General features: G+C 42.2%; 1 protein-coding gene across 1 annotated transcript; it reads left to right on the forward strand.

Moving 5' to 3' along the window:
- Positions 1–31,075: 31,075 nt before the first annotated feature.
- On the forward strand, positions 31,076–111,645 carry znf281a (zinc finger protein 281a). The gene is made up of 7 exons (XM_060902044.1): positions 31,076–31,187; positions 64,830–65,322; positions 79,020–79,121; positions 91,137–91,260; positions 100,774–100,857; positions 100,948–101,066; positions 105,548–111,645. Exons 2-7 carry the CDS (start codon positions 64,903–64,905, stop codon positions 107,111–107,113), a joined length of 2,415 nt encoding a protein of 804 aa, XP_060758027.1. The 5' UTR covers positions 31,076–31,187; positions 64,830–64,902; the 3' UTR covers positions 107,114–111,645.
- The last annotated feature ends 32,534 nt before the right edge of the window (positions 111,646–144,179 follow it).

Raw genomic sequence — 144,179 nt, forward strand, 5'->3', positions numbered from 1 at the left:
ATTCTCTTTGAGTCAGTATTCTCTCTCTCAGCATTCTCTCTGTGTCAGCATTCTCTCTCTCTCTCCTTTCTCCCCCTCTTTCTCTCTCTCAACATTCTCTCTCTCTCCCCCCCTTAGCTTTTTCTCAGGTTTCTGTCTCTCATCTTTCTCTCTTCTGAGCTTTGTTTCTGAGCCTTTTCTCTCTTTTTCCTCTCTCACCTCTCTCTTTTATCTCTCTGTCTCAGCTTTCTGTCTTTCTGAGCTCTCTTTCTCTCTCTTGTTCTCTCTCTCAGTGTTCTCTCTGTCTTAGCATTCTCTCTCTCAGCTCTCTCTCTCTCTCTGAGCAGATGAATGAGCGCCATCTACCGGATGGGACTCGCAAGCGCACTTTTTTATGAGCCTCTGTGTTTCTGAGTTCTCATCTCATCTCATTATCTCATCTCATCTCATCTCATTATCTCTAGCCGCTTTATCCTGTTCTACAGGGTCGCAGGCAAGCTGGAGCCTATCCCAGCTGACTACGGGCGAAAGGCGGGGTACACCCTGGACAAGTCGCCAGGTCATCACAGGGCTGACACATAGACACAGACAACCATTCACACTCACATTCACACCTACAGTCAATTTAGAGTCACCAGTTAACCTAACCTGCATGTCTTTGGACTGTGGGGGAAACCGGAGCACCCGGAGGAAACCCACGCGGACACGGGGAGAACATGCAAACTCCGCACAGAAAGGCCCTCGCCGGCCCCGGGGCTCGAACCCGGACCTTCTTGCTGTGAGGCGACAGCGCTAACCACTACACCACCGTGCCGCCCCTGAGTTGATTATTATTATTATTATTATTATTATTATTATTATTATTATTTTCCCCACCAGTTCAAACACACACTAAACTGCAGAAGGTTCAGCCTTGCTTTTGAAGCTCATTATTCCACGCACTGCTGCTGAAGCTCCCTTTATTGTTGAGATCTTGCTATAAACTCAGTTGTGGTTGTCGGCTGTGTCTCAAATCAGCCCTGTATGTAGTGCCTGTGTCCTGAGTAGGTCATAAAGGGAACTTGATATATGAACTCTGTGACACTCAATGATTTTATGATTTTAGTAGCAGAGCTATTTTCAAGGAATAGTTTAGATACATTCAGAATACACTTTCATATGGGTTTCAAGTGAAATATGTTTTTCATAACAGCAAATAAAAATGTCGTTATGTGAGGTTCATATTAGAAACCAATTCTGTTGGTTTTTTTCTTTTGAAGAAGAGGAAGCCTTTATTTGTGACATATTACTGTACTGTGAAATTATTATTATTAGTAGTAATAGAAGTAGTAGTAGTAGTATAGCATTTGTTTGTTTTCCATTTTGAAATTTTTACTATTAAGAATAATATCTCATCTCATCTCATTATCTCTAGCCGCTTTATCCTGTTCTACAGGGTCACAGGCAAGCTGGAGCCTATCCCAGCTGACTACGGGCGAAAGGCGGGGTACACCCTGGACAAGTCGCCAGGTCATCACAGGGCTGACACACAGACAACCATTCACATTCACACCTACGGTCAATTTAGAGTCACCAGTTAACCTAACCTGCATGTCTTTGGACTGTGGGGGAAACCGGAGCACCCGGAGGAAACCCACGCGGACACGGGGAGAACATGCAAACTCCGCACAGAAAGGCCCTCGCCGGCCACGGGGCTCGAACCCAGAACCTTCTTGCTGTGAGGCGACAGCGCTAACCACTACACCACCGTGCCGCCCAAGAATAATATCATGAAAGATATTATCAGAGAAATTTTATAGTCTATTAAGTTGTAATTGGGGCGGCACGGTGGTGTAGTGGTTAGCGCTGTCGCCTCACAGCAAGAAGGTCCTGGGTTCGAGCCCCAGGGCCGGCGAGGGCCTTTCTGTGCGGAGTTTGCATGTTCTCCTCGTGTCCGCGTGGGTTTTCTCCGGGTGCTCCGGTTTCCCCCACAGTCCAAAGACATGCAGGTTAGGTTAACTGGTGACTCTAAATTGACCGTAGGTGTGAATGTGAGTGTGAATGGTTGTCTGTGTCTATGTATCAGCCGTGTGATGACCTGGCGACTTGTCCAGGGTGTACCCCGCCTTTCGCCCATAGTCAGCTGGGATAGGCTCCAGCTTGCCTGCGACCCTGTAGAAGGATAAAGCGGCTAGAGATAATGAGATGAGATTAAGTTGTAATTACTAATTGAGATGGACAAAATAGGCATAATGGTATTACCCTGTTATTTATTTTTCAATGCTAATTGCTATTTGGTTTGATTAAAACTTTTTATCATTATGCAAAAAAGGGGGCAAAAAATCTTAGCATAGATAGATAGATAGAGGGCGGCATGGTGGTGTAGTGGTTAGCGCTGTCGCTTCACAGCAAGAAGGTCCTGGGTTCGAGCCCCGGGGCCGGCGAGGGCCTTTCTGTGTGGAGTTTGCATGTTCTCCCCGTGTCCGCATGGGTTTCCTCCGGGTGCTCCGGTTTCCCCCACAGTCCAAAGACATGCAGGTTAGGTTAACTGGTGACTCTAAATTGACCGTAGGTGTGAATGTGAGTGTGAATGGTTGTCTGTGTCTATGTGTCAGCCCTGTGATGACCTGGCGACTTGTCCAGGGTGTACCCCGCCTTTCGCCCGTAGTCAGCTGGGATAGGCTCCAGCTTGTCTGCGACCCTGTAGAACAGGATAAAGCGGCTAGAGATAATGGATAGATAGTCAAGTTCACTAGCATCTAGACACTTAGGCTAATTAAATATTATTGAGCCACCAGAGGGCGCTCCAGCTTATGGCTGTGTTATAATAGTTTACTACACACCGTCACAGCTACTACTCTATTTACCACACAGTGTGTCATAATAAACACTTATTTTTGCACATTTATACAGAAACAACTTGCTGAAACCTCATGTCACTGGACTGAAACAGAACAACCGCAAGTGAATGGAAAGAGCTCATTTTAAAACCTGAAATGTCTGAGTTTAAATTTGTGTCTCTCATTTGTATCTATTAGAAATGTTTTGTTAGCGAAGGAGCCGACTCTTTGAACCGAGTCTTTTAGGTGAACCGACTCACATTTCTAAAGACAAGTTGTGATGTTGGGTTGTTTTTGCTGACTTCCTTTTATTTAATTTTTTTTAAACCAAAATTAAAACTTTTGTATGACCTTGCTGATTTAATCAGTCATTGAAACAAACTGTAGGTTTAATTGTGTAAAATATTCCAAAACAATACAAAGTAATTATTCTTTTGAAGGTAAGTTTTTCATGAGATGTTTTCATCCATAGTTAGATAAAGAAGGATAATCTGTCTGAAAATCACAAATTTGGTCTGTTTGAGAACAAAAAAAAATTACAGTGAGTTATTTGGAACTGAAGTAGGTGAGCCAAGCCAAATAATCTGACTCACTGAAAAGTGCAGACATTCCCATTACTCATCCGTGGAGTTTGACCTTTTAGCCAAATATGAACCACAGCATTCTTCTTTGGTTACGGAGAACAGGCTGTGGCAGCTGAATGCAAACAGTGTTTTTGGTAGACTCAATACATCAACCAGTATCAGCTCATTACAGCCTTCTAAATTTCCCAGTGTGAGCACACGACTCACATTAGGACACAAAGAAGCATATGTGGAGTAGAATTTATACTAAATAGTACACCATTTGGGACACAGCAATAATGAATAGTGCACCACTGTGTATACACTATGGTGAACAGTGCACTATTAGAGCCATTATGTATCGTACATAGTGAGTATTGCTCCATTTGGGACACAGCTACTGACATATGGTGTAATATATAGTGAAGAGTGTTCCATTTAAGACACAGCTACATATAGTTTATAGTATACAACAAATAGTGCTCCATTTGGGACAAGGCTACATATGGTGTATAGTACAACCCCGATTCCAAAAAAGTTGGGACAAAGTACAAATTGTAAATAAAAACGGAATGCAATGATGTGGAAGTTTCAAAATTCCATATTTTATTCAGAATAGAACATAGATGACATATCAAATGTTTAAACTGAGAAAATGTATCATTTAAAGAGAAAAATTAGGTGATTTAAAATTTCATGACAACAACACATCTCAAAAAAGTTGGGACAAGTCCATGTTTACCACTGTGAGACATCCCCTTTTCTCTTTACAACAGTCTGTAAACGTCTGGGGACTGAGGAGACAAGTTGCTCAAGTTTAGGGATAGGAATGTTAACCCATTCTTGTCTAATGTAGGATTCTAGTTGTTCAACTGTCTTAGGTCTTTTTTGTCGTATCTTCTGTTTTATGATGCGCCAAATGTTTTCTATGGGTGAAAGGTCTGGACTGCAGGCTGGCCAGTTCAGTACCCGGACCCTTCTTCTACGCAGCCATGATGCTGTAATTGATGCAGTATGTGGTTTGGCATTGTCATGTTGGAAAATGCAAGGTCTTCCCTGAAAGAGATGTCGTCTGGATGGGAGCACATGTTGCTCTAGAACCTGGATATACCTTTCAGCATTGATGGTGTCTTTCCAGATGTGTCAGCTGCCCATGCCACACGCACTAATGCAACCCCATACCATCAGAGATGCAGGCTTCTGAACTGAGCACTGATAACAACTTGGGTCATCCTTCTCCTCTTTAGTCCGAATGACACGGCGTCACTGATTTCCATAAAGAACTTCAAATTTTGATTCGTCTGACCACAGAACAGTTTTCCACTTTGCCACAGTCCATTTTAAATGAGCCTTGGCCCAGAGAAGACGTCTGCGCTTCTGGATCATGTTTAGATACGGCTTCTTCTTTGAACTATAGAGTTTTAGCTGGCAACGGCAGATGGCACAGTGAATTGTGTTCACAGATAATGTTCTCTGGAAATATTCCTGAGCCCATTTTGTGATTTCCAATAGAGAAGCATGCCTGTATGTGATGCAGTGCCGTCTAAGGGCCCGAAGATCACGGGCACCCAGTATGGTTTTTCGGCCTTGACCCTTACGCACAGAGATTCTTCCAGATTCTCTGAATCTTTTGATGATATTATGCATTGTAGATGATGATATGTTCAAACTCTTTGCAGTTTTACACTGTCAAACTCCTTTCTGATATTGCTCCACTATTTGTCGGTGCAGAATTAGGGGGATTGGTGATCCTCTTCCCATCTTTACTTCTGAGAGCTGCTGCCACTCCAAGATGCTTTTTTTATACCCAGTCATGTTAATGACCTATTGCCAATTGACCTAATGAGTTGCAATTTGGTCCTCCAGCTGTTCCTTTTTTGTACCTTTAACTTTTCCAGCCTCTTATTGCCCCTGTCCCAACTTTTTTGAGATGTGTTGCTGTCATTAAATTTCAAATGAGCCAATATTTGGCATGAAATTTCAAAATGTCTCACTTTCAACATTTGATATGTTGTCTGTGTTCTATTGTGAATACAATATCAGTTTTTGAGATTTGTAAATTATTGCATTCCGTTTTTATTTACAATTTGTACTTTGTCCCAACTTTTTTGGAATCGGGGTTGTACAGTATATAGTGAATAGTGCTCCATTTGGGACAAGGCTACATATGGTGTGTAGTATATAGTGAATAGTGCTCCATTTGGGACACAGTTAGGGTGTTTTCACACTTGGTCCCTTTCAGCCATCTAACCGAACTCAGATCGATGACTCAGCATTTTTTGCGCATATGTGAACACTCCAACCGTACCCAGACCCCTGTAAAATGAACCGAACTGAGACCACCTCAGGAGGTGGTCTCAGTACGGTTCGCTAAAAATCAACGGTACGGTTCGCCTAATCTACGCATTGTGAACAAAAAGCGCACCGGGTTCACTTCGCCTTTTTCACTGTAGTTTAACCTTCTTCGTTTGCCGTAGTTGGTCACGTGACTGTAGCAGGGAAACTCAACTTCCTTTTGGAACTTACCACAGCCGCTGGAATAAATTTATTTTCCTTAATCTGCACTATTTTGATCAAAGAATACAGCAGGGCAAGCATGGCAGCAGACATTTTGATTCAAGAGAAAATTACCCAGAATTCCGTGCACTGGGGGTCTGAGGGCTCTAGAGGAGCTGGTGTGAACAGAAAGAGGACTGAGGCCCCATCAAAGCTTAACTGGACCAGAAAGAGAACCCAGTCCTCTTTGTAATAAATTCACAGTGTGAACACAAAAAGAACTGAGTTCTTTTTCTGTTGGTCCACTTTTTGGTCCACTTAAAGAGGACTGAGTCTGGTTCCTTTAAAGGGGACCAGGTGTGAAAACACCCTTATAGTGTACAGTATACAGTTTTAGGTCCCTTGTTGTATCTTCTTTACACTTCACCATTGGGTGATATCCTGCGTAAACACAACTTTAAGTATTGAAAGGCAAACCGCCTTTCCCATCTCTGGTCTTAAGTGTTGAAGTCATCTCTCCATTAATCTCAGTGAAGAATATTGGTGCCATCTTGGACAGAACTATGTCAGTGTTGTTACAGATCAATACTGTGTGCAAGGGTGTTTTCTTCCATCTACGAAATGTTGCATGTATCAGGAAGTTTTTGTCGTTCAATACAGCAGAGATCCTTATTCATGCCTTCGTGACATTAAAGGTTGACTCATACAATGCGCTTCTTTTTGGGTTGCCAAAGTATGAACTTCTGAAGCTTCAATGTGTTCTTAATGCCGCTGCTCAGCTTCTGACCGATACACATAAACTTGACCATATCAGAGGTGGGTTATCCAAAAGCTTCTTAACGCTAAGAGTATCTTAACGAGGAGAGAGAGTGCTCATTGTGCTCCTTGCTCTACCATTTAATGATGATCTTTGTCCTATGATGCTTTTGGGAAACTCACACCAGTCCAGTACTTAAGCAGCTTCATTGGTTATCAGTAGAGAAACATATCCACTTCAAGATTCTACTTCTGGCCTACAAAGGGTTGCATGGTCTTGCGCCTTGTTCTATTAATGATGCTATACAGCTCTATGTCTTGACAAGAACACTTAGATCTTCAAATGCTGTTCTTTTAAAGCCAATGGCTGACTACCTCAAGACATATGGCTATCGTTCTTTTGCTGTAGCTGCAACTCACTTCTGGAACACATTACCCGTAGACATTAGATCTAGGGCTGGGTATCACAGTCAATTTCCTAGATCGATTCGATTTTGATTCTTCTCATCTCATCTCATTATCTCTAGCCGCTTTATCCTTCTACAGGGTCGCAGGCAAGCTGGAGCCTATCCCAGCTGACTACGGGCGAAAGGCGGGGTACACCCTGGACAAGTCGCCAGGTCATCACAGGGCTGACACATAGACACAGACAACCATTCACACTCACATTCACACCTACGGTCAATTTAGAGTCACCAGTTAACCTAACCTGCATGTCTTTGGACTGTGGGGGAAACCGGAGCACCCGGAGGAAACCCACGCAGACACGGGGAGAACATGCAAACTCCGCACAGAAAGGCCCTCGCCAGCCCCGGGGCTCGAACCCAGGACCTTCTTGCTGTGAGGCGACAGCGCTAACCACTACACCACCGTGCCGCCGATTTTGATTCTTAGGGTTTTAAATTGATTAATCACGATTCGATTCGATTCAAGCTGAATCAATTCAATCTGCTCTTAAATAATGAAAATATCTCCATACAATACGTTGCAAAATACACGTCTTTATTTTGTAAATTTGACAGTTCACACGTAACTGAGCTCTGCTTGGCATAGCTTGCAAACTACCTTGGTTTTATCAAGCTCTTCGTCCTTTGTCGTTTTAAATTTGAAATGATTCCACACGTCAGATTTCATTTGAGACGGCTTGCCGAGCGGTGTTTTCCCTGCCTCAGCCATGGCTCTGGCCTCAGCCATTTTGTGTGCGTGCTTGAACATCACGACGTACGACTGCGCAGCTGCGTCATCACGCACGAGACGGCTGAGGGAGGAAAATCACACAACACACAAGATTGTGTTGTGGAAAAAAAAAAAAACTCGATCTCATGCCCTGTGAATCGATAGTGCGAAATTTAAATGAAATCGATCCAAAATTGATTAAATTGATTTTTTTACCCAGCCCTAATTAGATCTTGTGACTCCCTCTGTTTTTTCAAGTCAGAACTTAAGATTCATCTATTTAGACCTTCATATGAGTATCACTTATTGGCCGTTCTTATGTGTTTATGTATTGTATATTTAGCGCTCAGAACTCATTTGCTCTTTCGCACTCTATAAGTATTTTTGTTGTTGCTGTCATACAGTATATAGTGAATAGTGCACCTATTCGCTATAGGTGCACTATAGTGAATAGGCAGTGGGCGGTGGTGTAAGTTAGCACTTACACCACCGCCCACGGTGGTGTCGTGGTTAGCATGGTCACCTCACAGCAAGAAGGTTCTGGGTTTGAGCCCAGCAGCCGACGAGGGCTTTTCTGTGTGGAGTTTGCATGTTCTCCTCATGTCTGTGTGGGTTTCCTCCGGGTGCTCCGGTTTCCCTCACAGTTCAAAGACATGCGGTTAGGTTAATATGGGACGGCCTTGGGCTGAGGTGCCCTTGAGCGAGGCACCTAACTCCCAACTGCTCCCCGGGCGCTGTTAGCATGGCTGCCCACTACTCTGGGTATGTGTGTGTGCTCATTGCTCATGTGTGTGTACATGTGTGTGTTCACTGCTTCAGATGGGTTAAATGCAGCGTGTGATGAATAAAGCTGTTCTTCTTCTAGAGATGCAGCTAGAGTCTTCATTACCTTTACTGCCTAGTCTTTTAAACTATTTAAAACTTTCTCAAATTCGCCAGTCTGTTTTCGCCTCTGCTTATTGCATTTCTTGTTTACCTGAAGGTGAGTACTGTATTTTGTCTTCTCTGTAAAGTTCTGATTCTCAGCTGCTGACTCACTCCTAGTTTACTTTTAGGTTACGACCCTTGGTTGCTTGTCTGATGATAAAAATGTCCAGGAAAAAACAGTCTCTGCACCTGATGGTGAACTTTGACAATTCTTCTGAAGTTGGCCACCAAATAATGAAGCACATACATCCTGCCTCCTCCCTGTTGTTTCACCTCTTCTCAATCTTTATGGATTTTTGTTTTATTAAACTGTAGTTGTACCTAGCGACTGGTAAACATATCTGAGTGATTTCATTTCCTTTCCCTTAGAGGCTTTGCTGAATTATGGGCAAATCACATAAATACAATGAAGTATATTTACGGTTGAAAGAGCTTTGTTCAGGACCATTTAAAGTTAAATTGCATGTATCCATCAGGAGAAACAGCCGTAAGGGATTAATGAAATGATCAAATGTTGAGCAGTGAGGGATTCTTATAGTTGCTGTGTGTGTGTATGTGTAATGAAGCTGAGATGAAAACCAATCGAGGCACCTAAAGTCTTATATGATGTTTGTTTATCATCCGTTACATTGCATATGCAAAGATTGAACAATTCTTAACAATTGCTTTCCTGAGCTTTTTAATGAATCCTTGCTTTCTGATTAAAACTGTTATGAGTGTCGTAATCAAATTCTCCACTTAACACAGCTATGCGGTTTAACTTAAAGCAGTATATATGATGACAGTGAGGGAGGGGGATATCACTCTGACCAGAAAAGACATACAAGACGTTTGTCACACTTGGTGAAATAAATAGCTAGTTACCGGAAAAGTGACATTGTTTTGAAAATAGCTCAGCCTCTGCCTTGCTACTATCCATTATCTAAACCGTTTATCCGTGACGGCCATGGGTGAGGTGTAGCCAATCCCAGCTGGTAAGAGATTGGGTACACCATGAGCAGGTCACCAATCTATTGCAGGCCTAACATCTCATCTCATCTCATTATCTCTAGCCGCTTTATCCTGTTCTACAGGGTCGCAGGCAAGCTGGAGCCTATCCCAGCTGACTACGGGCGAAAGGCGGGGTACACCCTGGACAAGTCGCCAGGTCATCACAGGGCTGACACATAGACACAGACAACCATTCACACTCACATTCACACCTACGGTCAATTTAGAGTCACCAGTTAACCTAACCTGCATGTCTTTGGACTGTGGGGGAAACCGGAGCACCCGGAGGAAACCCACACGGACACGGGAAGAACATGCAAACTCCGCACAGAAAGGCCCTCGTCGGCCACGGGGCTCGAACCCAGACCTTCTTGCTGTGAGGCGACAGCGCTAACCACTACACCACCGTGCCGCCCCAGGCCTAACATAGAGAGGGATATTCACATTAGAATACACAGTTGCCCTAACCAACATGTCTTTGGAACATGGGAGGAAACCAGAGCACCCAGCAGAAACAAGGAGAACATGTAAACTTTGCACAGAAAGGCCCCAGTGGGCTGTGAGGTTCGAACCTAGAACCTTCTTGCCATGAGGCAACAGTGCTAACCATTGCACTATGCCACCTTTCCTTGCTACTAAAATTGTAATTTCCTTCTCTCTGTCCATGAAACTGCACATTTCTATAATCATCTGTGAGTTTTTCCTGGCTTTGTGTTCTCGATCTTCACTGCTCAACACCATAAACATTAGTGTTTTATGACTTAAGCTACAGTATTAGCTGTCATAGTCATAATTGTTTATTACCTCGCCCGCGACAGAGTAAGCAGGGTGAGGTATTGTTTTCAGTCAGGTTTCTTTGTTTGTTTGTTAGTTAGTTTGTTAGCAACATTACAGGAAAATGGCTGGACCAATCTTCATGAAACTTTCAGGATAGATGGCCATTGGTGTCAAATAGAACCTCCAACATTTTGAGGGTCATCCGGCCAAGGTCAAGGTCACCAAAAAGGTCAAAATCTTTTCTTTTCTTTTTTTAACGATATCTTCCTTCATATTCATCATATTTACTTCAAACCAATTCCAACATGTTCATCCTTCAATTCTGCTTCCATTGATGTGCTACATGATGGGGTATATCTCATAATTTTCCTAGTGGTTGGGAGTCAAATGTCAGGGGGGTCAAGGTCATTGCTCAAATTTGCATATTTTCCATTATAACTTGAAAACAGTTAGAAATTGAGAAATGTTTATCCTTATCAACATATAGGAAGTCATATATGGACTTTCATTTGGCACCATGACCTTTGACTTTGTTTGTTTGTGTGTCTGACTGTTAACAATCTAGTGTCTATATCATTGCACTGATTGACTTCAAATTTTCTGGGTAGGTGGGCAATGGTCCGTAGATTACCTGATTAAATTTTGGGGGTAATCGGGTCAAGGTGAAGATCATGGTCACCGGAAAGGTCAACCTTTCGGTCAAAATAACATATTTTCCATGATAACTCAAAAACTGCTGCCGATAGACAGATGGTTAGACCAATTTGGCCCCAGTGCGCTGCGAGGTTAATCACCGCATAATTAAAACCAGCATTATGAGCATATAGTAACTCCCATATGGCCTTTCATTTGGCACCATGATCTTTGACCTTGAGTGACCTTGAAAGGTCAAACTGAAGGTCAAGGATTTTCGGAAGGCTATAACTTGAAAACAGTTGATGGTTGACAGATATTTACCATTATCAACTTATAGGAAGTGGCATATGGGCTTTCATTTGGCACCATGACCTTTGACCTCAAATGACTTTGAAATGTCAAACTCAAGGTCATGGTTTTTCATAGGACTATAACCTGAGAGCTGATGGTTGAGAAAGATTACCATTATTAACATATAGGTATAAAATATGTGCTGCCGGGCGAGGTTTGTTTTGCCTGGGAACACTTGTTATAAACTGATGCACAAAATGAGCAGCGTATTTCTTACTCTTTTTTTTTTAATGTAAATTACATCTGAATTTTCACCAAGCTGTGAATCTTTCTCTCACAGTGGAGGGATAAAGATGAAGGGATGACAGACCCCCTCCCCCCAGATGGATTCATCTATAAAAGAATCCGAATTGAAGTATCATTCTCCTTCTCTGTCTTCTCACAGCATGAACACCAGCATTTACAAATACACACCATGGGTCCTGATAATCACTGAGATTTGTTCACAACAGCCTCAGCAACCATTGTTGGGGTGGTAGATTTGATGAAGATGATCCTAATCCATATTAAAGCACTCTGTCTATGGGAGCAATTTGAAGGACATGACTGTTGGGTGTGTGTCCGTGTTCTTCCTGCTGCTGCGGAAAAAAGGATGGGAGTCTGATGCTTGCAAAAAGAGCACAGCACAAAGAGGAGAGCAGTGAAGATCAAAACCCAACTTACAGCGCATGCCCAGCAGGCATCGCATAATTAAAACCAGCTTCTCTGTGTCTTTTCATACCCCCCTTTAGCCTGAATTAATTGCATCATTATTCGGGCAATTAAGAAAAGCCAACCACATCTGAAAGACGGGAGTATTTCTTTTTAGAGTAGATCTACAAAGGTAGCCTACTATTCGTAATGTATCCATAACAGATATTTGAAATTGATGTAGTCCAAATGATTTTACTGTCATATTCTTGTTTTCTAATTAAAAATTAGAAAATAAATGCTGCTGAATCGCCAATATAATGAATAGTGTGTACAGTGGTGCTTGAAAGTTTGTGAACCCTTTAGAATTTTCTATATTTCTACATAAATATGACCTAAAACATCATGAGATTTTCACACAAGTCCTAAAAGTAGATAAAGAGAACCCAGTTAAACAAATGAGACAAAAATATTATACTTGGTCATTTATTTACTGAGGAAAATGATCCAATATTACATATCTGTGAGTGGCAAAAGTATGTGAACCTCTAGGATTAGCAGTTAATTTGAAGGTGAAATTAGAGTCAGGTGTTTTTAATCAATGGGATGACAATCAGGTGTGAGTGGGCAGCCTGTTTTATTTAAAGAACAGGGATCTATCAAAGTCTGATCTTCACAGCACGTTTGTGGAAGTGTATCATGGCACGAACAAAGGAGATTCCTGAGGACCTCAGAAAAAGCATTGTTGATGCTCATCAGGCTGGAAAAGGTTACAAAAGCATCTCTAAAGAGTTTGGACTCCACCAATCCACAGTCAGACAGATTGTGTACAAATGGAGGAAATTCAAGACCATTGTTACCCTCCCCAGGAGTGGTCAACCAACAAAGATCACTCCAAAAGCAAGGCGTGTAATAGTCGGCAAGGTCACAAAGGACCCCAGGGTAACTTCTAAGCAACTGAAGGCCTCTCTCACATTGGCTAATGCTAATGTTCATGAGTCTACCATCAGGAGAACACTGAACAACAATGGTGTGCATGGAAGGGTTGCAAGGAGAAAGCCACTGCTCTCCAAAAAGAACATTGCTGCTCATCTGCAGTTTGCTAAGATCACATGGACAAGCCAGAAGGCTATTGGAAAAATGTTTTGTGGATGGATGAGACCAAAATAGAACTTTTTGGTTTAAATGAGAAGTGTTATGTTTGGAGAAAGGAAAACACTGCATTCCAGCATAAGAACCTTATACCATCTGTGAAACATGGTGGTAGTAGTATCATGGTTTGGGCCTGTTTTGCTGCATCTGGGCCAGGATGGCTTGCCATCATTGATGGAACAATGGATTCTGAATTATACCAGCGAATTCTAAAGGGAAATGTCAGGACATCTGTCCATGAACTGAATCTCAAGAGAAGGTGGGTCATGCAGCAACACAACGACCCTAAGCACACAAGTCGTTCTACCAAAAAATGTTTAAAGAAGAATAAAGTTAATGTTTTGGAATGGCCAAGTCAAAGTCCTGACCTTAATCCAATGGAAATGTTGTGGAAGGACCTGAAGTGAGCAGTTCATGTGAGGAAACCCACCAACATCCCAGAGTTGAAGCTGTTCTGTATGGAGGAACGGGCTAAAATTCCTCCAAGCCGGTGTGCAGGACTGATCAACAGTTACCGCAAACGTTTAGTTGCAGTTATTGCTGTACAAGGGGGTCACACCAGATACTGAAAGCAAAGGTTCACATACTTTTGCCACTCACAGATATGTAATATTGGATCATTTTCCTCAGTAAATAAATGACCAAGTATAATGTTTTTGTCTCATTTGTTTAACTGGGTTCTCTTTATCTACTTTTAGGACTTGTGTGAAAATCTGATGATGTTTTAGGTCATATTTATGCAAAAATATAGAAAATTCTAAAGGGTTCACAAACTTTCAAGCACCACTGTATATCAGGTTTGTTTTTGGATGATTAATATTTCTAGATTTCTAATGGGCTTCTAATTCCATATTTTTCAGACTTCCAGGTGGTTTCCTTTGGAACTTCTGGAATACCCCCATGCTTGTGATGTCATTTCTTCTTCTTCCTCTTCTTTTTCTGGCTGCTCCCATTAGGGGTCACCACCGCAGATCATATTTGATTTGACATAGGTTTTACACCGGATTCCCTTCCTGATGCAACCCTCCCCAATTTACCTGGGCTTGGGACTGGCACTAAGTATGCACTGGCTTGTGCAACCCCAGTGACTAGGTATTTCATGCTTGGTGTGTCACACTTGTGCTAATTTTGCTTTTATTACATTTACACCTCCAAATGCATGTGCACTGATGTGACTTATAAGTACTACTCTTCCTATGGCTGACTGTGCCTTTTCTATGGCATAGACAGTTGGGCTTTGCTTAGCCTTGCCATATTTGCAGTACAATGCTGATAATGATGCATGAAGTTTGCAGGTTATGTGGATGCTGGTGACTATTCATTATCCTTCCTCTTACACAGAGTAAAGCGAACAGCAGACACAGTTGTGGAAGAATAAAGTAAGCTCCCTTGCTGCACTGTTGCTGCAGGAAAAAATCTGCCAGAGGTTTGGCTGTTCAGTCCCCTGCAATGGAACAACTAAGTACCAATACTGTGTTGGAATTAAAAGAATTTGGGCTAAATACACCATGATGAAGTGCAGAATTTTGAGGAGCCCTCTATAGAGGACTTTCACAGACATCATAGATTTTTTTTCACACAGCATCCACCATATTGTCAGGCAAACAAAGAAACAGCCAAAACACTTAATAATGAAAATCGAGATGACTGCAGTCAGTACAATCTCTCTGAAATGATTAAAAATTTATTTTATACCAGCAGATCGAATTACATCCAAAAGCTGAAACATGCAGGCATCACAGATCCATATAATTTACCCACAAACATATTTATCTATTATTTATTCTGCACACTGCTCTCTATCTCTGTGTGTGTGTGTGTGTGTGTGTGTGTGTGTGTGTGTGTGTGTGTGTGCGCACGCATTCACTGCTTCAGATGGATTAAATGCAGAGGAGGAATTTTGCTGTGTTTGAGTGTACATGCGACAAAAATAAAGGCTTCTTCTTCTTAATTTACTCACAAATGTATTTATTCCACTTGAAAAGTGTTTAGCAAACCAGCTACTAGATTTGGGACAATACGACATCCTTTGGGACTTCTAAATACACTGGAGATGCTAAAGGCAGACAAAAGTACAGATGACTACCGATATTTTGAGGCAGGTTTTGTGCCGGAATGTTATGGGAAATTCCTGACAAAGAAAAATACCTTATTATGACAAAGGTAAGCTCAAATGTGGACTTCTAATAGTAATAAACAAGCCAGAGCCTAGATCTAGCATATTTTATGGTGTTTAGCCTCATCTACATTATCAGTACATAACAAGCATGCTGCTAGTCGAGCCAAGCATTAGGTCTAATAAAATATATTGCGTCCAAAGCCCACATCCAGATCTACATTTTAATGTTGCACAGAGCTTTCACACTAACCTGATATTAAATGTTCTCCACACACGCGGGGATGTTTTTATCATCCAATCTGCCTGTTTAACTGTAGCTCGCCATTTTTCTCGTCTTTCTGGGTTCATCGGGAAGCAGTGAAAAGTTAAACCAGGCTTATCTCTACGTCTGTTATTACATCCCAAAGCACTACAGGTCTCTGGCATTGTTCTTTTTTTCTACAAGTTTATCTGTAGATGTACTGAATTGGGCTTACAATTACTCGCATGCACTTGTGCCGGTCATTGTCCAACACAAAGCTTGCCTGGCAACATGGCCATGTAAACAAATCCGCAGTTGTGCTGACGTTATGTGAAAGTCCTCCATAGTCACCTTGCATACGACCCTGATGTACTCTCAGTGACTGTGCCTTATTCTTTAAACTTAATGAGCCCACCATGTTAGTGCACAAAAACATTAGCTGTTTCCAACCGCTGGAAACCAAGGCAATTGTAGGCTTATTTATTCTAAGAACCTTTTAAGTCAGAGAGTAAGTGCGTTTCTGCAATCCAGGAATTAATGAGGTGAAGCTTCACATAATATCCTTTTAATGCAACATGATGGTGAAAATAGGTGCTATGGTTTCCTCCCACCTTCCAGAAAAAAATCACCTGTAGGTAGGTTGCTCGGTTATGCTAACTTGCTGACATATTTGCTGATGAAGAAGTCTAACCTGAAGCTAATATATTAGCAAAAGTGTTATCCGTGATGCTTAGCAAGTTTTGGAATGTGACACTTATGTATAGCTTGCTCGATTTTCACAAATACTTCCAAGTGGCTAATCCACAACAAGATGTATATCCTCATCAAACCGGATCGGACTAATGGTTTAGTCTGGTGCTTTGAGTATGGGAAGAAAACTATTGTTTCTGGATGGATTAAGTAATTTGTTTTACCTGAAAAACATTCCAGACTTTCCATGACTAGAGACCAATCAACATACAAATTATTACAATACAACACAACATACAATAAATGCTTTTAGTTAGGTATTAATTTTTTTTACCTATACTGTAGATACACCGTCAGAAATAGGGGTACAGTAGGAGTCTATTTCTGTCCCCCAAGGTACAGTCAACACGAATGTACCCCCTTGGGCACATTATTAGACTTCAAGGTAATTGTGTGTAGCTTTTTTGGGTCAAAAAGGTGCATATGTTCCCAATCAGTATATACAGTGGGGCAAAAAAGTATTTAGTCAGCCACCAATTGTGCAAGTTCTCCCACTTAAAAAGATGAGAGAGGCCTGTAATTTTCATCATAGGTACACTTCAACTATGAGAGATAGAATGGGGGGAAAGAATCCAGGAAATCACACTGTAGGATTTTTTATGAATTAATTGGTAAATTCCTCTGTAAAATAGGTATTTGGTCACCTACAAACAAGCAAGATTTCTGGCTCTCACAGACCTGTAACGTCTTCTTTAAGAGGCTCCTCTGTCCTCCACTCGTTACCTGTATTAATGGCACCTGTTTGAACTCGTTATCAGTATAAAAGACACCTGTCCACAACCTCAGACAGTCACACTCCAAACTCTACTATGGCCAAGACCAAAGAGCTGTCAAAGGACACCAGAAACAAAATTGTAGACCTGCGCCAGGCTGGGAAGACTGAATCTGCAATAGGTAAGCAGCTTGGTGTGAAGAAATCAACTGTGGGAGCAATTATTAGAAAATGGAAGACATACAAGACCACTGATAATCTCCCTCGATCTGGGGCTCCACGCAAGATCTCACCCCGTGGGGCCAAAATGATCACAAGAATGGTGAGCAAAAATCCCAGAACCACACGGGGGGACCTAGTGAATGACCTGCAGAGAGCTGGGACCAAAGTAACAAAGGCTACTATCAGTAACACGCTACGCTGCCAGGGACTCAAATCCTACAGTGCCAGACGTGTCCCCCTGCTTAAGCCAGTACATGTCCAGGCCCGTCTGAAGTTTGCTAGAGAGCATTTGGATGATCCAGAAGAGGATTGGGAGAATGTCATATGGTCAGATGAAACCAAAATAGAACTTTTTGGTAAAAACTCAACTTGTCGTGTTTGGAGGAGAAAGAATGCTGAGTTGCATCCAAAGAACACCATACCTACTGTGAAGCATGGGGGTGGAAACATCATGCTTTGGGGCTGTTTTTCTGCAAAGGGACCAGGATGACTGATCCGTGTAAAGGAAAGAATGAATGGGGCCATGTATCATGAGATTTTGAGTGAAAACCTCCTTCCATCAGCAAGGGCATTGAAGATGAAACGTGGCTGGGTCTTTCAGCATGACAATGATCCCAAGCACACCGCCCGGGCAATGAAGGAGTGGCTTCGTAAGAAGCATTTCAAGGTCCTAGAGTGGCCTAGCCAGTCTCCAGATCTCAACCCCATAGAAAATCTTTGGAGGGAGTTGAAAGTCCATGTTGCCCAGCGACAGCCCCAAAACATCACTGCTCTAGAGGAGATCTGCATGGAGGAATGGGCCAAAATACCAGCAACAGTGTGTGAAAACCTTGTGAAGACTTACAGAAAACGTTTGACCTCTGTCATTGCCAACAAAGGGTATATAACAAAGTATTGAGATGAACTTTTGTTATTGACCAAATACTTATTTTCCACCATAATTTGCAAATAAATTCTTTAAAAATCAGACAATGTGATTTTCTGGATTTTTTTTCTCATTTTGTCTCTCATAGTTGAGGTGTACCTATGATGAAAATTACAGGCCTCTCTCATCTTTTTAAGTGGGAGAACTTGCACAATTGGTGACTGACTAAATACTTTTTTGCCCCACTGTAAATGGTACAAAAAAGTACCATAGAGGGTCCTGTCCCAGTGACAAGCTGTTGTACCATTAATGGTAGAATGATGTACTTTGTTTTCTGAGAGTATCTCATTCATTTATTCATATTTAGTAAGTCAAGGCAAGTTTATTTGTAAAGCGCTTTTAACAACAGACACTGTCGCAAAGCAGCTTTATAGAAAACTAAAAGCTTTAAACATGAACTAATTTTCTCCCTAATTTATCCCTGATGAGCAAGCCTGTGGCAACGGTGGCAAGGAAAAACTCCCTCAGACGACATGAGGAAGAAACCTCGAGAGGAACAAGATTCTAAAGGGAACCCATCCTCATCTGGGTGATAACAGATAGCATGATTATAAATAACTTGCATCTATAACTGTGTCCTATATAGTCATAAAATGCAACTGTGTAACCAGAAAATTCATTAAAGTTTTAACATGAAGTCTGTTTTGTTGAAGTTATAAACTGTTTATTGATGGACAACTGCAGTCCTAAAGTTATCATGTCAACTGTAGCCTCAGCCATAATAGCAAAACTGTAAATGTCCAGATCCAACTTCCAAGTGTGACTTTCAACTGTCCATATGGAGCTGTCTTTCACAGGAGCTATGTGATAAGACTCCAGCCAAAATTAGGGCACCAGGATGGATCAGGCAGGTCTGAGGAGCAGGAAGCATCACTGGTGTCTCAGGATCGATATGTGATTCGACAGAGAGAGACAGACAGAGGGAAGAGATGGGGGTTGGAGAGAGAGAGAGAGAGAGAGAGAGAGTAAGCAAGTGCCTTATCCTGGTCAGAGTTATGATGGATCAGAAAACTGGGAATACAGCAGCAAATGCACCCTGGATAGGACACAAGTCCATTACAGGGAGCGATCCACATACACATATTCTCAACTAGAGGTAATTTAGCGCAGATTATTTACCTACTGACAGGTTTTTGGGAGGGAGATGGGAGAAAACCAGGGAATGTTTCCTCCCATTTCCTCCCCAATGTTTCAGGGCGATACGGTAGTGTAGTTAGCACTGTTGCCTCACAGGAAGAAGGTTCTGGGTTCGAGCTCAGCAGCTGACCAGGGCCTTTCTGTGTGGAGTTTGTATGTTCTCCCTGTGCCTGCATGGGTTTCCTCCAGGTGCTCCGGTTTCCCCAGCAGTTCAAAGACATGCGGTTAGGTTAACATGGTGTGGCCTCAGGTTGGGGTGCCCTTGAGCAAGGCACCTAACCCTCAACTGCTCCCCGGGCGCTGTAGCATGGCTGCCCACTGATCTGGGTATGTGTGTGTTCACTGCTTCACATGGGTTAAATGCAGAGAGGAATTTCACAAGTGTACTTGTGATGAATAAAGTTCTTCTTCTTCTTGTTCTTCTTGTTCTTCTTCTTCTTCTTCTTCTTCTTCTTCTAATGTGGAGGGAACACACAGAGATACAAGGAACATTTGAAACTCCATCCATCCATCCATTATCTGTAGCCACTTATCCTGTTCTACAGGGTCGCACTAACCAAGCAATATATCCCATCATGCATTGCGGTCACACTGAAAGAAATGAAATTAAAAGTCTCAAATTTGATTTAATAAAAGGCAGCAGCAAAGAAGAAAGTATTCAGCCTTGATTTACATATCAATCCTGAGATCGAGATGCTGATCTCTTCTGCTCCTCGGACCTGCTTGATCCATCCTGATGCCCTATGTCTGGTCGGAGTCTCATCACATCGCTCCTGTGGAGGACGGCCCCATATGTACAGTTGAAAGTCACACTTGGAAGATGCTTTGGACTCTTACAGTAATGCTTTTATGGCTGACTACAGTTGTCATGAACAGTTTTGCACTCAAGTTTCCATCAATGAAGAGTTATAACATCAGCGAAACAGACTTCATGTTAAAACTCTTAATGTTATAGTCATGTTGTCTTTTCTTGCCCAAATGAGGATGGGTTCCCTTTTGAGTCTGGTTCCTCTCAAGGTTTCTTCCTCATGTCGTCTGAGGGAGTTTTTCCTTGCCACTGTTGCCACAGGCTTGTTCACTGGAGATAGAGTAGGGATAAAATTAGCTCATGTTTAAAGTCATTCAAATTCTGTAAAGCTGCTTTGCAACAATGTCCGTTGTTAAAAGTGCTATAGAAATAAACTTGATTTGACTTGACTTGATTTAAAAAAAACCTGAAAGATGCAAGTACTTTGTATTGATTAATGTGGGAAATACGCTCAGTATAATATATATTTATCACAAAAATAAATATATGTTATTTACCAGCTGGGAGGTCCGTATCGTGAAATACCATGACCGAGGTCTTGAAAGTACTGAGCGAGGCCCTCTGGGCCGAGGTCAGTATTCAAGGCCGAGGTCACGGTATTTCACCATATGGATCGACCTTAAGCTGGTAAATAATATATTTATTTTTTTCTTTACCAAATTCTAACAGAAAATGAGAGCGCCCGAAAGGGAAACCATATTTAGGACAAACCTGCTACTTGACTTTCTCCTGAAATATTTTCTTTTATTTCATCTTCATCAGGGTAGTAAAACTTGCTTTCGCTGTGAACACTGTCGTTATCGCTATCCATGCTGTAAAATTAATGCTGAGAAATGCAAAAATAAATGTTGACAAAAAATTGCTACTATGTTTGTTGTTGTTTCTGTGAACGAGCGAGTTGCCAAAGGTCCATAACCTGGGTCCGGATAGTAGGATTCTGGACCACTCGCGAGCCAATCAGAGCGCATGATTTGGTAGAAACCGGACCGCGAGCAAAAAAAAAAAAATGCATGTATTTATTATTTTGAAAACCCACCAGCCGGCTGATCTGGCATGTTTTAATTGTGTGATAGTAATGATGCAAATACCGGCGCGACGGACTAATATCTGAAAGCGTTTTTTTTTTTTCATTTTACCAATGAACTCACTATATAGTCCTCTATATAGTAATTCCCTATATAGGGAGTAGGGAGTAGTGAACGAGTGAGCGATTTCAGACACAGGGCATGTTTATCCATCCATCCATCTTCTACCGCTTATCCAGATCCGGGTCGCGGGGGTAGCAGCCTAAGCAGAGCAGCCCAGACTCCCCTCTCCTCAGCCACCTCCACCAGCTCTTCCGGCGGAATACCGAGGAGTTCCCAGGCCAGCCGAGAGATGTAATCTCTCCAGCGTGTGTTGGGTCTGTCCCGGGGTCTCATCCTGGTGGGGCATGTCCAGAAAACCTCCCTTGGGAGGCGTCCAGGGGGCATCCTAACAAGGTGCCCGAACCACCTCAACTGACTCCTTTCGATGTACAGGAGCAGCGGTTCTACTCCGAGTCTCTCCCAAATGACCAAGCTTCTCACCCTGTCTCTAAGGGAAAGCCCAGCCACCCTGCGGAGAAAACTCATTTCTACCGCTTGTATCTGCGATCTCATTCTTTTGGTCACTACCCATAGCTCGTGACCATAGGTGAGAGTGGGAACGGAGATGGACCAGTAAATTGAGAGCTTTGCCTTTTGGCTCAGCTCTCTCTTTACCACAACAGACCGGTTTAGCGTCTGCATCACTGCTGACGCTGCCCCGATCCTTCTGTCCAACTCCCGCTCCCCCTTACCCTCACTCGTGAACAAAACCCCGAGATACTTAAACTCCTCCACTTTAGGTAGCATGTTTAGTATTAACATCTTGTCTTGTTTTTCCTTTGGGGTGAAACGGAAACTGGTGGAACTGACCTTTTTTCCGATAATTGATTATGGTGATGTGTTATATATGAATGCCTCTGCTCAATGCCTCCACGTGCTGGATAGTGTGTATCATGGCACTCTGAGGTTTATCATAAACTGTGGAGCTCTAACTCATCACTGTGTCTTATACACTAAAGTAAATTGGCCAGCTTTATATGCTCTGCCATTGGTATGTCTTTATCTACAAGGCTATCCTTGTTAGGGTTTTGCTGGGATTCGAACCTGGTTCGTTGGTGTGATAATCCAGCAAACCCCCACTAGGCCACCAGGGGGATGACTCAAATGCAGAGGCGTGAGGCGGAAGTAGAAAAAGAATCAAAAGGTTTATTTAAACTATATACACTATATACAGGGCAAAACAAAAGACAAAAAAAAACCAAAGAGTATAATCCAAAAGAAAAGCAAAGTGCAAAAATACAAAAGCTAAGAAGATCAAAAAACACAGTACAAAGGAAACTGGAGATAAACATAACAGCACAAAGACTCCGTGACAAGAGGACTGAACTCAGGGGTATAAATAGACAAACTAATTAAGGACACAGGTGAAGATAATTAGGCAATTAACACAAACTCAAAACACAGGAACAGTGGCGGCCTCTAGAGGCCAAAATGAACACGACATGAAAAGGAAATAACAGCGGCCTCTAGAGGCCAAAACAGTCCTAGTCCTAACAGGACCCCCCCCCTAGGAGCGTCTCCTGACGTTCCCAGGGCGATCCGGATGGGCCGAATGGAAGTCCCGACATAGTTCTTTATCAAGGACATCCCGAGCAGGAACCCAGCAGCGCTCCTCAGGACCATAGCCCTCCCAGTCCACCAGATATTGCAACCCGCCGCGGACCCGGCGGGAGTCAAGCAGGCGATTCACAGTGAACACAGTCTGCCCCTGGAAGATGCGGGGGGGTGGGGGGTTCCTAGGGGCAGGGGCATACGTAGACGTCAGTACGGGCCGTAACAGGGAAACATGGAAAGTGGGGTTGATCCTCAGAGTCCGGGGCAACTGGAGCCGGTAGGAGACAGGGTTCACCCTGCGCACCACCTTGAAGGGGCCAATGTAGCGAGGAGCAAGCTTGCGGTTCTCCACCCGCAGTGGAAGGTCCTTAGTGGACAGCCAAACACGCTGCCCAGGGCGGAAAGCGTGTGCAGGTCTTCTATGGCGGTTGGCCTGAGTCTGGTTGGTTCTGGAGGTCTGTATGAGGGTCTTCCTGACCTTGCTCCAGGTCTTGCGACACCGTCTCACATATTGGTTGACCGAGGGCACCCCCGCGTCCTCCTCCTGGTCCGGGAACAGAGGTGGCTGGAACCCGAATTGGCACTGGAATGGCGACAGCTTGGTGGCCGATGACTGCAGGGTGTTGTGGGCGTACTCCGCCCATGGCAGCCAGGTGCTCCACGATGTCGGGTTATCCATAGCCAGGCCTCGCAGGGTGGTTTCCAGGTCCTGGTTGAGCCTCTCCGTCTGACCATTGGACTGTGGGTGAAACCCAGAGGAGAGGCTGGCAGTGGCTCCGATGACCTTGCAGAACCCGTGCCACACTCGGGAGGAGAACTGGGGCCCTCGGTCTGAGACGATGTCCTGTGGAAGACCAAAGACTCGGAAGACATGATTAAACAAAAGTTTCGCAGTTTCAAGAGCAGAGGGGAGTTTGCACAGTGGTATGAAGCGGCAGGCCTTGGAGAATCTGTCAACTAAGACCAAAATGACCGTGTTACCTTGTGACTCAGGGAGACCCGTGATAAAGTCGACTGCTACGTGGGACCAGGGACGCCGGGGAATGGTCAGAGGATGCAGGAGACCCTGGGGACGCTGTCGTGGGTTCTTGGTTCTGGTGCAAACCTCACAGGACAGGACAAATGACCTTACTTCCTTCTCCATGTTAGGCCACCAGAAGCGTCTTTTCAGGAAGTCCAGGGTCCTCCGAGCTCCCGGGTGGGCGGTGAGAGGGGAAGAGTGACCCCACTGGAGAACCTTGGCCCGGGCTTGATGTGGGACGTACAAGAGGCCTGGTGGCCCCGTCCCAGGACCGGGGTCCTGGCGTTGGGCTCGTCGGACAGCCTCCTCAATACCCCAGCGGACAGGGGCCACAATCCGGGACACAGGGATAATAGGCCCGACTTCATTCTCCCTGTTAGTGGCAGAGAACAGTCTGGACAGTGCGTCAGGTTTGGTGTTCTTGGAGCCGGGGCGGTATGAGAGGGTGAAGTCAAACCGACTGAAAAACAGGGCCCACCTAGCCTGTCGAGGGTTCAGTCTCTTGGCTTGCTGGAGGTACTCCAGGTTCTTGTGGTCAGTCCAAACCAGGAATGGATGTTGTGCTCCCTCCAGCCAGTGCCTCCACTCCTCAAGGGCCAGTTTGACCGCTAGCAGTTCTCGATCCCCCACATCGTACCGGGACTCAGCAGGACTCAGGCGGTGGGAGAAGTAAGCGCAGGGGTGCAGCTTTCCTTCCGAACGTTGAGAGAGCACCGCGCCGACACCACTGTCCGAGGCGTCCACCTCCACGATGAATGGTTGGGAGGTGTCCGGGAGAACCAGAATGGGTGCTGTGCAGAAGCGGTCCTTGAGGTCTTTGAACGCCTTTTCTGCCTGAGGAGACCAGCCATAAGATCCACCTGTCCCTTTGGTGAGGTCTGACATGGGTGCTGCCACAGAACTGAAGTTCCTGATGAACTTGCGGTAGAAGTTAGCGAATCCTAAGAACCGCTGAACCTCCTTAACGGACTTGGGAGTAGGCCAATCCCGGACGGCCAGGGTCTTGGCAGGGTCCATTTGGAGTTGGCCTGTCCGTACAATAAATCCCAGAAAGGAGACCTCGGGAACATGAAATTCGCATTTCTGGGCCTTGGCGAACAGATTGTTCTGTAGCAGCCTCTGGAGAACCTGGCGGACATGGTGGCGGTGCTCCTGCACGGTCTTGGAAAAGATAAGGATGTCGTCGAGGTAGACAAAAACGTATAGGTTAATCATGTCCCTTAAGACGTCGTTGATTAGGGCCTGAAAAACAGCTGGTGCGTTGGTGAGTCCGAAGGGCATCACCTGGTATTCGTAGTGCCCAGACGGGGTGTTAAAGGCAGTCTTCCACTCGTCTCCCTGTCGGATACGGATGAGGTGGTATGCGTTCCGTAGGTCCAACTTGGTGAAGACGGTGGCGCCTTGGAGCAGGTCGAAAGCTGTGGACATCAGCGGAAGGGGATATCGGTTGCGCACAGTGATCTTATTCAGGCCCCTGTAATCAATACATGGTCGGAGCCCCCCATCCTTCTTGCCGACAAAGAAGAAGCCGGCTCCAGCAGGTGAAGTGGAGGGTCGAATAAACCCAGAGACCAGGGCATCTTTGAGGTATTCCTCCATGGCCTTGCGTTCTGGCTGAGAGAGTGAAAACAGTCTGCCACGAGGAGGGGTAGTCCCAGGGAGCAAGTCGATGGCACAGTCGTAGGCCCGGTGCGGAGGAAGAACGGCGGCCCTGCTCTTGCTGAATACCTCCTTGAGATCCCAGTACTCTGTGGGAACTTGAGATAACTCGGTGAGATCAGGGGGCTCGGCAGGAGACACAGGAGAGCTAGAGAGCAGACAAGAGGCATGGCATGCAGGGCCCCATTCCACAACCTGGCTTGTTACCCAGTCTATGCGAGGGTTGTGGCGAGTAAGCCAAGGAAGGCCTAGAATAACTGGGAACTCAGGTGAAGGAATCAGGTGCAGGGATATTTCTTCCTTGTGACCTTGAGACTGGAGGAAAACTGGAGAAGTAACTTGGGTGACTCTTCCATCACCTAACGCTTGGCCATCGAGGGCAGACACAGACAGAGGGACTTCAAGAGGTGCAGTAGGTATATTGATGCTTTGGGCGAAGTGAATATCCATAAAGTTCCCAGCCGCCCCTGAGTCTATCAAAGCTTGACAAGAGTGGACAGACTCACCCCAGGAGATGGAGACCGGGATGTAGATTCCTTGGCCAGGGAGTCCGGGAGAGAGGGTAGGCCCCGTCACAACCCTCCCTCGGCTGGACGGGGCGGTCCTTTTCCCAAGAGTTCGGGACATGATGCTCGGAAGTGACCAGGCTTGCCACAGTAGATGCAGCACTTGTCCCTCCTTCTGCGCTCCCTCTCAGATGCGGAGAGGCGAGTACGACCCACTTGCATGGGTTCTGGACAGTCACTGAAGGAGGTAGACGGTCTCCAGGTAGAGGTAGGGAGGCTGGGGGGGCTCAAGGCTTGGTGGCGTTCTCTCATCCTGTTGTCCAGACGAATAGCATGTGAGATGAGGGTTTCGAGGTCACTTGGGCATCCAATAGAGGCCAGACCGTCCTTGATGGGGTCAGACAGACCATGGTGGAAGGCTGACACCAGGGCAGTCTCGTTCCATCCACTTACTGCTGCGAGTGTTCGGAACGAGATGGCGTAATCTGCGACGCTTCCTCCTTGCCGGATGGACATGAGCTTTCGGGCTGCGTCGGTACTGATGTCTGCCTGATCGAAGACCCGAAGCATCTCTTCAGAAAACAGCTGGAAATCAAAGCACTCAGGTCCCTGTCTTTGCCAGATAGCAGTAGCCCAGGCTCGCGCCTTACCAGCTAATAAGGTGATCACAAAGGCAATCTTGCGGCGATCCGTAGTGTAGGTGGTAGGCTGAAGCTCAAAGGTGAGTTGACACTGGGTAAGGAGCTCTCGGCACTCACTGTGCTTGCCGTCATACCTCTGTGGTGCAGGAAGGCTGGGTTCGCGAGGTGAAGAAGGCAGCATTGCAGGAGGCACTGGAGCAGGAGTGGGAGCTGGATCAGGAGCAGGAACTGGATCAGGGGCAGGAGATGCAGGCAGAGATGTCAGCTGTGCCAGGGTTTTCCCAATTTGCTGAAGCAGTTCCTCGTGGCGAGCGAGGGCCTCACGTTGGCTGGTGAGCGTACGTCCATGAGCGTCCATGGTCGCTCCGAAGCGTGTCAAAGCTGCCATAATTCCCTGAAGGTTGGCCGGGTAGACAGTTGAAGCAGCCTCTGCTGAGTCGGTCATGACGGAGTCTTTCTGTTAGGGTTTTGCTGGGATTCGAACCTGGTTCGTTGGTGTGATAATCCAGCAAACCCCCACTAGGCCACCAGGGGGATGACTCAAATGCAGAGGCGTGAGGCGGAAGTAGAAAAAGAATCAAAAGGTTTATTTAAACTATATACACTATATACAGGGCAAAACAAAAGACAAAAAAAAACCAAAGAGTATAATCCAAAAGAAAAGCAAAGTGCAAAAATACAAAAGCTAAGAAGATCAAAAAACACAGTACAAAGGAAACTGGAGATAAACATAACAGCACAAAGACTCCGTGACAAGAGGACTGAACTCAGGGGTATAAATAGACAAACTAATTAAGGACACAGGTGAAGATAATTAGGCAATTAACACAAACTCAAAACACAGGAACAGTGGCGGCCTCTAGAGGCCAAAATGAACACGACATGAAAAGGAAATAACAGCGGCCTCTAGAGGCCAAAACAGTCCTAGTCCTAACAATCCTTGAGATGATTCCATCTTATTTATCATCTCTTTTAATCCTGAATAATAGAGCCTACAGTCTTTGTTCTCTGGACTTTTTACATTTTACTGTTCCTAGGGTTAGAACAGAAATGGGAAAGAAAGCTTTTACGGCGGCACGGTGGTGTAGTGGTTAGCGCTGTCGCCTCACAGCAAGAAGGTCTGGGTTCGAGCCCCGTGGCCGGCGAGGGCCTTTCTGTGCGGAGTTTGCATGTTCTCCCCGTGTCCGCGTAGGTTTCTTCCGGGTGCTCTGGTTTCCCCCACAGTCCAAAGACATGTAGGTTAGGTTAACTGGTGACTCTAAATTGACCGTAGGTGTGAATGGTTGTCTGTGTGTCAGCCCTGTGATGACCTGGGTGTACCCCACCTTTCGCCCGTAGTCAGCTGGGATAGGCTCCAGCTTGCCTGCGACCCTGTAGAACAGGATAAAGCGGCTAGAGATGATGAGATGAGATAAATCCCATTGTTTCGAGGCTTCATGAGTACAAATGTTTTATTTGATCTTGACCTGATTTTGTAAATTCAATTGTTTATGTGTATTTTTATGTCTATGTCTAATGTGACAATGTGTTGAAACTGTTGTTTTTTGCTGCCATTCTTGCCCAGGTCTCTCTTGTAAAAGAGATCTTCAATCTCAATGGGACAAACCTGGTTAAATAAAGGTTATCTCATCTCATTATCTCTAGCCGCTTTATCCTGTTCTACAGGGTCGCAGGCAAGCTGGAGCCTATCCCAGCTGACTACGGGCGAAAGGCGGGGTACACCCTGGACAAGTCGCCAGGTCATCACAGGGCCGACACATAGACCCAGACAACCATTCACACTCACATTCACACCTACGGTCAATTTAGAGTCACCAGTTAACCTAACCTGCATGTCTTTGGACTGTGGGGGAAACCGGTAGCCTGGGCCCGCCCATCCTAAGTGTGATGCAACACGAGGGCTTGTTGCGAGCTTCGTCTGGCAAGGCAAGCTATCTCCAGCTCTTCCAAGCTCCCGAAAAATCGGAAGCCAATCAACTTTGAGCATCTCCAACGGCCCTGGGTAGAGGCGTGTTCAAGGCAGTGACGTAGTAGAACTGCAACCAGAAGCCATAGATTGTTTACAGAATCTATGCCGGAAGTGCTTCATTCACTAGAAACATTATGAACATGGAGCAGCGGCAAGCCTTTGACACAATGGTAGATGCTGTATTGAAAGCATTCAACGGGAAGTTCTCATTGAAAACGGAGCAAAGAGCAGCCCTGGAGGTATTTATCTTCTTCCTGTTACTCAAGCAGTTTCCGTCGCGTCACATACGTCAGAGGAAAGAGTGATGTGATTGGTTTAAGCTTCGTCACAGCCTTTTCTGACTTGACAATTAGCAAACTGAGGCATTTCAGGGAGGCGGGTCAACCACGCACTTTGGGAAACGATTGGGCTTAATATCTTTGCCAGACCAAATGCTCGCAGAGCTTTGAAGTCGCGTTAGCCAGACTAGGAAACCGGAGCACCCGGAGGAAACCCACATGGACACGGGGAGAACATGCAAACTCCGCACAGAAAGGCCCTCGCCGGCCACGGGGCTCGAACCCGGACCTTCTTGCTGTGAGGCAACAGTGCTAACCACTACACCACCGTGCTGCCTAAATAAAGGTTATAATAATAATAATAATAATAATAATAATAATAATCAGGGCTTTGAACTGGTTCAAGGAACGAAAACGAAAACCGGGAACTTTTTCTGTTTCACATGGAACAGAAACGAAACCAGAAACTTTATTATTTTTTTATGTTCCGGAACAGAAACGCTTATTAAAAATAATGGTAACCGGTTAATACCGGTTTTTATTTCTTTCCTCAAAGTTTCCGTAGCCTACAAATAAAAAAGTCATTCTTCTCCTGCGCAAGTTTCTATGACCCGCTGGGGTTCACTTCCTGTGTGACGTTCGCTGACTGAATGGAGAGAGCGGGAGGGTGGACTACTATCACGTCTCCACATCTTAAATAAGAGGTAAATATTGCAGTCTATCGTTATTCGAAAACGTCAATTTCAAACACGATATCAATATATTTGTCCACGTTAATGAGAGGCTCGCGAACATTAAATGACGTTAACCTCTGTTAGCCTATCAATGCATAGGGCCTGACTAGCCTTTGGTAACACACTAAACGAATTATCTTTCATTTTTTGGCACTTTTTCTGTTTGTGTAGATGGGAAGACATACTGAGAATCCAAATCGCCAACATTTGAAATAATTGTTTTGAATTATTTCTTGTCTTATTTAATGAAGGTTGTAATAGAATTAGCCTACATTTGGCTTAAGCTGGATGAGACAGAGACATAATTTATAGCCATTTGTTAAACAGCTGACAGGGAACGTAATTAACCGTTTCGGGAACGAAAATTTTTTGTTCTAACCGGTTCGGGACCGTCTATTTAATGGTGGAACCCAAAACCGGAAATGTTAAAATTCCGTTTCTGTTCGGAACGAACCAATAGGAAAAAAATTCTGGTTCAAAGCCCTGATAATAATTAATGGGTAAGGTAAAAGGGGAACGCTATCTATCTGTCTATCTATTGGCCCTGTCACACTATAGCGTTTTGTTCGACGTTTGGTTGCGTTTTTAAAAATTTGAGAAACGCCGGGGAATGTCGACGTTCTTCAAATTAAGTTTCTAGGTCAACGATGTTGTAATGTTCTTGTAACGCTTGGGTAACGCTCAGCCAACGTTCCCTCAGCGTCAGGCGACGTTTGTGGTCGAAAATAGCAGCAAAACCTAGCGTTCTCATAGCGTCCACAGCGCTTTGATAGCGTTCTCATAGCGTTTGGGTAGCGTCTGCCTTGCGTCCAGGGAACGTCCTGACTTTCGAGTAACGTTCGAGTAAGGCCCGCAAACTTTCGTGTAACGTTCCTCTAACGTGTAAGTAGCGTTTTGATAGAACGTCCTGAATTTTTGTGCACACCCAAAACTGTTTTTCACCCTCAGCGTTCGCCGACGTCCCTCGACGTTCCCCAACGTTTGCCGACGCTCGTCTAACTTTCTTGTAACTTTTTTCTAACGTTCGCGACGTTCCTCTGCGTTTTGCAACACGTTACTCGAACGCTGGTGAGAACGTCGTAGTGTGACAGGGCAGTTTCTTGCTAGCTAGCTAAAGAAAGAAAGAAAGAAAGAAAGAAAGAAAGAAAGAAAGAAAGAAAGGAACTCCAGAATTGTGTCTGGTTATGAATGAATAATTAATTGTAACTTTCTGAGAGACTTTAATTAAAAAAAATACACATTTTAATTCAATAAACGTGTAATTACAGCATATTAAGTTTACAGTCACAGCAGCACGTAGCCACGCCTCAGCTCTCACTATGGCAACGCGCGTGGAAGTCACGCACGTGCCTGTTTCCTCGCGGGACCCGTCCAGCCCTCCCTTTCTTTTTACCCACAATGCCCTGCGCCGAGTCAAGATGGAGGAGCGCAGCGGCCGCGGGAGAACAATGTTTAGACGCTGAAGATAGAAACAAACGACCGCGCTGGGAGGTGAAATAAGCACGGCCAGAGCGAGCGGTGGTCATGAACTGGTAAGCGAAAAGGAAGAAAAGCGAGTCTTGTGTGGGAGTTTTTATTTTATTTTGGTTTAAAAGGCAGGAGGAGGGAAAAAGCGGTCCGGGGCTCAGACAACAAAAGCGGCTCTGCTCGGGCTATGCTATGCTAGGTTAGCTTAGCTTAGCTTAGCATAGCATAGCAGCAGCTTAGCATGCGCTCGGAGCATCAATTGTTCAGAGAGAGACAGACAGACAGACAGACGCGTGGGCCGGTTTATTATGAGCAGCTTAAATAATACAAGGTTTGGATTATTAATTTAAAACAATTGCTTTTTTTTGTTCCAAGTGTACGCGCATGAATTACTTGTGTGTTGTTTACAGACAGTGAGATTTGTTTTTGTTTATTTCGGCGCCAGACTTGAACTCTAATTACGCCATTATGGTGGGATATTAATAGTAATAATAATAATAATAATAATAATAATAACCACCAGAGGCTCTATTATGGCCTATTAAAGGCCTTTATTTTTTCTTGAGCCCGGATTTAACTGGGTTTCTATTGCTTTTGGAGTTAAACTCCACTCGTGACTTTGCTGTGTGATTTTTTTTATTTATTTATTTTTTAATTCTGTGATTGTTCGCCATATTCCCATCATCATGCAGTTAACACGACCATGAACCCACCTTTCAAACCTTCTTTCAACTCTAGCTTCCTCAGCACGAGTTTAAACACCTTTCTAGCTTTAAATTGTACCTTCCCTTGTTATTATTCCCCTCTTAACAAAAGAGATATGGTCCATACCTTGATAGTAATTCTTTATGAACACTAAATGCACCAGAGCTAAAGATGCACAGGAAAGAAACTTTTTTTTTTTTTTTTTTAATTTTTTTTACTTTTACTGAGTACTGTGTTTGTTTTTCCATCGAGATACTTTTCAGGGGTGCCAAAAGATATGTCACAGCCATGGTTTGATGTATATAATGATATTCGGGTTTTCAAGATTTAGTCATAGAAGGCTTGGAAAGCTGTTAAAAATGTACAGGAATAAGTTGAGGGTTTAAAAAAAGTGTATTGAGTTGATCTGCAATCTTCTTGGAAAAGTATTTGCGTTGTGTGTTATGGTATAACGTTGTTTTTGTCGTCTTCGTTAGTAATATTTTAAGGTGCGTCCTGTATTAGTGGTTTGCTTTCTTCGTTCGTCACCTTGTGTCACTATTGAGTGAGGAGAAATGTTGCATTGTGGTTGTGGTCATTATGCAGGTCCTTTCAGCCCACGTTTGCACATGTTCCTTCCTGCTTTGGATCTTATTTTTAATCTTGGTGTTTGGTCGATTTTTAGAGTTTAAGACGAAGTGTGCGCGCATGTTGTTTTAGCATAAGATATATTTTCTCATAAAACCCTTTGAGTTTGCTTTTAATAAAAGGCCCGGTTCCCAGTCGGAGTGTAAGTCGGATGGCACAGCTGAGCTCCCAGACGTGCGCCTGGTTAAATTTGCATAGGTGAAAGTACTGTGCCCGGCCGTTGTAGTAAACAAAGCATGCCGAATCTGCGTGCAGCCGCATGAATAATTAAAGCCGCATTGAGAAAAGCCCAATCCTGCACACATTAAGCCACCATTCATCTCACTGATGCATGTGACTCCATTAGGTTTCTCACACATCATGTTGGCTTGTGTGATCAGTTTGTGAGAACAGTAGCATTTTACACATTTGATGAATTGCTTAAACAGGACACGGCACATTTGAAGTGGGATAAACATATTTGTTTGTGTTGATAATACCTGCTCAATAGTTGGAGGTCAGACCTAGAGTCTGTAGGGGAAAAATAACACTGACCAGTTTTTCATCATACTCGGGGTTCAACATTAATGGTAGTCCGACTGTCCGGGACAACCACGTGTTTGGTCCAGGCAAGTCAAATCTGCATCTGCTTGTCTGATGAGACAAAGTGAATATTTATTGAAAATCATCATTTTTTTATAGAAATTATTCAAGAGAGACATCCAGGGCTCAACATTAACTTTTAAACCCATTTGCCCTGGGAGGCAAGTGGGGGTAAATTTCCACTTTCCCCCTATTTTGTGAGTACCACCTTTTTTTTTTTTTTTTAGGAAAACCATTGAATAGTTGTGAATTGCAACATAAAATGAAGATCACACATTGAGTTGAAGTTTGGTTATTGATTAAGTTTATTATTAAGTTTGGTTATCTGTTACTTTTTACTTGTAACAGACTAACAATTTTATCCAAAATAGTTTTTCCTGCCTTAGTCGATTTATTTCCATTTCACATGCATGCAGCTGTTGTAAAGTTCAGTGTGTTTGTGTAGAACTCTCTGACTGTATGTTCGTTACTCGATAATGTAGAAATCATAAAATGGAAATCTATAACAAAATTTGTATGAAGAAAATAGGGTGCCAAGACTTTTGAACAGTACTGTGTTTAAGAATATTTATATTATCCACTTCTAGGCTTAAAGAAAAAAATCCCTATGCTGCGTCATGACAAACAGGATAATGTTTGAGTTTAAAATTATTGTTTAGTGTGTAGTTCTGGGTGTTTTATACAGACCTGGCAACCTGTAACTGAATCAGTGCAGCCGTCTCATGATAGAGGGCGTTTTTTTTTTTTTTTTAATATATAAACCTAGAGGCGGATGATGTATAAAAGATGCATAAACATTTTGCACAGGATTGTGTTCCTCTGATCACAGAAACAAAGCTCCAGCTCTCTCTGCTCTTAAAGTGCATATCACGGGCAAATTCAGGAGCAAGATCAATGTAATTCTCCTATTTTATATTAAACTTTGATCAAATATGTCACGTTTTTGCATTTTGTGCAATTTTTTTTTTTTTTACCTTGTGCAATACCAGAAAAATTCAGTTGAAATCAAGCCATTTGAGGCGAATTGGTCCACCTCTGCAAAAACTTGGCATTTGGATTTCCCGGCAAACACTGATTTTCGTGACGCCACGTGCGGGATGCCTCCCTCTGAATCCTACGTCAGTGCTGGTTTGTTTATGAGAAAAAGACCTGGTGGTGTTCTGCAAATTTCTTCAACGTTATCGCGTAATTATTAAAATGGTTAACAGATGTATCGTAGGAGGGTGTAGCAACACCAATCTTGATGTGATTTAATACTCATCGTTTTCCAAAAAAACGGTCAATGAGAGAGAAATGGGAGCGCTTCGTGCGAGGCACACTGAAAAATTGGCTACATGCTACAGACTACAGCATTATTTGCAAGGCCCGACGACTTTGAGAACTATTTGCAGTGGGAAATGGGTTTCGTGAGGCAACTTGATCTGAAAAAAGACGCAGTTCCATCCGTTAGAATGCCCAAAGCAACACCGTCTCCATCTGTGTCAGCGTCACCAAAGGAGCCAGCCGTGTTCGTCTCCCCTGACAGAAGGCGAGATGCCGCATCCACTGAGGCCCTCGAACCCGAGGACCAAGCAGAGCCGAGAAAAAGACCAAGAAAATCGGCAGTTCACAAGTTGACTGTTGCCAGGGTAAGAAATAATTCTGACACCTCATTATATTCTTCATCCAAAGGTGAAGTAACCTTGTGCTCAGGTGACAGTTCTGTATTTCAATGCAAAATCGCTAGCTGCTCAACTTGGTCTACACAGGCTGTGCACTGAAACCGTGCAAGCTCTCTCAGCCTGCTGGCGGCTCTGCAGGTAACGTCACGAATCTGGCTCCAGACTCCCTTGGGATTTTTCCAGACGCGTTTTGCTATTTTATTTCTTTCTGCTGTAGACAGATGGCCTTGTGCAAGATTACCCTTCTGGATGAGTGTGTAAAGGGACAGACTTTCATATAAACCTCCCCCGAAATTGGTCCAGGATATGCACTTTAATCTGTTCTGTTCTTTCAGGATTTATCACACATGTCACTCCTTGTTGAGGTTTTTTTTTTTTTTTATATGCCTGAGTTGTTTGAAACCAATCTGGGTTTTCTGTGTCGAATAAGGAAGCAGCTTCACCTGTAAGAAAATCAAACACTTTCATGAAGGAGCCGACTTGAATGCGAGCAGGAAAAACTTAATTCATTAGTTTGGGTTTGCAGAAAGATTGTCTTTATAAACACTCTCACGAAGTGAAGTTGTCCAAAGGCGTCAAATATAGCATTATTTCAAATAATAAGCATTTTTGGCAGTGTGATGTCACTGTGAGCCTTTAACAAAAGAATATTCCAGAGCCGCCTTTTGTTAAATGGATCCCAGTGACATCACACTGCCAAAAATGCTTATTATTTGAAATGATGCTATATTTGACACCTTTGGACAACTTCACTTCGTGAGAGTGTTTATAAGGACATAATCTTTCTGCAAACCCAAACTAATGAATTAAGTTTTCTGCTCCTTTAAAGCAGATTAATTCTCCTTGGCGTTTGCTTGGCCCAACGTTAGGCAGCCCTCTCATAGTCCATCTCGCTGTCATCCATGCTGATGTGGATCAAATTGTCCAGCGAGTGCTTTTTGAGCCAGTCGCTATGATCAAAATTGACGACGTTTTCGTTGTCGTGACAGTTGTCTGGTTTTGTGCGCCGTCACTCACGTGGGTTTGTTGACGTTTAGTCAACCAATCTTTGATCGAAGCCATAATGATAATAGACGAGGTCAAACTTTTGTGATTAAAATCAGTCAGCTTTGTCTGTCTGGTGGGGGACAACATCGGCAGCCAATGAGATCGCTTATAATGAATCGGAAATTTCCGGGATGTCTGACGTTTTCTTTCGATATTTTTATTATAACACGTGATCTTGACATAGCTAATAGATTAGTTTGTTTACATCATAGCACGCGGACATTACTTTGACAGAATCAACACAAAACATTGGAAAAAAGGCGGCTTGTTTAACACAAATATCAATCAATTTGTAAATTGATCTGTTATTTGCTCTCCGATGTATCTAGTTACTTGTGGGTAGGAAATTTAACGTATCGGTATAAATCTAAGCGTATCGGATTTTAACTAAAGTGACTATTGGCCCTTTTCCACTACCCTTTTTCAGCTCACTTCAGCCCGACACGGCTCGCGTTTCGACTACCTCAGAGCGGCGCGACTCAGCTCGCTTCAGCCCTGCTCAGCACCCAAAACTCGCACGGTTTTGGAGTAGGGCTGAAGCGAGCCAAACCGAGCCGAGTGGGGCTAGGGGCGTGAGGAGACACTCCCCTGTGCACTGATTGGTGAGGAGGAGTGTCCTCACATGCCCACACACGCCCTGCGAGCACGCTGGGATCTGTAAACACCGTAAACCCGGAAGAATTACGAATTACGAGAATTTCTGAAGCCTTATGCGCCTCGCCTCATCTATACGCTCTTGCCAGTATCTGTTGGCGTTGTCGGTGACAACAAGCCACAGCACCAAGACCAGCAACACTAACGACTCCATGTCCTCCATGTTTATTGTTTACTATCCGGGTCGTGAGACTACCGCTTAAAAGGTCACTGATGTCACTGTTTGCGCCGCCTAACGACATCACGTGACGTCCACCCACTTTCGTTAAGTCCACCCACTTCCAGCCAGCACGGTTCAGCGCGGTTGTAGTCGAAATGCAACTCCAACAGCCCCACTCAGCCCGACTCAGCACGGCTCAGCCCAACTCAGCCGCGTTGGTAGTGGAAAAGCGGCATAAGCGTATCGGCAGGCAGAGGAAGCGTATCGGGACCGATACGCTAAAATGCTTTGGGGAAAACCATGTGAATGCATGTTTCACTTGCCCCGGGCAATCGGGCAGTCCTTAATGTTGAGCTCCGACATCAATAAAACTAGTTCAATCCCCTCAGTGATTTGGCTGTGTTATTGTTTACGAAATTCCCAGGAAGCCAAGTACAGCAGGTGTGTGTGTGTGTGTGTAAAAATAACCATGTCGTAATATCTAATTATAGATTATTAGCCTTTGAATTTGTCGAAATCAGAGAATTGGTGCTCAAATACCTCAAAAAAATATGTGTGGCGAATCTTTTTCATTTGGATGTTAGTTGTATTTTTCTTGTCTTTGGTCCACATTAATAATCACAAATGTCGTAAAATATTTCACGGGAATTTTCCAACGGTGCCGCACTCACTTAGGGTTTGTTTTCATTCACGATGTGATCGTCACCCTTGTCATGTCCAACTGGTTTTCTTTAAATCAATTTATACTTCAGGTTTTACTGAATCAACTTTTGTTTCCTCCAGAAGCTTTGAATCTGGGTGAGTCCGACTCTTAAAACTGCAGATCAGGTAATGGGTTAGAACAACACACACACACCGTAATGGGGCTCTGGATAGTTTTTGTTTATTGTTATGGTCAAAGTTTGGTTTTATAGAAAAATTTTATAAATTACGAAAGCATAATGGTTATCATGACTATAGCTGCTTTTTGATAAACTTTGTTAATCACTTTCCTTTCATTTAACTAGTAAATACATAGTAATAATAATAAGGTTATGGTCATGACGAGTGAGAAATCTTGCTGCTTGTCCAAAACTGGACGAGTGGATTAGAGAGTTGATATCGAGTCCCGAGTCTTTAGTCCATGGACTTTCTCTGTTTTAAGCTTTTGACGTTTATACCACTTAGACTTAAATGATGTTCGATTCTGGTTGCTCGGATGATGTTGATTTAATTTTCTATAACAGCAGCTATGAGGGGAGAAAAAAAAAGTCTGATTGTTTGGATGAATCTTTCTGCAAGTAAATGTTTACTTAGTTCCTTGTAACAGTCTGTTCTTTTTTTTCTCTTCTCTTTCCTCTCTCTCTCCATGGGAACATCTTCAGCGTGAAGGACTTTGTGCTTTCCAGTTTGGCTTATTAACTTTTGAACACGGACACAATGAAGTTTGTCGTCACTGAATTGGAAGGAGTTCGTGGTATCACTTCTTCTGTAAAAGTTATTCAAGAGTTTTAAGACAGTTGATGTTCATTGCTCAAAAGTGCGAGAGTAGTCTGGCTCCTGAGATCCTTCCTTCATCTTCACTAAGGCCAAAAAAAAAAAAGTGTGTTTCCGGTTACGTAGATTTCAAAACTAGGGTCGGTAGGCAGGCTTTTTTTTTTTCAAGATGGCTGCCATAACCTATATTTAGACAGGAATAATTTCACAAAATATAATGAATTTCTTTGCAGGTCACCTGAGTTACCACCTTCTGATGAATCTGATGCAGCATGAGACACCTTTTAACATGAATTTTTCTGTAAATATAACAGCTCAATACACCATGAGAGAGAGAGCAGCCCCGTCCTTCTCTGCTCCCTGAGTGGAGCTCGTCGCCTTGGTAACGGTGCAGGGAAAAGGCACAATATAACAAGCAAAGAGCGCTTTTTCTCAGAGTTCCCTCTCCTCGAACAACGCTGATTTACACGGAAACGAAAGGAGCTATTCACAAAATTCTTTCACATTGAGTGCTACAAGGCTCCCATGAACACACAAATGTAATTTTTTTTTTTTTTTTGTCCCGAGTGTAAAAAACGTGGACACTAGAGCGAGTTAAAAACAAGTGACTTTTCTGATTTTGCAGTAAAAGCGCTGCCAGGTTTATAATGGGAGTCTATGGGAGAGCGCGGCTGTCCTCTCCTTTAGGGTATTAGGCAGAAAAAGAAATTTACCAGTCAAAAATAATATTTTATATAATCCTGATAAGCGCCGCAGGTGCGAAGACGAGCGCCGCAGGCGTGAAGTCTCTCTAGGGGGGTCTGGGGGCATGCCCCCCCAGAAAATTTTTGAAATTTAGACTTCATTTCCTGCATTCTAGGACATTTTCAGGGTGAAATGGCGTGTAATTTTTGATCAGAAATATTGCATATTTTTACTATGTATTTTTTTCAGTTTCACTCCTGAATGTATCAGATGTATGTATGGTGTTTGATTTGGTAACAAAAGTGAAAAGAAAATAAACAACAATGAATTGTATATAATCTTTTGATCTAGTTACAGTATTTAATAAAAAAAAAACCAACAGTATTCTATTTTACCATACCCCAATGAAACCCCCTTGTTAATCAATGTATCACACATACCTTTTCTGTCTTTTTGTGGAAAAACGAATCAGTTTTTGTCACATTCAATTTGGGGCGTTTGTTGGGATTCATCTTGATCCAGAAGAGTGAGTCAGCAAAAAAAAATGCGGTTCTCCCGCCAAGAAAGAGGAAACTACAACGCAGGGTGTTTGGCAATTTTCGACCAATCAGAATTCGCGATTTATTCAGTCCGCATGTTACAAGATTCAGTGCGGGCCAAAATGGCGGAAACGATGAAATATTCTGATTTTTCATTTCAAGTTTTCAGTATTTTTCGTATTAAACTGTGTTTCTTACGATTTGTAAATGATGGCGGAACCACACACGGACTGGCCATCGGGAGTAGCGGGAGTTTTCCCAGTGGGCCGGTGGTTCAGTGTGGGCCAGCGGAGAAAAAAAAAAAAACAGTTGCGCGCTGGCCTTTAATATGATAAGCAATGTTAACAGTTTCTTTAACAAACTGTTAACATTGCTTATCATATTAAAGGCCAGCGCGCAACTGTAATAAGCAATGTTAACAGTTTGTTAAAGAAACTGTTAACATTGCTTATCATATTAAAGGCCAGCGCGCAACTGTTTTTTTTTTTTTTTTTTTCTCCGCCGGCCCACGCTGAACCACCAGCCCACCGGGAAAACTCCCGCTACTCCCGATGGCCAGTCCGTGTGTGGGCGGAACATAACTGGATTTATCGGATGACATGTGGGAGTATTCATGTGCGAAAATTTTCGGCATTATCGTCCGTTTCAGTATCCGTCTGTGTGTATACTTGCCCGTTGAAATCGGCAATCGCCCGTCAAATTTACGGGTGGACGGGTCTCTGCCTAATACCTTACTCTCCTTACTTTCAGGCTTCTCATTCAAAAACTGTAAATCCTATCGCTCAGTGAGACACTTGTCTTGATTCACACAATGTGTGACTACAACTTTTGAGAAAATTGTGTGTGTAGAGTGAAAATTGTGGCTGAGAAAACAGTTTAAATGAGAAAGTTAGAGCTTTTTTTTTTTTTTTTTCCAAGCTGCCTACACTCTAAACTCCTGAGCGCCACTGGTGTGTAACGCAATAGACACCCATTATAAAGCCTGAATTTCTCCAGATGTGCTCATGGTGTTTGATCTGTGACTGATCAAAAAGTATAGACCCTAGCAAAAAAGTTGAATGCCAGATCCACACAGGAGAATTTTGTCTCCGTTTTAAAGTTTGAATCATGTCTCTAGGTGAAAGACAAAATAAGCGTTATCTCTGCTTCTGTTCCCTCCGACGGCCCCGACACACTACTGCCTCCGCCGAGTGCGCGCGCACGCACCGCGTGTCGGGGCCGCGGATGAGTTACTCTCCCCTGATCAACGAAGTCTGCGGGGAATTTGTGGTTATTATCGGTACAAACAGCACGAATCACAACTTAAGCTTAAATGAGTGCAGTTCAGTTTGACATTATTGTCAGTCCGTTAGATAAACATTTAATTTTATTAAAATCGAAAATTAATATTTAGAGCCTGTGGGCTACAAAAATAAGTCATTAAAGTAGCCGGCTGGACTTAATTGTGTAGTCGGCTGTATGGCTGGCAGCCGGCGCTTGTGGAAAGCCCTGATTTTCCCAGTGAGTGACAAAAACTTCCGGTTCACGCGGTTGGGTTATATGTAAAAGTTGCGACTGGGAAAAAAACGAAAAAAAAGTTTAGGGTCGGGCGGTACGGATTAGGGTCAGTCGGGTAACCGGAAACACACTTTTTTTTTTTTTTTGGCCTAACTGCTTTATTGTGGTCAGGATGGATCCGGAGCATATCCCAGAAACACTGTCTGGAAGATGGAAGGTTTGACTCCAGATCTGATGCCTTCTCAGGATTTCGGATCTCCTCCATTAGAGTGTAGTAACATGGAGCGTGTCGTAAGTTTCGAACAAACCGTAGACCTGGTGGTTGTTTTTGTTGCTCGGATGATTTGAATGAAGTTTGACAGAAAGGTTAGAGTGGTTAGCTGTAGCCAGGCTGCGAAAGGTCACTCTCCACAAATACACACCTACAAAGTGCACACATGCACTATTTTGGGTTCAGTTGCTCTTAGACTGCATCAATTTGATCTGTAAGCATCCAGAATTATTGGCACCCTTGTTTAAAAATGAGCAGCGTGACAGCAATGAGCGTTCTCCTGTAATGTGTGAGAAGATTGGAGAACACATGACCTTTCTGCACCGTCCAGGATCCTGGGTCTGACCCTCTTCATTTCACACCCCAGGTTGTGGGCTTCAGGTCACAGGACTTGGACGACCCAGGGCTCGATATTAAAGTGCATATCACGGGTAAATTCAGGAGCAAGATCAATGTAATTCTCCTATTTTATATTAAACTTCGGTCAAATATCTGAGACATTTTGTGCAATTTTTTTTTTTACCTTGCTCAATACCAGAAAAATTCAGTTGAAATCAAGCCATTTGAGGCGAATTGGTCCGCCTCTGAAAAAACTTGCCATTTGGATTTCCTGGCAAACATTGATTTTCGTAACGTTGCGTGCGGGACACCTCCCTCTGAATCCTACGTCAGCGCTGGTTTGTTTATGAGAAAACGACCTGGTGGTTTTCTGCAAATTTCTTCAACGTTATCACGTAATTATTAAAATGGTTAACAGATGTATCGTAGGAGGGTGTAGCAACACCAATCTTGATGGGATTAGTACTCCTCGTTTTCCAAAAGACCAGACAATGAGAGAGAAATGGGAGCGCTTGGTCTACACAGGCTGTGCACTGAAACCGTGCAAGGTCTCACAACGAATCTGGCTCCAGACTCCCTTGGGATTTTTCCAGACGCATTTTATGTTGTTTTTTTTCTGCTGTAGACAGATGGCCTTGTGCAAAATTGCCCTTCTGGATGAGTGTATAAAGGGACATACTTTCATAAAAAAAAAGAAAAGAAATTGGTCAAGAATATGCACTTTAAGGACTGCCCGATTGCCTGGGACAAGTGAAAGATGTGTTTGGGCAAGTGGGATATGTCCCTGATGTTTCCAACTGGGCAAGTTAGAATGAGCATATATTATGAACTAGCACCACAAAAATTAGGCTTTCTGATCTTTTATTTCAGTTCCTAAACGCGTCCTTCACTACGTATCCGCCATTGTGTCTTGATGGTTTTTTTAGTCTTGGTTTCATTTACTGCTTTGCAAGTTACTTTATATCCCCCCGCTGTTGTAGTATGATACATGTACTGTTTACAGACCCCTTGCGTGACGTCATGCACATCACGTGATAATTACAGCTGGGGTCAGACAGACACCGTCTTTCATGCAAGCAAGGCATCATCTGTCTTCAGTATGGTTAAATTTTGCGCTGTTTTTGCTTGTTCAAACAGAGAAATAGATAAAGGGCATTACCATCTCCCCGCTATCAAGAAAAATGTTAACAAATAGAAGCAAATGCTTCAAGAACAACGAGGAAATGAGTGGTTAAAGAATACGAAGAGAGTTGTTAAACCTGAAAACTCCAGAGAAATTCAAAAATATATTTTACAAAAACAAAGTTGGAAGTGAGGATGGAAGAGTTTGCTTAAGAATCTTGTTTTATTTTTTTTCCTGCTCGCATTCAAGTCGGCTCCTTCATGAAAGTGTTTGATTTTCTTACAGGTGAAGCTGCTTCCTTATTTGACATAGAAAACCCAGATTGGTTTCAAGCAACTCGGGCATAAAAAAAAAAAAAAAACTCAACAAGGAGTGACATGCGCGATAAATCCTGAAAGAACAGATTAAGAACAGAGAGCTGGAGCTTTGATTCTGTTATCAGAGGAACACAGTCCTGTGCAAAATAAAAATAAATTATATATATATTTTTATATATGTGGATTTTGGAGATATTTTCGGATCGTTGTCTTGCTGGAAGATTCCACCACGATCCAGTTGTAACCTCTTGGCAGAGGCAGCCAGATTGTCTTTTAAAATCCATTGACATTTATTCATTTAGCAGACACTTTTATCCAAAGCGACTTACAAAAAGAAAATTAACAATCAAGATACATGAAGTCTTAAAAGAAATATCACTAAAGGGAGCTTTAGAGTGTGAGTACAAAAATGGAATCAAGTGCAAGATGAGTGCAGTAGAGAGGAGGGGAGGTGTAAAGTCTAAGGCCAAGTTTACATTAGACCGTATCTGTCTCGTTTTCTTCGCGGATGCACTGTCCGTTTACATTAACACGCCGGGAAACGGGAATCCGCCAGCGTCCACGTATTCAATCCAGATCGTGTCTGGTCCGGTGCTGTGTAAACATTGAGAATACGCGGATACGCTGTGCTGAGCTCTAGCTGGCGTCGTCATTGGACAACGTCACTGTGACATCCACCTTCCTGATTCGCTGGCGTCGGTCATGTGACGCGACTGCTGAAAAACGGCGCGGACTTCCGCCTTGTATCACCTTTCATTAAAGAGTATAAAAGTATGAAAATACTGCAAATACTGATGCAAATACTGCCCATTGTGTAGTTATGATTGTCTTTAGGCTTGCCATCCTTCCACTTGCAAGTGGTAAGTGATATGCGCTGAGATCACACACACAGCGGCTCAGTCCCGAATCACTGCTCGTGCACTTCACTCGCGCGCTGTGTGAGCTGCGCAGGGCCGGAGTGCGCACCCTCCAGAGGGCACTCGCTGTTCAGGGTGGAGTGATTTGGAGCGCAGGATGCCTGCAGAGCCGAGCGTATCCGTGTATTGGTGTTGCTGTGTGCACGCGAATCGTGTATTGGTGTTTGCTGTGTGCACGCTAATCGTTTTAAAAACGTTAATCTGATGATCCGCTGATACAGTCTAATGTAAACCCCACCTTAGTGCAGGACAGGAGGTGTTCTCTGAAGAGCTGAGTCTTCAAGAGTTTCTTGAAGACAGACAGGGATGCCCCTGCTCTGGTAGCGCTCGGTAGATCATTCCACCAGCGTGGGACGACACATGAAAACCAGTAGTTCATTAAGGCCTGTATTGGACCCAGGTTTCTGGAGGCAAAGCCGCTGCATCACAGATCCTACGCCATACTTGCACAATGCTCAGTTCTGTTTTGGTTTTAGCCTCTGTTACCCCTTTTCCACCAAATCAGTTCCAGGGCTGGTTCACAACTCCGTTCAACTTGCGAACCAGCTGAGAACCAGTTTGCTTTTCCATAGCTTGGGGTGCTAAGGGGAGCCACGTCATTACGTCACTGTATATGTCAGTTACGTCGCTGCGTTTGCATAAACCTTGGCGCGAACATCAAAGCAACAACAACACGGAGAAGAAGCAGCAGCAGCAGCAACAATAATAATAATGGATGACTGCTGCTTTACTGCATCCATGATATCTCGTCGCTTATTTAAAAATGGCGCCCTCTCGCGGTCTTGCTATTGTTGTTGGTCTTAACAACCAACAACCCTGCCCCGCCCCCGCTGACGTAAGCAGTTCTTTCCTCTAGCCCAGCAAAGAGCTGGTGCTATCCTGGAACCGGTTTTTCTGGCCCAGAGCCAGTTCTTTGTCAGTGGAAACGGAGAACCCAGTTCCAAACTAAGCACTGGCCCCAAGCCAGCCCTGAAACTGATTTGGTGGAAAAGGGGTATGTTAGATCAGCCCTGCCGATGTTGTTCAGCTGTGCTCGTCTCCTCTCCATACTAAGCCTCAGAGTTTCCTCGCCCTCTTTCTGAATCACAGCCAGAATGCTAAAAAATCGGAACCTGCCACGGTCACGATTACTGTTGTGACCACAACCATATACAGCACAAAGATATGGCATAGCTATAAGAACGCTTTGTTGCGCACATGTGACTGTTTTGTATGGAATGTCGCTTGACCCCCGCATTTGTATCTCCACCAACATGGCTGACATCCGGGTTTCTATTTTGCTTTGACGTCACTTGCAAGTCAAGGATACCTGTGACGTGTACACTACCCTTCAAAAGTTTGGGGTCACCCAGACAATTTTGTGTTTTCCATGAAAAGTCACACTTTTATTTACCACCATAAGTTGCAAAATGAATAGAAAATATAGTCAAGATATTTTTCTGGCCATTTTGAGCATTTAATCGACCCCACAAATGTGATGCTCCAGAAACTCAGGCTACATCCACACGGCAACGAGATGTTATTAAAAAAATATCGCGTCCACCTGGGCAACGGATCAGTAAAATATCAGGTACATATGGCAACGCAACGCTTGCTGAAAACGATGCAATACACATGCCACACCTCTAGGGGTGCTGTAAGACGGTCCCTTCGGAGACACCAGAACAATAGAAGTAAGGACGCATGCGCATAAACTATTATGCGCGAGACTTCATATTAGCCACAAAGTCAGAAAAATCTGTTCGTAAAATTGTTATAATGACCAAATACAATGAAAAGTACTTTTCCAGTCTCACCTGTGAAAGGTAATCCCATGTGATCTCGTTTGGACGGCAAACCTGTTGGTACAGTTAAACGCAGCACATGAATGAGGCATCTTTATTCTCCGCTTTGACCCATCCAATATGGCGGCGAGGATGATGTATGATTCTACGCGGAAGGCGGCGTCTTTAATGGTCCGGAATAAATTGAATGCTACACATTGATGGATTAATTTGTTCTTCTACGCCCTTTTTGAGGAATGTATTGTAGGACTTAAACCAACATCTGAAGAGGTGAGATCGCTCCTTTTTTTTTTTTCCCTATTTTTGCTGGTGGGATTGACTCCCTCTCTCTCTCTCTCTCTCTCTCTCTCTCTCTCTCTCTCTCTCTCACTTTGCACCATTACACAATAAATATTCACAGTGAAAAATATTTTGTAAGCGCGTTTCATGAACCAAGTTGTAGGATTTGTTGACAACTCGCATCGAGTTCGTTACACTTCTACCCGGCGTGAAGCACATGTCATCCAGACGACTTTGCAACGGCGCCGTTGCCAGATCTTTCCACTCTGGAACCCGTTCTCAAAAGATTTTGTTTTGGGGCACCCAAAACGCCGGTGCCGTGTGGACGCCAGGCCGAAACGATAAACAATTTTATCGGATTCACCTGAATCCGTTGCCATGTGGACAGGGCCTCAATCTGCTCAAAGGAAGGTCAGTTTTATAGCTTCTCTAAAGAGCTAAACTGTTTTCAGCTGTGCTAACATGATTGTACAAGGGTTTTCTAATCATCCATTAGCCTTCTGAGGCAATGAGCAAACACATTGTACCATTAGAACACTGGAGTGAGAGTTGCTGGAAATGGGCCTCTATACACCTATGGAGATATTGCACCAAAAACCAGACATTTGCAGCTAGAATAGTCATTTACCACATTAGCAATGTATAGAGTGGATTTCTGATTAGTTTAAAGTGATCTTCATTGAAAAGAACAGTGCTTTTCTTTCAAAAATAAGGACATTTCAAAGTGACCCCAAACTTTTGAACGGTAGTGTACTCTTGTTAAAATATCGGAGTTGTATGATTTGAAGTTGAATTTTTTTCCCCCTTGAATTGATATGCTTCTGGTTTATCTTTTATGTTCAGTTTGAGATGAAGCAAATTCACCCAAACACAATTTTTCCATGTTTTCTTGACCCAATTTTGATCAAGGGTGGTGATGATTCTGGCGCTGGCTGTATGTTCATATTTTATCATGCGAGATTAACCAATAGACATTTTCTTTTTTTTTTTTTTTTAAGCCCAGGGTGCAAATAATTCTGGAGCTGATTATATATTCAGTGAGCTAATGCTGGTGTAACCAGTTTGTACACTTCAGAGAGCAAGGAATTTGCATCTTTTCTGTATAAACTGATTTATTGTGGAAGGTTCTGCTCGGTTCCTGACTGGCCTTTGAAGCCTCTGCAATATTACGTTAACGATTTGAATGGTATAGTAACTTTACTATAGCTGTGTATTGGTTTGTTCAGGCTGTAATGTGTCTCACAATAGTGTTGTAAAGCAGAAGTGTGTGTTTTTAAGATCAGATGAAGCGAGCGAGAGCTTGTGAACAGACTCCCTCTTTCTCTGTCCGGCCCGTCAGATGGTGTGATTAATGCAGCTAAGTACTTAATGGCTGGATCAAAGAGCTCACGCCTGTCGTCTCTGAGGAGCAGCACGGCCCTGTCATGCAATCTGTTCTCTCTCTCTCTCTCTCTCTCTCTCTCTCACACACACCATTTTTTTATATTCTTTATAATTTTTCGGCTCCGTAATTAAATTCACACGTCTTTTAAAACCTTTCAAAGCCCAATTATAGTAGAGTACTTCGGTTTACGACTGTTTGCCAAATAGAACGTTAATGAAGCATCATGTCGAATTGGGATAGGATCTTCTATTTTGATACTTGCATTATATAAATGTCGCCAAAGGTGAAGTGAATATTGGTGAATTAAAAACAGATTCACACGTTCACTGAGCCTGGGTATTGTTTTAGTATACTCTAAAAAATAAACACTGGTGATTTATTTAAAAAAAATCGTATTAAAAAAATTTTTCAATCTTCAAAAGTGACATACAAATGTAATAAAGGTGCGGTGCAGACTTGCCACTTCTCTACGCTGAGTCACGTAAAATACTTTTGTTTTGAAATCGATAAGTTAATCACAATTCCAACATTGCCTTTGAATAGTTTTAGACCAAACTTCGGAGCATCTTTAGTGCTTTTCGGAACGGCTTTTTTTTTTTCCTCTTCCTCCCCCCATCATTTTGTAGTTCTTTCTCACTTATGGTGACCAAGCGGTTGGCCGCCATTTTGCAGAGTCGCTTGAGTTGATTATCGAGAAATAGTCCGAATATCTCGACCAGTCAGTGCATGTGATTTTTTTTTTTAAATTTATTTATCCCCCCCTTTAATAATCACCTCCATATTTATACTACACGGATATTACAGTTGTGCGAAGATATGACGTTTCGTATGATCTTCGAGTGGTGAATGTGTGTGATCAAGATATAAAATGTTTAGCACAAGAAGATGAACTCCATATCTTCGCACCATTGTGTAAGGTTTTTTAGCTCATATAGAAGCATCCACAGAAATACGTAAGTTAATCAAAAACAATTTTAATTTTGAACCAATTCACCATTTTGACAACGCGCGTCTAGTCAGCGGGAAAACGCTGGAGTGACGTCATCGGAGTGAAATATCGGGAATTAGTATACATACGGGCCACTTTTTCCATGGAATAAAAACATGTACTCTGTTCCCTTCTAGTGGGTTTATTAATGGCATGAAATATCATATCGCTTATCCTCCACGTATTACGCCACTCTCCTCAACGGAGAATGAGCGTGCAATATTATTATATTGCACGTTGTCAAGACGACACAACGTCACACTTCTGCGCTCATGCAAAGATCCAGTGACAACTTTTCTGCTCTGCATGCGCACAGTCATTTGTTTGTCGGCCAGGTAAGAGAGAAGATGGGGCTAATCCAGTGCTAGATTTAAGCACTAAATAAACTGGAAACTGAAGACGTGTTGAACATCCAAAAGGCCAGGGCTCGAAATTAACTTTTTTTCTTTGTGTCCCCCAGTGGTCCCGAATTCTGTGTTGTATTGTCCCGAATGGAAGCAATAGTGTCCCCATTTTTTTCCTCTCTGAAATAACCAGTGGTTAATATTATCATATGAAGTTACTATTATATTTGTAACTATGCGATTTTGAACCCTTTATATCATTTTTACAATAAGTCACAAGACACAAGTGACACATGTCCTATACATCATCTACTTCAAAATTACAGTTATTGCATTTTCAGTTTATTAAACTTTGGCGATCTCACTGTATGAATAGATACCCGTTTATTTAAAGGGGCCAACTAGCTCATTCAGAAAATGTTTCAACTCCCTACATCTGCAGTACACTTTAGTTGAAAATAAGACCCCTTTTATGTTCATTTCATCTACTTATACCTTGAATATCTGTTGGCACTTATAAGGCCAACTTATAATTTTCACCATTACCGTTATCCATAGCCCTGTGATGACTTGTCCAGGGTGTACCCTGCCTTTCGCCCGTAGTCAGCTGGGATAGGCTCCAGCTTGCCTGCGACCCTGTAGAACAGGATAAAGCGGCTACAGATAATGAGATGAGATGAGACCGTTATCCATTTTTATGAACTTTCCGTTATCCATTTTTATGAACTTTCGCTGCCGAAACGTGGGTGCAAATGTTAGCAACATCAACACAGTGCCAGGTCCGAGCCTAGTTGTGCTGCTGACTGACTAAACTTTCTGAACGAGAAAGACACCAAGAAAACTCACTTATTCTGTTGAACGGTATCTTCCGTCAATATCATCCACATCATTCCTGTTGTATTTTATAACGTGTCTAACAGTGTTCATTAAGTTCATTCAGTTGCTAGCATTGCCTGCAGACCAGGCGATGACACTTTGGATCCTGAAGGTCCCGGAGACGTTATGTCTGGGCTTTCAGTTTCTTCCCCGCGGTCGGTCCGCTTCAACCACTTAAGCATTTTTGTTCTGGCAAGAGTCGGCGCAGCGTGTGCGGTAGCAATTCCATTCCAAGTCCATATAATGCGGACTCCGGCCGAAGATTCTAGAACAGAATGCGCCGCTCTGTAGCCTACGGATGCAGGTGCATCGAAAGTGTAGCTACTATGTATTTTTCGCTGTTAACGTTTTAAAATTAAAATTGACAAATTAAGTGAATGTCTACGTATGTGTTACGGCTTTGTAAATAATATTAATGTAGAACTTTTTTTCTAGATCTATTTTTTTCCATTGTCCCGGGATTGTCCCAGATATGATAATTTTGTGTCCCGATGACATTTTTTATGGTCCCCGGGACGTCGGGACACCGTTAGTTTCGAGCGCTGCAAAAGGCTACCAAAACTTGATTATATATTCTTCATGCATATTTACAAGAGAAAAACATACCAACGGACATCAAAAAACTGGAAAAGAGACCTGTCGGAGATGTAAAACTTCTGTGACAGTTTGTACAAAAAAATGGCGGCGAGGTTTGCTTCATTAAAAGGCAAAGCTTTAAAGAGAGACGCGCTGAACACCTGAAAGGCTACCAAAACTTCACTGGATATTCTTTACGCATATTTACAAGAGAAAAACATACCAACAGGCACCGAAAAACTGGAAAAGGGAGCAATAGTGGAAATATTGTCAAAGTTCTATTTGGAGGTGAGGAAAAGGGACGGAGACTTTTACAAGAGGACGTCACTCGTGGACTTCACTCAGCAAAGCTCTTTTGTTTTGAACAACTGCAGTGTAACAATTAACTCTGACCAAAAGTAACTGTGAACTTGAACAGTCAACCTGGATATAGTTTGTATACAAGTTGGGTTGTTGTTCAGGCTTTTTGGACTTGTACCATTTTTATTGTTAGAACTTTGACTTTGTACACTGACAGAACATTGAATTACATTCGATCAGAATCAGCGTTCAGTATTGCCAAGTTACTGCCCTGTTCTTAACTTTTTGTAAAATCTATAATTGTTCCATTGAATGTGTAGGTATAATAATACTGCCCCCCCCCCCCCCCCCCCCCCCCCCGTGGTCTATCAGATATATTCCATTCATTTTCTTGTCTTTGACTCGTTCAGTATCATGCTAGCTGAATGGAATATACCTGATAGACCACTCAAAGCCAGCCAATATTATTTAAATATGTCACTCAAATCCGCCACATATTTCCTGTGAAAAATGAGATTTTCAACATGAAGATAAACTTCATATGTTTAAGCCAAAGTGTGATTTTCTTTTTATTATATCGACACATTCACAAACAAAGTCCCCAAATAATTTATTAAAACAATTCATCAGTTTCCTCACAAGTGACACATAGTGAGGCCCTCTGGGCCGAGGTCAGTATTCAAGGCCGAGGTCACGGTATTTCACCATACAGACCGACCTTAAGCTGGTAAATATATTTATTTTTTTCTTTACCAAATTCTAACAGAAAACGAGAGCGCCCGAAAGGGAAACCCGAGCCGAGCCGCCATTTTGACTCCTCATTCACGGCTGTAATGCAAATGGCTTCCTCCTCGGTATAGATAGTTTTCACTTACGTCACGGCATTCCGGGGAACGCCCCCCAGCCGTCATCTTGCAGGGCAAACAAAACGGACCATCGCCATTACCGGCTACGTTATCTCAGACGAATTTATGAAGTTATATAGTCAGTTTTCTAAAATAAAGATCAATGTCGGTAAAATCAAGCAAACGGAAGTATGTGGATACATTGGACAACATCTCACGACAACGGTATGCAGCCAAACTGGCCTTGATTGGGGGAATTGACCCCTACGAAGTGGACAAAGATGCATTTTCCAGTGACTATGCAGGGCTGCCATCCATATCGTACCCTGATATTGTAAACTATTTCGTGAATACTAAAAGCGCCTACGCACTTGACGACCTCAAAGCATACAAGTCGCTGGAGTCATACAATTATTTTGTCTGTGGCTGGGTCCGTGAAGTCCACCAAAAACAAGTGAGAGCCATGTCCTAATTACAGCCAAGGTATGTACACATTGGAGTTTTAGAGCTCTCAACACTGCATATAAATGTGTGTGTGTGTGTGTATAATATCGAGTTGATTTAAGACAAATTTTACATCCATTAGTGGTATTACAGTACCATGTCAGTATAAACTTTGTAATATAATTAACTGGTATGTAGGCTTGTTATACAATTGATTGTTTATTTAAACAACTTGCCACTTATAAAATGATCGGAGCAGACTTTGCTGTGTTTGGAAGGCTGATAATCCTTGCGGCTGATTCTTGCAAGCCATAGATTTCTCCTTTGTATGCTGAGTTTCTTTGTTTGCTCGCCTTCGTGCTCCCGTACAGTGGGAATTCCATAAAAGCTCCGCTTGACGTCATCATCTGACCTATTACGACAGCCGTGAATACAACAGGTGTGCACCATTGCTAGCTTTAAATAGTAATAATGTAACTATAAATGTAAATAATATATAAATAAATGTAACTTGTGCGTTACAATGTGTGCTCAGTGACCCGTACGGTAAGCTTGCCCTACAAGATGGCCACCACCAGGGAATCCCCGACTCTGTGACGTCATGTGAAAACTATCTATACAAGTGCACTTCCATGGCAGGAAAAAAACTACATTTTGCCGCCTATGTAGTCCCCTATTTATACAAAATTGAGTCATTCAGGATTCAGCCATGTTTTTGCTCGGCGTTAGCAACAGTTAGAGGTTTTAGCTTTCTCCTGAAATGTTTTCTTTTATTTCTTCTTCCTCAGGGTAGTAAAACTCGCTTTCGCTGTGAACACTGTCGTTATCGCTATCCATGCTGTAAAATTAATGCTATTCTCCTGAGAAATGCAAAAATAAATGTTGACGCAAATTGCTACGATGTTTGTTGTTGTGAATGAGCGAGTCGCCAGAGGTCCGTAACCGGGGTCCGTATCGTAGGATATGGACCCGCTCGCCAGCCAGTCAGAGCGCAGGATTTGATGGAAACCGGACCGTGAAAAAAAGTGTGGTTATGGATTTTAATACGGAAACTGGACCACGAAAAAAATAGTTTTATGAATGTTTGACTCGGCACGTGCATTAAGTGCCTGAGGAAATCCCTCATTCTGGTACGGAATACTAGTTTCTGTTTAAGCGGGAAGTATATTTCAGCGGATATGGTCCGGATATGGTGTGCATGACGCAAATCTGGTCATCAGTACAGTCTGTGTGTTGACTGCCCTTGTGTGAAACTGAGTGTGTAGTAATATGCTGATCCAGTAGGTGGGAGGAGCTGCAGATGGCGACTGGGTAAAGCAAGTGTGAAATGCAGAAGGACGTTGATGTTCTTCCAACATCAGCATTAAACATGGGAGCTGCTGTTCTCTCGAGGTCGCCATGTTGCAGACCGCCATGCTTGCCTTTTCTGTTCTTGTTTTTATCTTCTGGAGATTGTCCTACTTTCAGACCACACCCTTTACCACCCTTGTTGGGTCACGTGAGGTGTCACTCACTACGTTTACATGCACATAGAGAGAATCGAATTTCTGCCGTTGCTCGACTGAAATCGAAGTTCAAAATGCCATGTATACACCTTAATTCGGCTGAAATTGAACCGAACTTGATTTCTCGGAATCGAGCTACACGACCTAGTTTATGCGATTTCTGCCGAGCTACTTTGTGCATGTAAACCCTATTGAGCTAGTTGTCGAGCTACTTCCGGAAGTGACGAGTGACGAGACCACAAGCAGGAAACACAACAGCCTCGGTCGGCATGACAACGAATCATGACAACGGCATGAATCTTTTCTTTTTGTGGCATTGTTTGCACTGTTAAAATTTAGCTCACTTACTGTATCACCAAATACATCTGTACAGCTGTTGCATAGCTGTGAATTGTGTACATAAACAAGTCATTGTATTTGTGTGTGTGTGTGTGTGTGTGTGTATATATATATATATATGTATGTGTGTGTGTGTGTATATATATATATATATGTGTGTATATGTATCTATATATGTGTGTGTATATGTGTATGTATGTGTGTGTGTATATATATATATATATATATATATATATATATATATATATATATATAGTGTGTGTGTGTCCTACATCTGAAGAATGTCAATAAAAACAAAACAATTGAACTTTTTGTGTGTTTATTAAGACATAAGTTAAATTGTAAGCAAAAAAAAATATTTTTTTGTAAGCAAAAAATGGACTTTAGAAAAATATTATTGTGCAAAATAAGTTGTCTTACAAAACAGTGGTCTGCGCCGGACAGTTTGTAGCCATAGTCTGTTAGAGCAAGCCTAACAGCTTGAACACGGAACTGCTAGTGTTGCCAGATTGGGGTTTTTAAGTGCATTTTAGCGGATTTGAACATGTTTTGGGCTGGAAAACGTCAGCAGTATCTGGCAACACTGTAGCTCTTCTTCATGACGACAACCAGAAGTGTACCAACACGATGGGGCGTGTAGCGCCACGTGTGGCTCGGGTGCACAATGCACCTTGCACAATAGCCCGATTTCACTTGTGCATGTAGGATTGGATTTCTCTGGCACCCCTGCTGGGACCCTTTGCTCGATTACCAACAGCAGCTCGATTTGGACGTGCATGTAAACGTACCGACTGTAAATTCCCCCCCTTTGCAGGTTGTAGACGATGCTGGAGGTAGAGTTTTGTCAACATGTTTATGAATGGGGGGGGTGCACGGGCTCCAGGAGTTTAAAAAAAAAAAATTCAAATGTCGATTTGACCTCTTTAACTGCTGGAGACCTAATCATGAAAACATTTGACTCGTCTTATTCACACCTAATGAAACTTAAAGGAGATACGCAGAACCTTAATTTTTAAATAAATTTCTGAGTGGATAGTATCTCCATCCTTGACTCTTGTATGCTGCATAAATAGGAATAAAAATAAAAATATTTTCGAGAGATAAAATCGACCGCAAAGTTGGCATTCGAGCTGCCCCGCTGAGCCAGCCAGCCCTGAGCGCGTGATGTCACTGCAGTACCCGGTTTTAAGGCCGAGGCCTTTTACAGCTACAGACCAAAGTCATATAAATAAAAATTTATGCTGAAAGTAAGGAATCCCGTTACCGACTTGTTCAACTAAGACTGATTTGACTTCGTTGATTGTAGGTTGACTCTCATTAAAACAGGAGAGGTGTTATAACTTATGCAACAGACATGTACATGCATGCATTTTCACTGATAAAACGTAAAAGGCTAATTAAATAATCAGATGAACTGAGACAATCGAATTCTGAAGCAAATTAAATAATCTTAAACACACAATACAAGTTACATGTATTAATCTAAATGCAGGGAAACAACGTATTTTTGTTTTATATCCAAATGAGAGTCGGAGCTTACCCGTCTGCGTTCTCGCTTCTTGAAGGCTGAGCTTGTGGCTGATTGTTTTGAAACAATCTGACTTTCAGTTGTTCGTTCAGTTCTCTGTTTATTCGCTGCTTCCGTGTAAGGGCGAGATGGCAGCGATATCCAGTGGAGAAATCAGACGGCTGGTTCACTCATTCTCCAGTTTCTCCATACTGAGTACTCCACCGTTACTGCTCGGCTCAGGCGATTACTAAAACGCGGGACGGGACCGGTTTTAGCTAGTCTGGCTAACGCGACTTCAAAGCTCTACAAGCTATTGGTCTGGCCAAGATATTCAGCCCAACCGTTTCCCAGAGCCCGTGGTTGACCCGCCTCCCTGAAATGCCTCAGTTTGCTACTGGTCGAAGCCAGAAAAGGCTGAGACGAAGCTTAAATCAATCACATCACTCTTTCCTCTGACGTATGTGACGCCACGATAGGATTCTCGCTGAGCCCCATTGATTTGGCTACCAGCGGGGCTAACTGGTAGATTAAACTCTTACCGAAGCCGGTTGGGAGCAAGGCGAAAACGTCCTTCCTTTCAATAAATACCTCCAGGGCTGCTCTTTGCTCCGTTTTCAATGAGAACTTCCCGTTGAATGCTTTCAATACAGCATGATTCTGTAAACAATCTATGGCTTCCGGTCGCAGTTCTACTACGTCACTGCCTTGAACACGCCTCTACCCAGGGCCGTTGGAGATGCTCAAAGTTGATTGGCTCCCGATTTTTCCGGAGCTTGGAAGAGCTGGAGATGGCTTGCCTGGCCAGACTTAAGGCCTCTGCATGCTCTTGCGACAAGGCTTTCGCAGATAGCTTTTCGCAGACAGTTGTAATTTATTGTTGAGCGGGGAGTAAAGGCGTGCGCGATGTTATTCACCGGCACAACGCAAGGGAGCGCGAAGTCGCTAGGAGTAGTTGGTGGGTGTGGTTAGTGGAGTGTTTATCCTCCGGTTACTTATAATGATTAGAACTTTTTTTTTTTATAATGACTAGAACTGGAGTCGTATAGATGTACGTACTTCCTCAATCAACCGCTCTTCATGCTGCTCCATCTTCGCTCGTGTTTTTAAAAATGCCGGTCGTGAAACCAAACCAAACCAGGAAAGTAGGGAAGCGGAAGTGCGTGTACAGCGGATGTAGAGTGGACCAATCAGAGCCCTCTTGTCTGTGAGGCTTCTGCGGTGGTCACAATTTTTGGGAGGTGCGCGCAGAGTGTCTGCGAAGGTGGGGGGGCTACGCAGACACCGTCTGCGACGCTGTCTGCGAGGACTGGGTTGTCAGCATAAATTGGCCTTAAGCTCGCAACAGGCCCTCGTGTTGCGTCACGCTTAGGATGGGCGGGCCCAGGCTAGGTTTTAGCAACAACCGTGGGGAGGTCACTGCCCGAGCGATAATACGTCACGTTCTGTCCCGTCCCGGGTTTTACTAACAACCCTCGGCTCATGCTCTGGGAGTACTGGTGCAACTGAACTGAACTTTCCTTTTTAAAAAAAAACAACTTTCCTTTTCTTGTAGTTTTCTTTTCCTTTAATTGTTAGTACTGCACCCTCTTTCAATACAGGACCTGCCAGCAACACATCTACACGGCATGGCGATTAAATTGGCTCAAAATGGAGGATCGGAGTTGCAGTCAGCTCTGTGTTTTACACGGATGTGAAATCTCCGCGTTTCCGCGGAAATCCGCGTTTTTCAAATTGCCTTTCCGCGTAAAAAAATAGTTTTCCGCGTTTTCTAAAATTTAAAAAAAATATATATATATATATATATATATATATATATATATATTCGGTAAAGTCTGGCGCGAAACTTTTCCGGATTTTACTAAGCGGAAGTGACGAAAGCTCCTTACAGCGATCTGATCATTATCGCTGTGTGGAGAGGAGTCGCTATTGTACATGCACTGCTACGAGCAGACCTGCCAACCTTTACGCATTTTGCGTAGCAGATACGCATTTAGACATCAAACTACGCTGCTACGATTTAACACTTCAAAATACGCAAAAAGCCATTGATGGCTTTGAGTTCAAAGTAGAGCTCTGCACTCCCGCGGGACCCGACGCAAAGCAGTGCGGCGCGCGGCAAATTTTGAAAGCTCATTTCGGGCGGGAGGGGGAGGTGATAAGCTGCAGTCCCGCTAACTAAAAACGTGTTTAAAATAAAATTTATAAATTATTAATTTATGTCTATCATATATAATTTGTGCTGGATATTTTATTTGGCATTAATAAAAACATTTTAAGATGCCTAAATTTGCGGATGTGGTCTAATCTCGCGTACGTTTCCGATTCCTTTCCGCTCTTCCGTGTTTGAGATCTCCGATCGTGGCAGAAGAGCAGAGCTCCTCTAGTGAAGCTCGCAGTGCTTCAGAAGTGCTGCTTTAAAAAGAAAGTGGGAGTGCGAGTGCGCAAAGTGAGAGCTGTCAATCAAAGTGAGAGCTGTCAATCATGAGCGCATGCAGCGCTCAACTTGGAATGTGTCAGCAGAATGTCAGAGTCTAAACAATAAACTTACAATAAACCTAACAATGCCACCTATAAATACACAACATGTAGATCTACATAACGTTATCTGTGCCATCTCACAGCAGTTTGCTTAGCTATTTTTAATCAGGGCAAATAGCCTTATAGCCAAAACTAGTATATGATGCTTTAATTTATGGAGATGCCTTTTGTTTACACGTGATTTCCAAATGAGGGGTATTGCAATTTTATATTAGTCTAAATGAACATCTACACCAAGTTGCAAGCATCAGGGGAAGATTATGGACGCACCAAATTTGGCTTAACGGTCATTTAATGGTGAAATGCCGCTCGCACTGTCAGCCAACTTCGGGTTGTTTCTCTGAATTCCGACAATAAACGAGACCATCCGAACACATCTGAAAACATCGTGGTCTGAACTGTGTTGGTTCAAATCAACTTGGTTCAGACCAAGTTGGTACTACAGCTTTGGGAAACAGTCGTTTTTTGGATGTTAGTTAGTTCCAACTTGCATCGTACCGTACTGGTTTAATGCTAACTTGGTTGGTTGTTTGGGAAACGCACCCCTGAACGCGAGCTGTAGATATTTATGCTCAAATCCACTCAAAGTAGGGGGCGGGGCACCATCACGCTGTGTCTTTAAATTATATTCATTTCTTATAGGCCTACTTGTATTTCCTAGAATGTAAATGTGAGGAGTGACATATAAGCTATGTACAATATTCTTAATATCCACTGTAGATGTTGGTAGGTGTGTTGGGTATCTCTGTAAAGCCTCAGCTGCGCATGCCGCCTGGCAACGCGCACCCTCGCTATGTGCGCTAGGTGAAGGATCGGTCAGTGGAGAGCTCAGATAAGCTCAGCATGTTTAATTCCCCAAGCCAATGACAAGAACTTTCGTGAGAAATAACGCGAACGTCTGCATCATGCGGGATTTGGGAGCGGGACAAAATATGGCAGGTGGGAGCGGGACTGAAAATCATCATTCTTTGCGGGAGCGGGACTGAAAATTCTATCCCACGCAGACCTCTAGAAAGATCTTTAATATTCCGGTTCAACTGTCTGTGCATTCGCGCACTAGGCAACTCGTCTGTGGGTGTAACCGCATTGACCAGCAACCTGTAGAGAAAAGAAGACTTCGACCAATCACAGCGCTAGTTTTAAACTCTTCAAATAGGCCTAGGCTATGAGGCTAAGCGGAGAGCCGAGGAGCCGTCAAAACGAAAGTAACGACATTGATTTTCATCCCTCTCGGTCGATCTTCATACTGTGACTGGTTTTACAAGGGAGGACGGTGCTAAACACCGTTTTGAAGGTAAATGGGCAGGGCAAGGGCATTGTGAATAAAGCAAGGACAACCCACAGTGTTCTGCCTTATCTGAAGGAAATATTTGTTCCAGCTTGTTTTGATATTTGACCCAGGCTTCTCAATCCAAAAAATATTGCATAGCCTAAAGTGAAAATGTAGTAGCCTACTGACGTTTCCATCCAGTCAACCGACAGACGCGTTAAAATCTTCTGAACTAGGCTACTCGTGCATGTGAGATTCAATGAGCAGCGCACGAAGTGTTTTCACGTAAGTGCGTGTAGTGGATGATGTGTGTTTTGTGTATGTGTGTGCCTTGCAGTTAATAATACACATGACGTCAGATGAGGATACTGACAGAGAGAGGTTAGCAAATCTAAAAAGAAGGGAGTCTATGCCCCTCAGAAGTTCCTAACGAAGTATCAAGATCAATGGCCATGCCTCCGCCCCCTAAACTGCCTAATCATGCGTTTTGCACAGTGTGCAATTATGATTTTGACATTAGCCATCAAGGAAATACAGGTAATAATATTGCTAACATAGAAATGCTTGCATTTATATACATAGGCCATTATTTTTTTCCAAATTAGGCCAGGTCAGTGAATATTATAAAGGCTATGTTATTGGATAGGCCAGAGTAGCCTATAATTTATTTTCAGTAAGTTTTTCTGTAAGTGTGGTTATCAGTTTGCATTTACTAAATATTAATATTGAAAAAAATATATTTATATAGGTACTCTGGAATATTCACTTTCGATGTTTAGTGTAGCGAGGAGCAACAGAATCTCTTTTATGGTCAAAACTAAATTTATGAAAAAAGGATTGTGTGTGTGTGTGTGTGTGTGTGTGTGTGTGTGTGTGTGTGTGTGTGTGTGTGTGTGTGTGTGTTTTGCAGACTGCCGGCGTCTGTTTTAAAAGACAGGCTATAGCCCTTTGGTTTTTCTGTTATCTATACAATATAATGCTAAATGTCAAAAGGGACATAGCATGCTATTTGGGATTCTTTGTTGTTTATAATTCCCAATGTATTTAAGACACAATATGCCAAAGGCAGTACATTTATCCCTTATCTTTAAGTTTAAGGTCTGTATAAAGGACATATTTTTGGGGCACAGTTGCCTTGTGCCAAATGTCTTGGTGAAAGCATTGGAAATATATTCATGCCTTTTCATTAAGAGTTCTTGTTTTCTTCACAGTCTGCTTGTATGTTGAATAACTAGATATGGTGGTGAGTGGGAACTCTGTGCTTAGTAATACATTGTTCACATGCTCCCTCATTACAATCAATACTGATCAGCAAATGTGCCTGACCTCACGCCGTGCTGCGCTGCACCGCCACGATAAGTTGCTACTCAAAATTTTTTTCCAAGGTTGGCAGGTATGTACGAGTATGAATGAAAATGGCGGCGTTGTCTGTGAAGTCCGATGTCACGAAAATAGATTCTGGCATTGAAAATAAGTGGCGTTGGGACTGGTTAGAGCGCAAAGCTCCCGATGGAAGTGTTTTTAGTTTGGTTTTTGAAAAACTCAACAAGAAAGGAATCGCACGTTGCAAATTGTGTTGCTGTGAACTGAACTACGGACGGCGTGGATTTGTGACTCTCAGTGGACACGTGAAAAGCGAAAAACACAGGAGTCGAGTTGAGATTTAGAAGACTAACTATGCATTGCCAGGTAGGCATCAATAATAATAATAATAATAATAATAATAATGTTTTATCCTACGTATTAAAAACATTACCTTCACTGTTACTTTTTGAATGAAATTTTTAGTTCTCTGAAAATAATGTGATAATTCCAATCTAATTTATCACTAGCACATTTAATATTTACAGATACATTTGAACAATGATTAGGTTTAATCTGAAATTATATTGCAAGTATAAACTTCACAGAAAGTGTGGAATTTTATTTAGCCATTAATTTTTCAGGTGTTAGGTCTGATTGAAGAGAGTAAGTACATGTACTATGAACTGGTGGCAGGGTTTAAATTTTATTGCTAGTTATGTAAGGCCACATAAAATTATATTCTTGTTCCTCATAGTCATTACAGCCCGAACCAAAAAAAATTGACCCACCATAAACATTTTTTTTTTTACACTGGTAATTTAGCGTCATGCCTCTGAAACCAGAGTCTGCTCCAACCATTCCAATTTTTCGTGTTTTATCCCCCACATAGCAGAAAAATAAAACAAAATAAAATAAAAATAAAATAAGCCCGTCCTACCCATTTTGAGGAAAAATAGTGATGAGAAACAAGAAATTATTTTCATATGGCCTAACATGACATTTGTAGTGGTGGTAGTTTGGTATCAATGGTAACATTTTTCAGACTTAAGGCCAGACACGGCACCCCAAACCTGAAACATGACACTTTTCTCATTTTCAAAATTATTTTGTAAAGTTCTGAAACATGTATCACTAAAGCACCATGAAATTTGACCAAAACATTTTTTAAACTGAAATGTGCTAATTTAGAAATTTTACATTTTATGTGTTTAAAGTGTCACCATTTTAAGTCCTTTTTACAAAAATTTTCGTGGGGGAGACCCCCCAGACCCCCACCAATGGGAGGGCACACCCTCCCATACCCTCCCCATGACAACTTCGTTGTCGTGACGACCCCTTCGGGGTCGTCTGTTGAGCCTAAAAATTTTCCTCTTTTTTTAAAATTTGTCACTCACATCCCTGGTTTTAGTATAGCGGAAATGGCGATGAGACCGATAGACTTCCTGCTGTGACGTTACGGACGTCAAGGTCATTCACTCAGATTGCCTAGGGTTATAAATCACTTTAATTGTAAAAATTACTATATTAGATTTATTGTTAATGCTTAAAGCTATTCCTGTGCCATTCTTGAGGTCTCAATGCGTTTATAAACGACAGTGAGCTCATGGTTCTGCGTATCTGCTTTAAAGTGTAAAAATTTCTTGACTGAAACTTGATACAAAATGGAAGGCACTAAAGACCAAACCAGTAAACTGTTGGTTTTTACTAACATTAGAATGGTGATGAACAATCTGTTTTAGCTGTTTATTCTTTTGCAAATGGAAAAGAGCTGATCGAATGTAATGCTCAGTTAATAGATTTACAAATGAAGTAAAACCATTTCATTATCAACACACTGGTTCTTGCATTAAGCTGGGCATACACTGTGATTTTTGGCCCGATTTTGACACGATTTTCACTCGTGCGACTATTTTGGAGATCGGGCCGAGTTTTGGCTCAATCGTGCGTCTCGGATCATGTAGTATACATGGGGTAACAAGCGATTAACACCTCACGACCTCCTCCCGATCGATCGGATGAAAATCAAACCTGTTTGAAATCCTGAGCATCGCATCCAAGCATCGGACCGTATAGTGTGAGAACAGGAATCGTAAGCTGCGTGCTGTTTACCCCTGCGATTCACTCGTACAGTGTGAGCAGCAGCTGAATACCGCGATTGAAAAAATCATACAGTGTATGCCCAGCTTTAGGGGAAGAAAAAAAAAAAGGGGTGACATTTGATTTAAAGAAAAAAAAGACCTGAATCTTTTATGTTTATGTATATAGTTTATGTATATAGTTTATGTATATGTTTTTACCAGGGTTGTAATGATAAACGGTAAGCAAGTTAAATGACGAATGAATATCTGTTTTTGATTTTCAATTAATTAAAACATTTCAATATTTAGTTAGTTATATTGGACTTTGTTCGTACAATCCCTTGAAGCTCTTCAGAGAATATAATGAAACAGTTACAGTAGAACATGTAAAATGATGCGTCTCTAAGGCCAAGAAAAAATAATTGTTTGTTTCCTATTACATCTTGAAAAAAAATAGGGTAGGTAGGTCTTTTTATTTTATTTTTTTTTATCTCACAAAATACCAGGTAGGTAGTTTTTTTTTTTTTTTTTTTTAAATAAATTTTAGGTGTGGCATTATTTGTCACCTTTGTTGCCTCTACTTTTGCGTCCTCGTGTACTTTTAGTATTTTTGTTTTGATAGCTAACATTTTTTGAAACTCCGGCTTCCGTTTACATTCAAATGTCAGTGCCCGCAAGCCAAAATTGCTGAGCAGGCTTTCCAACGTGACTTCCATCGTGATATCGATACCGCCGTTAGCCTGGGCGCTGTGTGTATACTGTTTGCATGACTCGTCCAGCGGAGGATGATAATGTTCGTAGAGTTCTTTTACAGTTGAAGACTTATAAAATGAACTTATTGTCTTACAATCTTCTGTGTGGTCGCAACCGATCACGGTAATCGAGAACACTTCGTTGGCCGCCATGATGCCTAGCGTTGTGTACAACACAAACCGGAGTTTCCCGGAAAGAGGTCATGACGTCAGATTGAGGCCGTGAGAAATCAATGAGTGTTTCTTGTCCGATATATGCGTTTTAGAATTAGTCACTTGTCAGATCGACAATATTATGCAAATCGTAATGCAGATATATATATATTTTTTTTCAAAAATTATTGTTGGTCGGCGAAAATACATTTTTTTTTTAAACATCTAACAAAAAAGTCTAGGGTCGGGGCATTTTTTTAAACGGTTGGTCGGGTAACCGGAAACAAACAATAATTTTTTTCTTGGCCTAAACAGTACATGTGGCTCACAAAGGGGGGCGTGTCTTATTCGTGATTAGCTAGTTGTTTTGTGTGGGGCGTTTATGGGATTTTTCATTTCTTCCAGAAGTAAACGTATCCTAAGTGCACATGATGGTCAACTGTTCCGCACCCAGGTTTGCAATCTGTTATAGGAGACTGTTTTGAGTTGTGATTCTGGTGGTGTTAGAAAAATAAATTCAAATTTTATGCAAATTAGCTGTACCATGGTAATGTGACGGTTGTATTTTTCCAGGCTTTTCTTTTTAGTTTTTTTTTTTTTTTTTTTTTCCCCCCGCTGGGTTTTGATGCACTTCGTTCTAGATGGGTCTCGGATCAGAGCGAAAAAAATAAATGATTAAACCAATTTATAGCCACAAACTTCAGCTACAGTAATCTAGCACGTGTCACTGTTGCTGAATAAAAGACTCGGCGTGTAATTTTTCCTCTCTATAGCTAACTGAGAATTATTAAAGTATGAATGCACAGTTGAATAGTTAGTGTCGAATATTAACTGCAGTTACACACTAGGGATGGCGAAAACTAAAAAAAAAATCTTGACCGACCACCGAGCCTCATTAGCCGGTTAAAGTCGGTTAACCTATGAGTTTAAACAGGGATGCAAACGGCGCGCCTTTTTGCGGATGCCGCCTTTTTCACGGCTGAATCGTGCAAAGATCCGATTTTTTTTTTTTTAGGGGGGCCGTTGGAGTGTCTGAATAATTTCATCAGAGTAAATTCTGTATACTCAAAGGAAAGCAATCGGATCTGCACGATTCAGCTGTGAAAAAGTCGGCATCTGCGCCTTTAGTTTGTGTGGAGAGATGTGATCTGCAGTAACATGCATTGTTGGCTACAGACCGAAACATACTTTCAGAATGCACTGGCCAAGGCAGGACTAAACTCGATATGCCTTCTAATAATAATTAATTAAATAAATAAATAAACAGAATAGTAATTTGTAAGCTAAAAAGCCTGCGTCTACACTTTTTTCTTTCGCCGATTGGCAGCTGTGTTCAACTGGGGCGGGACATGACTGAATGGGTGTTTCTGATTTGTTAGCTGTCTTTAACTGGGGCGGGAGGGCGGGACATGACTGAATAGGTGTTTCTGATTTGTCAGCTGTCGTCCTTACACCGCATGGCATGCCCCAAGCGTTTACAACACAGAATTCCAGGTTCTCCGCTCCAAAATCAGCAGCTTCAAAACGATTGATTTTTTTTTTTTAACCGACAACCAAAAAAAATTAACCGGTTGACGTTGATTCGGTCAACCACCGGTCAAACGGTCATCGGTTAACATCCCTATTACACACAGGGCAGGTCGAATCCTTGTACATATCTTTTTATATGCTGTTGCTGTGTCGAGGCTTGGGATTAGTCACAGAGGTTCTGTTTTTGTTTTTACGTCAAAAATTTACTTAAAAAAATAATAAAATAAAAAAAATTCCAGAGCCTTGTGTACACCTGGTATAAAACGAGGATTAGGATTTCTAAGATTCTTCCATTTTTGCTCTTTTAGGATGAGAGCAGTGGCCCTCTTGTGAAGACCCCATCGTTTCAGCGTCACTCCGCTCTGTCCAAGCGCCTCCACCATGAGCCTCATCCAGGACAAGCTAGGAAGCGAGTTCCTGCGGCCGGGCGGGGGCATGGAGGCCGGCTTCAGTCCGGGCATGCTGATGTTCAGCCACCTGCCGCCCGTCACCAGCTTCACCCGCCTGACCGGACAGAGCATCATGGCCGAGCTGCAACCACACGAGCTCGTCCTGAAAAAGGAGCGCCACTCGCCCGAGTGCGACGTCTCCGGAGGAGGAGGATTGGTGTCGGGGGTGGGGATGATGCCAGGGACGGGCGACTACATGCCTGCTATGGGCATTAAGCAGGAGAAGGTGTCTGAGCTGGACTACAGGCAGCCCATGTATCCAAGCGACGGTGGACGTGGTGGCACTGAGATGCTGGAGATGACCCTCAGCAACCATCAGAACCTGCTGGTACACGACCTCAGCATGGGGAACGTGAGTGTACACCAACAAGCATCATGAATCATAGAGAGCTAACTGATTGTCGTACAGTGCTTTATTTATAGTGACTTTTTAGAAGGAAAGGGGAGAGATTACAACGAGCTGAAGCTGTCCGCGATTAGCTGCGTAAAACTGATCAGGGCACAAACATCAGTCGAGTGTTAACACCGTGTCCGCTATTAGCCAGAGTGCTAAAAGCGAATCTCTGTTATATCGAAGACGTCTTTGTTCGATGCTATTTTCAGTCTTCTGGATCTAGAAATATCAGCAGGCGGCTCCATTTGGCGTCGCACAGTTTTTTCCAAGCGTGTTTTGGGGTCCAAGGATAAAGTGCTGAAACTCTTCCTCTTGTTTTAGGAAAGACGAAAAAAAAGTAAGTTAGAAAGACGTGAAATCAGGTGAGTAGACGGGCCTTTCAAGTACATAATTTGGGCTGCACGCTGTATTTCTAGATTTGGGCTTTTTCTGTCGTGATACAGGGTAACTTGGGCTTTTCTGCACGCGCAAAGTGCTGTTTTCCCAGTGCTTTGTGTTTAAACCTGCTACAAAGTTATGAATAAATAAAGAAATCTATGAATGTTATTTTTACCCTTTATTGCAAAATGTCTACAGTGTTAATCCCTCTTGATGTATATGACAAAAATGATTAGAAAACAGTTAGTTAGTATGTATAAGATGTGTTGGGGCCTGAGGGGAGCCTGGGAATGAAAAAGCAAGTTCTGCATTGTTACCATCAAAGAGACAAACCTGTAGCAGACCTGCGACACGAAAGGTTTTTCAGTCCCATCACAAGAATTGGCAGCGCAATTCACAGCATGTAGTCGGGTAAAAGATCTTAGTTTAAATGGAAGGCCAGTGTCTAAGACTGTCATCAACAAGAGGACCAAGCTCCAAGGCACTCTTTCCACCCACAGCTTTAAAGGAACAGTCCACAGTACTTCCATAATGAAATATGCTCTTATCTGAATTGAGACGAGCTGCTCCGTACCTCTCCGAGCTTTGCACGACCTCCCAGTCAGTCAGACGCGCTGTCACTCCTGTTAGCAATGTAGCTAGGCTCAGTATGGCCAACGGTATTTTTTGGGGCTGTAGTTAGATGCGACCAAACTCTTCCGCGTTTTTCCTGTTTACATAGGTTTATATGAGCAGTGATATGAAACAAGTTCAGTTACGCAAATTGAAACGTAGCGATTTTCTATGCTATGGAAAGTGCGCACTATAATGACAGGCGTACTAACACCTTCTGCGCGCTTCGGCAGCGCATTGATATCTGAGCTCCGTATCAATGCGCTGCCGAAGCGCGCAGAAGGTGTTAGTACGCCTGCCATTATAGTGCGGACTTTCCATAGCATAGAAAATCGCTACGTTTCAATTTGTGTAACTGAACTTGTTTCATATCACTGGTCATATAAACCTATGTAAACAGGAAAAATGCGGAAGAGTTTGGTCGCATCTAACTACAGCCCCAAAAAATACCATTGACCATGCTGAGCCTAGCTACATTGCTAACAGGAGTGACAGCGCGTCTGACTGCGTCTGACTGACTGGGAGGTCGCGCAAAGCTCGGAGAGGTACGGAGCAGCTCGTCTCAATTCAGATAAGAGCATATTTCATTATGGAAATACGGTGGACTGTTCCTTTAAGGCCAATTTATGCTGACAACGCAGTCCTCACAGATAGCGTCACAGATGGTGTCTGCGTAGCCCCCCCCCCCCCCCCCCCTTCGCAGACGCTCTGCGCGCACCTCCCAAAAATTGTGACCACCGCAGAAGCCTCGCAGACAGCGTCGCAGACGAGGGCTCTGATTGGTCCACTCTACATCCGCTGTACACGCACTTCCGCTTCCCTACTTTCCCGGTTTTTGTTTTCACGACCGCCATTTTTAAAAACACGAGCAAAGATGGAGCAGCACGAAGAGCGGTTGATCGAGGAAGTGAGGAAGTACGTACATCTATACGACTCCAGTTCTAGTCATTATAAGTAACCGGAGGATAAACACTCCACTAACCACACCCACCAACTACTCCTAGCGATTTCGCGACTTCACGCCCCCTTGCGTTGTGGCGGTGAATAACATCGCGCACGCCTATTACTCCCCGCTCAACGATAAATTACAACTGTCTGCGAAAAGCTATCTGCGAAAGCCTTGTTGCAAGAGCAAGTAGAGGCCCTTACACAACTGTTGCCCCTTTTCCACCAAAGCAGTTCCAGGGCTGGTTCGGGGCCAGTGCTTAGTTTGGAACCGGGTTTTCTGTTTCCACTGACAAAGAACTGGCTCTGGGGCCAGAAAAACCGGTTCCAGGCTAGCACCAACTCTCTGCTGGGCCAGAGGAAAGAACTGCTTACGTCAGCGGGGGGGGGCGGAGTTGTTAAGACCAACAACAATAACAAGACCGCGAAAGATCGCCATTTTTAAGCGACGAGAAGCAGCAGCTGTACAAACGCGAAGTCATTTATTATTGTTGTTGCTGCTGCTGCTTCTTCCGTGTTGTTTTTGCTTCGATATTCGCGCCAAGGTTTATGTAAACATAGCGACGTAACTGACGTATACAGCGACGTAATGACGTGGCTTCCCTTAGCGCCGCGAGCTATGGAAAAGCAAGCTGGTTCTCAGCTGGCTCGCAAGTTGAACGAGTTGTGAACCAGCACCAGCCCCGAACCAGCCCTGGAACTGATTTGGTGGAAAAGGGGTAAGTGTGGATTTAAGATGCAAGCTGGATCTTAAATGCACGCTGTTGTCCTGAATAGCTCTTTTTTATTCAGTCTTTTACCTGATTTAAATCATATGACACTCGGTATCAGAGAGATATTGCATTTGAGGTCCGATAACGTAGGATATAGGGCTGTTTTTAAATGATACAGGAATTATTAGAAGAATTTAGCACAATAAGGAAGTAAACATTTTCTGGTTCACACTCCAGTCCAGAAGGTGGCGGTAATGCACCTAAAAGCTGTTTGCTAACCGCCATAAAACAATATAAAAGAAGACGAAAGCAGCTTTACCTAATGTGGAAATCCTGCTCTGGTCATTGGTACACGAGTCTCGCTCCTCCACGAAATCATGGCGTGCTGATCACCATTGATGGAGAACTTGTGCTCTGTGCGAAGCTGACGGCGAGTTCGACGAACCCGGAGCAACATGGGAATGGTGCGGATTTTGCCTCAATTCCGAGAAAAACGTGCTAATTCTCGCTAATTTCAGTGTTTTTAAAGAAGAAAGTCAAGACATCGGGTTTTATGCAGCCAAGTGTATTTAATCAACTTTTTATTTTACTTTTGGGCGCTTGACCTTAATTTGGGCGCCTATGACGTTATCCGTCACAGGTTTCATGTAACTGAAAGGCCTGGTAGATGGCGCTCTGTCCTGTTAGTCAGGTAAGAAATGGGCCTGATTAGCCTGAAGGTGGCGCTGTAGCACAGCACTGTATGTTTTATCTTGCGTTTAAGAACCCTGGTGCGATCTTTAAACGATGCTGAGTTTGGACCCTTAAGCTCCGCCTGCTTATTCGCACGAGTTGAAATTATCACGTACTTTCACGATGTCATCCTCGTGTGTTTGCGGGCTCTTAATTATTCGATGGCGTCTGAACCCCAGTAATTATCGTAAACATGTTGATAAACATGCCAGTCAATGTTAATGGGGCGGAGCCTAATTTACTCAAACGGTTGTAACTAGTGATTGATTGCATGGATTCATATGAACCTCGAGAAGCAGATACAACAAACAGGATGATTATCTGTAGAGTTGTGGGCGTGGTCATACATAGGGGTGGAGCTAATTGGGTCTCAGGATAAGGCTGGAATTTGGTATACTGCTTCTGGGTGGTGAACTGGAAATGGATTTTTGGTGACCTGACTAGTTTCCAAAAAAAAAAAAAAATGGCAGCCATCGACCAATCAGTTTTCAGGAGGGATGTCAGAGGGTTAATTCATGAGCAAGATCAATGTAATTCTCCTATTTTATTATTAAACTTTGGTCAAATATCTGACACATTTTGCATTTTGTGCAATTTTTTTTTTTACCTTGCGCAATACCAGAAAAATTCAGTTGAAATCGAGCCATGTGAGGCGAATTGGTCCGCCTCTGAAAAAACTCGGCATTTGGATTTCCCGGCAAACATCGATTTTCGTGACGTCGCGTGCGGGACGCCTCTCTCTGAATCCTACGTCAGCGCTGGTTTGTTTATGAGAAAACGACCTGGTGGTTTTCTGCAAATTTCTTCAACGTTATCGCGTAATTATTAAAATGGTTAACAGATGTATCGTAGGAGGGTGTAGCAACACCAATCTTGATGGGATTAGTACTCATCGTTTCCCAAAAGACCAGACAATGAGAGAGAAATGGGAGCGCTTGGTCTACACAGGCTGTGCACTGAAACCGTGCAAAGCTCTTGCAGCCTGCTGGCGCTTCCGCAGGTGACGTCACGAATCTGGCTCCAGACTCCCTTGGGATTTTTCCAGACGTGTTTTTATTTTTTTTTCTGCTGTAGACAGATGGCCTTGTGCAATATTACCCTTCTGGATGAGTGTGTAAAGGGACATACTTTCATGTAAAAAAAGAAACCACGAAATTGGTCCAGAATATCTCATCTCATTATCTCTAGCCGCTTTATCCTTCTACAGGGTCGCAGGGAAGCTGGAGCCTATCCCAGCTGACTACGGGCGAAAGGCGGGGTACACCCTGGACAAGTCGCCAGGTCATCACAGGGCTGACACATAGACACAGACAACCATTCACACTCACATTCACACCTACGGTCAATTTAGAGTCACCAGTTAACCTAACCTGCATGTCTTTGGACTGTGGGGGAAACCGGAGCACCCGGAGGAAACCCACGCGGACACGGGGAGAACATGCAAACTCCGCACAGAAAGGCCCTCGCCGGCCATGGGGCTCGAACCCAGACCTTCTTGCTGTGAGGCGACAGCGCTAACCACTACACCACCGTGCCGCCTGGTCCAGAATATGCTCTTTAATATGTAAAGTAAGATGTACAGTGAAATTAGCGAAAGCCTGGGAGAGGGTGGGTTGAGTATTTCTGAATCTGCTTGGACCCCATAGATCGTTTTTTTTTTTAATGATTTCTCATTTCATTCCTTATTTGCTTTAGTGTGTAAGTTGTATTTTGTCCCTAAGTCTAAAGGCACCTTGTTAGCGAGTGTTTAAATAACTAATGTATGTGACCTATATTACACAAATTCAGCACCACAGCCAATTAGCGCATTCTAACAGTAAAGGAAGAAAATTTATAAAAGGATATTATAATATCTTAAGCATCATTTATCACATAACCACAGCTTCTGTCAGAGGACCAAGTCCAGATTTATCGTCTGATTTCCAGAATTTGTGACGCGCGTCTTGCATAAATGCTTGCTGACGTCTCAGCCGCTTCCCCTAAAGCTGGGCATACACTGTGCAATTTTTTTTTTTCAATCGCGGTATTCAGCTGCTGCTCACACTGTACGAGTGAATCGCAGGGGTAAACAGCACGCAGCTTACGATTCCTGTTCTCACACTATACGATCCGATGCTCGGATGCGATCTGACTGCTCACAATGTACTTCCATACACGACTCGTCGGATTCTTGTATCCAGAACTGCAATGTGAAAAAGAAGAGGAGGAGACCGGAAGTCTCCGTTTTCTCTTCCATATCTGTGTTCGCACATGTGTAGTGTGACAGGTTGAGGTAAATCAGCTTGTGACACTGCTTCAACAATGCGATAGCCTCACGATGGGCGACCAGGATTTCAAACAGGTTTGATTTTCATCCGATCGATCGGGAGGAGGTCGTGAGGTGTTAATCACTTGTCGTTAACCCATGTATACTACACGATCCGAGACGCACGATTGAGCCAAAACTCGGCCCGATCTCCAAAATAGTCGCACGAGTGAAAATCGTGTCAAAATCGGGCCAAAAATCGCAGTGTCAGCGGTCTCAAAAGTAGCCGGTCACCGGCGGCAAATCGCCGTCTGTGGCTTGTTATGCCGCCGGCTATTGTCAGTCGAGTCACAAAATTTAATATTAAATATTTCTGACGGCAAAAAAAGTTATGAACGTAAATTACATCCACTATGTCATGTATGTCCGTTGCCGTCTCAACTTTGTTTATATCCTCAACATAAGTGCAGTCATTACTGCCCCTTGTGCCATATGTAAGCCGTACTCTGATTGGCTTAGAGTGTTCCATGGACTGTGAATGGTTCATACCATCATGTGACTCACAAATGGCGACGAAGAGAGTTGCAAGCGGCTCCACGCTGGATGCGTGGCTAAAAAGGTCTACAGGGAAAGGTAAGTATGTTTTGAACGCAAATTTATTCCGTCATTGTGTTGATATAGAAAAATAAATACGTCTTAGTCCACTGTTTCTCAGCCTTGCTTAAGACATTATAATCGCAGATCGTAAAGTTGACTCTGCGTTTGACAGCTGCTCGAAAAAACAAACTGCGTGCGTAACAACGCTAATCAAGCTTAAGCTAGACGACCCGCCTCAAATACCCGTCCCGGGTAAATGTTATCCCAATTTTAGATGACCTGTTCCAAACCATCCCGCACCATGAAAAATTCGTACTTGCATCTCTCTCTCTCTCTCTCTCTCTCTCTCTCTCTCTCTCTCTCTCTATATATATATATATATATATATATATATATATATATATATATATATATATATATATATATAAGGGCTGTAACGATATGCGTATCGAAATTGCGATACGCAGAGCCACGATCCGTATCGCGATACAAGAAGGCAGAATCGCGGTACACCCTTTCAAACTTCTCCTCAGTCCAAAAACAGAGGCGCTTCCAAACTTCAATTTATGAATACTTTACTTTTTATTTAAATTACATTTTAAACTTACTTAAATTACCTTTATTTTTTTATATCTATTAAGTCGTTTTTTCGCCGACCTGCGACAGTCTTCTGCGAGTCACGCAACGTCCACACTCGCCACTGGCAGAGCATTCATTCTGGTTGCGACGCGGGGAGCGAATCTGTAAACAAGCAGCTCATTGGCTGGCTAGGTGTGCCACAAGCCAATCACAATCACGTGACCGGAAAGGTATGCAATGTTGCCAGATTGGGCAGGTTTAGGTGCTTTTTGGCTGGTTTTGAACATATTTTGGGGTGGAAAACGTTAGCAATATCTGGCAACACTGAAGGCATGTCTGCTTGGGCGGAAGCCTTCTGCGGCAGTTACATTTTGACACGCGAGCAATGTTTCACCATAAAAATTCCGTAATTTCCATCTGTTTTCCGCGATCATAGAAAATCATTGGCCCTGTGAGAGTGAGAGAGCCACCCCCCAAAAAAAAATCTTAACGGATTTACACGATTTGGAAAAATGACTTTTTCAGAACCGAAAAAAACAGAGCTTCCGGCTCAACAGTATTATTTTGAGAAATAAAACAATCTTTGGATATACATTTGTTCATTTTTGCATACATATTACTCATTCTCTGCAGTGGTCTGAATTATTTGTTATTAAATAGTTAATGTAAGTAAATGTTAATAAGTCAAATTTACTACTTTAAAAAAACATTTAAAAAAAAATCGTGGGCGTATCGAATCGTGTGTCAAAAATCGCGATACGAATCGAATCGTGGGTCAAAAATGGCGATATGAATCGAATCGTGAGTTGGGTGTATCGTTACAGCCCTTTTTATATATATATATATATATATATATATATATATATATATATATATATATTAGTGCTGTCAAGCGATTAAAATATTTAATCGCGAATAATGTCGCGACTGTCATGGTTAACTCGCGATTAATCGCAATTTAATCGCACATTTTTGTCACATGAAAAACCATTGTGATTCTCTTATCAGCATAAAAACGTGAATGGGCTTGCTTTGTATTGCAAAGCATAACACGTCTTGACGCAGCCACTGCAACGTGAAACCTAAACCGAACACCGGGGCTAGCAAAAGAACCATGAGTGAAGTGATCTACTGCTTGAGTTAGTCTACAACTCTAATCAGAGAGACAGGTTACACAGTGACGGTAGGCTTGACATGCTTGATTATAATATAAAGTACACTATTATATTAACTTTAAGTTGTTCGTTGATAAATATTGCATTGAATCTGATCTTTACTGTTTCAGCTCACTTAACACATTTTGTACTTTTACACTTTCTGCCTGTTGATGCGTCGCGCTGTCCAATCAGAGGCGGCCAAATTTGCATATTACAGGAAGGATTTCTGGGACAACATTGAGTTTACAGTTCAGAGGGATCTGGCTTCTTTAGACGCTGTCTTCTTAAAACTGAATAAATATTTAAAAAGAGCCAAATGAGCCAGTCTTTTGAACGGCTCTTTTCAAAGAACGGATCACAAAGATGCGGAGCCATAAATCCCATCTCTACTAGCGCGCCCTGCCCGCGCTGGTTCTTTGGGAGGAGGACAGAGGACTCTGGCTGTGGGGGGCATTACAGTCTAGCTGCTATCGTTTGTCTCTGTTGCAAGTTCCTGGCAGTTTCAAAAGCTTATGAAAAACCTACATCATGTCACAGACCGTTAATCTCGCGATAAAAAAATTATCGCCGTTAAAATTGAGTCAAGTTAACGCGTTAATAACGCGACATTTTTGACAGCACTTTTTATTTATATATATATATATATATATATATATATATATATATATATATATATATATATATATATATATATATAAAATAATAAAGTATATTAGTTCATCTGTATTCAAGATTTCACCATATTCTTCAATAGTATTAGAGAATCTGGAGAAACTTGTCACCTTAGCTTAGTCAAAGTGCACATTGTGGAAATTGCGATATTAGAAAAGAAGAGTCAATTTCTCACTTTGACAACGCAACGGCGTGTCGTTTATTGAAACACTCGAAGAAAAAAAAAACAAAAGATGGCGCTCTCCATCAGATAAACAAACCGAGTTGCCATCCTTAAAGGGGCCGCGTCGCTAATACTCTAACCAGGTAACACGTTAAACATGTCGTGCGGAACGCACATCAGATCAGAGGAAAAAGGTATGGTGAATTATGTCCATAATAGCTGTCCACTACAACATCAGACTTAAAATTATTATATCATCCATATGTGGATTTCAATCGGACTACTTTTTATGTGTTTGTTTGCAAATATTTCTGAAATTTGATAAAATGACTGAGGTATGGTTTCATATTTCAAGTTTCCAAATGGTATTGATTACCCTTTATTTTCACTGTTAAAAGTTACCAGAGGCCACCATTTCTCAGTGCATTTCATAAAATTTTCCGTGCTCAAAGGGGGGCGCACCCCCCTTTGAAACCCCGCCTGCCACTGGCAGACATTTTACCATTTTGCACCCTGCTGTAAATTATTTGTACCCTGCTATTCTCCCAAACGTTGAAGCCCGTGCAGTGTATGCCCAGCATTAGACGTGTGTGATGATGGAGTTGCGCTGCTGCTCCAGGGAGACATGATTATCTGTGATCATTACAGAAGTGTTCAGTTCCCCTCGTCCTTCACTGAGAGAGTAAACTGTCCTCATGTGGGCAGAATTAACAGGAACACGCCATTAAATCTACGCCTTGAGTTATTAAAGAGGATTTTAACCATCGCTGTTTTTCGTTATTGTCCATCTGCATTGGAAAGGAAAAAGAAATCAGGAAGTGATTTGTGTTTCTGGACTGAAACCTGAATTAACCGTCGCGATGAGTTTTAGTGTAGTGGTCAGAAGGTGTTGATTAATTTTCTCGAGCAGCAGCTCTGATTGTAGTGCAGCTGCAAATTACAGGTTTATATTAATGCACTCTTTCTAATGCCTTATTGTTTCCATGGTAACGGATCATTCACTGGGACTCCCATGAAGCAGGGTCCTTTGAGGGTTTTTTTTTTCTCCTTCTCTCTCTCTTGAAATTTTGTTTTACTTTCACACTTGCACTCTTTTCCTTCTTTTGCTCGTTCTTATGCTGTTTTTCTTTCCTGTGGTCTTTCATGCCATTTTTTTTTGCCCTTTTCCTACGCTGCTTTTTTGCATTTCATTTTTTATTCAGTGTTTTGCGCTTTTATTTGCTGTTTTTTCTTTTATTCATTCTTTTGTTTCTTTTGCTTTCTTTCCTTCCTTTTGCTGTTTTTCTTTTGATTCGCTTTCAAACTTGCATTCTTTTGCTCTTTAATCATTCTTTGTTTGTTTATTCTGCCCTTTCCTTGGCACGTTTTCTTTGTTTGTTTTTTCTTTTGCTTTCTTTCTTTCACTCCTTTCTTTGGCTCCTTGTTTTGACCTTTTTTCTTTTGCTGTTTTTTGTACTTTTTTTCAGTCTTTGTTCTGTCTCTCTTGCTCTTCCTTCCTTTTCCTGTTTTTTTTCTTTGACTTTTTGATGCTCTTTCAAACTTGCATTCTTTTTTCCTTCTTTTACCCTTTGCTCTTTTTCTTTTGTTGTTTACTTATTCTGCTTTTTCCTTTGTGCTTGTTTTTGCTTTTTTCTTTTACTCCTTTCTTTAGCTCCTTGTTTTGACGTTTGCTGTTTTTCTTTTTTCCCTTTTTAATCACTTTCTTTCAGTCTTTTGCTCTTTCTTTCTTGTGCTTATTTTCACTCTGATCTTTTTGCTTTTGATCTTTCAAACTTGCATTCTTTTTTTTTTTTCCTTATTCTGCTCATTTCATACTTTTATGCTGGTTTTAATTTTCTTTCGTTTACCCCTTTTTGTTTTTTCTTTTGCTCACTCTTTCTTTTCTTTCAGCTTTTTGTTGACTCCGGTGTCTAAATTTTCCACTGTGGGGAAAGTCTCCAGGATGGAGGATGTTACTTTTTTTTTTTTTTTTTAATTTTTTTTGCCGTTTCTCTGTAACATGAAAAGTCTCTAAGTTTGTGGAGGCGAAATAAAGGCTGCGGACAGAACGACTGTTTAAAGCTGGAGTGATGAGTTACTGAAGTGATAAGTGAAGTTATTCGCTTCACGACTGTTCCACAACATGACCCTCCTATCACAATACCCCGTCGCTGATTACTTTCCCATAACAGCATGGCCCAGAGTGTATTCTTCTTCATTCCTTACGCTTCCCTGTAAGGGCTTGATCCTGCAGGCAGTAGTTAATGTTTCTAACTCTAGTAGAATCTCTGTCGGTTAAAGCGTGATCGTTTCTGTGCAGTCGGTTGGCGTGTTGTGATTTCACAGAGCTCCAGCTCTCACATAGAGAAAAAGGAAGAGATGATTTTAGCCTGGCATTAACTCCACAGCTCAGCGCCTAACAGAGCAATAAATCCAGAGTGAGGATCTGGAGCTGTTAAATATAAACCTCTTTCTCTGGGAACAGTGATGTCACCCAGCTTCCGTTAGCATCAATGAGGAGGTTTGGCCAAACCGGCAGCGACGTGTAGAGGCATGCGCGTACACACACGGAGGCACGCACACACACGGAGAGTAAAGCTCTTGGCAAGCTCATGACAAAGCAAATTGGTCGATTACGCACTCAGCTCTGAGAGACTCGGGTCGTCTGCAGACGGCGGCGAGTGTGAGGCGTCTTTCAGCATCTGCGTCTTTGTGCTGTAGCCGCTGGCAGCTGACTAATTTCACCTTCACAAAACAAATAAAAAAGCCAGACGTTTGTGCAGCACAGTCATGGTTCAGTCTGCCGTGGACACTTTCTTTCTTTATTAAATCCCACTAATCCAAAAGTCTCATCTGGTTTTGGTTCAGGTGTGTGTGTGTGTGTGTTCTGGAGGTCTGGTTATTTTTCCACACGGTGCTCAGGCTGCTCTGTGTTTAATTTAATCCAGAAGACTTCTGAGATTTTCCTCCAACTTCCTTTAAGTCTACACTCTTTCACTTCTTTGTCTTTCACTCTCATACTTCTGTCCTTTTATTTGGCCTTTTCTCTTTTTCCTTTCTCTTTCCATGTCTATTATTCATTCTTTTTTTTTGCTTGTTTTTACTCTTTCTTTTGCCCTTTGTTTTTTACTTTTTGTCTTGCTCTTTTTATCTCTTAATCTTTCACTCTTGTGTCCCTTTTACATGTTTTTTGCTCTTCCCTTCTCTTTCTCTTTCACTCGTCCCTGCTTTTTCTCATCGTTTATTTTTGCTTTTTTTTTTTTCCTCTTAAAGCTAGACTGCCTTTCAGATTTTTCAAGTGCAGGTCATAAAAAGAATTTTCCCCAACACTGTTTTTGTTTAGTGGACCGAAAGCTACTGAACTCAAATCAGACTTCGAGTTTTGTTAGTTTTTTTTTTTTTTTTTTTAAATGGAGCAGTTAATGAATTTAGAGCCACATGGCCCTAAATTCTCCGCTATTTTGTCCTGCTTCACCATGACCCAATTCAAGATACTACGTCATGCATGACGTGGTGGGCTTTCACCGTTCATGCAAGGCATTGTGGGATACAAATTTGAAACAGGAGAGAAAAATGGAGGACGTGAGCGTGCGAATGAAACGTGAAAGACCGACTACAGTAACGGAAAGAAAGCGAGAAAAGACGTTATGTTATATACGAAGGAAAGGAAACGCAGGACTAAACTAATAAATATCGGCGCTCAGCGAGCACCTCGGTGTGATCAGCTGTTCGTTTAGCGACAGAATGATGGAACTGTCAGTGCACGCTCAAAGGTAAACCTGTAGATGGCAGTAATGCAACGTTGTGGATGCCAGCTGCTGAAAAACCCAAAAGAAGAAGGTAAACCCGCGCACACGGACTTCCTCTGCCTGACTGCGTGAAGCGAGCGATTTCATGCACATTATTTTTGCTTTAATCCCTTTAAATTAAATAACTTCCCAGCCACAGAAAGGCCTGATATTTTGTGAGATATTACATGCATCACAATGACCACATTTCAGACGGAACTAAATTTCACCGATTTCATGAAATCGAAAGGCCGTCTGGCTTTAATCTTTCTCTCCTTTGTTTTTCTTTGCTTTCTTTTCTAATTTTTTTTTTCTTTCACTCATTTGTCACTCTTTGCTCTCTTCACCATTTTCTTTGGGGTTTTTTTTGTCCTGTCTTTCGTGCTTTCTTTTGCTCTCTTGCTCATTTTGTTCATTCTTTTTCATTTTTGGTCCCACTCTCTTTTATTCTCACACTCATTATTTCTTCACTATTCTGCTTTTTCTCTGTTTTCTCCCTCCTTTTTTTTTTTACTCATAGTGTTCTTTCTTTCTCTCTTTGCTCTGTATTTTATGTATCCCCCCCCCCGGCTCCCCTTCATGTGTGTGTGTGTGTTTGGCCCGAGGCGTGGGTTAAGCCTGTGAGTGAGAGTATATTGGAGATCGGTGGTGTGAAAGGCAGGCTGAGACGAGCATCATTAAGTTCCGCGTCTCTTTGTTATTCAGGGCTGGAGACAGAAACCTGCTCCGTCTGCTCGCAGCTGCCGAATAATCCGAGTGCTCTTCTCCATACATGGTGGCCAGGCTGAGGGAAGTCGCATGTGTTCTCAGGGGAAAGATTCAGGGGCTGTAAATAAAAGTTTATTACCCTGCCTTCTGCCTCACACACACTTGCTCGTTAGGTTCTCGGCTAATCATTATGTGCTGCGATAAACAGAAGTGCAGTCTTACTGCATGCAAGTCGGTGTGTTTTAACAAACTGCTCCACAGCCGCCGCGTCTTCACACGTTGTATCGAGGTAAACAACGTCTTTTTTTTTTTTTTTTCTTTTCCTCCATCATGATGTATGTTAATCTTTTTCTTTCTGCTCCCCTCCTCTCTTTTGTTGTCCTGCAGCTGTCGGGGAGGCTGGGAAAGGACTCCTCAGGGAGGAAAGGTCGAAGGTCAAATGGTGACGGACAGGAGGGCAAGACGCGTCGGAAACGAGGAGAATCAAAGGTTCATGTGCAGCAGAGCTGCCGCTGCATTTCACTCTTCACTGTCTGTTTTTTTTTTTTCCTTAATATTTAGAAATTCAAAGGGAAGCAAATCATTTTGAAAGCTGAAGATCGTCCTAAAGATTAAAATCATTCTCTGCTTTTAATTTTAGATTTATTTTTCCAGATCCAGTCCAGATCACCACTCCGCTTTCTATTTGATGCGTGTTATACAAACCTTTGAGAATATTTTAATCTGTTAAACAGATTGTATGAATAAGGCTAAGAATATTTTAGTGTCTCATCTCGACTGTTATCTCCTCTCACACGCACCACACACACACACGCACGCATCTGTCAGTCCACCTGTCTCACTGACCACACAAAACTTAATTTGCATTTCTTCTCCGTATTGATTGCAGTTAAATTTTCACATCAGATTAATATTTAATTAATAAAAATATGAGAAAAAGCTAAAAGAAATTGCACAATTCTACTTTTTCTGACATTAAAAACCCTGCATATCAGCCAGGATCCATACCCATCTGGTATCTCCCCCCCCCCCCCCCCCCCCCCCCCCCTTTTAAAAATTTCTACTAAGCTTTAAAATAGTTTTCTTTAACATGAAACGCTTAAAACAAAGTTTTCATTGTCAATACAAATCACTATAAGTTTTAATATTTTTATCCACATTATATTTATTCTGTTCATTTATATTTATGCACAGCTTTCATACGAGTGTTAGCTTTTGAAACCCTGTGCCTAATGAAGTTTGTTTTATTATTATCATTAATATTATCATCACAGGAAACGTTATATAGCTATAAACACAATTTACATGAAATGATACAGAAATAATTTCCCTTATAAATATAATCCAAATCAGTCCTAACAAACATTAGTCTCTTTGTGTGAACATTTACAGTCATCCCCCCCCCAAAAAAAAAAGCTTTTCAAATCTATTTTCAGGCTTTTACTTTTTGTTGCGGGATCAGATCAGTCGCTTTTCAGTAATGGATGATTTGCAACCACGTGATCTAAATGTGCTACGTCATGAGCGTTCACCATGATGGTGGATAAACAAAGCAACTAGGACGGCAGCCGCTGAAAGTGTGTCTCTAAACAATGCTGAATTTTCTCAGTATTACCACGATTTGAACGCTCAAGCGAAGATTTGATACAAAGAGAAGATAGATGTGTGTGGTTTTGACCCATATTATTTAAAAAAGTCAGACTTTTCTGAACATAAGATGCTTCTACTGACCATCGAGTACCCAGATATCGCGTTCTACTGTATCTGGTTTGGCTGCCGAAGAATCAAGTCCAACCTTGTACGAAACGTAGGCCATGTTCTGAATGGGTGCCCAGTGTGGATTGTTTCTATCGTATAATTTTGCTGGCGCTCCTAGAAGCGAAATGGTAATACACGTGTTAAAATTATAACAACGACCGACTGAACCATGACAAGAAAGAATGCTCATTTTATAGCAAAATTCTAGCAACACGGAATAAAATTCTTCCATGAGCTTATTGAGAGAGCTTTTGAATCTCACCAGAGATAAAATGATCACTGCAAACACGAGCTGTTTTGGTTTTAGCCTCTGTTAGATCAGCCCTGCCGATGTTGTTCAGCCGTGCTCGTCTCCTCTCTGTACTAAGCCTCAGAGTTTCCTCGCCCTGTTTCCGAATCACGAACGGAATTCTAAAAAATCGGAACGTGCCACAGTCACGAGTACTGTGACCACAACCATATACATCACAAAGATATGGCATCGCTAAAAGAACGCTTAAAGCAGTGGAAAAACAAAGAGTTGCGCACGCGTGAAATGTCGCTTGACCCCTGCATTTGTATACCCACCAACATGGCCAACATCCGGGTTTCTGTTTTGCTTTGACGTCACTAGAGTATTGGTGGAAACTGACACATCCAGTGTTTCCCACAGACCAGGTAGCAATTTGTGGTGCTCCACTGTGCCGATGAGGGAATCGTGCGCGGTGGTGTCATGGCAGTCGGTCACTGGGGTGTATGCAAAGTGTTTACAGCGGGCGGTGTTCAAAAACACAGTATTTTTCTTCAGAGTCACCTGCTGGGACTATTTTAAAGCTACAAGAAGTGTTTGAGATTATTCAGTTCAATCTAAATTCTTTTAAGTTCTTTAAGAGAAGACAGCTAAAAAAATTTTTACCAGAACCCTGCCTGGTTTCATTCCTCGACCCAACTTTACATTACAGGGCAGGCCATTAGTTTGCTGGGCTTGATGTTGGTGGAAAATCTGTCTTTTAAATTTATGGAAATTACTCACCAAAATTGAAGTTAAAGTTTAGTTTTTACCTTAGTTTTTTGCCTTTTTGGTGGCGATCTTTCAATCATTCTTTAGTTGACATTCAAGGAATAAATTGCGAAAAAACAAGCTGGAGGTTTTTATTTTAAATATTGAACTCAACACTTACCTCAACCAATACTAAAATGAAATAAATAGTATAATGTAACAACAAAATAATAATAAAATAAAATATCATAATTAGATGTAAGAAACCACTTAAGGTAACACCAAGGCAACTAACAATAATGAAAAAGTATTACCCTAATTGGTGCAAAGCCTGCATGCCCTATCAGAACATTTAATTCTGCGTGGCTTCCTGAAAAAAAACTCAAGTGCCCTATCGTAAAGCCTAGGTCACAACCGGATGTACGATTTTTGGCATTTCCCAAATTGCTGCGTTTTTTTTTTTTTTTTTTTTTTTTTGTTCGTGGAGAAAGACGCACGTTGGCCGTAAGTTTGTCTTGCAACCTGAAAAAAAACGTAAGCGCCCGTAGAGTTTGTTTGACATGACAAAGAACCTCTGCGGCCAGTCTACGGCTCGAAAATCAGCACGTCACGCGCGCACCCTCCGTGCGTTTCACGCGTGCCCTCCGTGCGTTTCTTGCGTTTTTTGCACGTAGACCGGCCGTAGGAGCACGTACGGCCGGTTGTGACCGAGGCTTAAGGGAAGTCATTGGGTTCGGGACCATTTATGGAGATTCGTAAGCACCCTTGGAGCCTATTCCTAAGGTCTGTTTTAATCTATGGATAAAAATGTACATTTTCTTCATCAAAGCACTAAAAATTTCCATTACATCAAAAAAATATACAAAGGAATATTGAATTTCTATGTGCTTACCCTATTCATAGCTGAGAAATCCCGCTCGCAATTCAGAAAAAAACTTCAAAACTCCTCTGGGTTAAAGCAGCAAACATTGAGAGTCAATGAAATTATAATAGTCAAATAAATACGAAGTTATTATTAGCCTATGGGCATCCTACAGTAGCCTCTCTCAACTACCGCATTGTTTCTTAAAATATTCAGATTTTATGCTTCAGATAGCATCAACTAGGCATCCCCGCGAGTATAACATTTTATTTAGGCTAGTGGGAAATCCTTATTTATTGTGAATGTCAAGCCATTATTAATAACTTGCATGAATGCTTAAGCGGGATAAACGGGATAATGCAATAAGGCCGGTTCCTCGCGTCAGGCTGGTACTGTATGCATCAAAATTGGTTTATAGCCTGACTCAGGGATGTCCGTTTCATGTAAGCCAAAAAGGCTATGATAAAGCTCATCACGAGCACGACGTAGGCTACCTTTTAAAATAAGGGGTCGGAAGGCGACTCGGGAAGGCTGCGTTATTTTTAATTAGCCTAACAGGCCTACTTGCAGTCCGGTGTCACGGTCTGAATTTACCAGGTAAATTTAAACTGTAGCAGCTATGGTCTAACCTTACCACAGTATAAATTTACCAGCCTAATATGAGATTTATGTTCATGTTCATAGTTGAATTATTTACACTTTATCTTGATGAATATTGATTTGTTTAAGTAAGGCTCCTCATGATTATAATAATTTAGTTATTCTTTCAAATTTTACCAACTTGGTATAATTAGACTGCTGTCATTGGGCCTAGTCAGAATTTACCAGCCCAGTATGATAGGAGATTTATGATCATACTTGATCCACAAATAAATTATTTTCACTTTATCTTGATGAATATTGATTTGTTTGAGTGAGACTCATCATGATAGTTATTCTGTCAAATTTACCAACCTGGTATAATTAGTAGGGATGTTAACCGATGACCGTTTGACCGGTGGTTGACCGAATCAACGTCAACCGGTTAATTTTTTTTTTTGGTTGTCGGTGAAAAAAAAAAAAATCAATCGTTTTGAAGCTGCCGATTTTGGAGCGGAGAACCTGGAATTCCGTGTTGTAAATGCTTGGGGCATGCCATGCGGTGTAAGGACGACAGCTGACAAATCAGAAACACCCATTCAGTCATGTCCCGCCCCAGTTGAACACAGCTGCCACTCGGCAAAAGCAAAAAGTGTAGACACAGGCTTTTTAGCTTACAAATTACTATTCTGTTTTTTTTTTTTTTTAATTATTATTAGAAGGCACATGGAGTTTAGTCCTGCCTTGGCCAGTGCATTCTGAAAGTATGTTTCGGTCTGTAGCCAACAATGCATGTTATTGCAGATCATATCTCTCCACACAAACTAAAGGCGCAGATGCTGACTTTTTCACGGCTTTTTCATGGACTGTAACGGCATTTGCTTATGTAGTAATTTTAATACAGAATTTACTCTGATGAAATTATTCAGACACTCCAACGCCCCCCTAAAAAAAAAAAATCGGATCTGCACGAGCCGTGAAAAAGGCGCGCCGTTTGCATCCCTGTTTAAACTCGTAGGTTAACCGGCTAATGAGGCTCGGTGGTCGGTCAAGATTTTTTTTAGTTTTCGCCATCCCTAATAATTAGACTCCTGTCATTGGACCTAGTCAGAATTGGGTCATCTTTCTTTTGAAAATGGCGAATCGCTGGTCTCGTGCCTCTTTGGACTGTGTTTTTTGCTGATCTTCATTTTGTGACTGGGAAATGATTGTTTCCTCATCCATATTCAACAGCTTGTCTACTGATAATCAAATCTCACAATTGTAGTCACAATTCGCGTTCTGTTAGTCCACAAATGCGTTGAAATGCTCGGTACAAAATCACAGCAAGAAATGGTAAATTGAGACTTCCCGGAAGTTGACCGGGGGGAAAAAAATCAGTCTGCGCATGGTAAATTTATACCAGCGCACGATCAGACCGTGACACTGGTCATATGTGCAAAGGCAGGCCTGTGTACACACCTCTCTCTCTCTCTCTCTCTCTCTCTCTCTCTCTCTCTCTCTGTGTGTGGGTGTGTGTGCGTGCGTGAGGCCAAACAAAATGTGTGTTTCCGGTTACCCGACCGACCCTGTAAAAACACTGTGACCCTTCAACTGTTTATGACCACGATAAACAAACTATTTCTCGCGCCCGACCCTACCTGCTTGGCAGCCACCTGGCGAGTCAAACAAGAACCGCTAGGGCGTGTCATATAAACCACTCGGTATTTGCCGAAAGACACGAGGCCCGTCAGGAGTAAATTGACAACCAACACGCACCTCCCTCTACCCCAGCCCTTTCAAACCAGCACGGGCACGGCCTGGTAGGACGCTGCCTCGGCCCGTCATTCGCCACCGTGCAAGCGCTGCTCAGCGACTTACGTTTTGATTTGATCCATGGCTCCAGCCCACCTTTAAACGTTTATAACTCGGACACCGAAGGTCGCAGCAAAGCCAAATTTCATAGGCATTTCTAGACAGGGATCACCGTTAGATGCAATCGAATACATAGCTGAACAATGCTGCGTATTCTTGCTAGTGTTACAATGATGATTATCTTAGATTTTTAAGTAGAAAAACTGGCCACCCTTGTGTTCATGCCTCGACGGGTCGGATGTAAATGACTGCTTGCACATGCGCAGTATATTTAATCGATTCTTCCGGGTGCCTATAAAATGGAGGTTCGCTTCGGAGCAAAAAGCGACACAGTGGACGGAAATGTTTGCTTGTCAAATCAGCCTATTGCAATGCAAAAGATATTCACAACAATTAAAAATATTTCCAAATGAAGAACTATAGAGTAACTACAACATTGTTTCCTACAACAAATCACACAGTTCTGACATTCTGGGATCAGTTGCAAACGTTTAACGAGTATTTATTTTGCAAAAAAAGTTTTCAAAGGAAACTTCTCACTTTTTCCTACCTACCCTAGAAAATTTGTCGTAAACTTTTGGGATAAACAAATTTTTTTTTCCCTACCTACCTACCCTATTTTGAAAACCCAGGAAACACATATAATATTTTGTTTGGCCTGAATGAGAAGAAAGAGCACTATGAATGAACGGAACGATACGCAATGGAAATTTTTTTTTTTTCTTTCAAAATCGCGAGTCTGATTGTGTGTCGATAGGAATCCATCACACAATGGTCTATGTATGGGAAACCCTGACATCATATCGCCCGAAATGTAGTGAAAAGAAAATTCTAAATAGTGTGTTTTCATGCCGCATGTCAGAAATCCTGGGTCTGATGTACGGGTAATTTCTCAGCAGGTTTGTCGAGCAGAGTTTCAGATCAAAGTGCCGCGTTTGACGTAATCATTAGCAAGCTCGAGTTTGTATTACGTTTTTGTCTGACACATTGGGATGGTTTGACATGACTGCGAGTCTGTCGGGTTGCATTCAGATTACAAGTCTCGAAATTCAATTCTGACACACGGCGACGTTTTTGCGCGAGTCATCTGAGTCACCGACAACAAAACATGTCATATTTGGAGACGACTCATGGTATTAAAACTCATTAAACGGACGCATTAGTAGCTCATGCATGCATGGATTGTATTTTGCTCTGTAGGACGGCAGAGAATCCGTTAGCTGTGTGTGATCAGTTCAAGAAGAATGTGATCGTTCTCGTTCATATCACGTGGCCAAGAATCGGCTACGTCTCCAATCGAAGACCAGATACAAAAGAGAATAGAATCTGATTTGAGAAGATCAATTTACAACCCTTTTTAAAAAAAAAATTTGATCTGTATCATATTAAGGCAAAAAATCAGATTTGAGTCACTTCAGCTTGGTAATGTGAACGTTGCCTTAAATGGCTTTCTTGGGACCAGTTTTATATAGATAAGTCTTCCGGATTTATCCGGATATTTGACAAAACTCTTGAAAATCTCCGGTTTCCCGAGTGGGGAAATTTATTTTTCGGATTTTTCGCGTTCCTAGATGTGGCGTAATACTTTGCATCGTCCTTGCATGGGCGCAGTCCTTAAATAGCCCAAACACAGTTCATTGATTAAAGACCGGTGTTCTTTGTTAACGGCGCGCATGCCGGAGCTCGAGCTAAGGCGTGCAGGACTGACACCGTTCTGTGCAAGCGCAACGCAAGCGCACTAGAAAGCACGTTCAAGCTGCCAATGTCGCTGCAGTCTCTTTAGTTGCGAATTACAAGTATTTCCTCATGTTAATAATTCGCTATGTCAAAACAAGCAAAACTTTCCTCCTTCTTTCGACGTGAAGAGAGGTATGTATGGAATCAATTTTGTGCCAAAATGTTCATACAATACTTTTGAAATATCAAACAAAAACGACAAATCAAAATACAAAAAAAAAGTCAATTTTTTTAGACTGGCAAACAAATTATTCGTGCAGTCGTGCAAAATATCAGTCTATTACTCTTCAGAAACCTTTTATTTTTGTTCCGCGTCTTTCTCAGTTTTGTTTGACGTCATTTATTTTGGTTGCGATTCCAGCTTTCTCGTTTGCGCTCCCTGACTTTTTGCTTGCAGTTTTGGCACAAACTTCACGTGTGGGTGGGCTGTCCAGGAATGCATTCCCATTGGCTAACTTGAGTTTGACTGACAGCTACGTTCAGCCATTTCATACTCGGATTCTGGCGGACTGTTTGACGAGTGACCGATCCATTGACGGTAAACAAGGATCGAGTGGACTTCAGTGGCGACTATGATACTGAATTTACACTTTGTTGAATTAATTCAATATCATAGTCGCCACTGAAGTCCATGGGAATGCATTCCTGGACAGCCCACCCACACGTGAAGTTTGTGCCAAAACTGCAAGCAAAAAGTCAGGGAGCGCAAACGAGAAAGCTGGAATCGCAACCAAAATAAATTACGTCAAGCAAAACTGAGAAAGACGTGGAACAAAAATAAAAGGTTTCTGAAGAGTAATAGACTGATATTTTGCACGATTACACGAATAATTTGTTTGCCAGTCTAAAAAAAATTTACTTTTTTTTTTTTTTTTTTTTTGTATTTTGATTTTTCGTTTTTGTTTGACATTTCAAAGGTATTGTATGAACATTTTGGCACAAAATTGATTCCATAGGTAAGCAGCTTATTATATATATATTTTTTTCCATCAAAGTTGCATTTTATGGCTTCGAAGCGAAGTTTTAGTGCCGTTTCGAGAACACAACATCAAGAAAACGTAGAAGAAACAGCAATAATGGAAGAGCCGATTTCTAAGCTGCCTAAAACTAGCAATAGTAATTTATTTTTTGTTACATAATGCACTCAGGCTGCCAGTCAGTGTGACACACACACCCTGAAAAATCCTCGCTACGCCCCTGATTTGCATGAGAAATTTGGTTTTCATTGGTGTGTTTAAATTTACAGACACTACGAACTAATGTAAACAATTGGCTTCAACTCGCATAAATCTGAATTGGAAATGTTTAGTTCACTTTAGCTTCTGCAAACGCACAACTCTACTAAAAGCCTGATAAATGAGGCTCAGTGTCCCCAACATTGAAACCTGAAAGCTTTAGAAACTCTAACAGACCTTTACTTTTTAACAGTACTGTTTTGGGATTTTGCTGAGTTTACTTTCAACTGTCTGATATTTTTTCAAAGTAATGAACTGTGTAGCAGGAAAATCACCGCGTTTTCTAAATGCACTCCTGAAAATTGCTCATTAACTAGGGGAATTAAATTTGATATTTTTGACATGTTAATCATTAATGTACATGAAAGAAAAAGGCTTAAAAGTTATAACTTGTTTTAGTGAAAATAAGTACTAGAATGCAGGGTTTTGCGTGTTATGTGATTTAAAAATTTTTCGGGGGACGTAGCCCCCCCGCCCCAGCCTGGGAAATCCCATGCTGCTTTGCACAATCGTTCCGATCTGAAAAGACAGCATGGAAACTATGGTCGAAAGGCTCGCCTGAGTTAGGGAGCCAATCAGAGAGTGGGGAGGGGTGGAAAGACGGTGACGCGTACTACTCGACAAACGGAAGCTTGTAGTTTATTTGGGACTGTTTACGGATCACATTTAACATGGCGGCGAGCGATACGAACCAAACTTTCGATCAAGCTTTAGACACTGTTCTGAATAGTTTAGAGCGAAAGTTTGTTTTAAAAAAAGAACAGCGTTTGGCGTTAGTCTTTCTTCGCCTCTTCGTCGCTCTAACTACGTCACCCGGTACAACTGCAATGATTGGTCATGGGCTACGTATACGCCAAATGATAGACATTCGCAACGTCCAATAAACGGCCGTTGACAATCGTAAACCACACCTCCCCTACGAGAAATTCAATAGGCGGATTCCAGACCATATTTCACTTGTGATATGGTCTGGTGTTAACCAGACTACACCCCCCCCCCCCCCCCCCCCCCCCCCCAGTTTGACTTTTCAAAAGTTCAGGATTTTTTTTCTTTGCTCCATTTTCATCTCTAGTTTTAAAATACTATATGGCCACCAAGATCTTGTTTAGAAGCAAATACTCCGAATGAAATCAGATCAGTTTCCACAAACAAACTCCGTGTAAGTGCAGACTGTGTCTCTGTGATGTATGGAATCATTTCTGGTGCAGAAACTGGAAGTCGACTCTGGAGTGCACTATACAGGCTCTATATAGAGGATATTACACAGTGGCGCCAAGATATGAAGTTTATCTTCGAATGGTGAATGTATATATCCTGTGTGAGCAAACAAACTTCATATCTTATACACACACATCCACACACAAAAAAAATATACGCAAGTTTAATCAAAAGAATTTTAGGGTGTATTCAGACCAGGATCGTTCGATAGTTCACTTGCTTTGGTCCGAACCAATTTTTTTTTTTTTTTCCATTTTGGTGCGGTTCGCTTTCACACTGTACATTTTTAATAAGCGGACCAAAATCTGTCAACAAAGCCACGCCCTGAGGTCGTTCAGCTATTGGTCAGAGACGACACGCGCACAAAGCGTTAAGTTCAAAAGTAGTCTTGGAGGCTTTCCGTGCTGTTATTCTTTTTAATGTCATCAAAGCTATATGCTTTTTCCAGTTTTTACTGTTTTCACAATTGTGCGATTACTATGCTGTTGTACAAGTAATTTATCAACGACGACGACAAAGGGCAAGGCGGCTACGGAGGATAGCGCTGATGAGCGCACATCATGTTGTGACAGTTCTGGCTCTTTACGCAATAGATGAATTTCTTTTTTGCGTCGCTAGTACTTTTCAGGCCGCCACTTTTTGAAAGAATGTCCCTGATTTTAATGTAGGTCTGACGGAGTTTCTTCACTTTTAGCCGACGTTGTTCTGGGGAGCGCGTGAACCCCTTCTCCTTCATTTTCTCACTGAATACAGCAAACACGTCGGCATTTTTGTGTGTTCTCTCCAAAAGCTCAGATATGTGGACATCTGCCCATATATCCACAAGGGTGCGCGTTTCTTCCTCGGCCCACGTTTGCCCCCTACTCATTTTTTGTACTCGCCTACCACTGGTGACTGAACGACCCTTGACAACCGAAACAGTGTTTGCACTTTGCGGTGGAGTGTCAAGACTCTGTTTCCCATAATGCTCGACAAACGACGGAAGCTCCCGAGGTACAAAAAAGCAAAACTGTCGGATTAGGTCCGGTCTGCTTTCACACCTCCAAAAGATCCACACCAGGGTTCCTTTGGTCCGGACCGAGTCCGACCTTGCAGCTTGGTCTCGGTCCGCTTGTTTGGTCCGGACCAGAGTTCGGTGGCTTGTATTCAGACCAACCCAAAAGGTCCGGACCAAGGGAAATTTGGTTCATTTGGTCCGGACCAAACAATGTAGGTGTGAATACGCCCTTAATGTTGAACCGGTTTGCCATTTTGACAACGCGCGTCTGTGACGTCATCGGAGTGAAAAATCAGGAATTATTATCCATACAGGACATTTTTTATTTTTTTTTTGATGGAATAAAAACTTGTTCTATTCCCTTCTAGCAGGTTTCATTCATTTGGTTTGATAGCATGCGATATTAGCATATCGCTCATCCTATGATGAGCGATATGCTAATCGTAGCATACGATTAGCCTATCCCAATAGAGAATGAGCATTGAATATGGTTTGATATCGCATGTTTGTCAAGGCAACATGACGTCACATGTCCGAGATGTAAAACTTCCGCGCTAGCGAATGACTGTGACGATTTGTATACAAGCACGGCCGCCAGGTTTGCTTCGTTAAATACGGAAGATTTTGAGAGAATTTTGAAAGAGAAAGACGCGTTGAACACCCGAAAGGAATGTGTATGAATAATAATCGTAATATCAGCTGGGTTTTTTGTTTTTTCCATGGTATATTCTATTCAGCGACTCATTTTTGACTCGTTCAATATCATACTAGCTGAATGGAATATATCTGATCGAGCACGAGAAAAAGCCAGCCAATATTATTTAAATGTCACTCAGATCTGCGATATTTTTCAGCAAGAGAAGATAAACTTCATATCTTCAAGCCAGCATGTATTTATTTATTTATTTATTTATTTATTTCCTTTTTATTATATCGACACGTTCACAAAAAGTCCCCAAATTTATCAAAACAATTCCTCGATTTCCTCACGACTGAGACAGAGGGATTTGTCATGGTTTTGGTTCTCCATGTCTCGGATGGAGCTCGGATGAAAAATACGAGTGGTGTATTTCCCAGTAAAACACCCGTGTCTATATAATAAAATGGCATGATGGTAGACCCTGGATGTATATTGAACAGGAAGCCATTTAGGAGACCAGTATCAATGAGGATTTCGAAATGAAATAAAGCCTGAAGTGTTTTCCTCCGATAACAGGTGTAGGTTTGTGTTTGCTGTGCACTGAGCAGCGCTTGTTGCTGATTAACCCTCTCTTACTTTCTCTAGTCGATGATGCTGGATCCTGATGGAGGGACGGTGTCTCCCAGCTCCAAACCGCACATCTGCGAGCACTGCAGCGCAGCCTTTCGCAGCTCCTACCACCTCCGCAGACACGTTCTCATACACACGGGTTAGTGCGCAATACAGTTACTGTTCAACCTGGCATTGTTACCGGGTACATAGTGTGCTGCTGAAATGACCTGTTGTAGGGAAGAGACGCGGTTTTAAGATTTGCCATTAATAATGCGCTGCTGTGATTCCATCCGCCCGCCCGCCCACCTTTCTCAAAACCCAAGGTCGCTGTACATTTGTGGGGGGGGGAAAGCCCACCAAATAAAGGTCAGGATGCCATTCCAATGGTGTAGCAGCCACAGTCCACCAAAACAAGTCCCACGCCGCCAAGACAGCCGCCGCGCCACATCACTCAGAACAACACGCCATGGATCCACAAAGCGAGCACAGACGCGCCGGTATGTCCCAAACCGCCTGCACAGCCACCACGACGCCACCGAGCAGCATCGCTCGAAACATCACGCCAAGCACTGCTGCACAGAGCGCTGGACAACCACGATGTTAAAATGAGCAACAAGCTCACTGCAGTCCATAGCGAGGAGCACAGGCATCACCCACGGCGACCTGACGCCCAAAACTGGGTCTGGAGCTACACCACAACCGGCAGACAAAAACACTCAAACAAATAAATAAAGCCTAGGTCACAACCGGGCGTGCGATTTTTTTTTTTTTTTTTTTTTTTTTTTTTTTTTTGGCCGTGCGATTTTTGGCGTTTCCCATATCGCTGCGCCTTTTTTTTTTTTTTTTTTTCGTGGAGAAAGACACATGTTGGCCGTAAGTTTGTCTTGCAACCAGAAAAAACCGTAAGCGGCCGTAGAGTTTGTTTGACATGACAAAGAACCTCTGCGGCCGGTCTACGGCTCGAAAATCAGCACGTCACACGCACGCCCTCCATGCGTTTCTTCAGGGATCCCAGATGTCCGCTATTTAGCGGAATTCCGCTATTTTCTAGCGAAAGTGTTTTTTTTTTTTTTTTTTTTTTTTTAAATCTCTTGTATATCCATTAAAAATATGTTTAAGTAAAATGACCAGCAGAATACGTTCTGATTTGGTTTGCTTGTTTAGCGATGTTTTTGTCGGCTTTGTTTGTTCTCGTTGACATTCGGGAACACTCTTCTTCTTCTGTCGATTCAATCGATGTGTATTACCGCCATCTACCGGGCTGATCGGGAATACTCGGAAGTTAAATTGATGTAAATACCGAGAGACTGTACGCGATAGAACGAGAAAACAATATGGCTGCGCCCATTTGCTAGAAAACATGTTTTAACTCCGTTAGTGCTTTTGTTTCTAATGCGTTGAACTTAATTCAGAGCACTGCAGGAACTTCAGAAAAGCAGAAGGAAAGATCAGAGAAACAAAAGCAGAGAAAACTGGAGGAAAGACAGAATGCACCCCAGAAAAGAGCATTACATTCCTCTGCAGTGAAACCTTTCAAAAAGAGAGAGGTTTAAATCAAATATCTCCAGTATTTGCTGTACATATGTATATATCTAATATTACTGAATCATTGATTTCTGCTCATATTCATGATTTTTGAAAAATGAATGTGGTTTATATTAGACTAGTTTTGACATGAACTTGAAACAAAAAAATAAACAAATGAGATGAACTATGGATACTATTGTTATAACAATCAGTGGAATATTTAGGCAAGTATATTCTTCAAAGCTACATTCTCGTCTAATTTTTATAATTTTTTTTTTTGCCACTTATGGCATCAAATAGATACACATTATGGTTAAATTCTGTTGCTTTTCTATGTTAAATCTATGTAAAAAATGTGTTCTATAGCATCTTTAAATGTTAAAATCTCAACAGCTTCAGGCAGCCCCCTTGACCCCTGCTGATAGTTTCTTACTTTCCTCTATTTTTTTCAATTACTGCTGGGATCCCTGGTTTCTTGCGTTTTTTTGCACGTAGACCGGCCGTAGGAGCACGTACGGCCAGTTGTGACCGAGGCATTAATGCATGCTCCGGTGAGAAGCAGCAGCCAGAACGCGCGCGGTGTTCTCTCAACCGGAAACGGAAATGAGGATTAAACATTGCTTTCCTATCACAGCATGCTCTATAGCGCTTTATTCCTCTTCTAGGGGAGAAAAAAAAGCCTCTAATATTTCAGACCTAAAATCTGCTTGTCCTCAACTATTTGAACTTCCACCTTGATCGCTTGCTATGACTGAATCTCCAGATTTAACTGGTTTTTTTTTTAAATTCCCAGTATGATTTGCTTTAACACATGTTGTAATTGTGTGTAATGTTCCCTGACACATTTCTTATTTTGATGCCGAGTAGCTTTCATTATTTACTCTCGAACACTTCATTAGCTGTAAAAATCTCACCGCTAATGGGCTGTCCTCATGGACCATCCCCGCCCTCAATAAAAAAAATCTTGCTTTCATTTAAGAAATGAGCTGAAAATCTCATTAGAAATTTATTAAGCATGTGATGACAAACAACTATGAGTGAGTCCTAGCCATTGAAGCAGGCAACACGGGTTTAACAGGAGGCATAGCTGCCAACTACTACGAATAAATCGTATTTATTACGATTTGTCGTTTTGATTACGAAAATACGAATTTACTACAATAAAATACGATTTTGCCAATTTTCATGGGTCATTTTCAAAGTCTATCACCGGTGGGATTCGTATTTGATAAAACACTGCTTCGTTCCAAGCGGCAGATACTACGCCAAATTTCATTGGGTATTGCTTGTTCTCTCAGCCAATCAATGATGCTATTAGATCATCCATGGCACGCTATCGTCTGGCCTTTGTTCATGAAGTTTCTGAACAAAGCATGGCGTTTCAAGCTTTTGTTATGAAGATGTAGCGTAGTACTAATCTCTAAGGCCAAGTTTACATTAGACCGTATCTGTCTCGTTTTCTTCGTGGATGCACTGTCCGTTTACATTAAACCGCCGGGAAACGAGAATCCACCAGGGTCCACGTATTCAATCTAGATCGTGTCTGGTCCGGTGCTGTGTAAACATTGAGAATACGCGGATACGCTGTGCTGAGCGTCGTCATTGGAAAACGTCACTGTGACATCCACCTTCCTGATTCGCTGGCGTTGGTCATGTGACACGACTGCTGAAAAACGGCGCGGACTTCCGCCTTGTATCACCTTTCATTAAAGAGTATAAAAGTATGAAAATACTGCAAATACTGATGCAAATACTGCCCATTGTGTAGTTATGATTGTCTTTAGGCTTGCCATCCTTCCACTTGCAAGTGGTAAGTGATATGCACCGAGATCACACACACAGCGGCTCAGTCCCGAATCACTGCTCGTGCGCTATACTCGCGCACTCTGTGAGCTGCGCAGGGCCGGAGTGCGCACCCTCCAGAGGGCACTCGCTGTTCAGGGCGGAGTGATTTGGAGCGCAGGATGCCTGCGGAGCCGAGCGTATCCGTGTATTGGTGTTGCTGTGTGCATGCTAATCGTTTTAAAAACGTTACTCTGATGATCCGCTGATACGGTCTAATGTAAACCCCACCTAAAGAAAGCATGGCTAAGGGGAAGGGCCAGCGCTTCAAGGACTCGTACCGAGAGGAGTTTCCCTTCATTTCTAAGTCAAGTAAGGGTGATCACTATGCGTTTTCTGCTCCATGTCGGTGAGACATTTATGTGGTGCAATAACATCAACTGTTGACTGAGTAAGCTCTAGTCTAATGGCCCTTTTTCACTACCCTTTTTCAGCTCGCTTCAGCTCACTTCAGCCTGACACAGCTCGCGTTTCGACTACCTCCGAGCAGCACGACTCAGCTCGCTTCAGCCTTACTCAGCACCCAAAACTCGCACGGTTTTGGAGTGGGGCTGAAGCGAGCCAAACCGAGCCGAGTGGGGCTAGGGGCGTGAGGAGACACTCCCCTGTGCACTGATTGGTGAGGAGGAGTGTCCTCACATGCCCACACACGCCCCGCGAGCACGCTGGGATCTGTAAACACCGTAAACCCGGAAGTAGAAGAATTACGAATTACGAGAATTTCTGAAGCCTTATGCGCCTCGCCTCATCTATACGCTCTTGCCAGTATCTGTTGGCGTTGTCGGTGACAACAAGCCACAGCACCAAGACCAGCAACACTAACGACTCCATGTCCTCCATGTTTATTGTTTACTATCCGGGTCGTGAGACTACCGCTTAAAAGGTCACTGATGTCACTAGGGCTGTAACGATATGCAAATCGAAATCGCGATACGCAGAGCCACGATCCGTATCGCGATACAAGAAGGCAGAATCGCGGTACACCCTTTCAAACTTCTCCTCAGCCCAAAAACAGAGGCGCTTCCAAACTTCAATTTATGAATACTTTACTTTTTATTTAAATTAAATTTTAAACTTACTTGTATTACTTTTATTTTTTTTATATCTATTAGTAAGTCGCTTTTTCGCCGACCTGCGACCGTCTTCTGCGAGTCACGCAACGTCCACACTCGCCACTGGCAGAGCATTCATTTCTTTTAAGCGGTCGCCATTCTGGTTGCGACGCGGGGAGCGAATCTGTAAACAAGCAGCTCATTGGCTGGCTAGGTGTGCCACAAGCCAATCACAATCACTTGACCGGAAAGGCATGCAGTGTTGCCAGATTGGGCAGGTTTAGGTGCTTTTTGGCTGGTTTTGAACATATTTTGGGGTGGAAAACGTTAGCAATATCTGGCAACACTGAAGGCATGTCTGCTTGGGCGGAAGCCTTCTGCGGCAGTTACATTTTGACACGCGAGCAATGTTTCACCATAAAAATTCCGTAATTTCCATCTGTTTTCCGCGATCACAGAAAATCATTGGCCCTATGAGAGTGAGACAGTGAGAGAGCCACCCCCCCAAAAAAAAATCTTAACGGATTTACACGATTTGGAAAAATGACTTTTTCAGAACCTAAAAAAACAGAGCTTCCGGCTCAACAGTATTATTTTGAGAAATAAAACAGTCTTTGGATATACATTTGTTCATTTTTGCATACATATTACTCATTCTCTGCAGTGGTCTGAATTATTTGTTATTAAATAATTAATGTAAGTAAGTAAATGTTAATAAGTCAAATTTACTACTTTAAAAAAACATTTTTAAAAAAATCGTGGGCGTATCGAATCGTGGGTCAAAAATTGCGATTTGAATCGTGAGTTGGGTGTATCGTTACAGCCCTAGATGTCACTGTTTGCGCCGCCTAACGACATCACGTGACGTCCACCCACTTTCGCTAACTCCACCCAATGTGTCCACCCACTTCCAGCCAGCACGGTTCAGCGCGGTTGTAGTCGAAATGCAACTCCAACAGCCCCACTCAGCTCGACTCAGCCCCACTCAGCACGGCACGGCTCAGCCCAACTCAGCCGCGTTGGTAGTGGAAAAGCGGCAATATTTCTCTAATGTGTACTTTGTCAAAAGTTATATGTGCCAGTTGCATTGTTTGAAGTTTTTGCCTGATTCACTGACTATTTTCATACATTGTTGAAAAGAACTTTGCAAATTAATGTAAGATGATAGTTTAGTTTGTAGAATAAATTTTGTCAAACTATTTTGTTTGTGTGATTTTTCAGGGTAGTTTTGCTAGAAAGCTTTGGCGGGGGGGCTTTGCCCCCCCCAAGACTCAGTACCCAACCTAACCTTGTATTACTGTTTACAATTTCGGAATATTGGCAGCTATGAGGAGGGGATTTTAGGGAGGTTTTCGATTTGTAATTCAATTAGGCACATATAAAGACATGCCGTAGACCCAAAATGGCTTAAAAATAATGAAATGAAATGTTTCAACATTAATACTATAAGCAGGAAGCTATAATAAATGAAGCAAAGTCAGTATTTGGTGTCAGACGACCCTTTGCTTTACAAAAAAAAAGTATTTCACCGTGTGCTTAAGGTCTGCTTGAGTGTACAGTACATGTGACAAATAAAGGCTTCTGGGCTTCTATTTTTTTTTTTTCATACAAACTGCTGTAGATTTTTTTTTTTTTATTACTTCTACATTATCGAGTCAAAACATCACAAAAACATTTTAATCTGCAAACGTTCGTTTTCCAGCTCAAAATTAAATGTTACGGAAAAAAACATTTGTATCTGAGCAGCATATTACATAAGAGACAAGTTTTCAGACTAAAAAAGAAAACCTAATGAAGGCTGCTGGGTTTTGGTGCAAAATGAAGTGTGAGTGACAGTGTCCAGAAGAACTGCGGCTGGTTCTGGAAGATGTTCAGTAAAACCTACAGCTCATTTCCGCATAAAACTGCACTCACTGGACCTCATTTATTTATTAAAGCAAAGGGTCATCACAGCAAATATTGACTTTTTGATTTATTACCGTTTACTGCTATTTATAGTATTTGATTGAATTAAGCATTTAATTTCATTATTTTGTTTTCCTGTTCTCTAGCAACTTAAATATTCCTTTTGTTAAATAAAAATACCTTTTCTTAATTTTACTTAACAATAATTTAGCCACATTTGTAAAGGTTGGAGTAAAATATAATAGCCTATTAATTAAATATTCCTTTTATTTAAAATTGTAATAACAAATAGGGTTTTTAATAAACTTTTATGAACATTTTATGCTACCAGATTTTCTCCTCTTTAGTTTTCAGCAGTCTGTAAAACGAGAGCTCTGAATTCTAGTTAAGTCTATTTGTACAGTCAATCGCAAAACAGCTATTTCCTATTTTAGATCTGGGTGGGGTGGATTTTAAAAAAAAATTATTTATTTTAAAATTTTGTTTATTTCATTTATGCTATGAGAATTTTCGTGGCATTAGATCTGTGTTACTCCATCCTACAGTGAAGTCGTACGTGTTCCTGTTATTATACGTTAGTCTGTCGTCTGCTGTCTAAACAGCGCAATTACAGCTAGAAAAACCAAAAGACGAGGTAGCTTAATACTCATTCGTTTATTTCATCGATTCAAATCATACAGTGTTTCTTTGCACGTGTCTAAGACTTTTGCACAGTTCTGGATATTTTCTGTTTTCATGCCATTTTCTTTTTGCCTCCCTCAAGGCACTTTGAATTGACCTTTTCTGTAATTTTGCTCCACATTTTGGCCTTTTGGGTGCTGTTAAATTTGTGTAGATTAGGGCTGTGCCGATAGACGATGCCATCGTCCATAGACGATGCCATCGTCCATCGACGATGGTGGTCATCCATCACGATGGAGAGCCACCATCGTGATACCACGCCCCCTCCTGTCATAAACATGCATATACGGTATCATCTGGGCCTATTTAACCTAAAAAGTTAGTTTTTTGTTAGTTTAGTTAGTTTTGTTTAATATATAAATATATTATATAACATATATATATATATATATATATATATATATATATATATATATATATATATAAATACATAATTATATAAATCATTATAAAGTAATATCCTATTACCGCTTGTTCACGTAGGCTATGGTGCAGGGACGTGCTAGTGAACATAACGTGGTTACACAAACAGACAGTATGCTACTTATAATAAATTTCGACTTCATTTTTTAGCCTACACTATACTTTTAATGTAAACTTTGTCATGTTGTTCAAACAAATAGCCACTATTAACGACTTCAGTCGGGAAACATTGCACCTTATCAAACGGCAGTGAAGCGCAGACTTCGGCAGAAGTCAAATAACTTTAATCTGGTAAATAGGCCTACTTTCAGACACAAAATGGTCCACTCTAAGCCATAATGTCAAACCAAATGGAAGAATGAAGGTGATTCTGATAAATGTAAAGACAGTAAAAAAAAAAACAATATTAAATCATGATTTTAAAAGCTGGTGCAATAATTCAAACACTAATAAATTGGAAAAATTAGCGCGTTCAAGTGCGCACTAAAGGCCGAAACGCATCTTCAATTGATATGGTGTAAATAAACAATGAGTAATAGCTTAAGTGTAGTTTCTTCTCATAGTTTGAATACTAGTCTTTCATTGTTAGAGCAGATTAATATCTTGCCGTGATCAGTGAGTGCTCGGGGAGGTTCATTTCCACCTGCGCTTTGCGCAGCTCATTTCTCCGAAGCCAGCTGTGCGCAAACGCAGTGTTGACTGCTCAGCAAACTCCAAACGCTCGGTCTGTACTGACCCTCTGTTGCGCAAGCGAGTTGGTTATGGCCAGGTTCAAATTGTGCCCAAAACAACTTAACCACGGCCATTTCAATTGCCTGATGGCTGCGACAATATTCGCCCCGTTGTTATGCAGGCGATCTTTTTCTCCTCTATTTTCCATTCGGCAAGTGTCTCGCGCAATGCGTCTTCTAAATTGTCCGCTGAATGTGTCTCTGGCATGAAACTCGTCTGCAGGCATTTGGACTGCATTGCCCACTCTCGGTCCACATAATGTACGGTAGCTGACATATAGGGCATCATGTTGCAGCTGGACCACATATCCGTTGTCAAGGCCAAATATTCCACATTACCTAGCGCTTTTTTTTTCCTTTACGTGCCAAAGCCTCGGATGAGTATCTAATACTTTTAATAATAATAATAATAATAATAATATATTTAATAACGTGGTATTAAAATCCCCCCCCGCCCACGATATCATCGTCCATCACGATGTTTGCACTGTAAACATCGTCGATGCCAATTAAGGGGACATCGCACAGCCCTAGTGTAGATGCGAGTCAAAATAGCTTTCACTTGTACCTTTTGAGAAAGTATTTTATTGTTATTCGCACGTCATTTCATCTCTTGCCCCTTTTCCACCAAAGCAGTTCCAGGACTGGTTCGGGGCCACTGCTTAGTTTGGAACCGGGTTTTCTGTTTCCGCTGACAAAGAACTGGCTCTGGGGCCAGAAAAACCGGTTCCAGGCTAGCACCAACTCTCTGCTGGGTCAGAGGAAAGAACCGCTTACGTCAGCGGGGGGCGGAGTTGTTAAGACCAATAACAAGACCGCAAAAGATCGCCATTTTTAAGTGACGAGAAGCAGCAGCTGTACAAACGTGAAGTCATCCATTATTATTATTGTTGTTGCTGCTGCTGCTTCTTCCGTGTTGTTTTTGCGTCGATATTCGCGCCAAGGTTTATGCAAACGTAGCGACGTAACTGATGTATACAGCGACGCAATGACGTGGCTTCCCTTAGCATCGCAAGCTATGGAAAAGCAAACTGGTTCTCAGCTGGCTCGCAAGTTGAACAAGTTGTGAACCAGCACCAGCCCCGAACCAGCCCTGGAACTGATTTGGTGGAAAAGGGGTATCTGAGCTTTGCCTTATGTGGAGTTTACAGGTGATTGGCATTCGTCAACATGCGCGTTCCAGTACATTTACACACGGCTTTACTAAAAGGCTGATAAATGAGGCGTGTCGCATGTGGTGACTTTGTGTGTGTATGAAACTGCAATTTATAATTTGATATTAAAATACAACTTTTTAGAACTCTGTTTTAAGTCACCTAGACCAGCTATAATAAGTTTATGTAGCACCTTTTGTCAAATGCAAGGTTGCCTGTACGTATTGTTACCTTTCAGCGGATTTTTTTTTTTTTTTAAAGTGTTAGTTACTGTACATTTTAATGAATAGTATGCATTTACCCTTAATTAAACTTATCCTGATTAACACTCCCACGGCTGTGCTGTTCACTCCAGGTGAAAGGCCGTTCCGGTGTAATCAGTGTAACATGAGCTTCATTCAGAAATACCTCCTGCAGAGACACGAGAAAATACACAGCGGTAAGTACGCTACCTTCTCGCTCATTTCTCATTTGTACCTGACTTCAGCTCTTCTGGTCCCGATCATCTCCGTTCTTGTTTTCTGTGCAGGAGAGAAGCCTTTTAGCTGTGACCAGTGCAACATGCGCTTCATTCAGAAATACCACATGGAGAGACACAAGCGAACACACAGTGGAGAAAAGCCATACAAGTGTGACACCTGCCAACAGGTAAACCTCAGGGCCAGCCAGCCGGGCTCCGACTGATAAAGAGCCAAACACGATGTCTAGCCATTTCTTACCACATGAGATGAGTTCAGTGTTCAAAAACTTTTAAGCTGTGTAAGGGCCCGGTCCCACAACACCCATAACTCTACCTATGACTCCATCTCTGGCTGGCTGTCTGCCTGAATTTAGTTCCAGTCTGGAGCAGAAACACCACGACTATAATCCCGACTATAGTATCGCTTGGTCCTGACACTCAGGGAAATAAATGCATGATTTATTAGGAATAGTCATGGAAGTTTTTTCCAAGTAGTAGCACGTTATTCCGGGTCATACTGTACAGCTTGGACTCCAAAACAACCCATGTACACACTCCGGTGGTTGATATAATACAGATAGGTTACAGATTATGGAAATATAATAAAAAAGGATGCAAAATACATGTGTTATTTACCAGCTGGGTAAATATTTACCTCGGCCTTGAATACCGACCTCGACCCAGAGGGCCTCGGTCAGTACTTTCAAGACCTCGGTCACGGTATTTCACCATACGGGCCGACCTTAAGCTGGTAAATAGTATATTTATTTTTTTCTTTACCAAATTCTAACAGAAAACGAGAGCGCCCGCAAGGGAAAGCCGAACCAAGCCGCCGTTTTGAATCCTCATTCACGGCTGTAATGCGAATGGCTTCCTCCTCGGTATACAAGTGCACTTCCATGGCAGGAAAAAAACTATGTTTTGCTGCCTATGTAGTCCCCTATTTATACAAAATTGTAGTCTGGCTAACGCGACAAAGCTCTACGAGCTATTGGTCTGGCCAAGATATTAAGCCCAACCGTTTCCCAGAGCCCGTGGTTGACCCGCCTCCCTGAAATGCCTCAGTTTGCTACTGGTCGAAGCCAGAAAAGGCTGTGACGAAGCTTAAACCAATCACATCACTCTTTCCTCTGACGTATGCGACGCGACGGGGCTAACTGGTAGATTAAACTCTTAGCGAAGCCGGTCGGGAGCAAGGCGAAAACGTCCTTCCTTTCAATAAATACCTCCAGGGCTGCTCTTTGCTCCGTTTTCAATGAGAACTTCCCGTTGAATGCTTTCAATACAGCATCTATGCGTAATAGATGCGGAAGTGTGAATGAAGCACTTCCGGCATAGATTCTGTAAACAATCTATGGCTTCCGGTCGCAGTTCTACTAGGTCACTGCCTTGAACACGCCTCTACCCAGGGCTGTTGGAGATGCTCAAAGTTGATTGGTTCCCGATTTTTCGGGAGCTTGGAAGAGCTGTAGATGGCTTGCCTTGCCAGACTAAGCTCGCAACAGGCCCTCGTGTTGCGTCACGCTTAGGATGGGCGGGCCCAGGCTAACAAAATTGAGTCATTCATGATTCAGCCATGTTTTTGCTCGGCGTTAGCAACAGTTACAGGTTTTTAGCTTTCTCCTGAAATGTTTTCTTTTATTTCTTCTTCCTCAGGGTAGTAAAACTCGCTTTCGCTGTGAAGACTGTCGTTATCGCTATCCATGCTGTAAAATTAATGCTATTCTCCTGAGACATGCTGGCAAAAATTTAAGGTTTTTGATAATCTTATGAATAAATCTTATTTAAAAAAAAAAAGATAAATGTTGACACAAAAATGCTATTATGTTTGTTGTTGTGAATGAGCAAGTTGCCAGAGGTCTCTGGGGTCCGTGTCATAGGATACGGACCCGCTCACCAGCCAATCAGAGCGCAGGATTTGATGGAAACTGGACCGTGAAAAAAAAAAAAGCGTGGTTATGGATTTTAATACGGCTGCATCACGGATGCTAATAATTTACGGATTGGTCACGGACGTTTCGGTATATTACAGGTTGGTCACCGATTTCATACGGATGATGCATCACGGATAAAAAAAAAAAAAATTAAGTCTAAAACAATTAAATGTTCGGACAAAGTTCATAATTAAAATATCTTACCTGCATTTATATGTTTGCTTTATTAATTTACTATTGATATTTCACAGAAAAAAATCGTATAACTGTGAATATAAGATCCATATTTTGTATTTTATATATATATATATATATATATATATATATATATATATATATATATATATATATATATATATATATATATATATTTTATTTATATATATATATTTTATTTATATATATATATTTTATTTATATATATATATTTTATTTATATATATATATTTTATTTATATATATATATTTTATTTATATATATATATTTTATTTATATATATATATTTTATTTATATATATATATTTTATTTATATATATATATTTTATTTATATATATATATTTTATTTATATATATATATTTTATTTATATATATATATATATATTTTATTTATATATATATTTTATTTATATATATATATATATATATATATATTTTATTTATATATATATATATATATTTTATTTATATATATATATATATATTTTATTTATATATATATATATATTTTATTTATATATATATATATATATATATTTTATTTATATATATATATATATATATATTTTATTTATATATATATAATTTATATATATATATATATATATATATATATATATATATATATATATATATATATATATATACACACACACACACCACATAAACTGCAGAGGATTGATTTATTTATAGCTAGTTGTAGTTATAGTTGTTATCGGTGTTGTGGAACTGGGCTTTTTTACCGAAACATTGTTGAATTCTTGATTCTGATTGGTCAGTAGGTGGCAGACATGCAACACAAAGGAGTTAAATATGTAGCTGTAGAAATGATGAGGTTTGCAAAAGTTTGGGCACCCTTACTGAAAATGTCTGTTACTGTGAATAGTTAAGTGAGCAGAAGATGAACTGATCACCAAAAGGCATAAAGGTAAAGACGACATTTCTTTACAGCGTTTTCTGCAAGATTTGTGTATTTTTTTTTGTTTGTTTGTTTTGTACAATTGGAGAGTGGAAAAAAAGAAAAGGAACACCATGTGAAAGTTGGGCACCCCAATACATTTGAGTTGTCAGGTAACTTTTACCAAGGTTCCAGACCTTAATTTGCTTATTGAGCTGTGGCTTGTTCAAATTCTTCGTTAGGAAAGGTCAGATGATGCAGATTTCAAAGCTGTATAAATTCTCTGACTCCTCAAACTTGTCCCTAAAATCAACAGCCATGGGCTCCTCTAAGCAACTCCATCGCATTCTGAATAATAAAATAATTGATGTTCATAAAGCAGGAGAAGGCTACAAGAACGTAGCAAAGTGTTTTCAGGTAGCCGTTTCCTCAGACTAATGTTATTAAGAAATGGCAGTTAACAGAAACAGTGGAGATCAAGGTGAGGTCTGGAAGATGAAGAAAACTTTCTGAAAGAACTGCTCGTTGGATTGCTAGAAAGGCAAATAAAAACCCCTGTTTAACTGCAAAAGACCTTCAGAAAGATTTAGCAGACCCTGGAGTGGTGGTGCACTGTTCTACTATGCAGCGACACCTGAATAAATATGACCTTCATGGAAGAGTCATCAGAAGAAAAACGTTCCTGCGTCCTAGCCACAAAAGTCAGTGTCTGAAGTTTGCAAATGAACATCTAAATAAGCCTGATGCATTTTGGAAACAAGTCCTGTGGACTGATGAAATCAAAATAGAACTTTTTGGCCATAATGTGCAAAGGTATGTTTGGAGAAAAAAGGGTGCCAAATTCCAGGAAAAGAACACCTCTCCAACTCTGAAGCATGGGTGTGGATCGATCATGCTTTGGGGTCGTGTTGCAGCCAGTGGCACAGGGCACATTTCATTGGTCGAGGGAAGCATGGATTCGAATAAATGCCAGCAAACTCTGGAAGCAAACATCACACCATCTGTAAAAAAGTTGAAGTTAAAAAGAGGATGGGTCCTACAATAAGACGATGATCCAAAACACACCTCAAAATCTCCAATGGAATACCTCAAGAGGCCCAAGCTGAAGGTTTTGCCCTGGCCCTCACAGTCCCCTGATCTAAACATCATTGAAAATCTGTGGATAGATCTCAAAAGAGCAGTGCATGCAAGACAGCCCAAGAAACTTGTAGAACTGGAAGCCTTTTGCAAGAACGAATGTGTGAAAATCCCCCAGGTAAGAACTGAAAGAAAAAGTGTTTACAAGCTGTGATGCTTGCCAAAGGGGGTGTTACTAGGTACTAACCATGCAGGGTGCCCAAACTTTTGCTTCGGGCCCTTTTCCTTTTTTGTCATTTTGAAAATGTAAAAGATGGAAATAAAAAATAGTTTTTGCTTAAAATATAAAGGGAATGAGTCATCTTTAACTTTATGCCTTTTGGACATCATTTCGTCTTCAACTTGCTTAACTGTTCACAGTAACAGCAGTTTTGACCAGGGGTGCCCAAACTTTTGCATACCACTGTATGTAGTAAAAAAAAAAAAAGACAGACAAATTTTCTTCCTACAGACTTTTTAATAGCTTTGTGTCCCTTCCAGTATTTTTCCAGGACAGATCGGTTGTTGAAGCACAAGCGGACATGCGGAGACGTGGTAAAGAAGGATTTGGATGAGGTCGAGCTGGGTAGGGAGGCCCACGGCGGGCACGGCAGCTACGCAATCACTCAGGGAAGCGTGACCACACCAGGCCGCAAACGAGGCAAGTCCAAAAATAGTGCCGAGGGTGGCAAACGCAAGAGGACGTCAGGGCCCTCACACAGTCAGGGGACAGAGGAGTATGCCCTGCACGATTTTAACACTGTGGACAACCATGGACTCTCACTATCTTCTACATCAGCATCCCATCCAGGGCCCAGCATGCACGGAGAACCAGTGCCAGCACCCAAACTGGCGTTTAAAAAGGGCCACAGGAAAGGCTTGGAGAAAAACGCCCAGTCCAAGTCTGGCAGCATGGAACTGACTGGTAACGCTGGCATGGATGATGCTGGCATGGGCCTCCTCCAGAGCCACAAAGCAGGCCAAAGTAGCAGCAACAACAGCGCCAACTATGACGACGCCATGCAGTTTGTGAAGAAGCGGCGCTACTTGAATGCAACCAGCAACGGTGGGGTAGGGGGTGGAGCTTCTGGCTATGACGTGGGCGTGAGCCACTTGCAGCCCCAGCCGGTGGTCGTTCAGGGCATTGTGTCTGGAGTAATGGACGGAGACTCCTCACTGGGGCTTCTTGACTCGTCGCCTCTGGCTGACATTAAACCAGACAAGTCAGGAATCCCAGATGAGGTGCTACAAAGTCTGCTGGAGCACTATGGCCACAAGCCTGATGTGACCTTTGACTTATCTGACCCACATCCTGTGGAACTGGAGCAAGGCACAGCCGAGGGTGTTGACCCAATGGGCGCCGAGAACCACCCTGGGAGTGCAGACAAGGCTTCTTTAATGCACGAGTACTCTCGCTTCCTCCTGCAGGCCCTCGAGAGAACGAGTCACAGCGGTGGCTTTGTACTCGGGCCGACACCTTCCTCCTCCTCTTCCTCATCCGGCACCGTAGCTTCTTTCCCGACGTACACAGCCACCCCTCTGGAGTTCTCCTTCGGCCTCCCGGTCTCCTCCACCTCATCTCCAATACTCAGTTCCTCTGTGCCAAAGCCACACTTTGGCTTGTTGGGGAGCTCGTCGCCTTCGCAGGGCTTCCATTTGAGTGGCCTGGAGCCCACGGCACACTCCCAGCAGCCTCAGCAGCAGCTTACCCCATCCCAGGAGCTGACAGAACAGCTGGAGAAACAACACACCAACTCTCCTCCTGCTCCTCCACACACCCCCAACTCAAGCGCCTACCAGCTCCCGGCTCCAACCACTGACCTCAGCGGCCAGAAAGGCAGCCAAGGCCCTAAAAACGGCGCCACTGGCTTCTCAATGGTCCCAGCCAAAGGCTCGTATCAGATCGAGAACTTTGCTCAGGCGTTTGGAGGGCAGTTTAAAGGCGGGCATCGGCCTTTGGTGTTCGGTACAGACTCGGGTGCAGACGTGGAGCAATTCTCAGGGTACAGCAGCCTTCTGGCCAGCGTGAGCGACACCAAAAGCCCACAAAGCCAAAGCTACAACTGATCTGGCTGCAGAGCTTCGGCTTATTCATTATTTTGTCTTTTTGTATCATTGTTGTTGTTATTGTTTTATTGTTGTTGTTATTATTATTAATTATTTAGTTCTATTTTATTATTATTTTTGTAATGCTTTTTGTGTTTTCGTAATTATCTCATTGCCATTTTTGAAAATATGGAATTTCACCCCAGTCGGCCTATGAAGGCCAAAATGAAATGCAAATTTAAGTATTTTCAATTCGTTTCCTTTTTGGAAGGAAAGGCCGTTTTAGTAATTATATTTCCTCTTTCATAGGGTCGTAGAGACTGCTCTGTTCATCAGTAGAACATCCTCATGAAGCGAAAATAGAGTAGCGGTGAACTTTGAGGTTTTTTTTTTTTTTCCCCCTTCCCCTCCCCCTCTCTGTTTCTGTACCCAATGGTCATGTTTTAATAATGTAAGATAAATTTGAGGTTAGAAATAGCAGGGAGTAGCCCGGAAAAGGAGAATGACGGTGGGGGTGAGGGGGGAACCCCAAGACGTTGTCTGTTACAAGATTTTAAAGTATTACTCAGGTAAAATGTGTAAAGGTGTACAGGAGAATTTTATCAGAGGGGCAGCAATAATGCATCGAAGAGGTGGAAATCACTCTGCAAATCCAGAGAAGCTTTGTGTGGGGTTTTTTTTTGTTTGTTTGTTTGTTTCTTTGGGTTTTTTTTTTTTTGAGGGCGACACAGAAACGAAACTGCTGCCTGCTCTGTTTCACTGACAACACTTTCCATGTAGCTGTATAGAGATTATGGTACTTTTATGTCAATGTGAAATGCTCACATTTTCTTTCAATAAGGGCCATATATATATATTTATAAGAATATCTATATGTACGATACCATATGTAACCTTTCTGGGGAATGGCGGGTGACATCGGGGTTAAACGGTAGGGCTGCGGAAGGGGACGTGTCCAAGCATGCTCTTTCCTCTTTCTTCTACGCCAGATCCCCGACCCCAGTTTTTCTCCCCCCACCCTACCCCTTTTTTTTTTTTTTTTTGGGTCCACCTTTGGAGAGCAGAGCCAAGGCTTGCTCACAAGAGGGCGCAGTGTATACATGCACGAGTGCCTCTCAGCACACCAGCTCGTAGGACTATGCTGTGCCTCTTTCACCTCCTGTCTTTTCCCCCCCTTCTTCATCTCGAAAAAGAGTCCAGTCGAGCACTTTGAGCCTGTTCGTTTTTCATACAGGATGAAGCGACCCAGCATTCTGTCCATTCTGTAGCAGTGGACTTGCTATTTTTTTTTAAACAAATCTAAAGTCAATGTTTGGAAGACAGGCAAGGGAAAGACCAGGAAGAGGTTTGCTTTAGTAACACGGTGGGTGGGAGGGTTATATGGATATGACGAGGTCTTACATTTCGAGCATGGTTTAGTGGGTAAAATGGAGGGTGGGGTTATTTTGTGTGTGTGTGTGGGGGGGAAGCTTGCTTGTTTTTTATTTTTTATTTTTTGGACTTCTGGATGTATGTAGGGCAGGCCTAGAGTGGGAGGGAGCTTAAATTTCTTTGGTAGTATTGAATCTGGGGAAATGGTGTTGGCCCCTCTAAAGACGCTGTGATTTTTTTTTTTTTTTCTCTCTCTCTCAGTGGGCAGGTGATCCAAAAAAGCAGTACAAACTGTAAGCATTTCGCAGTGCTGGAACTGTGTGAGCATGCAGGGTGAAGTATTATCTTCAACTACATTTCATCTTTGTTTTGTACTGAATAATTTAAGTATTTTTTTTTTTTCCTTTTCATGAGTAAGTGCATTGTCTTCCGCCACCACTGTTGGCTGCTGTCTCTGTTTTTAAATCAGCCCTTATTTTTGCTTTCATATGCACCTACTGACTTTCTTCAGACCGAACCCTCTGAAAGCAGATCTCACGGGGAACAAAAGTGACCACTAGAACCAAGTACTGTGTTTGTAGCAACCGAGGATACTCGTATGGCTGTTCTCAATGAGTCGTCATAGCTGATCGCTTTATACCTCATGTTACTGATGACACAAGCAGGGATACAGGACAGACTGACGTGCGCATGTAGCAGGGACGATTCAGCTTTAGTAGAGAAAATCCTCTTTTTATTTTTTTTCCCCCCTCTTTTAACCAGTCTGTCTAGAGACAGCCTTCTCGAGAACGTGACCTCTCAAATCCACCCTGAACAACTTGCATATCGTCCTTTATATTTAACAAATGATTTTCAGTCGTGTTGCAATTTTTAATCACAAAATTCTAAGTTGATGTTTTTGGTCAAGTTTCTGACATTACCCACACTGCCATTCAACTACCTGCTGATATGATAGTGGTGCAGTGGGATCCAGCTCTCGATTCGTCTCTAACCCCCTTGACCCGTGATCATTGTCCATTGCGTGCGAGACCATTTAAGTTATTCCACGAAATCCAGTCGTACGTGAGCCGATAGCCGACGAGGTGCGTATTCTATCCACGTTAACTGGATTGAGAAACGGAGCGTTTTTATTTCTTGCAAATTCGATAAATTAAAAACTTTTATACAAAACGTCCGACAAAATCATTTCTGCTTGGTGTAAACAAACCGGCGAAGTGACGGTAGCAATTTGTGAAAAATGCTATAATAATAATAATAATAATAATTCTTGGAAAAAAAAAAGTTCTTACCATCAAATACTTTCATTTCATATTTTGTTGCTGTTTTTTTTTTCAGGCGGAGTGTTTTCGAGTCGTTTTTATTTCGTCCTCGGTTGGTTGAGCAACACGCTCTGTCATTTTGTTTCTCCTCTACTCATGGTATATGAGCTGATCTCCTAGTAGTAGAGTAGCCAATCGGACGGAGCACGCGATTGCTCATATCCAGTGAACGTGGATAGAATAATTTTGGATACATTTCCAGAACTATTACAGTCCTATGTCTACAGTTGTATCCCAGAGAATTACTGGTAACACGTGAATGTGGGTTGTGATTTATGGAGTTATCGTATTTCTACATTGGCTGTGTTTTTTGACTATTGATATTTACTGGATTTTAAGATGCTCGAGCGCACGATTGCTCATATCCAGTGAATGTGGATCGAATAACTCCTGTTGTAACTACACTAGAAATGTCTACCTGTGATTACAGCGCTACATGCAACCACGAGGATTGAGGATTGTTTGAATTTTGTCGATTCTGATTTTGTCTCTTCCCCGTTTCAGTTCCACAATGTTTTTAAAAAAAAAAAAAAAAAAAGCCAAATGTTTAGATAACCAAGCATAACTGCTGGCCATTTCAAGTGGTCCATCTTTCACACCGTGGTGCTGTTAGCCGTGCGTGTTAAATCGTATCTAGACGCATGGACGCGCTGTTGCATGGTCATGTAGACAGGTCCTGGCAGATGTGTCGCCTTTGTTTGCAATAATGAAATGTTTTTGCAGAACTGATTGATTGTTTTTAAACAGGCACCTAGGATTTTGTTTTCGGTTCTAATTTGGAACTAGGTTTCAGGTCTCAACCCCTAACTTTTCTAGGAATAATTAAAAAAGAAAATACAGCACCAGAATTATTGGAAAAGTTTTATCGCAAATATTTCAGTATAAGTGTGTGTAATGTGTTTCAGGGTGGAGTTTTGCTTGAACTATGGCACTGAGACTGGAGCAGGTTTACCTCTGCTCTTTTAACAGTAGTGGAAATTTGATCCACCTTTTTTTTTTTTTTTACACTAATCTTAAATTTGTATTTGTAAAAATACCCCAGTTTTCTGTTCGCCTCAGGTCGAATTATTATACAAATGGTGTACGAATAAATAGATGAAATGATGGCACATCATGTAAAAGTATATGATAGAAAACCAAATCTGCAGTCTTTTGGTGAATTTTTCTTCAACGGTTTCTGACCAATGGGGTACAAACGGACCTTATAACAGGTCTGAACCAGTTTGTGTTGATTTTAACGGTATGAACTGATAGCTGAACAGCTCTCGTTCTCTCAGAGCAGTGAATTTTGCTGACTGGATTTGTACTGTAATCGTTGCAACATTTCACCAATAATTTTTGGACGTTTATCAGTTCTGGTGTTAAATGAAAAGTCAAAGTCCAGTCACTGATATCCTGGATGACTGAACACATTCACACACCGGCTTGCTCATGCATGTGCTCCGTGTCGCAGGTTGAATTCAGTTTGTCTACGTTTTAGCCTTTTGTTATCAGCGCAGGGAAAGTGTCGACCTCTCATTCAGACTGGTAAACACCTAGTGTCCATTTCATACTAAAAAAAAAACAAAAACCAGAATCACACATTCTCCTCAATGTGACTTTTCTCTTCTCACCAAACCAAAACGATGTATTCTTATTGTTTACATACAACGTACCAGAACACTAACATGTTTCTTCTGTTTTTTTTTTTGTTTGTTTGTTTTCTTGCCCGTTTTGTCATCACACCAAAATTTTGTAGCTCACGTTCCTTCTGTCTTATTTTATTTTATGACAGATTCTTGTGATCTGACTCACAGGGCTATACCTGTCCCTTTGGATTTATTATTGATTAGGGGTTAAAAAAATAAAATGCTGTTATCAGTGTAGGTGTTTCCGTGCTTCTGTTCATTATTGTTTTATGACTGTTGCAAAGCAGTCCTTGGAGCTTATTTTGCTGAGATGTGCACTGAAATATGTCCAGCGCTCTGGGTTCAAAGTGAGTTTTTATTGCACTTAAGAAAAGGGTATTTGTTTCGCATGCGTCATTGGAAATTATGACGCTAAAAAAAAAAAAAAAAGTGTCTTGTTAAATTTTCTTTCCAACATAAAATGACTAACAGGATCTTCTCCCGCCCAACCCGATGCTCTTGTGTTTAACTCGCCATATCTCTTTTCTAGTGGTTGCTACAGAGCTCAGAGTCCTGCTCAACCCTTTACAGCTCAGTGTATCATGGCAAAGAGCCTCTCCTGTTATGTTCAGTTAAAGCACTTATTTTGTCTCAAATTGTTTAGATTTCCGTCCATCCTCTGGAAGCTGCAGTGATTCCTCCAGCATCGATAGATTGCACACTTTCACCACCACTAACCTGAATTGCTGACCCATGGATGCTGATCCATGGATCCCAACCCAAGGCAGGTTGGGATTCATGCTGTTGATACCAAATTCTGACCCAGCCGTATGTAATGCATACCAGAACTACTTCACTGATTTTGAGATTCATCAGACCAGGAAGCGGTTTCTCCAAGTGCCCAGTTTGAATGAGCCTGTACTCCATGTAGCTTTGGGTTCCTCTGGCTTGGCTGACAGATGAGGAACCAGTGTCCTCTTCCACTTGTTGTAGCCCATCCTTCTTCAGGGTCGACATGGCGAGCTTTCTGAGATGCTTTTCTGCTCACCAAGTTTCTAAAGTGTGGTGATTTCAGCTGCTTTTGCAGTTTAGGATTAAAGGCCTTTCTTGATCAGGGCTTTCTTGCAATGGTAGTTTTCTGGGATTTGAACCAGCAACATTTTAGTGGCTAACAGGCACTGATACTGATCTATCTCTGCTCAAAGAGTCCTGAATATTTCTGTAACTTGGTGGTAAATACTATGAAGAGGATTAATATATATATATATATATATATATATATATATATATATATATATATATATATTAATTAGAATACCTAATATTTAGAACAGCATGTTTTATTTGACATGGTATTTTGCAAAAGTATTCATCCCCCTCAGTGTTTGTTCTATTTTGTTGCATTAAAAGCTGGAATTAAAATGCATTTTTTTGGGGGGGTTAGCACCATTTGATTTACACGTGACTAGCGCTTTAAAGGTGCAAATTGTTTTTTATTGTGAGACAAACAATAATTAACCTCCTCGGGCCTAGCGGTCACATACGTGGACAGCACTTTTTAGAAATTCAGAACAAGAATCCACATATGTGGACATACTTTTTCTCAAAAAGTACATCTTATCAAAGATGATGCTTAGTTTTTATTTTAATCAGGTTCTAATAAGCCCAAATAGCAAAAAGAAATAAAAAATGCATGTAAAAAAACAGCTTGGGTCTTAAGAGGTTAAGATGAAAAAACAGAAATCTGGAGTGTGCACAAGTATCCCCCCCCCTTTGTATGAAACCCCTGAATAAGAGCTGGTCCACCCAGTTCACTTCATAAGTCACATAATTAGTTGATTTAAGATCCACCTGTGTGCAATCAGTGTCACATGATCGGTCACATGATGTCTGGATAAATCAACCTGTTCTGGAAGCACCCCGACTCTGCAACACGACTAAGCAAGCAACATGAAAACTAAGAAGCCTCCAAACAGGTCAGAGACAAAGTTGTGGAGAAGTATAGATCAGGGTTGGGTTATTTAAAAGATATCCCAAACTTTGAATATCCCACAGAGTACCATTGAATCCATTATAACAAAATGGAAAGAATATGGCACCACTACAAACCTGACAAGAGAAGGCCGCCCATCAAAACTCACAGACAAGGCAAGGTGGGTATTAATCAGAGATGCAACAAAGACACCAAAGATCCACAGCTGGGATGGGAGTATCTGTCCATAGGACCCCTTTAAGCCGTACACTCCACAGAGTGGGGCTTTATGGAAGAGTGGCCAGAAAAAAATCCATTGCTTCAAGAAAAAATAAGAAAACGTGTTTGGAGTTTGCCCAGCAGCATGTGGTAGACTCCCCAAACTCATGGAAGAAGACTTTCTGGTCAGATAAAACTAAAATTGACTTTTTTGGCCATCATGGGAAATGCCACATGTGGTGCAAACCCAACACCCTGAGAATACCGTTCCTACAGTGAAGCATGGTGGTGGCAGCATCATGCTGTGGGGATGTTTTTCATCTGCAGGGACAGAAAGCTGGTCAGGATTGAAGGAAAAACAACTAGACAGGGACACTCTAACGAGTGCAAACCCCGCCTTTTCCCTATTAAAATACATTGGGCGAAAATTTCGAAGTTCTGCCATGACCTTGACCTTTGACCTCCAAAATTTAATGGTTTCCTTCCTGGGTGATTGGCAACACGTACAAAATTTGGTCCAAATCGATCCATTGGGTCTTGAGATATCTTGCAGACAGACAGACAGATACACACACACACACACACACACAGACTGACGCAGGTGAAAATAATAACCCCTCCGACTACTGTCGGCGGGGTTAATTAGAAAAAACTATGTGCACCTTTTAAAGTGCTAGGCATGTTGTGTAAATCAAATGGTATTAACTGCACAAAAATCCGTTTTAATTCCAGCTTGTAATGCGACAAAACAGGACAAACGCAAGGGGGATGAATGCTTTTGCAAGACACTGTATAAACTTAATTTTTGCTGAAAGTACCACTTACTGCTCTGGCTCCTTTGGAATGTCACTTGGACAGGCCAAGACACATTTGAGGATTTGGATGAGGGTCAGATTTCTTCTGAAATACATGTGCGGTGATGCCTGGGGTAGATTTGGTTTGCCATCCAACCCACACTTAAACCTTTAGGAAACTCTTGAAACCATTTTATCTGAAGATAATAATGTGGCGAATGATTATTCTCATAAATCGTTTCTCATGATATTTACATTTTGCAGTCCGTTATGGCTAATGTGATTGTATTATTTGTAAGAGAACTTGTTTTCCCCGACTTCCCCAATATTACCCACACACCATGGAAGAGGACAGTTCCCCATGCGTGTGTGTGTAAGGAAGAGAGAGATATTTAATCAGCGAATTATTGAATATCAGTTTGTTTTAAGCTGTGTGTTCTCAGACCCTTTCAGCGCTCCTGCAGATAAATCTTTGAAAGCGACACTGTTTGCTTGACCTGCTTCATTCACCGTTTTCAAGAAGAAGAAGGGGAACAAAATGCGGATTGATATTGAGGAAGTCTGAGGAGGATCATCGGTTTGTTGGCTCAACGTTTGTCAACATTTATGCTTTATTCTCCGTATTTGAGAAGTGAAATGAAATGGCTTTTAAAGGGAAAAAAAGGTCATGGCTCCCATTGTATTTGCTTTGGTGAAAGATGAATTGCGACATGTAGTTCCGTAAGCGCTCGTAAGTTCCTGCTCGCTGCCTTTCTGTCACCTTGTACACGTTAGCCAGGTTTAAGCATGTCTACAGAGGCATGAAGAAATCTTATAATAAATAAATGGTGAGAAATATCTCATCTCATTATCTCTAGCCGCTTTATCCTGTTCTACAGGGTCGCAGGCGAGCTGGAGCCTATCCCAGTTGACTACGGGCGAAAGGCGGGGTACACCCTGGACAAGTCGCCAGGTCATCACAGGGCTGACACATGGACACAGACAACCATTCACACTCACATTCACACCTACGGTCAATTTAGAGTCACCAGTTAACCTAACCTGCATGTCTTTGGACTGTGGGGGAAACCGGAGCACCCGGAGGAAACCCACGCGGACACGGGGAGAACATGCAAACTCCACACAGAAAGGCCCTCGCCGGCCACGGGGCTCGAACCCGGACCTTCTTGCTGTGAGGCGACAGCGCTAACCACTACACCACCGTGCCGCCCATTGGTGAAAAATATTTCAATTTTAATCAGGGAATATGGATCTGGTTCTGGTTTTATAGGTGGAATGTTTGTGAAGCAGTTTCCCGTGACCTTTTTGCATCATAGTGCATAGGTGTTGTAAACTGGTACTCCCTCACCAGCCTCCCCGATACCGGACTTGCATAGCGTCATTTCCGTGAGTTCAATAGCGATGGACTCATCCTTTCTTACAGCTGAATAAAGGAGGACGCAGCTCAGCATGGTCGAGTTGAAGGCATGCAAAGGTGCCGCTGGCAGCCGCTCTACTACTCGTAGACTGGTACCAAAATCCAGAATTGTGACACTCAAAGGCATTTTTGAGACAAAGTCGGCAAGCAGTCTTATTGTCTCAATTTGGGTGTGCCGAATTAAAATCTGCAATATGCCGAGCTCTATCTGACCTCTGTTGACCTCTAGAGGTCATTGAACTTTGGGCCTGTAAACGTCTCAGCTGAACCCAGTTTCTCAGCTTTCTAAGGAATGAAATGTACTAAAATGATTAATAAAGTTAGCAAATGGCCTTGTTTGTTAAATGTTTGGGTGCTGAATTCATTTTTCATTTGTAAAACGACATATGACCTCTGATAACCTCAAGGTCATTAAACTAGGCCTATAGGCCTATGCATTTAACGACATTTTTAAACTGACTTTACTCCCCCAAAAAGAATATGAACAGACAAAAAACAAATAGAAAGGACAAATACAACATTAAATGCCAGTCCATGTACATGTGACTTACTTTTCACAATGAGAACGCCTAGGCGATCACCTTACATAACATTGCATTACATTTAGCGGTTATTGTTTATACAAAGCTACTGAAAAAAGGACAGATTCAGCAGCATACAAAATGTGGGGGCGTACAGGGCATACAGGTTAATCAGGGTTAGTATATAGGAGAGTTTTTTTTTCTTTGTTTTTTTTTTGTTTTAAACGGGGTAAAGCCTTTACAAACAACAAAGAAAAAAACTCTCCTATATACTAACCCTGATTAACCTGTATACCCTGTACGCCCCCACATTTTGTATGCTGCTGAATCTGCCCTTTTTTCAGTAGCTTTGTATAAACAATAACCGCTAAATGTAATGCAATGTTATGTAAGGTGATCGCCGAGGCATTCTCATTGTGAAAAGTAAGTCACATGTACATGGACTGGCATTTAATGTTGTATTTGTTCCTTTCTATTTGTTTTTTGTCTGTTCATATTCTTTTTGGGGGAGTAAAGTCAGTTTAAAAATGCCGTTAAATGCATAGGCCTATAGGCCAAGTTTAATGACCTTGAGGTTATCAGAGGTCATATGTCGTTTTACAAATGAAAAATGAATTCAGCACCCAAACATTTAACAAACAAGGCCATTTGCTAACTTCATTAATCATTTTAGTACATTTCATTCCTTAGAAAGCTGAGAAACTAGGTTCAGCTGAGACGTTTACAGGCCCAAAGTTCAATGACCTCTAGAGGTCAGATAGAGCTCGGCATATTGCAGATTTGAATTCGGCACACCCAAATTGAGACAATAAGACTGCTTGCCAACTTTGTCTCAATTCTGGATTTTGGTACCAGTCTACAAGTAGTAGAGCGGCTGCCAGCAGCACCTTTTAACAATAAACATTGTCGCAAAGCAGCTGTCCAGAATTTGAACGACTTAAAACATGAGCTAATTTTATCCCTAATCTATCCCCAATGAGCAAGCCTGTGGCGACGGTGGCAAGGAAAAACTCCCTCAGACGACATGAGGAAGAAACCTCAAGAGGAACCAGACTCAAAAGGGAACCCATCCTCATTTTGGCAACAACAGACAGCCTGACTGTAATATTAACAGTTTTAACAGGTATAACCCTCAACTGTCCTCATGGGGCCGTCCTTCACAGGAGCGGTGCGATAAAACTCCGACCAGACACAGGGCACCAGGATGGATCAAGCAGGTCCGAGGGGCAGAAGAGGCCAGCATCTCAATACTAGCACTGACCAGCCGATTATAGAATAGAATAAGGTAATTCCAGCTGTAATTCCAAATCGTCTGTGTTGTTTACATGGATCTAGCGTTGGAGAGGTAGAGGCTTAGCAGTGGAGATTTGAGTGGCTGTTTTCTGAGCTTAGTCAACAGGCCGCTCTGCAGCCTCGCTTTTGCTTCCGCTCCCGACGCCGCCTCCTTCGCTTTGCTTCCGATAACAATCCACGGAGACCCTGCTGGTCTCGCTATCTCGTCCGGAATGTTGTGCATGCGATGGAAATCGCTACAAACCATCATTTTTTGCTGGAAACCAATGTCCAGCAAGTCCATACGGTTGTAGTGGATATTGAAGTCCGGTACAGACGAACAACATAAAAAACATGCACAGGTAGGGAGAGCTTGTAGCCGCAGCTGTTGTAGTAGAATTGTATATAGTAGGGTTTTCCAGAAGAAAAGGTAGAAGTAGAACCAGAAGTAGAAGGCGGAAATATGGCGTTTGACCGACAAGATGGTGTCTGTCACAATCTGGATCGGCTGTGACGTCACATGCAAGTGCTCCATAGGCCAAGCTTAATGACCTTGAGGTTATCAGAGGTCATATGTCGTTTTACAAATGAAAAATGAATTCAGCACCCAAACATTTAACAAACAAGGCTATTTGGTAACTTCATTAATCATTTTAGTACATTTCATTCCTTAGAAAGCTGAGAAACTGGGTTCAGCTGAGACGTTTACAGGCCCAAAGTTCAATGACCTCTAGAGGTCAACAGAGGTCAGATAGAGCTCGGCATATTGCAGATTTGAATTCGGCACACCCAAATTGACAAAATAAGACTGTTTGCCAACTTTGTCTCAAAAATGCCTTTAACTCCTTAAATAAGCACTTTTTTGAATTTTGGTACCAGTCTATCGTGCTCAGATATTCACACCTAAAATGCCTGTAGAGTCGCCAGTTAACCTACAGTGCTGAGCGTAAATGAGTGCACCCCCTTTGAAAAGTAACATTTTAAACAATATCTCAATGAACACAAACAATTTCCAAAATGTTGAAAAGACAAAGTTTAATATAACATCTGTTTAACTTTATAACAGGAAAAAGTAAGGTTAATAATATAACTTCGATTAAGTTTTTCAGTTTTACTCAAGGCAGCACGATGGTGTAGTGGTTAGCGCTGTCGCCTCACAGCAAGAAGGTCCTGGGTTCGAGCCCCGGGGCCGGCGAGGGCCTTTCTGTGCAGAGTTTGCATGTTCTCCCCGTGTCCGCGTGGGTTTCCTCCGGGTGCTCTGGTTTCCCCCACAGTCCAAAGACATGCAGGTTAGGTTAACTCTAAATTGACCGTAGGTGTGAATGTGAATGGTTGTCTGTGTCTATGTGTCAGCCCTGTGATGACCTGGCGACTTGTCCAGGGTCTACCCCGCCTTTCGCCCGTAGTCAGCTGGGATAGGCTCCAGCTTGCCTGCGACCCTGTAGAAGGATAAAGCGGCTAGAGATAATGAGATGAGATGAGTTTTACTCAAATTAGGGTGATGCAAAAATGAGTACACCCCATCTAGTACTTTGTATGGCCTCCATGATTTTTAATGACAGCACCAAGTCTTCTAGGCATGGAATGAACAAGTTGGCGACATTTTGCAACATCGATCTTTTTCCATTCTTCAACAATGACCTCTTAGTGACTGGATGCTGGATGGAGAGTGCTTTTGCATCAGACTGAAAACTTACAGCTTTACCTTTGACTCTTATGAAGTACTGGACTCCTTCAAAAAAAAAAAAAAAAAGCTTCTCACGTACCAACAATTTTAATGTTTGTTTACGTGGAGTATCTGCCATACAAGTCCCTGTGTAACTTGTTGCTATAGAGTGATGATGGATTAGAATCTGCATTAATAATCCAAACCTTAGATTTCTCCTTCTAGCCAGAACAACTATCCGAGCACCCATTATAAAACATTACATTCATGGCATTTACAACCCCTGGCAAAAAGTATGGAATCACCAGTCTTGAATGAGCACTCATTCAGACGTTTTATTCTGTAGAACAAACTCAGATCACAAACATGATACAATAATAAAGTCATTCCAAAGTGCACCTTCTTGGTCTTCAGAAACACTAAAAGAAATGAAGAAAAAGCATTGTGGAAGTCAGTAAATGTTACTTTTATAGACCAAGCACAGGGGAAAAAAATTATGGAATCACTCAATTCTGAGGAAAAAAATATGGAATCATGAAAAACAGACAAACAAAAGAACATTCAAAACACATCACTAGTACTTAGTTGCACCACCTCTGGCTTTTATAACGGCTTGCAGTCTCTTAGGCATGGACTTGATGAGTGACAAACAGTATTCTTCATCAATCTGGTGCCAACTCTCTTTGATTGCAGTTGCCAGATCAGCTTTGCAGTCCGGAGCCTTGTCCTGGACCATTTTTTTCAATTTCCACCACAAGTTTTCTATTGGGTTGAGATCTGGACTATTTGCAGGCCATGACATTGACTGGATGTGTCTTTCACCAAGGAATGCTTTCACAGTTTTTGCTCTATGGCACGATGCATTGTCATCTTGGAAAATTATTTCATCATCCCCAAACATCTTTTCAATTGAAGGGATAAGAAAACTATCCAAAGTGTCAATGTAAACCTGTGCATTTATTGAAGAAGTAACCACAGCCATCTCCCCAGTGCCTTTGCCTGACATGCAGCCCCATATCATCAAGGATTGTGGAAATTTGGATGTTTTCTTCAGGCAGTCCTCTTCATAAATCTCACTGGAACGGCACCAAACAAAAGTTCCAGCATCATCACCTTGTCCAATGCAGATTCGTGATTCATCACTGAAGATAACTTTCATCCAGTCATCCACAGTCCATGATTGCTTCTCCTTAGCCCATTGTAGTCTTGTTCTTTTCTGTTTAGGTGTCCATGATGGTTTTCTTTTAGCTTTCCTATATGAAAATCCCATTTCCTTTAGGCGATTTCTCACGGTTCGGTCACATACTTGTACATTGACTCCAGCTTCCTCCCATTTATGCTTCATTTGTTTTGTACTTTTTCGGTTTTCAAGACACATGGCCTTAAGTTTTTTTTGTCTTGACGCTTTGATGTCTTCCTTGGTCTACCAGTACGCTTGGCTTTAAAAACCTTCCCATGCTGTTTGTACTTGGTCCATATCTTAGATACAGCTGACTGAACAGCCTACATCTTTGGCAAGCATGCGTGAAGAGTTACCTTCTTTAAGAAGTTTGACAATCCTCTCTTTTGTTTCAAGAGACATCTCTCTTGTTGGAGCCATGATTCTTGCCAATCCACTTGGTCCAGCAGCCCTCCAAGGTGTGATAACTGCACTGTTTCTAACTGCAGACTAATGAGCAGATCTAATCTGAGGCAGGTGTCAATTTAGGGAAAGGAAATTGACTGGGTGAGTCCTTATTTTCTACCTGAAAATTGAGTGATTCCATATTTTTTTTTTCCCTGTGCTTGGTCTATAAAAGTAACATTTGCTGACTTCCACAATGTATTTTCTTCATTTATTTTAGTGTTTCTGAAGGCAAAGAAGTTGCACTTTGGAATGAATTTATTATTGTGTCATGTTTGTGATCTCAGTTTGTTCTACAGAATAAAACGTCTGAATGAGTGCTCATCCAAGACTGGTGATTCCATACTTTTTGCCAGGGGTTGTAGCAGACACTCTTATCCGGCGTGACGTACAACATACCCAGAGCAGTCAGGGGTTAATGGCTTTGCTTCAGCCATTCCTCCTGGTCCAGGGAATTGAACCAGCAACCTTTTGGTTCCAAAGCTACTTCTCTAACCATTAGGCCATGGCTTCTCCTAATGAAGCCATTAATGAACACCTTTGAAGCTCGAGTCCAGGAGCTGTTTTGGGTTGTCGTCGTCTTGCTGGATTCATGTTCATCATTGTAGAATCCTTATACTATATACACACACGTTATTTTGGGACAAACATTAATTTTCCACCCCATGATCATTTTAGCATTAAGGATGTATCCCGGTCCTTTTTACTGAGGTTCATCCCTTAAATATATTTGCGTCACGTGTATGTACATGCGTGTTTCCCCCACCCTGAGGACTGAAGTCCACACACCACACTGTGTTGACTGAATATAAGTTTGTTTGTTTAGACTCACCCATGCATCCTATCTACCTCAACTGGTGTCATAAAACACACGCTTCAGTTTCACCCGGTTTAAGGATGTATATTGTTAGCACAGTGTGTGGGAGCATCGTTAACTTTCACCACTTGTAGATGAATAGAGGTCTTGCCCTTGAGATTTGACCGTTTTTCTCTTTTCGTTGGGACATATTTAAAGTCGTAAGTCTTATCATAGAACAGTTATTTGCAATGACCATGATTTGGCTTTATGGGTTGGGCCATATCTTAGTTTCTCTTGTGAAATGGATGAAGTTTCATAGGAAGATTAGATTTAGATGCACACAGTATCGGTTAAAAGTTTGGACACGCCTGCTCGGTCATAGGTTTTTCTGTGTTTTGTATTTTCCACGTTGTAGAACTACTGAAGACGTCAAAACTATGAAATAACAAATGGAACATACATGGAATTATGTGGTAAACAGAAGTGTTAGAAAAAAAAAACATTTTTAGATTCTTCAAAGTATCCACCTTGATAGCACTTTACTCACTATTAGCATTCTCTTAACCAGCTTCGTGAGGTCGTCACCTGGCACGCTTTTCAATTAACAGGTGCCTCGTCAAAAGTTAATTAGTGGACGAGTTTCTTGTCTTCTTAATGCATTAAGTAAATAATAAAAATACAGTAAATAGCCCTATTCGACACCACAACTGTAGTAATCCATAGTATTCTATCCACATTCACTGGATATGAGCAATCATGCGCTCTGATTGGCTACTACTAGGATATCCGCTAATATACCGTGAGTAGAGAAAAACAAAATGAGAGCAACAGTTCTGTGGGTGGAAACAAACGCCTTGTTGATAAGAGAGGTCAGAGGAAAATGGACAGATTGGTTCGAGCTTTTTTTTTTGGCCAGGAAGGATATAGTAACTCATAGCAACTCTTTACAACCGTGGTGAGCAGAAAAGCATCTCAGCATGCAACAGCAGAACAACACATTGGATTCCAGTCCTGCAGCCAAGAACAGAAATCATAGAATCAAGAACAAGTTCCTATTCAAGTGGCCGGTGAGTGTATGTTATCCGTACAGGACGTTGTGGTTATTTTGGTGACTGAGCACTGATGTATGTTGTTGGAGTGCGAGAAAATAACGGTTATGTAGCAGGTTTAACATATTTTTAACATAAATGTTCGCAGGGTGCTTTGACCTGCTAGCGGAAATGACGTAGGCAGTAACAAAATCTGAACACAAGTGGTCAGCTGGACAACTTGAAGATACATGATGGACACAGGTGTCTTGGCTGTCCATTTGTGATCCAGTCACCCAAGGCCCTGTTTACACTTGGTTTTAAAATAAATCTTGTGTGATCACAGCTGAGACACATCACCGTTTTACACCCGTGTCCCTCATGTGTCTCCAAGGTGTCCAGCTGACTACTGAGTTCAGGTTTCATCCTTGTCAAGGATGCATCAAATGCTGTGTTCACACTTATACCGGTACGATAGTGGTATAACTGTATCGATACAAAGTATACCGGTACAGTTTAGTGCATCTGTCCACACTAGCGAGAAATGTTTGCGGTTTTCTTTCACGGTAGTTGAAATGCGCGTGCGCGAAATGTTTCCATGGTTACCGAGTAACTTCCTTCCGAGAATATGGCGGATGAAACAACGTGTGTGTGCTTTTTGTTGTCAATGTACAGTCTGTATTTCTGGTGGTCATTTATTCAGTCGAATCGTATAAAACGCGTGAGGCAGTTGAGAAAGAAACAAAGAAAACGAATCTCCCTTTCTCCCCCCTCACTTTCTCCCTCTTCCCTTCTCTTCCCCTCCCTTTCTCCCTCTTTCCTTCTCTTCCTCCTTTCTTCCTCCCTCTTTCCCCCTCCCTTTCTCCCCCCTTTCTTTGCTCCATGTAGCTCCACGGTCGTTTTGAGCCATTTTGACGTTTTATTTACAGCTGGAAAGCACGTGCGTATTGTATTGTATGAATAACCTGGAAGACGTAGGAATGGTTCATTGCGCATGCGCATTATATTTGTATCGATACAGAACCGCTTCATCTGTCTACACTACAGCGAAGCGCTACAGTACCGATACTGTACCGGTACGAAACCCATACATTTGTGGGTTTCGTACCGCTACACTACCGGTATAGTTGCTAGTGTGGACAGGTGTTGCGGTACGGAAGTAGTTTCGTATCGGTACAAAATCCCTAGTGTGGACAGGGTAAAAGTTTACACTACAATAGATATGTGGTCAAATGTGTCCCAGACCACCTTGGCAAGGTGGTTTGAGTGAATGATGTCTCAGTGAAAGAATATGTTGAACTTGGTGAATGTTCTCTGTTTAGCTGAAATAGAGCTGAATAATTCATTCAAGGAAGTGAATTTTCCATGATCGGTTTCTCATTGGATGATGTATTTTCAGATCCTTTCATCAAATCTAGTAACTGTGTATCTACAAATTGGTTCATCCCTGTCTAACCCTTTAATATGGCAAAACGTTTGCTTATCTGCTCCTTGTTATGCAAATAACAAGGTCAGTACATCATATTTTGGCTTTGTCAAGTATGTGTTTACTTATTCATTACTCATTTCTCCTTTTTCAGTCATGGTGAATTTTTGATTCCGTATAGAATGACTGTAGACCTCCACTTCCCTTCTACTGCTCACAATAGGACAGGATACTTCCCCAGTGGGCTTTTTCACAGGTCTCTGGAGCTGTGCTGGAGGGGTCGATGCCCTTTTTCCAAAAGATATTCCCTCAGTTGGTGTGATGGTGATTGAGGATGCTGTCCAACATCTCATCTCATCTCATTATCTCTAGCCGCTTTATCCTTCTACAGGGTCGCAGGCAAGCTGGAGCCTATCCCAGCTGACTACGGGCGAAAGGCGGGGTACACCCTGGACAAGTCGCCAGGTCATCACAGGGCTGACACATAGACACAGACAACCATTCACATTCACACCTACGGTCAATTTAGTGTCACCAGTTAACCTAACCTGCATGTCTTTGGACTGTGGGGGAAACCGGAGCACCCGGAGGAAACCCACGCGGACACGGGGAGAACATGCAAACTCCACACAGAAAGGCCCTTGCCGGCCCCGGGGCTCGAACCCAGGACCTTCTTGCTGTGAGGCGACAGCGCTAACCACTACACCACCGTGCCGCCTGCTGTCCAACATAACATCTGCAATATCTCCCACAGGTATTCAATTGGGTTGAGATCTGGTGACTGTCAAGGCCATTTACCTCTTCATCAACCTCCTTCAAAATATTAAGCGAGACCTCGTGCCCTGTGGATTGGAGAAGGGTCATCTTGGAAGAGACCACCCCCATTGGGATAGAAATTAACAAAGCCAATGGACTCGCTGTAGGGGTCCAAGTGTTCCATTGTCCTGGAGTACGCCACATGTGTACTCACCAATTTGGTGACAGCATGATGAATGTTGACTTGTCTGACCAGATATTTTCTTTTCCCCCAATCTCTGTACACCAATGCTGGTGTGGTTGTTTTTGGTTGTTTTTTTCTTTTCACCATTCAACTCCTAAAATTTGTCTTTGTAATGAGGGGTCCTTTCACTGTAGCCCCACTATAACAACACCTCTCTCTACTCTCATCGGCCACTTTATCAGGAACACCCATCCACCTGCTGTTTAATCAGCCAATCACTTGACAGCAGCACAGTGCAAAAAATCATGCAGGTACAAATCAAGAGCTTCAGTTAATGTTCACTTCAAACATCAGAATGGGGAAAAATTGTGATCTCTGTGGCTTGTGGCATGGGTGTTGCTTTGAGCCAGGTGGGCTGGTTTGAGTATTTCAGAAACTGTTGATCTCCTGGGGTTTTCACACACAACAGTCTCTAGAGTTTACACAGAATGGTGCGAAAAACAAAAACCATCTATTTGACTGTAATAGTTGTTTTGCTCTCCAAGTGCACCTGCCTTTACTAAAGCACCTCTATAATGTGCTATTAAACTAACGTTCTCTGGCTAGTCGAAGACTTTTGACCTGTAGCGTGTTTCATAGTTACTGAAGATTGGATTTTATGCCATATTTTTCTTACAAGGAAATATGAAGTGGTTTTTATTGTTTCACAAATGACTCACGCGAAACTTCCCACTTGGCCACACCACATGAAGATGATTCACTGAGATTTTCTATTTGTTTCAACAGCACTATTTCAACACTGACAGTCTAAAGCTGTTCATTAAACCCAAAATGTATTGGAAAATGATGGTTGGCATATTTGACTGACTGGATCATCCGTATGGAGTAAGGCCTTAAAGTTTTACTTGCGCATGGTCAGTTGGTGGAATGGATCATTCACTAATGTAGACAGATAATAAGCTTTCATGTGGCTTCAGGGTCAAGTCAAATTAACGTAACTTTAACGATACTTAATTTGAGGCTTTTTACCGTTTTCTTTGCATGTATGGGAACCCATGCTGTTTTAATTGTTTCCTAATTGTAAAAAAGACAGTTATTCATGCATATGGGTCAACTGAAATGTCTACCGGTACTTCTGGTTTTGACACTACTTACTGACTTGGGAAGTCATTGTTCCTATTTACCCTAAGCTGTGGTGCTCGCATGCTTCTGCGTTCAACAGAAAACCCCCAGCAACATTACTCTACCGGTACCTGATCCTCATACTAGTGCCACATACTACTTCACAGGGTACCAGCCCTAATCCTGGAGAATCCCCTGTCCTGCCCATTGTAGTGTGTTTTGTCTGCTCTAACGTACCCCCTTCAACACAGGATGGGCTGATGTTTAGTGGAGTCGTTGTATCAAGAGGCCCTATGGTATGTAGGTCCTTTTGCATTGATGGAGTAGATCAGCCATGGGCTGTATGTCAAACTTGTAAGCCTTCAAAATGTTTGAGAAATAACCTCTCTAAACATATAGTGGCACAGTGGGTACCACTGATGCCTCACAGCTCTTGGGTCTTGAGTTAAAGCTTGAGGTCTGGTTACCCTCCGTGTGGAGTTTCACAAGTTATCCAGAATAAGGTTTCTGCTGGCTACAACAAAACTTTCCCTTCCAACATGAAGTGATGTGAATGTTAACCCAAAAACGTTATTTGGTGCACACTGATGAGAGCAGATAGCTTCCTCACCTGATGCGGACCACACCAGAGTTCAGATGAAGCAAGCTCTGGACCACTCCCAAGATTTCACACTTCTTCAACATACTGAACTGTCAGGGTAAGTGTCCCTGAGCTGCTTGTTTTCTCCTCCTCCTTTTTCTTTTCCTTCTTCTCCTCAGTTTTCTCCTTTTTCTTCTCCTCCTCCTTGGCTTTCTTCTTCTCCATTTTCTTTTCCTTCTCCTCGGTTTTCTCCTTTTTCTTCTGTTTTCTTCTCCTCCTTCTCCTCCTCCTTGGTTTTCTTCTTCTTCTCTGCCTTCATTTTCTCCTTCTCCTCCTCTGTTATCATCTTCTTCTCCTTTTCCTTCTCATCCCCTTCCTTCTCATCCCTGTTGTCCCTGCTCCCATTAGGAATCGCCACAGCAGGTCATCACGATCTGCATATTTGATCTGGCATAGGTTTTTACACTGGATGCCTTTCCTGACGCAACCCTCCCCAATCTATCAGGGCTTGGGACCTGTGCGCCGTATGCACTGGCTTGTGCAGCCCCAGTGGCTGAGTATTGTCCCTGAACTGGGGGTTAAAAAAATTAATTGTGAAAATCTCCGTCTTGGAGATATCTCCAAATATCCTTATTATTTAAGGTTTGTTCTAAGGGAATACTGATGTATTTATTACAGTATACTTGTATTATTGCTACTGACCAATATTCATGTATTGACACCAATATAAACAGATTTCTTCAATAACTTGAAGTGTACCCATGCTGAAATTAGAACTTAAAGACGACAATGTTTTTGTCTGATAAAGTGAACTGCAACTGGGCTTGATGATTGATTGGGTGCTGTTCTGGGCTCTAGTTATTAATAAAATACACATCCTGGAACCTCAGGCCAGTCCCTATAATAAATGTACAAACTGCCTTTCATCCAAGTTTATTCACTACATACAGTATTGACTCACAGTGTTGGGAAATAGCCTAAGAATGCAAAGCTATAAAGAAGTCATCAAACACTCTTAAAGAAAACACAATGAAAACTGAATCAATACTTCCAAGAAAAGAATAGTTCTTCCTTCAGTCTGTTACTAATTAACTCGTAACTAGGTATCTCATTTGATTCCTCTTTGAATAGTATATGGGATGTTTTGCATGAAGTCAGTTTATAGCAAGGATAAGTGGCTACAGATAATGGATGGATGGACAGTTTATGGCATAAATAAACATTTCTGCTGAATATTCCTTTACATCTCATTTACAATGCAGAATAGTGCCTCGGCAGTTCTGTGTAAGCTACCTAAACATGGTGCATTCAGATCTTCTCAGGAAAAAAATATGAATAAAGATATGCATGAGAGTGAGCAGAGCGTTATAAATGCAAAAGAAGGTTTTTTTTTTTTTTTTAAATGAGCTCTGACTTTGCATGCTGGAACTTGTCAGTTAAAAAAAAAAGGTTACCAATAAGCGTTTCATCTGCAGGTATTTAAAAATAAAATAAATACAAAATCTTGAATATAAACTATTTTGTATGTTAATTGTATTTTTATTTCTCTGCAGTGACACATGAACACTTGCAGGCTAAAATCTCTCTTCATTTGGTTTCCAAACCAAAACCGTTTGAACACATTTTAAATCATACGCTTTACACAACGCTTTGTGTTCTGCCTACAGGCAGGTCCTTCCTTGTAGCTCCCATTCCATGGTGCATCTCTTGACCGTTACATGGGGCCACCATTCTTTACTCTGTCCAACATTCCTGTTCGGGGTCTTCCAGGAGGCCTCCTCCCTTCTATTCTCCCCTCTATTACTAGCAGGAGAAGATCACCATGCCATAGAGAATGACCAAGCCATCTACTCTGTCTTCTATTGATGATAGATATGATAGCTGTCTTCTCACCAACACGTCACAGTACTTCTTTGTTGTTTACTTTGTCCAACCAAGATATGTTCAAGACTTTTCTCCAAAGCCACATCTCGCAGCTCTCCAGCTTCTGCACATCCTCTTTATTCAAAGACCACGATCTGGCCCCATACAGTAGAGTAGATGACAGTCTTAATAATTCTCTTCTTCAGATCAAGGCTGAAGGCTTTTGTGAGCAACTCCTTTCATTTAGAAAACGTGGCCTTCTTGATCTGATGTCTTTCTCACAATATCCATCCTGGGTAATCAGACTCCCAAGATAGGTGAAGTCTGTTACTTGGCTTAGTTGGTTGGCCTCAAGGAATCCTTCCTTCCTTATTAAATCAAACATATGACTGAAATAAATTGACTAAATACATTTCAAAACAATTGATCAGAGATGGATTTATGTTGGCTTTAAGTCACGGTATCAGGGTCACAAATCAACTCATCCAAGACCTCAGAAACAATACTGTGTACCTCCATAAGCCTGGATTCTCCTGAGCAGAAACGTATACTTGTCTTTGCACACAAATATAAAAATCTTGTAACCACACAGACATTGCATTGTTCAAATTAACTCCCAGGTATGAACGGATTTTGGTTGAAAAGGTTCAGTTGAACCCTAAGCCAACAGCAAAGGACTTGCTGAAGGATTTAGGGGCATCAGGTGCCAAAGTACATATGTACATCATTACGGGAGCACTACATTGCCATGGTCTACATTGAAAGGTGGTTATGCAAGGAAGCAGTCCTTAAAAATGTCAGACTGAGATTTGTAGGTGATCACCAACCTTTTGAAGTGGTGTTCTCTGGTCACATGGACCTGTTTGACCATAATGAACAGAGTTATGTCTGGAGAAAAAAGAGGAAGGCTGTTAATCTGAAGCATGGGAGTGGTAGCATCAGTGTGTGGGGATATTTTGCTGGGAAAAGGACTGGTGCACTTCAGACAATGTGCCATAAGGAAGGAAAAAAAGTCCTTCCCATGCGGCGGTACCAATCTCCGTAGCCCTCGGCCTCTCACATAGCTAGGGTTACAGTGGGGGGGGGCTAGTCCTCTGGTAACCACAAGTTTGACTCCCCACTCGCATCTGTATTGCAGCGTGCCTTGCCAGACGGCAGTGGGTACCATTTTTATGATGTCCTTTGGTATGACCCAACCGTGAGTAGAACTCGTGAGCTCCCGATCAAGAGGCGAACACACTAACCACTAGGCCAACTCTCAGTTTTTGAGGAAGAAGGATTACGTATGTAAAAATACCGAAGCAAGTCTGGGTCTTTCAGCCGGACAATGATCTGAAAGTAGACCTCCAAAGCTGTAACAAAATGGCTTAATGACAACAATGTGAAAGTACTGGAGTGGACCATCACAATGCCTAAACCTGAATTGAATGTTGAATGTTACTCATCAGGTGACATTGGGCATACCTAACAACCTGCATTTTCTCTCCCCCCCCCAACACTCTGTCTGTCCCTCTGAGTTACATGTCAAGCCTGAGACCGAGATGCTGACCTCTTCTGCTTCTTGGACTCGCCTGATCCATCCTGATGCCCTACGTCTGGCTGGAGTCTCATCTTATCACTCCTGTGGAGGACGGCCTCATATGGACAGTTGAAAGTCACACTTGGAAGATGCTCTGGACACTTACAGTAATGCTTTTATGGCTGAGGACTACAGTTAATAATAAAATAAGTTACATTTATAGAGCACCTTTCTCAAACTCAAGGTCGCTTTACATAGGTCAGAGAAAACACCATACACAAAAAAATGGAGTTGCTAAAGAGTGGTGAGTTTATGCACTGGTGGAGAAATGTTCATGAAACAAAGGTTTTGAGATGAGGTTTGAAGAAAGGAAGAGAAGAGCAGTCACTGAGGGGTTGAGGAAGGGAATACTAGAGCTTGGGGGCCATGGCACTGAAGGACCTGCCACCCAGGGTAGAGAGTCTAGTGCGAGGAACAGTAAGGAGATTATAGCTAGAGGATCTGAGAGAGCGGGATGGAGTACCATAAGGGGTCAGAAGATCACAGATGTAAGAAGGAGCAAGGTTATGGAGAGCTTAGAAGGTGAATAGTATAATTTTATCCTTAATTCTGGACAGAACAGGTAGCCAGTGAAGCTGAGAAAGAACGGGGGGTGATGTGAGCAGATGGTTTGGTATGGGTGAGGAGTCTCACTGCAGAGCTCTGAGTGTATTGTAGTCTTTGAAGGGATTTAGTAGGGAGGCCAATGAAAAGGGAGTTACAATAATCTAGGTGGGACATAATGAAGGAGTGGACCAACGTTTGAGCATCACTAGTGGAAAGAAAGCAGTTGACTTGCCAAGTTTAGGACTGCAGTTGTCATGAACAGTTTTGCACTCCAAGTTTCCATCAATGAAGAGTTATATCATCAACGAAACCGACTTTGTTAAAAATGTTATGTTGTCTGTTATCACCCAAATGAGGATGGGTTCCCTTTTGAGTCTGGTTCCTCTCGAGGTTTCATCTTCATGTCATCTGAGGGAGTTTTTCTTTGCCACCATCGCCACAGGCTTGATCATCGGGGATAAATTAGATAAATTTAAATCATGTTTAAAGTCATTAAAATTCTGTAAAGCTGCTTTGCAACAATGTCTATTGTTAAAAGCGCTATAGAAATAAACTTGACTTGACTTGAATTACGTGGAAATTTTTTTTTTTGGACTTAACAAAAAAGGAGGCCCACAAACCTGATTGAGTTACACCAGTGGTGTTTGGAGCAATGAACAAAAATTGAGAGAAGTTTCTGGAAGACTACACCAAGCATTTGATTCAAGTTAAGCAATTCAAAGGCAAGTCCATCAAATACTAGCAAAGTATATGTAAACTTTTGATGCACTGAAAATCTGATGGGAGTAAATAAGATAAAAATAATACAAAAATTGAGCTTGACTGTTTTGGTTTTAGCCTAGGTGTATCTGAGAGGCGAAGTGGCCAAGTGGTTAGAGCGCTTGACCACTAAGCGAACGGTCCCCGGTTCGAGCCTCGCCTCGGACGGTGATCTGGAGCTCGCCTCCTGTCCACCCAGCAGTGAATGGGGACCTGGTGGAAACACTGGGGAAGTTAAGGCAGCGAGGAAAGGAACTGGCCACCCTACCTCACTATGCCGATGGCCCAGGACAAGTGTGCTCTCTAACAGGCACTCCCCCAATGTACGAAAACGTATATGGGACTCTTTAACTTAAGGTGTATTTGAAGGGGGTGGAATGATGTAGATCATTTACATCCTAATTTACCAATACCATGAACTAAAATTTTCAAGAAAATGTTCAACCAAAATTTAGTATACACCATTACTGAATCAAGTAAATAAGTTTACTGTTTTCTTAGGACACACAAATGTGTCATGCTCGAAAGGTGAAGCAAATAGAGATCACGTTCAATAATAAGACAAGCATAACTTGAATTCTGACTTGACCCCAACCCTTCTGGCTTAACTAATAAGGCTATTTAACTTTGTAACAGTCAGGGAAGTACAAGGGAAATTCTCACATGTAGGTAGGATATCTATGGAGTCCTGGAAGGGGAAAAATAGATGTACTTTTATGAGATCCTTCAAAACCTTTGCAAGATCTCGCAAAGTTTTTTTTTTTGTTTTGTTTTTTTTTTTATTATTAATGGTCAGTGTATTATGTCAGTTTGGCAACCTGGAAACCACAACAATGGAGTGTGAATTTTTGATATTGACTTCAAATATAAAGACATTAAATTAATTTTGTAGATGTGGTTTTTGTATTTTTGCAGCATTTGAGCTGAATGTTAATGCTACTACTCAGTGGGTGTAACCACAGTGAATCACATACAGTGATGTCACGTGCATACACATCAGCAAGAGATGGTGCAATTGGTCTCACAGTCTACAGTAGATACTGTAAATGCTGATAATGTTGTGCAATTTTTAATATACTATGATTTTAATATACTGTGCTAACTTGAACGTTAGCAAATCTAGCTATCAAAGTTGTGTGAAAAGGTTTTGCAGAATATTGCAAGAAAAAAACTTTGTGGCAACTGGTTGAGGAAAAAGCAGATATATGGATATAATGGTCAAGCTGGCACGATGGTGTAGTGGTTAACACTATTGCCTCACAGCAAGAAGGTTCCGGGTTTGAACCTGGCCTATGGGGGCCTTTCTGTGTGGAGTTTGCATGTTCTCCCCGAGTCTGGATGGGTTTCCTCCAGGTGCTCCAGCTTCCCCCACAGTCCAAAGACATGCAGATTAGGTAAAATACCCAGCCCCTGGGTTGCACAAGCCAGTGCATATTTGGTGCCAGTGCCAAGCCCGGAGAGATTGGGGAGGGTTGCGTCAGGAAGGGTATCTGGTGTAAAAACCTATGCCAATAAAAAAAAAAAGTGGATTATAATGATCTGCTGTGGTGACCCCTAATGGGAGCAGCCAAAAGAAGAAAAAGAGAAGGTTGGGTGTCCAGAAATGTTTTAGATCATGCTTGAGTCCTACCTCTACATGCTTTGTGTGCATTCAGGCCAAAATGAGTCCTATTCAGAGCCAAGGCAGCTTTCAAGAATGTTCTCTCAGTCCCTCTAATCTGTAATCCTCAAATTGCCACATGGTTCATCACTGACTAAAGCTTCTTTCGGATAATTGTGGAAAATAGCAAATTTTCAGAGAGCCAAATGTCAGAGCACAGTTGTCAGTCAAGTTAAAGTCCCTCCTGGACCAGCACCTGGTCTTCCCAAGGAGTCTCCCGTCCCAGTACTAACCAGTCTTTTGAGGCGCATGATTGTGGTGCCAATCTCCATTTCTATAGCCCTCAGCCTCTCACCTATTACAATAGCTAGGGTTACAGTGGGGCCCGGTCCTCTGGTAACCATGAGAGTTTGACTCTCTACTCACATCTGTATCGCAGCATGCCTCACCAGATGGCAGTAGGTACCATTTTTGTGTTGGTCTTTGGTATGACCCGACTGCGAGTAGAACCCGGAATCTCCTGGTTGAGGGGCAGACACGCTAACCACTAGGCCAGCTCATGGTCCACACAGTTGTGTAGTAGTCTTATGATGTCAGGAAAGCACATTCTGCAAACAAAACCTATTTTTTCTTTTATCCAAAAAGCTTGACATAATGTTTTTTTATTTTATTACCTTCCTGTGCTGGGAGCATTCCCAAAGTTTTTTTTTTTTTTTTCCTCCTTCCAAAATTCAAACAGATGAAGAAAAAAAAGTGTCAGGACTTTGCTGAATTTCTTAAAAGGAACTTTCTGGTACAAATGAGATTTGACCCCACAACCTTCCTGTCACAAGTGCTAAAAATGAACCACCGAGCTACCCCCGCCCAACGAGGTTAACTGCTGTAGCACTTTGTCAAACCCTCAAACCTCCATTCCAAGAGTCTTGACTGTCTCAGACTGTTCATCACATGCTTGCCAGACTGCCATCGCACCTGACCCTTTATCTAGCAAATGGTGAACCTACAACATGACGAAATCTCTAGATCTGGCCAAGCATCTTGATAACTTCTGATAGTGTTATTACTGTTACTCAGTAGCATGTGGTTGGGCAATATATATATATATATATAAAAAAAAAACATTATACAAAAAAGCAGGTCTCGAGTCATTACAAAAGGGCACTGAATGGCTGAACTCCAACCTCAACATGAATTTGGCCATGACCTCGGTTCCGTGTCAGTCCCTGAGCAGTGTGTGTAAGCTGGAGCTGCTTTGCATACTTTTGCAGATATGGAATAACTCATTGTTGCAAAACCCTCCCCTATCTTCATCTAGAGAGCCGCTAATTGTTTGTCTCATGGCACAGCTAATACGACTATAGCCGCAGGACAATGCCAGTCTGAATGCCAGTTTGTACTGCTTATCCAACAGTGCAGCGTAAAAAGGCTTAACTTTATCAGATGTAATCAGAATGAAGCAAAAGTGTAGTATCAAATGCATGATGTGACTAGAACGGTATTTGTTTGATGTCTATGTGATCAGAGATATTTAGTAAAGTATCAAGCATTCTCTTAAAAAAAAAAAAGTGGAAGCTTTTCATGCAGAAAGCAATACTTGGTTGGACTCAGATTTGGACAATTTGGTTGGTTATTTTGGCTGGTTACAACAACAACAAGCCCCCTCCCCCCCAAAAAAAAGAAAGAAAGAAAAACAGTGATTTTTAAATTGATTTTGACTTGTATTTCATTGCAGACTGAATGAACCCAAGATATTTCATGGTTTTTTTTTTTCTGGTCAACTTCATTTTATTTGTTAATATACATCCATTCCCGTGTTTCAGACCTGCAGCACATTCCAAAAAAAAGTTGGGACGGCAGCCATCTAGGGCTATTAATGAGGCCCATCCATCCATCCATTACCTGTAGCCATTTATCCTGTACAGGGTCACAGGCAAGCTGGAGCCTATCCCATCTGACTCTGGGCGAGAGGTGGGGTACACCCTGGACAAGTCGCCAGATCATCGCAGGGCTGACACACAGAGACAAATAACCATTCACACTCACACCTATGGTCAACTTAGAGCCACCAGTTAGCCTAACCTGCATGTCTTTGGACTGTGGGGGGAACCGGAGCACCCAGAGGAAACCCACGCAGACACGGGGAGAACATGCAAACTCCACACACAAAGGCCCTTGTCGGCCACTGGGCTCGAACCCAGAACCTTCTTGCTGTGAGGTGACCGTGCTAACCACTACACCACCATGCCGCCCCTATTAATAAGGTAAAACAATTAAATTATGATGTGATTTGAAACAGGTGATTGTAATCATGATTTGGTGCAAAATCAGTAAAAAGATGTGTTGAGGGGCGTTGTGGCTCAGGTGGATAAGGCGCCATAACATAAATCCGGGGACCCGGGTTTGATTCCGACCCGAGGTCATTTCCTGATCCCTCCCTGTCTCTTTCCTGCTCATTTCCTGTCTCTACACTGTCCTATCCAATAAAGGTGGAAAAAGCCCCAAAAAAAATCTTTAAAAAAAAAAAACGTGTTGAGGATCTCCAGTTTGTTAACAAATGTATGAGAAAATTATTGAAATGGCTAAAAACAATGAAAGGAAAGGATTTGGATATTTCACCCTCTACAGTGCATAATATCATTACACGATTGAAGGAATCTGGAGGAAGTTTGGTGTGTAAAGGTCAAAGGGCTCAAGCCTAAGCTGAACACCTGTATCTCAGATCCTTCTGCATCAAGAACAGTCATTCATCTACAGCAGATATAACCACATGGGTTTGGGATTACTTTGGCAAACCTTTGTCAAGCACTACAATACAAAATCAGTATTTTGTATTGTAGAAAGGCCTGGTCTTTGAGGAGTAATGATGGCCCTCCAGTGGAGGATCTCCAGTTTGTCAACAAATGCATGAGAACATTAAGAAATGAACATGGAATCAGTTCCAGCCTGATACAACAAAAGACAGGTGGTATGCACATGGATTCATATCCACACTCCAAAAACACAAAACAAAAACACGGAATCTGATCTGGTGCTACAAAACAGAATCTGATTTGGTGCTACAATCTTAAAAGGGCTTCTTTCCTAAAAGTACAGGATTCTTCATGCAAGTCTGTATGAAAAGGAAACGTTCTAATGTAGGGAGTTTCCCCAGAAGAACAAACCAAAGAATGCTGTAGGCTACAGTCAGTCGAGGAGGACTTCCCACATCCTGCAACACCCAAACTGATGGAGGACCAAATCCTGAATGTGCAGAAGGAAAAGGAACTGGGTGAAAATATTGTCCTAGGTGTGATGGCATATTTATTTGAGATAATGGACTTCCTGCTCATGCTGCTTGCTCGGCTAGTTTGTGTGGATGAGTCAGCCAACCAACCAACCATTGATCAATCCCACTCTAACAGTTTTGTTATGCAGACTAGGAATTGTCCACTATATGTGCTTGAGCTCAACATTACTAGATGATGGGTGTATTTGAGGGTGGTTGAAAAATGACTTATGCATGGTAACAAAAACAGTATTTTAGGTGATAAGAGCAGGTGCACAAACTTACAAAGTAAAAAGGTCAAGTTCTTTCCTATCTAGTATTTATCTAATAGAAGAATTCATAAATCGTGAGTAATGCTTGCCCAATGAAAAGCCTTCCAGTCATAAGAATCTGGTGGGTTTACAACTGTAGCCAAAAATCTCACGGACACCAAACCTCTTAAGCAACAAGTCCAGCTCTCTGAACATGATCTCCTCATGTTTACTGCCCTCTTATCAGTCATGTTGAAACAAGAGGCTCATTTTGCCCAGCTGTCCTTGGAAATCCACATATTTCTTCCTGGCGATATGGAAGAATAGAGAGACTGGAAGCAGATGTCTGATACAATGAAGAATTTTCTGGAATGCAAACCATTTCATACAGAAATGAGGTCCTGAGTACTGAAAAACAATTTGTTGACAATATGAACACCATCTAGCACTTACTGCTAAACCAAGCCCAGACATGCTCATCTATAAAAGAACTGCTGATTATTTCAATCAGTTGTTTGAAGACTGACAAACTGATTGATTGATTGATTGATTCTACACATGAAGTTTGGTGTGAAGAAAGCCATGGCCTTAAGTCATGGGGGAAGCCATGTCCTACAGGTTAGAGAAGCAGCTTTGGGACCAAAAGGTTGCCGGTTCGGTTCCTTGGACTAGCAGGAATGGCTGAAGTACCCTTGCTCAAGGGCACCTAACCCCTAACTGCTCCCCAGGCTGCTCTGGGTATGTTGCACGTCACTCTGGATAAGAGCGTCTGCTAAATGCCGTGAATAGAATAGAAGAAAAACCTGCAGCCTCACCAGGCCTTTGAAGAAGAAACCTTTATTTGTCACATGCACACTTCAAGCACAGTGAAATTCATCCTCTGCATTTAACCCATCTGAAGCAGTGAACACATGCGCGCACACACCCAGACCAGTGGGCAGCCACACTAGAGCACCCGGGGAGCAGTCAGGGGTTAGGTACCTTGCTCAAGGGCACCCCATGTTAACCTGACTGCATGTCTTTGGACTGTGGGGGAAACCAGAGCACCCAGAGGAAACCTACACAGACATGGGGAGAACATGCAAACTCCACACAGAAAGGCCCTCACCAGCCGCTGGGTTCGAACTTGGAACCTTCTTGCTGTGAGGCGACCGTGCTAACCACTACACCACCGTGCCGCCGAACAATTGTGTTGCAATGGCCAGGAATGCCAATGCAACATGAAGATATGAAGATAAGATCATCTAATTCCATTAAAGTTCAGCATCAGCAGTTAACACGACATGAATTTACTTGTATCAATGTAGAGCCAATTACAGCAAAAACACCAGTATAATGACACGTTTTTTTAATTGGTTTCAAGTCATGTTTATTTATGATGCCTGACATCTCAAGGTACTTAACAGTCGACAGTGAATCAGAAAAAGAAATTTTACTTCTATTAGATGCTAATCATGCCATATTTTTAGCAGTTATAAAATTATAAAGGGGGCGGCACGGTGGTGTAGTGGTTAGCGCTGTCGCCTCACAGCAAGAAGGTCCTGGGTTCGAGCCCCGGGGTCGGCGAGGGCCTTTCTGTGTGGAGTTTGCATGTTCTCCCTGTGTCCGCGTGGGTTTCCTCTGGGTGCTCCGGTTTCCCCCACAGTCCAAAGACATGCAGGTTAGGTTAACTGGTGACTCTAAATTGACCGTAGGTGTGAATGTGAGTGTGAATGGTTGTCTGTGTCTATGTGTCAGCCCTGTGATGACCTGGCGACTTGTCCAGGGTGTACCCCGCCTTTCGCCCGTAGTCAGCTGGGATAGGCTCCAGCTTGCCTGCGACCCTGTAGAAGGATAAAGCGGCTACAGATAATGAGATGAGATATGAGAAAATTATAAATGTACTTTATTTTAAAACAAACAAAAAAACTTGGGGGCATGCTGTTGTAGTAAATCAGTCAATGAAGGGGTGGTGTGATACAGCACAACGCAAAGCAATGTTACTGATACCACTTTGAAGTTGATTACCAAGAACAGCATGTCCAAAAGTACTTTATTCTTCTTATACAACAGCAATTTGTTGAATACAATCGAGAATTTAGTAAAGAATGACACATCAAATTTTTAACCAGTTATTGTTCCATATACCGGTATACTTTCATGTTTGGAAATACCTGCAAAACAAGTTAGTTCCTGCTGCATTATAGCAGCTATAAACATTCTTTTTCTCTCTTGTGACGGTAATAAGGCAAAAACATAGACAAAGTTTGCCTGACAGAAAGCAATACTGGACAATGTGCAATATAAATGTGCAATACCTCTCCTGCTGGACTTTTTTCATATCTTTTTTTTTTTATATTTGTATATGTAAATACTTAATTTATCTAGAAGTTTTCTCTATTTTCTATTCTCTGTTTATCCTGTAATGATGCTGCTGGAATTTTTAATTTCCCTGAGGGAACCTCCCAAAGGGATCAATAAAGTTCGATCTAATCTAATCTAATCTAAAGTGTTTGACACTGGAGACACCTCCTACATCGATGAGCCTTAACATTAAAGCCACTGAGGGGTGACGTGAATAACATTGATTATCTCATTACAATGGCACCTGTCAAGGGGTGGGATATATTAGGCAGTGAAAGAACAGTCAGTTCTTGAAGTTGATGTGTTGGAAGCAGGAAAAATGGGCAAGCGCAAGAATCTGAGCGACTTTGACAAGGGCCAAATTGTGAGGGCTAGATGACTGGGTCTGAGCATCTCCAAAATGGTACATCTTGTGGGATGTTCCTGGTATGCAGTGATTAGTACCTACCAAAAGTGGTCCAAGGATCCAAAGGACAATCGGTGAACTGGCGACCGGGGCATGGGTGTCGAAGGCTCATTGATTTGCATGGGGTATGAAGGCTAGCCCATATGGTCCAATCCCACAGAAGAGTTACTGTAGCACAAACTGCTGAAAAAGTTAACGCTGGCAAAAACAGAAAGGTGTCAGCATTTACTTTTTCAGCAGTTTGTGCTACAGTAGCTCTTCAGTGGGATTGGACCATATGGGCTAGCCTTTGTGCCCCATGCGAATCAATGAGCCTTTGACACCCATGACCCTGTCGCCGGTTCACCGGTTGTCCTTTGGATCCTTGGACCACTTTTGTTTGGTACTAACCACTGCATACCAGGAACACCCCACAAGATGTGCCATTTTGGAGATGCTCAGACCCAGTCATCTAGCCATCACAATTTAGCCCTTGTCAAAGTCGCTCAGATCCTCACGCTTGCCTGTTTTTTCATCCTTCCAACAGATCGACTTCAAGAACTGACTGTTCTCTTGCTGCCTAATATATCCCACCCCTTGACAGGTGCCACTGTAATGAGATAATCAATGTAATTCACTTCTTCACCTGTCAGTGGTTTTAATGTTATGGCTGATCGGTGTATATTTGTTAAATAAACTAAATATAATGTTCACCATATTAACAGTACACGTCTAAAAAACAAAACAAAAAAAACGTTTTTAATCATGCCTAGGTCGTGTGGATGACTGTCCAAGTGACTATAGAAACAATAACGCATTAGAACGTGCGCCTTAATATAAACCTGTGATTTGCCTTTAAATACACAGACCTCATGATCTCCAAGTAACCTCATCAAAATGTGTTTGATCACAAGGAAAGCTTGTTCTGGGTTTCTCAAAACGTCTCATAAAGTCTCCTCCCATCATTACTGGAAACAGTAAAGTACACAAGTGTGCCTCTATTGTGTCAAATGTGCTTTTTCATTTCCACACACTGACGTTGTCAGACTTATATTGGTAGTGATGTCATGTGGGACGGATCATGTTTACCGATTGTGTTTGCATAAGATTGGAAACTATTTGCTTAGGACAGGACGGGCCCATGCAGAGAAGCACACTAATGGTTTTACTGACTTTTATTAGCACTTTAGAGGTTAGTTATTTTAGGCATGTAGTGATTTTTAATGTTAAGTTTAAACATTTGGTTTGGGATTAAAACAAGAAAGAAATCCTATTGGCGGCACGGTGGTGTAGTGGTTAGCGCTGTCGCCTCACAGCAAGAAGGTCCTGGGTTCGAGCCCCGGGGCCGGCGAGGGCCTTTCTGTGTGGAGTTTGCATGTTCTCCCTGTGTCCGCGTGGGTTTCCTCTGGGTGCTCCGGTTTCCCCCACAGTCCAAAGACATGCAGGTTAGGTTAACTGGTGACTCTAAATTGACCGTAGGTGTGAATGTGAGTGTGAATGGTTGTCTGTGTCTATGTGTCAGCCCTGTGATGACCTGGCGACTTGTCCAGGGTGTACCCCGCCTTTCGCCCATAGTCAGCTGGGATAGGCTCCAGCTTGCCTGCGACCCTGTAGAAGGATAAAGCGGCTAGAGATAATGAATGAAGAAATCCTATTGAAAAAAGTTAAATTAATGCATTGAATATCATTACCAAAGACTCTAGTGTATGATCTTGTAATTAAAATATACAACCCCGATTCAAAAAAGTTGGGACAAAGTACAAATTGTAAATAAAAACGGAATGTAATAACTTACAAATCTCAAAAACTGATATTGTATTCACAGTAGAACATAGACAACATATCAAATGTGGAAACTGAGACATTTTGAAATTTCATGCCAAATATTGGCTCATTTGAAATTTCATGACAGCAACACATCTCAAAAAAGTTGGGACAGGGGCAATAAGAGGCTGGAAAAGTTAAAGGTACAAAAAAAGGAACAGCTGGAGGACCAAATTGCAACTCATTAGGTCAATTGGCAATAGGTCATTAACATGACTGGGTATAAAAAGAGCATCTTGGAGTGGCAGCGGCTCTCAGAAGTAAAGATGGGAAGAGGATCACCAATCCCCCCTAATTCTGCACCGACAAATAGTCGAGCAATATCAGAAAGGAGTTCGACAGTGTAAAATTGCAAAGAGTTTGAACATATCATCATCTACAGTGCATAATATCATCAAAAGATTCAGAGAATCTGGAAGAATCTCTGTGCGTAAGGGCCAAGGCCGGAAAACCATACCGGGTGCCCGTGATCTTCGGGCCCTTAGATGGCACTGCATCACATACAGGCATGCTTCTGTATTGGAAATCACAAAATGGGCTCAGGAATATTTCCAGAGAACATTATCTGTGAACACAATTCACCGTGCCATCCGCCGTTGCCAGCTAAAACTCTATAGTTCAAAGAAGAAGCCGTATCTAAACATGATCCAGAAGCGCAGACGTCTTCTCTGGGCCAAGGCTCATTTAAAATGGACTGTGGCAAAATGGAAAACTGTTCTGTGGTCAGACGAATCAAAATTTGAAGTTCTTTATGGAAATCAGGGACGCCGTGTCATTCAGCCTAAAGAGGAGAAGGACGACCCGAGTTGTTATCAGCGCTCAGTTCAGAAGCCTGCATCTCTGATGGTATGGGGTTGCATTAGTGCGTGTGGCATGGGCAGCTTACACATCTGGAAAGACACCATCAATGCTGAAAGGTATATCCAGGTTCTAGAGCAACATATGCTCCCATCCAGACGACGTCTCTTTCAGGGAAGACCTTGCATTTTCCAACATGACAATGCCAAACCACATACAGTACTGCATCAATTACAGCATCATGGCTGCGTAGAAGAAGGGTCTGGGTACTTGTAAAAAGTATGAACACTTTTTAAACCTGTGCACAACATGTGGATTTTGTGTCAATGTATTGGCCATGGCTTGTCTATGTCTTTTGTTTTGTTTGCGTATTGTCCCTGTTTTACTTACACTACATTACCCAGAATGCACCACACTGTTAGTTACATCGGCATGCTAATTGCATGTATCTCCATTGAACTGGTAGTGGCATATATCCGGTGAGTTTTGATCATTAGCGGCACACATTACAAATCATAAACACAGTTACCTTACCGTTTAAATGCAGTTTAATTCAAACATCCTAACGAACAGTAAGATAACTTCTGATTCTGCTCCATTTTCCATTCCGTTGTTGATATTGGTTTCTTCACAACTCACACACTTGCATTCATTAGCACTGATGTCTCCCTGGTCCGTCTGACATGGATTCCCCGTAGGAAGCGCGCGCCTCGGGTGAGCAATGTTTTTAAGTTCCACCTTGGGCTAGGGAAAGTTTACCGGTTGTAGGGGTGAGTGTTGTGTCTTTTGTGATGTTTGTGTCATTTATGTTAACTGTGGGGATGGGAAATGTATGTAGGTATAGTGGTAGATGTTTGTTATGCATTTTAATGGTGAATGGAATGTTGACATTTTTAATCTTCACTGTCAATGTTGATTTGTTTTGGTTTGTACTTTTGTGGTGAATGGATTTATTTACTCATTTACACTGTTTCTCATTGGTGGCTGGGTTTAGGAGGTAAGTTGGCCAATTATAGGATTATTATTTTTCCTATCCTGGTCAATTATTGTATTACTGTGCATTGTATTTCAGCCAATCATAGCACTCCGTATATTGTGGGCTCAGCCAATCAGAGGGTAATTGGTGGGATATTTAAAGGGCTGTATTTTTTTTTGTGGGAGTTAGTTTTGATAGGCTCTGATGGAGGTGAGACCCTTGTAATGCAGAATTGAGAACTGTGAACTGTAAGCACTGTTGTTGCAGCTTGTTGTGAGGTTGCCTTCCAGTTCTAGGTGTGTTTATTTAGTTATGCCTATGATGGCTCGTTTGGTTTTATTTTGAAAGTCTTTTGTTTGTATTTTGACTACTTTTCCGTATTGTAAAATAAATCACATTTATTTACTTTTAAAATCTTCGTTCTCGTTGAACTCATTTGGTGGTGATGCTTAGTGGAAGTGGGACAGCACCGGTACCCTTTCACATTTTGGTGTCAGAAGTGGGATCCTAATGCTCTTCAGGTGGAGCACAGGAGAAAGCTCACCACCAGTGGGTCATGTATCGGCGCCTAACAAGGCAAACCAGTGCGATGAACGAGCCAATTGACGAGGGTGAAGTTGGAGCTACAGGAGGGGTGAAAGAGGTCATTTTGGCGGGAGAGCCAGAGACTCCAGGCCTGCAAGCCCTCTTCCAGCTCATCCAGAAGTCAGTGGCGGCCCAGGAGAAGGAGTCAATCAAACAGGAGCAGAGGTGGCGCAGGGTGCAGATACAGATGAACCAGCTTCGGGAGGATCTGGAGGAGGGGCGAAGGACTGCCAGTGTTGGAGGTCAGCGGCGAACCGAACAGGGTTACGATCAGAGGGAGGAGGATGAGGAACCTCCGTTCCCAGTAGAAGAGCCAGCTGCGCCAGAGGATCAACATGCAGACCAGCTTGCCCCAGCAGCACCGTGCATCCCACCACCAGCACCAGCATCAGCAGCAACACCAGTAGCCTGGACGCGAGCAGCTGTTCCAAAGTTGGAAGAAGGTGACGACATCGAACAGTATCTCACCACTTTTGAGAGGCTTGCCGTGGCCTACAGGTGGCCACAAACAGACTGGGCCGTGTACCTGATCCCGTACCTGACGGGCCGGGCACGCGCGGCTTATGTAGCAATGGACGGTGATGAGGCGATGGACTACAGCAAAGTCAAAGAGGCCATACTCATGAAATACGACAT

This window comes from Neoarius graeffei, chromosome 20, assembly GCF_027579695.1.
Source record: "Neoarius graeffei isolate fNeoGra1 chromosome 20, fNeoGra1.pri, whole genome shotgun sequence".
Taxonomy (NCBI): domain Eukaryota; kingdom Metazoa; phylum Chordata; class Actinopteri; order Siluriformes; family Ariidae; genus Neoarius; species Neoarius graeffei.

Bases quoted from the DNA above. Each gene is read 5' to 3' on its own strand.
- znf281a (XM_060902044.1), top strand. From the start codon at position 64,903: ATGAGCCTCATCCAGGACAAGCTAGGAAGCGAGTTCCTGCGGCCGGGC. The intron at 65,323-79,019 runs GTGAGTGTACAC...GTTGTCCTGCAG, and splicing joins ACGACCTCAGCATGGGGAAC to CTGTCGGGGAGGCTGGGAAA. The intron at 101,067-105,547 runs GTAAACCTCAGG...TGTCCCTTCCAG, and splicing joins AGTGTGACACCTGCCAACAG to TATTTTTCCAGGACAGATCG.